General features: G+C 39.9%; 1 pseudogene; it reads right to left on the bottom strand.

Moving 5' to 3' along the window:
- Positions 1 to 77,366: 77,366 nt before the first annotated feature.
- Positions 77,367 to 112,498, bottom strand: LOC149996058 (proteasome subunit beta type-1 pseudogene; annotated as a pseudogene).
- Between the last annotated feature and the right edge of the window lie 31,681 nt (positions 112,499 to 144,179).

The following is a 144,179-nucleotide window of genomic DNA, read 5'->3' as shown; positions in this document are numbered from 1 at the left end:
TATAGTTTCCAAGCAGATTTTTCTGTTGGACCCAGATAACTTTAGATTTAATGTTATATATGATAACTCACTGCAGGTATTTAGCAGGAATTTATATGATTTGATTTATAGTTAGAACAAAAGTGGTGAGCCAGAAGACTGAAACCACAGTAGTATTTTAAACAGGGAAAACTAAATATTGCATAAAAATTATTAACTAGTTAATGGTATTACCTACTAAGAAATATAAAGGTAACTTTCAAGAATACAGGAATAAGCTGCAGGAAAGAGCCATTATTTACAGGGCTGAGAGAGCGCATGCAAGGAGAGGACAGATTTGGAAGAAGTTCCTCTTTCATCTGTGGTCCAGTAGAAGACATAAATTCACTGAAGTAATGCAGGCTGGGCTGATGAGCAGGAAGCCACCTACTGGAGTGTGGGAGAACTCGTGGAGGGTTTGTGTCACCAGTTCCCCTGCACACCACTGGCAAGGTTGCTGCCGGTTGGCAAGGAAGGAACCGCAGCATATTGTAGGAAGAAAAGTACTGGAACCAGGAAGAAAAGGCCTTCCTCTTGCAGTTTCCCTCCAACGCCCTCTACTGACAAGGACTGACACCGTGCCTCTGGCAAAAGAGAAATATTTATTGGTTCAACTCTAGTAGCTGGAAGTAGGGCACAGAAGAGTATAACTGGGGCTTAGAGACAATAAACTGATAACTGGAACAGATGGTAAAGTAAAAGTTGGCTTGCAAAGGGGAGATCTGGAAGCTGGAGTAGATGGGGCAGGTAGGTAAAGTAGGATAAGATGAAATTGCTCGGTGGATGCACTGACCTTGGTCCTGAAACGTGACTGAGCTAATGGTATGGCAGGGAGAGAGATTGCAGGAGGAGGAGATGAAAACATGCGTGAAGGAAGCAAAAGGAATGCTCCCAGGTTTGGTGGACTTCACATTTGGGGAGAAAACAGTTTTGAGTAATGAATTCCGTTTGGATGTGTCAATTTGCGGTACCTGTAAAGTATCCTGACAAGATTCAGAATTTCTTTTTCTTTAAAAATTTTTAAAATTTTATTGATTATGCTATTAAAGTTGTCCCAATTTTCCCCCTTTACCCTCCTCCTGCCAGCACCTCCCACTCCCTCAGGCTAACCCCACACCATTGTTCATATTCATTGGTCATGCGTATAAGTTCTTTGGTTTCTCCATTTCCTATACTGTACTTTACATCCCCACGGCTATTCTGTAACTACAGATTTATACTTCTAATCCCCTCACCTCCTCACCCACTCCCCTAAACACCCTTTCCATCTGGCAACCATCAAAATGTGCCCTGTATCCATGATTCTGTCTCTGTTCTTCTTGTTTTCTCAGTTTGATTTTTAGATTTAATTGTTGATAGATACGTATTTGTTGTCATTTTATTGTTCATAGTTTTGATGTTCTTTTTATTATCTAAGTCCCTTTAATACTTCATATTATAATGGTTTTGTGATGATGAACTACTTTAGTTTTTTCTTGTTGGGAAGCTCTTTGTCTGCTCTTCGATTCTAAATGATAGTTTTGCTGGGTACAGCATTCTTGGTGGTAGGTCTCTGCTTTTCATGATTTTGAATATTTCTTGCCAATCACTTCTAACCTGCAAAGTTTATTTTGAAAAACGAGCTGACAGACTTATGGGAACTCCCTGTAGTTAATTAACTGCTTTTCTCTTGCTGCTTTTAAGATTTTCTCTTTATCTTTAACCTTTAGCATTTTAATTATGATATTTCTTGAAGTGTGCCTCTTTGTATCCATATTGTTTGGGACTCTCTGTGCTTCTTGGACCTGCATGTCTATTTCCTTTACCAAGGTAAGGAAGTTTTCTTTCATTATTTTTTTTTCAACTATATTTCCAATTTCTTGCTTTCTCTTATCTTTTGGCATCCCTATGATGCGACTGTTGGAACAATTGAAATTGTCCAAGAGGCTCTTTACACTATCCTCGTTTTTTTTAAATTATTTTTTCTTCTTGTTGTTCTGATTGGTGGTTTTTTGCTTCCTTATGTTTCAAATCATTGATTTGATTCTCAGCTTCACCCACTCTACTGTTGTTTCCCTGTAAATTGTTCTTTATTTCAACAGTGTACCCTTCATTTTTGACTGGATTCTTCTATGCTGTTGAGGGCCTCACTAAGTTCCTTGAGCATCCTTATAACAAGTCTTTTGAACCGTGCATCTGATTGATTGTTTATCTCCATTTTGTTTAGTTCTTTTTCTGGGCGTTTTTTAAAAATTTATTTATGTTTTTACAGTAGTTCCAATTTTTTTCCCCTTTGCTCCCCTCTACCCAGTATCACCCTTCCCTCCAGCAATCCCACCCTCCTTAGTTCATGTCCATGGGTCATGCATATAAGTTCTTTGGCTTCACCCTTTCCTATATTATTCTTAACTCCCTCCTGTCTATTTTGAAGCAATCATTATGCTTCTTAATCCCTGCACCATATCCCCATTTCTCCCCCTCTCCCTCCCAGCTGATAACCCTCCAAATAATCCCCATACTATGATTCTGTTCCTATTCTGATTTGCTTAGTTGGATTTTGTTTTTATTTTTTAGATTCAGTTGTTGATAATTGTGAGTTTGTTGTCATTTTAGTGTTCATAGTTTTGATCTTCTTTTTCTTAAGTAAGTCCCTTTGACATTTCATATAATAATGGCTTGGTGATGATGAACTCCTTTAGCTTTACCTTGTCTGGAAAGCAGTTCATCTGCCCTTCCATTCCAAATGATAGCCTTGCTGGATAGAGTAGTCCTGGTTGCAGGTTGCCTTTTATCACATTGAATACTGCTTGCCAGTCCCTTTCTGCCGGCAAAGTGTCCTCTGAGAAATCAGCTGATAGTCCTATATGCATCCCCCTGTAGGCAACTCTCCGCCTCTCTCTTGCTGCCCCCAGGACTCTGTCTTTATCTTTCACCTTTGGCATCTCAATCACGATGCATCCTGGTGTGGTTCCCTCTGGGTCCAGCTTGCCCAGGACCCTCTGTGCTTCCCGGACCTGTATGTCTACCTCCTTCACAACATTTGGGAAGTTTTCCTCATTTTTTTTTTCAATTCTTGCTTCTTAATTCTGCACTAGTTGACTGTTATTTTCTTCCTTATGTTCCAAATCATTGATTTGAACCCTGGTTTTCTTCCCTTCACCATTGGTTTTGTGTGGATTTTTCTTTGTTTCACTTAGCATAGCTTTCACTTCTTCTCTTATGCGTTTGCCATACTCAAACATATCTGTCAAGCCTGTGAACATCTTTATCAGCAGTGTTTTGAATTTTGTGTCTGTTAGGTTGTCTATCTTCTTGTCTGTTAGGTTGGCTCTCTTTTCGTTGCTCAGTTCTCCTACTGAAACCTTGATCCGTTCCCCCTTTTGGGCCATACTTCTCTGTCTCCTCATTCTGACAGGCTCCTGTGTTTGTTTGTCTCCATATTCCAGGTAGAACTGTTGTTCCTTTTGTGTTGTAAGGGGCAGAGCCTTAGGGATTCATCAGTTCAGGGAGACCTGTTTCACCACGTTGTGGTGCTGTATGTGGGGGAGGGGTCTGAGAGGCAATAATGCCGCCTGCCAAGCATGCGCCCCCTTTCCAGGCACCTCTCCCACTTCCACACCAGACTGAAGCCCCTCTAGCTGCTGCCCTGGCTGTCGTTCCCAGAGTGGGTGGGTCTGCAGACATTCTAGGACTGTGAGGACCCTTTAAACAAATGGACTCTGCAGTTTCTGCCTCCACCCCAATCCCCACTGGTCTGCACAGTCACAAGCAATGAGTCTTGATTTTCCCTGGTTCTGGGACCGTATGCTGCTAGGTCTGTTGAGGAGCTGAGAATGCTCCCCAGGTCTCCCTCCTGACTTTAAAACACGTGACTACACTTTCTGCCCGCCTGCCACTGCTGCCGCTGCCGCTGCTGCTGCCACCACACTGCGTCCTCTCCACCCCGGCTCCACCCCTCCTACCTGTTTGGATAAATATTTCTTCTTTATATCTTTGTTTGCTGGACTTCCATGCAGTTTGAGTTTCTGGAACTTCTGGTTGTTTCTAGTTTTGAGGTAGTTGTAGTCCTTCTCAGTTGTGGAGGGAGATGCAGCATTTCTGTCTATACCTCCATCTTGGCCAGAAGTCTTTTTTTCTGGAGTTTTGATCTATTCTTTCATTTGGGTCATGTTTCTTTGTCTCCTCATTTTGTCAGTCTTTCTGTGTTTTTTTCTATGTATTAAGTAGAGCTGCTATGACTCCCTGTCTTGGTAGTGTGGCCTAATGTAGTAGGTGTCTTGTAGGGCCCAGTGGCACATCCTTCCTTATCACCCAAGCTGGGAACTTGAGGTGTACCCTCTGTGTGGTCTGAGTACACCCTTCTCAGTAGTTGATCCTTGATTGCTGTTGGCAGGTCAATGGAAGGGATTTACCCAGGCCAGTCATCTGCAATGACTGGCTATGACCACTGACCACCAACCTCCACTCTCCATGGAGGATCAGCTGTGCATGGGCAGGATGGTGGTGCTCCAACATGGTCTGTAGCCAGCCACTGGGTGCACAGGCTCTGGGATTTCCCAGGTGGTGTAGGCCAAAGCAGCTCCCACTTATGTTCAGCCCGGGGCCACCCTGCATGAGCTACAAAGCAATCTGCAGATGGCTGCTACTTGTGCTGGGCTTGGAGGTTCCAAGGTGAAGCCAAGCTGTGAACTTAGGCTGGCTGCTGCTAGTGCTGGGCCTGGGGCCTCTTAGTGAGAGGTACAGGGGCTGACAGCTTGCTGGAGGTCAGCTTTTGCTTGTTTGAGAGAATTAAAAAAGTTGTGAAGCAGGACCAGCCATTCATATGGAAAAGTCACTGTTAACAGCTTGAGTGGGCCTATAAATTGGGTGGAGCCGAGCCTTAGTGTATCTCCAGGTTAGGGCAAACAGTGTGAGCCAGGCTGATGAAGTCTTAGATATGACACCCACCATCTGACTCTGTGCTCTGCGTGGTGAGGGTTCAGAAAAGGAACAATGGCCTCTGCCTGCCTTCTGTCTGGGATAAAGCTGTCCCCCAGCTCTCATCTCGATACCAGACATTTCAGTTCCTCCCCATATGCCACTGCTACCCTGGTGTTAGAGCTCAGAGGGAGGGAGTCTGAGTAAGTCTCCGTGTCAGTTCTTTAAGAGAAACTGCTTTGGACTCCAGTAGTTTCTTCCACTGACAACTCCTGTTGATTCTTGCAGCCAGAGTTATGGGGACTTATCTTCTTGGCATTGGAACCCTGGGCTGGGAGTCCTGGTGTGGGGCTGGGACTTCTTGCTCCAAAGATATCCCTCTTGAATTTTTATCCACTACATGTGGGTGTGGGATCAGCCTATTCAGCATCTCTGTGTCTTCATCCCTCCTACCAGTATGGATGGATGTGGTTTCTTTCATTCTGTAGTTGTCAGACTTCCATTCAACTCAATTTCTGATGGTTCTGAGTGATGGTTGTTTTATAGTTTAGTTGTAAGTTTAATGTGGTTGTGCAAGGAGGTGGGCCGTGTTTAGCTGTGTCTCTATCTTAACCAGAATTTTTTCCAGAATTTCCTGGAAAAAGTACAATGGATTCAAATATATATTGGGGCTATGTATTTCCACAACTGTTACAAAACTCATATAAAAAAAAAAAGAATGAAAAACAAATTTTCATCTTGAGAAAAATTTAAACAAAAATCTTCAAAAATTAACTTTATTCAAATTTATTAAAATTGCACAAAAGTTCAATGAAATATTGGAGCTATATTACTTTTTCCCTGGCTGGTTTGGCTCAGTGGATTGAGCGTCGGCCTGCGAGCTAAGTGTCGCTGTTTTGATCTTCCAGTCAGGGCACATCAGAGAAGGAAAACTCTGACTCCAAAAAACCTCCGCTGCCTTGCGGCATACCTCTTCAGGGGAAAGGCTAAGGGAGTAAACCCCGACAGAAAATCCGGAGCCGGAGTCCCTAAGGCGGTTTGACGTTGTAGTCAACACCGGCAACTCCTGAGGCGCACCTGAAGCCAAGCTGTATTGACTCCGTCTTTCCCTTGGACCCTTCAGCTGCGAAGAGAGGGGGGGTCTGCTGCATGGGCAACAGCAGACCCTCCATATCACCCTGCCCAGGCTCTGTAGCTTCAGCTTCACTGGAGAGGACACTCCAGCGTCATCGCAAGATGTCGATTCAACACGGGAGGAGACAGATACCGTGTCACTCCCGAGTCGGACTGCACAACCATTCTCGGCGGTGCAGATAGACTCTTAAGAAGCTACACCATCGTCTCTCGAGACGGACGGCTGCCGACGATTACTTTTAAATATCCTGAAGCAATTTTAATTTAGACATAGGTCAGAATTAAAATTTAGCGTGTATGTGTGTTCATCTCTGTCTGCTTTGTTTGTATGTAATTCCCAAAGGAGTAAAATTTCTGTATTAAGCATTCTAGGAAATGTAATATTTTACTATTGTAGCAATTTATTGCTGGTTTAAAGTTGGGTAAACAAACATGTGTGAACTCAAAGGAAGGAGGTTGGGTTAAGACACACAAACACACAATATATGTGTATATAATCCTCCCCTAGCATTCATTTCTTGTGCCTTGCATCATGACACTTAATTGTATTTTGTATTTTGTGTCTCATTGTTTCCTGTATTAAATCTTACTTCCTATTCTGTGCTAAGTTTCTAGGGAGCAAGAAAAATACTACATGTTATTTATACTTCGCAGTTTATTATTAGGTTCTCAATAAAGTCTTGATTTTTATGACTCCACTAGTGCTTATTAAGCATCACTCTGAACCAACACAGGCCTAGGTGATACTTGCAACCAACATGAAAATACACAGTTCCTTTCCCTGAGTTCATGATTTAAAAAGAGAAAAGCATAGAAAGAGCCAATTTTGATAAAATATTATTAGGTGCTTAATGTGCTAATCCTTTACTGGGCAGAGCCTTCAGTTTTGAGTAAGTCTCTGAACTAATGACCAGAAAATGCTATCTATTCTTTATACTAAATTTTGTAAGCTGATGGGCTAATCAAAACTCCAGGAATGTTGGAATGCAAAAATCAAATGAATGCTCACATATTACATGGAATTATACAAGAGGGAACATCAGAACAGTCTAAAGCTTTATCAATTGACAAGAACACTGGGAAGATAAGCAAGTTAATATTCATCAAATGTTTTGAAGATAGTGATGAGATAAGTGCTAATTATTATTAGTAGTCCCATGACCTTTTTCCTTCTCCCTTTTTGTTAGTTCTATTGTAAACCTTCTTAACTTCAAGGGAAATGATTTGTCTTTAGATGAGAATTTTTTATGAAGTCAAATGTTAATGCATGCATTTATGTAAGTAAAATTTCTTCCATTATCTTTCTATACTCCTTAGAGGGCAGAAATTGTGTCATTTATCTGTTCTAAAGGCACCTTAAGAACACATAAATGCAATGCACATTTTGTCACTCTGTTGGCAATTGCTGGATTACTTTTAGAAGGAAAATGTATGCTTGAAATCTAGCTGTGACTACAAACTATAGTTAGAGTTAAAAAAATTAGAACTTGGGTAACTAAAGAGATCTGTGTTTTACAGTGGTCACCAGGGGAGACTGTAGAGTCTATTCTACCAGAGATGCTAACAATACTCCAAATATTTTGGTTCTCCTCATTTGGAATTGCCTTCAGAAACACTTTTACATACCATATTAAGAGCTAGTGTTTCCCTAGCCAATGTTGCTTAGTTGGTTGGAGTGTTATCCTGTAGACTGAAAAGTTTTGGGTTTGATTCTTGGTCAGGGCACATACCCAGGTTGTGGGTTTGATTCCCAGTTGGGGTGCATTTGAGAAGGCAAGCAAATTGATGTTTCTCTCTCTCTCTCTCTTCCTCCCTTTCTCTCCCTCCTCTCTCTAAAAGCAATGAAAATATATCCTTGAGTACGGATAGAAGAAGAAGAAGAAGGAGGAGGAGGAGGAGGAGGAGGAGGAGGAGAAGGAGAAGGAGAAGAAGGAGAAGGAGAAGAAGGAGAAGGAGAAGGAGAAAGAGAAGGAGAAGGAGAAGAAGAAGAAGAAGAAGAAAGAAGAAGAAGGAGAAGAAGAAGAAGAAGAAGAAGGAGAAGGAGAAGGAGAAGGAGAAGGAGAAGAAGAAGAAGAAGAAGAAGAAGAAGAAGAAGAAGAAGAAGAAGAAGAAGAAGAAGAAACATATAATTACTTTAGGCCACATCTTATACATGGAAAAGAGCATGAGAGACCTAAAGTGGGAAATATGCCCAAAGGGACCTGTCTGTATTGGTGTGTACTAGGCTCAGAGAGTTGATGAGTTTGAAACTCATTGCAATAAGATGAAGCAAGCCATACTAATGCTGTACACACCCACATAAACTTAAGACAATTTCAAACACAAACATTGGAAGGTTTCAGAGGATTTTAAATTTTAGATTGTCTCTTAAACTTGGTTGCTTGGGGAAAAAAAATCAAAACTGTGCTTTAAAGACTTTTTTACTGAGGAAAGAAAGAAGGCAAACAGAAAGACTAACACCAAACACACACACACACACACACACACACACACACACACACACACACACCCCTCCTTTTTTTCTCTCCAGTATTTTAATCAGATAGTCTGAAAAACTTACTCTGGATCCCCTACCCCCAACCCCTGGCTAGTTTCCTTTTTCTTCTCTTCCACCACATTTCTGGCATTGATAACAAGAAATTTTTGGTTACTTTTCACTTTAAAAAAATAACCTAATTTTTTTTGCCAGTAAAGAGAAGGAAAGAGAACTAGATAATAGGCAGCTGAAATATAAAGTTGGCTGAATAGTCACAGGCTTTTATTCCTTTCTTTAGCTCATGCATCTATTTAAGGCTTGTATTGGTTTTCTAAGGCTTCTGTAACAAAGTACCACAAATAGGTGGCTTAAACAACAGAAATTTATTGTCTCACAGTTCTGGAGGTTATGGCAGGGTTGGTTCTTATTGAAGGCTAAAAAGAAGAATTTATTCCATGCCTCTCTTCAAGTTTCTAGTGGTTTGCTGTCAATCTTTGGTGTCCCTGGGCCAGCCTCTACTATCAACCTGGTCTCATCCATAATGTTCACTTGGCATTCTTCCTGTGTGCATGCCTGTCTCCACATTTCCCCTTTTATAAGGATACCAGTCTTATTGGTTAGAGTCTACTCTAAGGACCTCATTTCAACTTGATTACTTCTGTAAAGACTATTTCTAAATAAAATCACATTCTGCGGTACTCAGAGTTAAGACTTCATATAAATTTTGGGAAGACACAGTCCAACCCATAGCAAGTCTAAATTAGAGCTATACAGAGTAATGCAAAGGTGGGGAAAAAACAAGCCTAGAAGCCTGATCTTTAACACTACAGCTCACACGAAGAGAAAGGCATTCCTCTTTCTTTCATAAATTGGCATACTTATAGGGGTCTGGACTAAGATGTCTTTATCATATTCATCTCAGTTAGATTTCCTAACACCTTACCTGTACCAACTTTTTGACACACTTTTCTGACTTGTATTACATACAATTCCTTATGTACATAATTTATCTTGCCTATAAAACTGTAAACTCTAGCCCTGGCTGCTGTGACTCATTTGGTTGGAGCATCATTCCATAACCCAAAGGCTGAAGGTTTGATTCCTGGTCAGGGCACATGCCTAGGTTTGGGATTTGATATCTCTTCTAGGTGTGTATGTTCCCTGATTAGGGCATATATGGGAGGCAACCAGTCGGTGTTTCTCTCTTACATCTATGTGTCTCTCTCTTCCTTTCTTTCTCTCTAAAAGCAATGAGAAAATGTCTTCAGGTGAGAATAACATAAATAAATAAATACATAAATAAATAAACAAACAAATCTTTAAGCTTTTTTAAAGCAGTATCTAATTCATACTTGTTACTATTCCTAGACTTATTCATAATAGATACCCAATAAATCATTGATCTTTGAATGACCATTCAGGATTTATAGTTACAGAGTTAAAAAAGTATATAAACTCATTGTTAAGCAATGTATCAGTCAGGATAAGTTAGGTTGTGCTGCAGAGTAAAACAACTTCAAACTCTTACTGACTTGATACAAAAAAAGCTTATCTCTTGCTTAGGCAAAATATTCTGCAGATCCAGGCAATTCTCCACTGTCATCATATTCTACATGGGAGCAAAGCATTTCAGGCAACTCAGTATGAAGCTTCAGGGTTCCTCTGGCAGTAGTAGAGATCATGGAAAAGTCAGAGTTGGATCTTAAATGCTTCAGTTGAAAAGCGACACGTCATTATGCTCCCAGCCTGTTGGATGGGACTCATCACATGACACTTCCCAGATGCAAGGGGGGCCAAGAAGCATTGGTTTCCATGTGTCAGACAGAAGAGGAGGTCTAGAAATGCTGCTGAATACTATTAATGCCTACTTGGGCACTTTCTTTCTAAAAAGTGTATATTATATTAACAGTGTGTTTTATACAGTATTTTCTGAGCCCTTACTATGTGCCAGGCAATGCTCCAAATGCTTGTGGTCCAACAGCAAAAAAGAGACTAGAAGCTACATGCCAGTGGGGCAATGATAACAAAAAAGTAACCAAATAAGTAAATGAGATATTTGCATATAGTGATAAATACTATAGAGAAAATAGGATAATATGATGGAGAATAAGTTCCCTGTAACCTCAGCATCATTATGTTCTAGGAATCTTGGTATTCCATTGGAAAATTAGGGCATATTTTTGTTTTTCTCATATAATTAGAAATGTAATAGTAATTCTTACACTATATTATATTAATTAAAATCCAAACTGAACAGAATCTTCAAACTTCTGGAATTTGGGATCCTTCAATACATTTTTAGGTATTAAAATCAAGTAACGAGAATATTAGATCATACAGAATAATTATAAAAAAGTAATTTAAAAAATGGAAACACTTTTGCTGTATAATAAACCATCCCAAACTTAGTGGTTTAAAACTACAACAACTCATGATTCTATAACTTGAGCAAAACTTGATAAGGACAGTTCATCTGTGCTCCATATCTGTTGGGCTGGAATCCAAGATATCTTCTTCATTTTTAACTAATGACTTAGTTGGATAACTGTTATTGCTGAGGCTACCCAGGTTTCTTTATCTCTTTCTGGTCTCTTCAAGTGGATAACTTGGGCTTCATCATGTTATGATAGCTGGGTTTCAAGATGGAGCATTCCAAAGGGATAAGCCCAATATGAGGTGCTTATCAAGGCTTTTCTTCCATCACACTTGCTAAGGTCCCATTGACTAAAGCTAATCACATAATCAAGCCCAGAGTCAATCTGGGAGGCAACTACACAAGAGCCTGATTCCCTGGGAGCTAAAAAGTTATTTATTTATCACTGTCGATTCTCTGAACTCTAATAATTCTCATTCCTCCTGTGGAGGCAATCCATTGTACCCTTCCTGAGACTCCCAAAGTCTCATTTCATTTCAACAACAGGCTCAAGCTTGAAATCTAGAATTTCATCATCTAAATCATGTCCAGGGAGAATGAAGCTTTATAGGTATGGCTGCTTTAAATCTGAATACTTGCAAAATGAATAGATAAATTATCTTCTCCCCACCCTGGCCTACCAACAACATATAATGGTGGAGCCAGAACAGAAAAACTACAGTAAAAGCACCCATTCAAAAAGGGGAAAGTGGAAGAAATATAGCAGTCATTAGTGTTACCAGACTAAAGGGGTTGTCCATTCGCCTGCATGTGTCAAAGTCTAATCAAATGCAAACAGGAGTTTGCAGAAAAGAAAGTAGAGGTTTTTTAATTTGGAAAATGGCACCAATTCCAGAGTCACAGGTAAGCTATGCTAAAATCTCTGGCTACTCAATGGATTTCAGAGGATGGGTTATATAAAGGAAAAATCATTAATTGTAGTGACTAAAGGAGTTGGGGTCATGAGCTCTAGATTGGTTGGGGCCAGGGAAGGGGATAAAGTTGGTCATTGTATCAGGTCCTGATGTCAGCCCTGGCAGTGTTCTGTTTGGTTTATGAGAGTGTGGTTTATAGAGTCATTTGCTTTCATGGGTCTGGGGCTGAAACACAACTTAAGTCAAGATGTTACCTTTAGCTTGACCTAAACTCTGTTTCTGTGGTCAAGATACCTGAGGCTTTGTTCTTAAGACAGTTTGACACTGACCAGAATTGGGTGTCCTAAGGGCTTAATGGTTAAGGAACAGAATAGATGAACCAAAAAGAGAGAGTCATGTTGAAGAAACGGAGTTTCTGCATGGTTACACTAGTCCTTAGCAAATCTGAAACCTAGTTGGGTATATATTACTGGTTTCTTGGTTAGTTCTGATATCTGGTAGTGGTTCTCTGTGGATCATGATTGCAACTGAGTCACATTTTTCATCTTTATCCTGATCATAGAAGGTTAAAAGCACTTTTCATTTTGAAATTCAAATTTAATTTTGAAATGTCTCTCTTTTACTCCAATATTTGTTGTAGTATAATTCTCTAAAAATTTTGTGAGTTTATTATAAAGCTTATTATGGGTTCACTTCATTTGACATTAGCTTTGTCATATTCATAGAGCTTTTAAAAATGGACCCCTCTCTAATTTTGCCTGCAAGGCAGGGTACTGTGGGAGAGCACCTTACTGTCCTTACTATCCCTTACTATTCTTAGAATGCTTTTTTTCTCCCTCTAGCTGAGACAGTCTGTGAGTCTTGAGTTTACAAAACTGTGCCCTAAATGTTTCCAAGCTTTCATAAAAAACATCCTTGATTTGATCTTTTTTTACTGGTAGTGTTACAGAAACAGGGGAGTCCAAAAACAAACCCCAGAGTTTATGGCTGGGAGATAGGGAGCAGGAAGCAGCTTTCAAGATGCCCTTGCATGCCTGGAGCTAGTGGCTGGAAACATTGTTGCAAAGATCCGCTTTACTTCTGAGACTCAGGAAGATGGGAGGGATCTTGGACTGTGGGCTGGTAGGAAAGAAGCAGACAGCCTATGTACGGTTCTGTGAATGGTCAGGATGGTCGGCAACACCCACTGCGTGAGAGGAGGCAGGGGGGAAGAGAAGCAGCTGCGGACACTTGGGCTGGCTCTGGCTCTAGGAGGCTCTCTCTCTCTCAGGCTCTCTCTGGCCCTCACGTCCTCACTCTCTGGCTCTTGTGGGCTCCCTCCATGTGGCTTGGAGAAGGCATCTCCAGGTTGTTTAAAGAAGAAGCTCTCGCCAGGCGGTTTTGAGAAGGAGAGGAGATCCGCGCGGTTTGCAGGAAGAAGGCAGTTTACAAGGAGGCTGAGAATCCAGGCGGTCCTGCATTGAGAGCTGGAGGGCACCACAGCACAGAAAGGACCTCCCCAATCAGAACTGAGTGATTGGCAGCTACTGGTAAAGCTGAACTGTGCCTAGGAAGTAGGGAAATGATGTTTCTGACTTTCCTAAGACTGGCCAGGTCTGGGAGGGGGAGGCAGGACTATGTGTAAATAAACAATTCTTTTTCTTTTCACCAAACTCTGGTATTAAGAGTTATAATTCTGGCAGCGGGCAATCGGGCCCTTAACTAAACAGCCCGTGGGTTCTGTTTCAATCGGAGCAGCCCAAGGGTTCTGTTACTGTAGTGCCCTAGATTAGATGTTTTCCCTGAGGCAATTTTTTACTTTAAGAATATTCTTCTGTCCTGGCAGAATGGCTCAGTTGGTTGGAGCATCAGCCCAATGTGCCAACGTTGTGGGTTCAATCCCTGGTCGGGGCACAAGCAGGAGTCAGTCAGTGGGTGCATGGATGAGTGGGGTGATGGATTGATTCTCTCTCTCTCTCTCTTCACCCACTCATCTAAAACCAATAAAGTTTAAATAAAAACTATGACTCCAAACCCCAAAACTAAAAAGAAAGGAATACTTCCCAAGACACACTGAGGATGAGAATTAGTTTTATTTTTGAATTCTATAGTCCTTTACATTTTTTCTAATTCTGCTTGAAAACTGAACAGTTAATTCTTTAGCTCATCATACTCGTTCCCTAGCTTATCTGAAGCAACTAAAAGATGTCAGGTGCTACTTTAAACATTCTGCCATGGATCCTGAGTTGGATCCACGAGTTAATTAGATATCCATTCTATTTTCCATGTTAATGTAGGTGACAGTTTTGCTAATTAAGCTGCACATACATAACTTTGGCTTTCTTTTTTTTCCAACCTCCAAAAGCAATTTCCTCACTGCCCTTCTATCACTAAGAGCTTTCTTGAGGTTTTTCAGGCATCTGCCCAATGCCCAATTCCAAATGCCACGTGTTTTATGTTTCTGGTGCAGCAGCACTCCACTTCTGGGTATCAGTTTCTGATTTTCAAGTTACCTTAGGGGACTGTTTAACTAATTGTTCTGCCAATTCATAACTCAGGTCCCTTTTTCTCCAACTCCCAATAGCTATTGCTTCACTACCCTCCCATTCCCTACTAAGACAAAAACACAAACAAAAGCCTCTTCCAAGTTATTTTCTTAGGGCAATAAGTACACATTTAATTTGATCCCTTATATCTTCTGAATCAACAGTTACAGCCCTGAATGACCATAGTTGCAGTTATTAAAATTTCTCAGCTTCCAAATATTCAGTTTCTATTTTTACATTTTTATTTTAAAAGATTTTATTTATTTATTTTTAGAGAGAGGGTAAGGGAAGGAGAAAGAAAGGGAGAGAAACATCAACATGTGGTTACCTTTAGCATGCCCCCAACTGGGGACTTGGCCTGCAACCCAGACATGAGCCCTGACTGGGAATTGAACCAGTGACCCTTTGGTTTGCAGGCTGGTGCTCAATCCCTGAGCCATACCAGCCAGGGCCAAATATTCAATTTCTTAGACTTAACAAAACTTGCGATCAACAGTTTCTTTCCACTCTCTCTTCTTTCTTTCTCTCTTTCTTTCTCCCCTCCCTACTTCCCTCTCTTCCTTCCTTCCTTCTTTTCTTTCTCTGTTATTATATGCATTCATTCATTCATTCATTCATTCATAAAACACTTAACTGAGTGCTTCCTATGAGCCAGGTACATAGTATTTGGGATTAGAGTACTGAAATAAAATAATTTGTTTGTTTACATGAAGCTTATATCCTAGAAAGAAACTTATTCCTTAGTTCTCCAAAAATAAAACAAAGCAGAAAACCTATTTGGTTATTTGACATCCCAAGAGACAGTATCAAAGTGAAAAAAATTTTTTTTAATTCACCTAAAATGTAGGGTGAACTCCCCACCTTTGGAAATTCTCTCCCTGGAGTACACTGTTCTTACATTTCTTCTTAGGAAGTCTTTGTCCTCTGCTTGGATTTCCCCAGAAACAGCCTTAGGATCTATCTACCCATGGTTTTCCTGCCTTTCTTTACACTAATACATATATCTCTACTTTCTTTGATTCCTCTAGGGCCTTGCTTTTGACTCAGGTTCCCCAAACCCAATTTCAGTAATAGAATATTGAGTAATTATTTCTTTCCTGGGTAAAATAGTAACATTCAGATAGAAATTTTCTGCAAATGTAATTACCCCAACATAAAGAATGTCTAAAATTATGCCTGGGCTTATGATGGAAATATACAGGGGTAAGTGGGCTTTTCAGGCTTCCTTAAGTTGCTATGGCAAATTCACATGGTATCTGTACCTCCTGATATTCTCCATATGGGTCAGACCTGTACTGAGGAAGGCATGTTTTAAGTATGGGTAGAATCAGTAGCTGTGCAATTAAATTTATCCTTTTTTATTTTTTCAAACTACGAAGTTTTGCAATGATAGACCGGCTTCATACCTTTACTTTGAAAACATCTCATGGCTCCTCAAATTGCTGAAGGAATCGGATCAGTCAAGTGGTAACATTTCTACCTTGTGGCTTCCAGAACTTTGGCTGCATGTGCAAGTAACTTTGTGACCAGCATCTGCTTTTTGTATTTACTTGAAATAAATCTATGTTAATTTATCTCTTCTGAATATTTAACATCTGGGAAAGATTTCCAACCCCACCCTCTGTTTTCCCTAGTGCAATTTTCTTTTATGATTTTTTATACCATAGTCTGCAGCATCTGGCCTGGATATCAGAAGGGATGGCAAGACAGTGAGTGTGATCCACTTGCAGGGTTTTTAGCTTCTGAGGATTAAATAGAGGTATCTGAACCTGACAAAAACAGCTCAGCCACAGGAGCTGGTCCAGAGCCTGGCTCCCCAATGAGGAGGTAGAGAAGAGAACAGAACAGAAGCTTCTGGAGGCCCACTCTGCCTCTTGACACCTGTAGGACCTGTTGCATGTAGAAACTGCTACATTTTTATAAATATGGAATGATTTCAAGTGGAGGGAATAATGGCAAAGACTCACTTAACATCTTCAAACTATAGTTTCCTAATGTATAAAATGGCAGGTAAGAACATCTGCCTAACCTTCCTAAGTATAATCTAAGATATTTATAGTTCTGGCCACTCTGAGAATGGAGGTGATCATAAATTTCAGAGCTTTTCTGCAAACCAAACCAAAAACTTGTTCATGGGGGAGGGGAGGCTCTAGCTGACTTTATAACTCAGTTTGAATTGCTGCTGGTGGTCAAGTGAAGAAGTTGCTTTTCTGTGCTTCTTGGAAAGCAAAATGAAATCCAGAGACAGAGAGGGACATTAACTTTGTACTTTTGTTGCTACCTGGAAGAATTCTCTCCCTCTCCCTCTCTCTCTCTCTCTCTCTCTTTCTCTCTCTCTCCTTGTAGGAATAAAAATAGAATCTAAAAGTACTCTTGGGGTAGTTAGGTGTGAAACAATTTAAAACCATGTCTAAACAGTTATGACAAAGCTACTTCTTTTTTCAGGGCAGGAAGGTATAATCCTATTATCTTTGTGTAGTTATCAGCACCACTTGAAATTCCAATTAGTGCAGCTAATCACCATGGGTTCCTGTGGTACTTAGCTGGCAAAGAGCTAAGTCTAATTAATTCTTTGGAGTGGTGGGTAAATGGCATTTGTTTTACTCCTCTAGACACATTTTCTAAGTAAAACTCTGATTTGGGGCTTGCTTTATTGCAAAGGGGCAATTTATAGAAAGGAACAAAAAATTAATGCTGTATGAAACTAACAAAATAAGATCTTAAGTGATCTTGTCAAATCTGAGAAGGTAAGTTACTCGGTGGCAAGTCAAAGGCATATTTCTCATCTATTTGCTGTTTTAAAAAATAAATCTGTAAAATAAAAGAGGCATTATTTATTTAAACTCAGATTTGTAAAGAAAATAATTTCCATTTGACTCATTAACAATAATTCTTTGCTTAGAAATAAGATAAAACATTAATCACCTAGGCCTCTGGGCTTAATTCAAGTGGCTTAGAGCCAGTGATCTATGGCAAATCCATTATAACCACGTGGGTGATCTCCAGGCAAAATAATACCTTCCCTGTGGCCAGTATGTAATTTAAATGGGAACTAGGGTTTAGCAATCTGTTTTTTCATGCAGAAATTCTTAATTAGCACTTGCCCACCATATTCAGAATCCTCCTATCTCCTGTCCTAGTGAGGTCCTGGAGTTGATTTGAATGTGGGTCAGTTTCTCATGAGGAAGCCAGACTTGACTACATACCCAGTGTTGACCAATGTGATCTACCTGTACCTTAGAGAAGGAGGCAGATGCACTGCTTATCATTTAGTCAACCCACTGTGACTCCTGAAAACTCCATTCTGATGCTCGTTGTCCCCTTGCCCTTCATGTCTGAAGAAAAGTGCTATGATACTAATATTAACCCAAGGGGTAAGGGTCTGATTTTCTTTCAAGACTGTTTCTATCCATAGGCCTGATGGATGCCTAGGCTTGTCTCCCAGAATAACTTGTTTACAATCAAACAATTGTATTCTCCCCCTCCCCTTGAATAAACCCCATATTTGCAAAGACTACCACAGTTTCTAAACCAGAAAAGGCTGTAGAGAAGAATAATGAGCCCCAAAGAGTTGCAAATTTCTTTGGTTTTGAGCTCAAGCCTTTGGCTGGGTGCTGGTCTGGATAAAGGGGACACATTAAGTCAAGAATTCTGTGCTTAATTTTTGGGAATATGAAAGAGCTGACTGTTTACTTGGGGAGGGATTTGAAACCTTCTGTAGGCTTTTTGAGTTTTTCAGATAAAGGCAACCACACCAGCATTCCTTAGGTGAAGTAGTTCTGCCAGCAGCTGCCTCTGGAATGAAGAGCTGCTTCCCAATATGTGAGCATTATTCTGTAGAATTATGGATATTTTTCTTTCCAAAAATATTTTTTTTCTAGAAGCTGTTATTTCAAAGGCTTTCAATTCTGTGTGTCATTATCAAATAATCTTTTTGGTACTTGGGTGTTTATTATTGGATTGCAACAGCGATAAAGCTCTGGGGGGTTTTGTCTTCTTTGGTATGCTAATTAGCCAGTTTCCTTTTGATCTTTTTCTAACTAAAAAGAGTGAAAAGCTATCTCGGTAGGGAATCTTAGTGCTGTACATTCATCCCCTCATCTCCATAATCTGAGGATCAGAGGAAGACAACAATTTCACTGATGAATGAAAGCTTCTAGAAGCTTTAGTTAGAGCTCACTGCTGCCAAATACTCCTGCTGGCATTCAGAGGTGAGCGCAGAGGAGGAAGATGCAGAGGAGGGGGAGGCACAAATACTTCATGTGGCTAAGTAAGCTCAGTCTTTTTTATTTTTCCAAGCATTCAACTCATGCAAATATATGTCATTTTGCCTAATTTTTAACTTTTAGATTTCTTTCTCCTAGTAATGTGTTTTTAGTGACAGTGACTGAATACTTAGTTTGAGGAAAATGGCCTGAATAGTGGGGAAACCTAGATAGCTGACCAAATCTCTTAGATGACCAAGTGGTCTTTAAAGACACAGTAAACTCAGATATGATGTATGCAGGTAACTGGGAAAAATGCTGTAGCTCTCATGGATTGTATGCACACATTTATGTTAGAGTATGTGTGGGAATGGGTGAAAAAAGAAAAAAAAGTTATTAGGTTTTTAGTTTGACCATTGATTAGTCTCATATTGTTGTGCATATTCACCTTTTAATTAAGATCTAAGGATTTAGGACAAAGTCTGGGAAGTTGAATGGGACATTTCATCAATGATATCATCACATAACATCTATTAAGAATGCACTGAGAGAGCAGCACTCATTATGAGAGCCAAGTGAGTTGATAATTAAGTATTCTAGTCACAAGAATTATACTTAGCTTATACAGGCATGCACACACCACACACTCATGCATACACTAGGTTGAACCGTAGGAATGTACTTTTTTTTGCAAATGAAAATCAATTTCATATGCTTCAATCTAATATGATCTACTGTTTGAGAGGTATGCTTATAAGGTAATTATGTATTTAAATAAGTCATTTTAGGACTTCCGGCCAAGATGGAGGCTTAGACGGACACGCTAGGTCTCCCTCTACAACTAGAGAGGAATACAACTACTTCAAAACAAAGGATAACTAGAAATTCCAGAAAATAAAACTACACGGAAGTCCAACATATGAAGTTATAAACCAGCGGTGCCATTTGGGCAGGTAAGAGTTAAAGAGGGCAGTGCTGTTTGCGGTCGCACCTGGACAGCAGCGGGGCGGCGAGGAATCCCGGCCCTGGCGGTGCGCGACCCCAGCAAGGAATCCCGGCTGCGGCCAAGCCCCTGGCGGTGCGCGACTCCGGCGCTGGGGAGAGCGGCCGCCGCATCGCCTTGAACAGTGAGGCCCAGGGGGGCGGGAGGACGGATCCCGGTCTCCTAGCTGAATAACTGTGTGAATCCATCTTGGACCCCCGCCCCCAAAGAAAGCACCACAGGGCTGCGAAATAGGTCGCAGACAGGCAGGCGCCGGTCGCTGATTTGTGACGCGTACACAGGCACTGCCCCCTACAGCCGGCCCAAGAAAACAAAACGCATCTGTCAAAATGAGGCAGACAACTATAGAAATCCCGGTGACACAACTCACCAGGCAGCAGATAGAGAACCTGACAGATGAACAGATAAGAAACCTGTCAGAGGCTCAGTTCTGGGCCATTGTTATCAGGTGGCTTACAGAATTCACAAAAGAGCAGGAAAAAGATAAGAAAGAAGCGAAAAACGAAAGGAACAAAACCGCATACAAGATAGATGGTGAGAAAAAAAAATCCAGAGTTCATTTCAACAAACTGGAATATGGAGAAGGAACAAGCAGTCAACCAATGCAGCGAGAGGAAATGGGAAGCAACAATGAGAGGATCAGAAACCTCTGGGACAGCTATAAAAGGCCCAACATAAGAATCATTGGTTTGCCAGAGAATGAGGAAGATGAACTAGAACTTGAAAAATTGAGTGAAAATATAATAAAGGAGAACTTCCCAGACTTGGGGAAGGGAATAGACTTGCAGGTCCAGGAAGCAAGGAGAGTTCCCAAGAGACTGGACCCAGGGAGAACCACCCCAAGACATATTATAATCAAAATGTCAAAAATTAAAGATAAAGAGAGAATCTTAAAAGCAGCAAGAGAGAAGAAAAGAATTATGTACAAAGGGGTTCCAATTAGACTATCAGCTGACTTCTCAAGGGAAACCCTACAGGCAAGAAGAGACTGGCAAGAAATATTCAAAGTAATGAAAATCCAAAACCTACAACCACGAATACTCTATCCAGCGAAATTGTCATTCAGAATAGAAGGACAGAGAAAGTGTTTCCAGGACAAAATAAAACTGAAAGAGTTCATTAGATCCAAACCACTGTTATATGAGATGTTAAAGGGACTGGTTTAAAAAAACAGAAGCTAGGGAGATGAAACAAAGGCAAACTAAATAGGCAACGAGAGTGGAAAAGGAACTGTGGGTACGGGAAGCATATTGGGGGGAGGTCAACAGGGAGGGGGAATGGGGAAAGGGAGGGAGATGATATAGGAATTGGGGATCAAGGTAGGAGGGAATGGAATAGACGGAGAGGTTGGGAGGAACTGTATGCACAACTAATGGACATAATCTAAAAGTGGGGGACAACTGGAGGGAGGGGGGCCACCGCGTGGAGGGGAGCAGAGGGAAGGGAAATTGGCACAAATGTAATATTTTAATCAATAAAACACATTAAATCTGAAAAAAAAAAACCAAAAAAAACCCTATAAAAAAAAATAAGTCATTTTAATAATGTATTCTAAAAAAAGGCAGAAATAGAAGATGATGGGGTAGGGAGAGTTCATACATCAAAAAGAGTATTCGCTCCTTTAAAATCACCCTAAGAGAAATCTGATTCCAGAAATGCTGCCAGTTAGGACATTTTTCTAATAGTCCTAAACTTGAGGGTTTTCATTTTCTCAATGTTTGGAAAGCAATCTTTACTATTTGAAGATGGGCTTAAATTTTGGAAATAAAGTCATTCAGAATCATCTCTTGTGAGTAAAATAATTTATACTGAATAAAACTATTTGAGCTTTCTTTTCAATAAGTAAAACTCCAGTATATATAATTCAACAATTTCCTTGGGCCTCATATCAGCCGCCAGAGCCATTTAATTTTCCATTGAGAAGATACTGTAGAGATTGGTTGATCCAACAGTCCTTAAATTTTATTGAATATAAAAATCCTCAGGGGAATTATTACTAATGTAATTTTAGGCACTTTGCAGTAGAGAGTCTGATTTATTGATTTAAGAAGAGACTCAGAAATCTACATTTTAAATAATGCTTTCAGATGAGTCTGATGTAGGAGGTTGTCAACCATACTTGAAATTGCTATTCATGCCTGTGGAGATAGGCACTGATGCCCAGTGACATGCTGAAGGATACTCTGCTACACAGAAACTGGCCTGGAAGCAGAACTCCAGTCTCCTGGACTCCCAGGAGAATCTTAGGAAGAATTTTTGCTTTAAATCGCAGTTCGATTCTTTTAATTGGCATTCAATCACTTTTTAAAACCTTTAAGTTTATTCTCATTTGTAAAATTGGGGTGATATTAACATTAAGCTCATAGTATTGTGTCCATGTAACTTGCTTACTGTAGGGCCTGGCAGATAGTAATTGTTCAATAAACATTAGCTCCTATGTTTTTTATTTGAAGTTCCATTATGGCTCTTTTCTTTGTAGTTATTTCTTTTCCTGTGCTTTTCCCCTTTCATGGGTCCCCTCATCCTACCCCATTTTTACAGCCATTTCTGCTTGGTATTCTTCCCCCATGACTTTGGTCACTTCTTGGTTCCTGGTATTGCTACAGAGTCATTATTGAAAGGTAGCAATGAGCTATAACATCTCTCTGGAACCTTCCCTGAGAGGAACAGGTGGCTCTTTTCACATTTTGCCTTTCTGCCCAATTAACCCCTAACTACAGCTCTACTGGCTTGTTATAGTTGCCAGAAAAACAAACAAACAAAAAACATCTTCAACTGTGAAACTAAAGTGTGCAGAAACTGAAGGTATCAGCAAAGAAATTCTTTCTTCATACTGGACGAGGGGAGGGCAAGAAGCAGGCTATGGTGTGGGGCAGCCAGAACAGCTGGTGGCAACAGCACTGGCCCAGAGGCTCTTCAGACCTGGATCAGAAGCCAGAGGCACTAATGATGGTGCCAGAGGGAGAAAGACAGCATGAGGCATCCATGCAAGGTGCCAGCAAAGTACTTGTATCTCTTACCCATCTGTTCTGTCACCCTATTCACCCTCCCATTTGCTCACAAATAAACAGACAATGGGCGACCAAATGCTGCCTGAGCTACCTGATGTTGCTAATTACTATGGCTGTTTAGAGCCAATTATCTCCACAAAAGCAAAACATCTTCATATAGCATTCCAAATGGATACTGTTTTGTCTGGGGCAGAGACAAATTGAACACTGTGGTTCAGTCCAAGCTAAAACGACTCTTCTTTGGCACAGTTTTCAAAGACCCATTTGTTGTCATTTTTTCCTTTTAATTTTTATTGTAGGTGTACAGATGCTACAATTACTAAAAATTCAGGATAACTCTGTATGGATAAATTTGTATGTATTTTTTCATCTCTGATACATATATATAATATATATATATATGTTTATATATAGTCAGTTTTACAAATCAATCTAATCTTATTCTTAATTTGAACCCCATTTCTCTACTTTTTTTCTCTCAATCTCAATGTGGTTAAACAATATTGTGTAAATATACTATGTAGGACTTCCATGTAATACAATTGTGCAAATATTGATTCAAACACATGTTGGGAATCTACTTGATAACTTCATTTATTTAGTACAAATGACTGGACCAAAACCTTTAGGTTAAATCTCTTTAGTATAAGTGAAGTGATACTTACATAAGATAAATTAGTGTAAATCTGAAATAATTATTTGATTTTCTGGTCAAAACATTTCAACTAAGAGAAAAGGTAGTCTATGAATAATATATATTTTCTGCTGCTCTGATTAGTGTCTTTGGACAATAGCTCAGCTTTTCCCCCTTGTAGGTATAGAATGAGTCATTGCTTTTCTCTCTAGTGTCACTATAGGAAGGAACAAACATAATTTATATGAAAGACATGTGCATGATTTCAGTTTCTTCTGTAAATGAAGGAAACTTCCAAAATGAAGCCAAAACCCTGGGGAAAAGGGATACTGAGAAATATACATCTGGGCTGTGGAGACACCTGGGAAAGGCAGAATTTTCTTTGGCTTACTTCTAATTTCCCCTTTGTTTCTCTAGAGGAGAGTACCATGATTTGTCATGGCAAACCCCCACAACCTAGATAAAGTTAATGTAAACACCCATCCAGCCATTCATTCCTTCACTACAGTGCTAACTGTGGGCACTCAATGGTAAGGAAGACACACAAAGACCCGTCCCTGTGGATATTAAGTCTAGTTAAGGTGAATCCTGTGGAAAAACAAAGACGGTCTACTCACTAACTGCAGTAAGAGAAGCAACCCCAAGATACTTCATGGCCTAAGAAGTGTTGTTTTAAATAGTCCCAATTTTGTGATTCCAGCTTACTTTTCTGAGATTTAAAAATATCAAGATTATTTCTCATAGTGTTAAGACCTGCCAGCTAGCCAGCCAGAAATTTGTTTCTCTCAGATCCTTACCCATGGCAGTATGTGCTAATATTAAACAAGACTTCAATTTACGCGGCTTTTGTTGCTACTGATAGTTAATGTAAAATCCATCTGGTGACTGAAATGAAACTTACTAAGTAGCCCCTTTTAATCATGTGAGCATGAGCATCAGGTAATAGCCAGCTGTTTTGGAAATACCCTATTGACTGGGCTGCCACTCCTGGTTAATTGGAAGTGTGTATGTTTGTGTGTGTTAAAGAGAGAGAGGAAGAGAGAGAAAGATGGGAAGAATATGTGTGTGGGGGTGTACAGGTCAACATATGTGTAAATATGTTTGCACACCTAGATATGAATGTGCATATGTGTGAATATATGTGTGTGTGAATATGTGTGAGTGTGAATATATATGCGTGTATTCATTATACAGGCCTATACATACTCTGCAGTAGTTTGAGAGACTCTTCTGGAAAAAGTTGTTCAAATTATACAGCAGTTGACTAATTCTAGTAAGTCAGTACATACATAATATAGTTTTGAAAAGAAGCTTATTGAAAAGAAATAGACTTTTTTCAATAAACTTTAGGTTCCTGTAATACAATGAGGCAATATTTGGACAGTGTCCAAGGTAATCTGTGTAGTGGTTCATTCAGCATTTATGTTAAATTGTCCTTTTAAGGATAGCTGTAAGTGACTGCTCATGAACAAGACTGAGCAATTTCTGAGTGGGAGGCGATTCCTCAGATCCTTACCCATGCAATCTGTAAAACTGATGTGGGTGGATAACATTCTGCCCAGGATAGAATTACATAGCACATGGGGATATTTTGGCATAAATATTTTCATATTTTTTCTAATGAAAAAAAAGGTGCCCATTGCTAAAATTCTTTTAAAAATGAACCAGAAATGAAAATTATTTTTTTTCTTTTTCTTATAAAAATTCTTATCTGCCTTGTCTCTATTCTAACTACTCTTAGAGGCTGTCACATTCAAGGCTGAGTTCGTTAAGTGTGTTCTGATGTACTTCCCTGATTTCAGATTGGGTCTTCATGGCATATAGTGAGAGGAGCTCTGTTATTTGTCTAATTTAAGTACCTGGGAGCTTGATTTTTTTGTTAGTCATTTATATTTATTCAACATAATTTATTAAGCAAATTTTAATATCACAAGTCGGGGAGAAAATGATGAATAATGTAGGGCCCTCCAAGTGGAGCAGAAGCCGTTCTCTAAAAAGGGGACTGATTCGACTTCCGGCCAAGATGGAGGCTTAGACGGACACGCTAGGTCTCCCTCTACAACTAGAGAGGAATACAACTACTTCAAAACAAAGGATAACTAGAAATTCCAGAAAATAAAACTACACGGAAGCCCAACATATGAAGTTATAAACCAGCGGTGCCATTTGGGCAGGTAAGAGTTAAAGAGGGCAGCGCTGTTTGCGGTCGCACCTGGGACAGCGGCGGGGCGGCGAAAAATCCCGGCTGCAGTCAAGCCCCTGGCAGTGCGCAACCCCAGCGCTGGGGAGAGCGGCCACCGCATGGCCTTGAACAGTGAGGCCCAGGGGGGCGGGAGGACGGATCCCGGTCTCCTAGCTGAATAACTGTGTGAATCCATCTTGGACCCCCGCCCCCAAAGAAAGCACCACAGGGCTGCGAAATAGGTCGCGGACAGGCGCCGGTCGCTGAATTATGACGCATACACAGGCACTGCCCCCTACAGCCGGCCCAAGAAAACAAAACGCATCTGTCAAAATGAGGCAGACAACTATAGAAATCCCGGTGACACAACTCACCAGGCAGCAGATAGAGAACCTGACAGATGAACATATAAGAAACCTGTCAGAGGCTCAGTTCTGGGCCATTGTTATCAGGTGGCTTACAGAATTCACAAAAGAGCAGGAAAAAGATAAGAAAGAAGCGAAAAACATTCATAACGAAAGGAACAAAACCACATACGAGACAGATGGTGAGGAAAAAAAATCCAGAGTTCATTTCAACAAACTGGAATATGGAGAAGGAACAAGCAGTCAACCAATGCAGCGAGAGGAAATGGGAAGCAACAATGAGAGGATCAGAAACCTCTGGGACAGCTATAAAAGGCCCAACATAAGAATCATTGGTTTGCCAGAGAGTGAGGAAGATGAACTAGAACTTGAAAAATTGAGTGAAAATATAATAAAGGAGAACTTCCCAGACTTGGGGAAGGGAATAGACTTGCAGGTCCAGGAAGCAAGGAGAGTTCCCAAGAGACTGGACCCAGGGAGAACCACTCCAAGACACATTATAATCAAAATGTCAAAAATTAAAGATAAAGAGAGAATCTTAAAAGCAGCAAGAGAGAAGAAAAGAATTATGTACAAAGAGGTCCCAATTAGACTATCAGCTGACTTCTCAAGGGAGACCCTACAGGCAAGAAGAGACTGGCAAGAAATATTCAAAGTAATGAAAATCCAAAACCTACAACCACGAATACTCTATCCAGCGAAATTGTCATTCAGAATAGAAGGACAGAGAAAGTGTTTCCAGGACAAAATAAAACTGAAAGAGTTCATTAGATCCAAACCACTGTTATATGAGATGTTAAAGGGACTGGTTTAAAAAACAGAAGCTAGGGAGATGAAACAAAGGCAAACTAAACAGGCAACGAGAGTGGAAAAGGAACTGTGGGTACGGGAAGCATATTGGGGGGAGGTCAACAGGGAGGGGGAGTGGGGAGAGGGAGGGAGATGATATAGGAATTGGGGATCATGGTAGGAGGGAATGGAATAGACGGAGAGAGGTTGGGAGGAACTGTATGCACAACTAATGGACATAATCTAAAAGGGGGGGACAACTGGAGGGAGGGGGGCCACCGGGTGGAGGGGAGCAGAGGGAAGGGAAATTGGCACAAATGTAATAGTTTAATCAATAAAACACATTAAATCTGAAAAATAAAATAAAATGAAAATTAAGCAACTCAAAAAATAAAAAATAAAAAAATAAAAAGGGGACTGATTCAGTGAGATGGGAGCACTAATAAGGAAGAAAAGAATTCTTTTTGTGGTATTAGGGGAGCTTTAAAGAAGAACTAATTTATGAGCTGAGGCTTGAACAATGGGTATAAATTTGTCATGTGGCAGAATCAAGTTGGGGGGAGTGGGAGAACATTCCAGGCAGAGGTCTCAATTTATCAAAATAAACCCAACTGTTAAATTTCCATCACAACTCAAGGTCTATTTATAATTTTTCTTCATTTTCACTCACTATCCCATTTCCCCTCTTGTCCTGTACCTGATTTTCTTCCAAAATCTTTTGAATTGAGCACTTTGCTCAGTACAAAAATACAAGACACCTGGCCTAACAGAGTAACAATGTTCTGGGGTGTGTTTATTACACTGCCCTCCTTGTCTAAGACAAGCTGATTTCTTGGTTTGGAATTTTTTCTTTAGGTAAAGACCAAAGTAATGCTTTGCATTCTCCAGAGCTACCACAGCCTCTATGCAATAACCCTGGAAAAGTAATAACCCCTATATTCCCAGGGAAAATATAAATAGTTCGAGTGATCCATAGTTCTAGCAAGAGCTTATTTTAGGCTATGTATTACTTCAGGAGGTTCACATGAAATAAAGACAAGTTTGAAATTGGTCTTCTGATGTTTAAATTTTATTTTGTGTTTTTGAATTGTGAGGCACAGGGGCTTAAGTGCCCTTTAGATAGTTCAAGATGGAAAAACTGATAAAATCAAACCAAAACCAAAACCAAAACAAAACCAACTCCAAAACCAAAAAAGCATTCTGGCTAATGTTCTAATAAACTTAGATCTTTTGTGTGTAGTAATAGAGGATAAAAATGCTCCACTGGTAAACAGAACATGACAATTTATTGGAGTAAAGTAATTAGGGTATCAACAATGGGCTCCAGCCAGTATCCTTCTGAAGACATCAATTACATTCTGCTCCATTTCATACTAGATGGGATTGTAAATCTGCAAAGGTCAGAAAATGGCTTATTTTCAGGGTCATATAAAATGTTTAAAGATGTCAGTTTGCACCAATCTTTGTTATAATGTTATACAACAAACCAAGCTAAATTGTGATTTAATTTCTGCATGTGTTCTTCATTTCTGTCTTGATTAATGTAGAGCAAAAGATTCAGTTAATGACCACTCAGATTATTTATTTTTCTACTAACACCTGTTTTGTCCTTTGCTTTGCACATAATGATAGTCACATTTGGTTTAGGAGATACTCTTTATATAGTATGAGAAAAGAATTCTCTTTATCCTTTTGCCTCTGGGAACTTACACCTTTTTTCCTTTTATTTTCCCTAATTCTATACCATGCAGTATAATACAAGCATGACAAATATGATGTGGAGACCCTGAGCTGACTAATATTATTTACTGTGATGCTTCTTCTGTTTATTTGCTGCAGAAATAAGAGGCTTCAGACCTTACCTGGAAAGAGGAGCTTGGAGCCTTGGGTTTCTATTATTTTCTACAACGCTGATTTCTGCTTTGCTAGTGTTAGAAGATTCTGTGATTCGGCTGACAATTCTGGTTAGTTCCACAAATATTTATCAAATGCATGTGCAAGGCTTTATGTTGGTAAGGGGAGGGCAACTGGAAGTGGGGGACAGCATTGTGGGCAAAGATGAACAATAATTGGTCCTTCTTTTTCTTTTTTTTTTTTTTTTACAAAGACTAAATTTTTGAAGGGGGAAGATTGACAGGTGAACAAGAAGAGGTGAAATGAGTTTTATAGCAGAAGCATAAGCACAGTATTCAGGGAACCTAGAGAAGGGGAAAGCTTTAGGAAAGCCGATTTCTCTTGAATTGTAAAAATCCTTACAAACTGGAGCTCATTACTTCTAGCTTGATATATTCTCTGAAGCTGTGATATAAATAGATCCAACTTCATTTCAAATGTATATTTCAAAATTGCCTCTGGTTTTGGATCTTTGTGACAATGTGTTTTATAGACTAAACTGGTTCCAAAGGCAGGTAGTATAATACATAGTTAAATACTTACAAAAAGCAAACTAGTTTTAGAAACCCAGCTTTTTGAAGCCTTCTTTCTCTGGTTAGCTTTATCTTGCATGCTGTCCTAAACATCAATACTTTTTATTGTGGCTCAGGAAGTTTCAATCATTAATTCACTTCCCTTATTATTACATATTGTGTTTTCTTAGTCATAAATAAGCTTCAGGGAATCTATGTATCACTGTAAGTGTATTAAAAAATTTCTCTGTGTACATTTTTCTTGGAAGAGAATCCCTTCTTTTCATCATAGTCTCAAAAGGTCCATGAACCAGACAATGTAAAACTACTATATATTCTCCTTTCATGGTTTTATCCACTCTCAATATTTCAATATCAATTAAATGTTGATGAATCTAAAATCTGTATTTCTAGCCTAAATCACCCTTGAGATTTATTCTTATATATTCAAATGTTTACAATCTATCTTTACTTCTTTGAACCAATAGCGCAAGTCCACCAATCCCAAGATTAACTTCATAATTTTTCATTCTAAATATGCATACATATTTTCCATCTTCATTAATATCACCAACATTCACTCAGTCACCCAGGATAGGAAACAGAATCATTTAGCTAAGACAACTCAAATAGCATTTGCTTCTAGAAACCCCTCTTGGCCACCTGAGACAGGCTGGTTACTCTCTTGTGTACTCCCACAGCACCCTGTGGACGTCTTCATTATTGCTCAGCTATATGTGAGTGTTATGTTCATTTTGCTGCTCCTCTCATTAGTCTGTAAGCTTCTTGAGGGAGATGGCCATTTCTTGGTTTGAAAGTCAGCACCAAGCCCAGAGTCAAACACTCAGTAAATGCTTAGAAATCAATTAAGAGAAAAAAATCAGGGATCTTCAAAAAAATGTGTTGCACTTATCTTCTCAAAATATAGATATATAGTGATAGTCACTTGAAATATTCTGATTTCCTGGCCCATGAAACTATAGAGCAAATACTGTGTCCAATATGGTCTGCTAATATAAATTTATTTTTAAAGTCAGAACTAAATGCTAATTCTATGTCACTCAGTGGGAAGGAGATCCTGACTGTGTAGTAATAGCTTATATTCTATGTGTCCTTTCTAAACTTAAAAATCTCTTCATTTCCAGAGGAAAAAATCTATTAAGTTAAACATTTAGGTTTTCAAAATAATGTTTTAGAATCAGGTAATTAGTAATTTATAGCATCTGGAGGCAAATTGTACTGGATACAAGTACATAGTTCTGGAGGCTTCATGTGTTCTGCTGGAAGCATAAAGGAGAAGTATACCAATACTTTGACCATTGTGTTTAAGACAGGAACTTTAAAAATAGGGATTAATAGAAAAGGAGCTAGAAAATGCCCCTTAGTCCTTCACCTACTTGACATCTTTTTAAGCCATTGTAGTTAGGTTTCCTGTACTTTTCAAATTAATCAGAATTTTGTTTCCCTTCCCCTTCTCAGGGGTTAAGGGTGAGGGAGTGCCTCTCCTACTCCATGCCATGTAAGATATTTGCCATGCGGTGTTTACCAGGAAGGAGAGCCTGACATCTCATCCTGAGTGTGTCATCATGAAAACAGAGCTGAGTGCAGAGAGAGTTCTAGGGAGAGGTCAACCTGTGTCCTCTGGAGTCTGAAACCAGAGATTTGGTCCTGACTCTAGCTTGGAAAGTCCTCAAGGCAAGAGGCTATATGGAGATGTATCTGGAGATGATAGCAATGGAAGAGACCACAGGAGGAGTCCTTTATGTCCAGATTTTGGAAAGACAGAGATGCAAGTTTTCTCATGGGCTAAATGGACATTCTGTGGTAAGCAGCAAGTTCAGGGGAATCTTAAAAGTACTTTGCCTAAGAGGTTTGCTTCTAAGGGCAAGGTTTCCCTAATAAAGAGGCTGACTGGCTATGTCACTGGGGCAGCAGTGAGGTGAGAGTTACAGGAATGATGTTGGAGAGTGTATGTGTGTGTGTATGTTAGTAGGGTGAATTCATTTCCCCTAATTTCATTCTCAGCCCCCACTCCAACTGTTGAGGGGCCAGAAAAAAATGTTCACAATGGAACAGACAAAGGAATAAGGAAGTCCTAAATAAAAACTGAAAACAATAAAATAATTTGCATTAATGAAATTATCAGGGTATCAGTTGCATTAATGCTATTTTTACCTTCCTACATATCCTTTTCACCTAATGAATCAATCTGCCAGCTGTTGTGAATAGGGCCTACTAATCGCTCATAGCTGCTCTGTGCCACTGAGACGTGCCCTTGGGCAAACAGGAGCCACCTCACCTGGGAAGCTATGAATCTCCCCTTAGCTAAACCAAAGACATCTAGTAACTTATAGAAATGGTCAAATTTCTGTTGTTGCTAGGATTGGATATTAAAAATATTGTATGGGGGGGTGGGTTTCTGTTCCTAGCAATAATGAATTAAAATAATCTAGACAAAATGTACTTTATATAAAGTCTATTTGAAGCGTTGAAGAGCTACCAAAGCAACTACAATTTGAGGAGCTGAGATTTTGGACAGAAAAGTGCAGAGAGGTAAATTTGATTTTCAGGGATGTGTTCTCCTTCAAGGTGTTTACCAATTACACAGAAACAGCAGAGAGGCTTAGAAACTGAGCAAAAACTGATGGTTAAAAGGTTGAGAAGTGAAATAGAGCTTCTGGTGGTCTCACAGGCTAGGGAACAATAACTGGAATTCAGAACCAGCTCAAGGAAGCAGAGCATGGCAAACACTCCAGTGTTTTAATTAGGTACCTAATGGCCTATACCCTGGTCACGAGGGCGGACCAGATAGACTGGCCCCCCAAAGCTGTGCCCAGATAGAAATCAGTGCATTCTGTGATCAGATTAAGATAATCTTTTTCTATCTCATCAGACACAAAAGTAAACGCTCTCTTGAAGAAGTTGACAACACCGAGAGTCTCAAATTAATTTTTCAAATTTTCATATATGATATCTGGAATTCAGTAAAAAAAATTTTTGTAGGCAATGCCAGGAGATAAGCATATGTTTCTGAAAACTAGGTGAAAAAGCACACACACAAAAAAACCAGACTAGGAAGAGATCCAGATATTGAAGTTATCTGACATAAACTTAATAAATATTATGAAAATAAAAGTCAAGATGGAAAGTTTAAGCAGATGATAACTTTAAAAATAATCAAATGAAAAGTCTAAACGTAACTATTAATAACTCAATATATAGGTTTAATAGATTAAAAACTGCTTAAGAGAGAATTAGTTAACTATTAGGAAGTATGTCATAAGAAAATCTTAATGTAAGAGAAACATGGGACCTAATAAATATGTCAAACATACTTTGACCACATTTTTCATGGGAGAGGGCATGTAGAAAAATGGATTGGAACAGAAGTCATATTTGAAGTGATGAAGGTCAAGACTTCACCAAAAATAATGAAAGTTACCAAGAGCCAAAGAGTACTACAAATCCCTAGTAGGATAAATATAAAAATAATAAACCTACTCAGATCATGGTGAAACCGCTACAAACCCCCCAAAAGAGAGAGACAAGAAAAGCAGACAAAGAAGCAAAATAAAACTGCAGTGCCACTTCCCTCAATGATAGAAGCTAGCTAACAGTAAAATTATGTATTCAAAGTTTTGAAAAGTTTCTTTAAGTTTTTTACTCAAAATTGTAAAAAAAGAACTGTTAGCATAGAATAATATCCCAGTAAAAAATATCTCATAAAAATAAAGCAAAATAATGCCCTGGCTGGGTAGCTCAGCTGATTGGAGCATTGTCCCATTACACCAAAAGGCTGAAGAATTGATCCCTGGTCAGGGCACATACCTAGATTGTGGGTTCCATCCCCGGTCAGGGTATGTGTAGGTGGTGGGGTGTGCGTGTGTGGGCAAGTGATTGACGTATCTCTCTCACGTCAATTGTTCTCTGTCTCTTTCTCTCTCTCTCTCTCTTCCTCTCTCTAAAATCAATTAAAAAAATCCTTAGGTGAGGATTAAAAATAAATAACCAAAGAAAAATAAGTAATTTTAGACCAAAAAGAGCTGAGATAATTTTCTCACTAGCTGACATGCACTATAGTAAATACTAAAGGTAAGTTATCCCGAAAAATGATTCTAGAGGGAAGCCTGTAGACATAAAGAAGAATGATAAGCAGTGTAAAGGGTAAATCTATAGGCAGATCTAGATAAATATTGAAAGTATGTAATTATAGTACTGTTTTGTGGGATAGACACATGACAAAAATAGAACAAAAGGCTGGAGAATGGATAAACAGAGTTATACTGTTCTTGGTTCTTTGCTTTATAAAAGTCAAGGATGCATGTTTTATTCTGAAGTAAACCTTAAAAGAATAGTAAAATTACAGTAAACAACATAATAAAAGAGGAAATGGAATAATAAAAATATTTAATTAAAACAAAATGAGGCAAGAAATGAGAGCAAATGAAACAAGAAATATGTGAAGAAAAGAAAAAATATGTGGTAAGATGGTAGATTCTCATATATATCAGGAAGTACATTAAATGAAAGACTAAATACTTCAATTAAAAGACAAATATTGTCAAACTAGATAAAAAAATTCATGCTGCTTATAGTAAACAAATTAAAAATAAAGATGCAGACAGGTTGACAGTAGAAGGATGACAAAGTTATTCCTTATTAACATTCGCAAAAAAAAAAACCCAAACAATCTGTCTTGCTAAACTAATAATAGACCAAGCAGACATTAAGGCAAGAAAAATACTAGAGGGATATTTCACAATGATGAAATGTTTAATCTGACAGGAAGTATCACTGACAAATTTTCATGGATATAAACAAAGTCTCAAAATTTATAAAGTAACAATTGATAGAGACAAAATAAGAAAAAGGCAAATCCACAATAGTTTTAGATCTTCAGTGACTGACAGAATCAGCAGAGGACAATAATTTGTAAGGATATAGAAGAATTGAACAACATGTTTAACATCCTTGAGCCAATTGATGTCCATAGAACATTGCATCCAACAACTTCAGTGAAACCTAAAACAAGTCTCAACAAATTCCAAATAAGCTCATACAGAGTATGTTCTTTAACCACAGTGGAATTAAGCTAAAAAGTAATCACAAAAAGATAACTAGAAAAATCTCTAAATATTTGGAAATCAAGCAATATGCTTCTAAATAAATCATGGGTCAAAGAGGAAGTCACAATGGAAATGAGAAAGTACTTGGGCTTTAGAAAGAGAACTAACATCACTGTGTTGGAGTCATGATTGTATCAGTCAAGAAGCTGGCCCAAGGAAATGCAAAATGATTCTTTTCTATTCTGTTTCTGTTAAGCTTTCAAGAATTTTCTATCTGTGACATGGAAATGCCATGGTAGGGCTTTTTATGTGTTTGTTTTATAGTTTGGTGTGTTAATCTTATAGGTAAAATGGTCAACTTAGAGTGGCTTTCTGGGACAATAATGGAAATAATATTAGAAACAATGAACCCTGTGCCTAGTCATAGAAGTGATATTTCTATCACCCCAAAGATCTGTCAAATGGCCTGAATCCTTTCCTTTTTTTCATGAAAAATATTACTGTTCCTTTGAAAAAATGTGGCAGATATTTAGGAGTACAGTAAAACTCTTCACACCATTATTTAAGCAAGCATACTGTGCTATGTCATTAAGAATCCTGTTATCTTTGCTCAAATATGAAGGAAAGGCATATATAAACAAAATGAGACAAATTAGATGTTTTTGTGTTCAGAACAAGGGCAAATATAAAAACATTTTTTAAAACGTGCAAACTTTCAAAAGGTTGTTTTTTCTTAGGGAACATTACATTACTAAATAGTAATAATTATGTTTGAAAGTTATGAAATGGAAAATGATGCTCTCTGTTTCTTTTCCTGTTCCTCTGATGAAGATCATAGGCTTCCATTGCCCAAAGTATAAAAATCTTAGAGATCTTTAAAAGTCCATGAGGCCAAAATTATGCTATGGCATTAGTTATTGTGCTCTGAAGACCTTTGTTTTCTGTAGCAGGTTATCACAAATTAAGTGTCACAGATTAATCACCAGAGCTAAATTTAGAGAGATAAGGAATTTGTTGAGCCTTCCCCTAGCTTTAACCTTCAAGGCAAACTACCAGCCCATCAGCAGCAAAACATTGCTGGCTTCTGTTGGAAATGCAAAATTCTTCCTTGATGTTAGGATGAAGGGCTGCATTTGTAATATTGTGCCCATAGAACAAACTTCATTCTTTCTCAAGTAATTGGCTTCCTGCTGACAGGAGCTCTAAAGAGACATCTGACAAGAGTTTGAATTGGTGTTAGTACTTTTGTTATGTCTCTCTCTCCATGAGCTGCTAATATTTCCTCCTGTGAGCACACACTTCAGTTGTTAAAGATGAATTTGGATTTTCAATGTCTTGTACAGACTTACTAGTGATTTGTAATTGTAAAAGACAATTGTCATGTCTTTGTGACTGTAAAATTTGTGGTTTGTCTAGACCATGTGAAATCCTAGGGTCCTAGAAGTCTGAGTAGCCCCAAATGGCCCCAGGTTTTTTTATGTTTTCCTGTTCTGTGCTCCTTTGTTTGTTCTGAAAGACTCACCTGGATTTTATAAGATGCAAAAGTTAGTTCTGTTTTCAGTGTCTTGCCCTTTTGCCTATTATAGACCACAATTTGATTCTTCTTTCAGAGGATAGTTCAAGCCTGCTTTAAATGATTGCTATTGGGAGGAAAACATCCCATATTCTAAAGTTCTGGGGCATTTTCAAATAGGTAACTAAATCAGAATAAAAACACTTCTGAAGATGACTGCTGTGTTAAACCAATAATGGTGGTGCCGAAATTCCTTGGTGTTGGGTTTGACTGGTGGCTCCCGGGCTTAGGAATGTTTTTGGTGAAATAATGAGTGAGAGAGAGTTCAGAAACAGATTTTTGCATCTATACTTATAATAACACTCCTTCCTCATTCCTACCCACCCCTAAACCATGAGATGGAATTGCAGTGATGTAATGTGTTCCTATTAAATTCTATAAGAGTAAAATCTCGGAAATTGCAAATAATTTCTATCTTCTCTATATCAAGAAAGTTTACATTTAAAATCTGTGACTAGAATACAAATCTTAAATATATAAACAAGGCATCAGTTTAAAAACTGAAGTCCAGAAAGGCAGAGATAAATCACATGAAAAACAGTTGGGATACTGCTTAATAGAAAGTATGTTGGTGTAACAAATGAAAGACCTGGATTCCAAACTCAGTTCTCCTATCTACTTGTCACATGGCCTAATTAAAGCAAATCACTTGATCATTCTGGGTCTCAGTTTTTTCTAGAGTAACCAGAAGGGTTTGGACAAATGTTAAGAAGCCTGAGAGTCTGTGCATTATGCCTAGGGTACTTATTAGACTTGAATTAGTGTGTTGCAAGTAACTGACATATGTGGGCAGGGTAATATTCTAAATATTTACCAGCCCTGCAGCATAAGTAGTCACCAATCAAAATGGAGGCTTGGTATAAACAAACAGTAGCACTGCACCTGGCTAAATATCAGTTACCCTTGTGGGAATGGAGTCATGGCTTGTGGGGAACTAAAAAGTTCCTCAGCTGAAGTCTTACTAACTGGCATCCTAAAGTTCTGCTTGGCATGGCCTCACCATCCCATAATAGTTGTTTACTCCTTACTAGGGCAACGACCCTCTTTCTGTCCCTGGGATTGTTGTCCTGCGGTTTAACTCATATCTACCAGATAACGCCCAAGCTGCAGCTGCGTTCCCACCGAATGAAAAATTCCTCCTCTCCTGAGCTATAAGAATACTGTTTTGACTAAGAATAAATGAGACTTGATCAGAGCACTGTCTTGTCTCCATTCTTTGTGCCTCTTGTCCCTTTCTCAGCCTCACTCCCCCTCTAGGGTCCTCGTTGCTCGACCTGCGGGACGGGTCAAGTGGCGCCCAACGTGGGGCCCGAGAACGGGGGACTCAGTGAAGGACGCCGTTCGAGGAGCCGGCCAAGTAGAGAAGAGGAAAAGGCTACGCGGGAACCTGCCGCGTTGACCTCACCTCGGTAAGTGAACGGCGATCATGGGTCAAGAAATGAGCCAACATGAGCTTTTTGTTGAACAGCTCGGACAGGCATTAAAGGCACGAGGAGTAAAGGTTAAAGTAAAACAGTTGTTGAAATATTTTGATTATATCAAACACTTATGTCCCTGGTTTCCCACTGAAGGGAACATTGATCCACGACGGTGGAAAAGAGTAGGAGATGCTTTAAAAGACTTTTATGATACATTTGGTCCAGAGAAGGTTCCTGTAACTGCCTTCTGTTATTGGAATCTAATAGATGAACTCCTATCTCAAAGGCATAGTGATCCTGTAGTAGCTAATGTAGTAGAAAAAGGTCAAAATATCTTAGAGACAGAGCATAAGGAGGAAAGTAGAAAAAATAAGGGAAATGACAGCCGAGAGGAGGATGATTTAATATCTCTTGAGAGTGACGGTGAGGACAAGGTAGTCAAACCGAAAGGAGAACAGAACAGTCCAAAGAGTAAGCTGTCAAAGGGTCAGACTACTGAAGGGGGAGCTGCGGCACCTAAAGAAGTGTCGGTAAAATCAAAAAAGAAGTTATATCCAGACCTATCAGAATATACTGCAAATAATTCTGATGAGGAAGAGGTTGATTGGGATAGCTTGGCGGAAGAGGCAGCCAGATACAATAACCTTGGCTGTCCGCCTCTGAAAACAAGGCCACTGCCCTATACCTCACCCTCTGCTCACCCCTCTGCGTACCCTGTCCTTGATCCTCGAAAAGAACTGAGGGATAAAATTGAACATTTAAAAGAACAAATAAAATTAGAGAAGGAACATCAGGAATTAATAAGACAATTAGAGGGGCTAAAAATAGGAAAGCAGAAAAAAGAAATTGAGCCTTCTCTGGAGGGCCCTCCGAGCCAGAGGCCCCCAGTCAGAGGAGCAGCCCCCAAAATACCCCAAAATACCCCAATACCAGGCTTGGAGGAAATGGAAGCATTTCCGGTATCAGAAACAGTAGATGCCCAGGGACAGGCCTGGCGACACCACACTGGATTTGATTTCAAAGTCATAAAAGAATTGAAAACAGCAGTAGCTCAATATGGAGCCACGGCTCCTTACACTATGGCCATCTTAGAATCGGTCACAGATCAGTGGCTCACTCCAAGTGATTGGCAAACTTTGGCTCGAGCGACCCTAGCTGGAGGAGACTATCTCCTATGGAAATCAGAATATGTAGAAATCTGTAAGGATACTGCTAGACGCAATATGCAGGCAAATAATGGGTGGAATTTTGATATGTTAATTGGAGAAGGCAACTATGCAATTAGTGACAATCAAATGCAATATGATCCAGGACTTTTTGCTCAAATTCAGTCAGCAGGTACAAGAGCATGGAGGAAGCTCCCCACTAAGGGTGATATGAGCTCCTCTCTCACTAACATTAAACAAGGACCAGATGAGCCTTTTGCAGATTTTGTCCATAGACTCATTACTGCAGCTAGTAGAATTTTTGGCAGCGCCGATGCAGGCACAGATTTTGTCAAGCAATTGGCCTTCGAAAATGCAAATGCTGCCTGCCAGGCAGCTATTAGGCCATACAAAAAGAAAACTGATTTAAGCGGCTATATACGCTTGTGCTCTGACATCGGAGCGGCCTACCAACAAGGCCTCGCCATGGCTGCAGCAATGCAGGGTTTTACTGTAAAACAATTTCTAGCTCAACAAGGGAAGAACAAATGTTTTAATTGTGGAGAAACTAGTCATTTTGCAAGAAATTGCAAAGGGAAAAAAGAATCAAATAGTAAAGCTCCAGCTCCGGGGTTGTGTCCTAGATGCAAAAAGGGAAATCATTGGGCAAAGGAATGTAGATCTAAAACGGATGCCCAAGGCAACAGCCTGCCACCTATGCAGGGAAACGGGAAGAGGGGCCAGCCCCAGGCCCCCAAACCCAAACAAATCTATGGGGCAGTAAGCTTTGTTCCACCAACCAGCAATCCGTTTCGGGCCTCCTCAGAGCCACAGCAGGAAGCGCAGGATTGGACCTCAGTTCCTCCACCCATACAGTATTAACCCCAGAAATGGGGGTTCAGGCTCTTCCCACGGGAATATTTGGCCCTCTTCCCGATAATACCTTTGGTTTAATAATAGGCCGCAGTAGTTCGACCATGAACGGTCTGCAGGTCCTCCCAGGAGTCATAGATAATGATTTTGCCGGAGAAATCAAGGTCATGGTTTCCTCCCCTAAACATATTAACACCATTGCTTCAGGCCAAAGATTTGCACAATTACTGCTCCTGCCTTTACTCTCTACTGCTAATACTGCCGTCTCGCAGTACAGAGGCAATCGAGGATTTGGATCCTCTGACGTTTTCTGGGCTAAAATTGTTTCAGCACAAAAACCCACTATGCCACTATGGCTAGACGGCAAGGAGTTCTCTGGCCTAATAGACACTGGGGCAGATGTTACAATTATAAAAAAAGAAGACTGGCCTGAAGCCTGGCCCTTAGACACAACCATGACTCACTTAAAGGGAATAGGACAAAGTCAGAACCCTGAGAGAAGCTCTAAATTATTAACTTGGAAAGATCAGGAGGGAAATCAAGGTACCATCCAACCATATGTTATAGCCGGTCTACCTATAAATCTTTGGGGAAGGGACCTCCTACCTCAAATGGGGCTAATAATGGGGAGTCCCAACACCACTATCACTGCCCAAATGTTAAAAGCAGGATACATACCAGGTCAGGGACTAGGAAAGAATAACACAGGTATAACGGCACCTATAAACACTCCTCCAAAAAATGACAGAGCAGGTTTAGGCCATTTTTCTTAGGGGCCATTGACACTCCTGTGGCCCATGCTGAAAAAATTACTTGGCTCTCCGATGAGCCGGTATGGGTCGATCAATGGCCTCTTACTAGTAAAAAATTGCTAGCCGCACAACAGTTGGTACAGGAGCAACTCGAGGCTGGCCATATTGTCCCCAGTAACTCTCCATGGAACACCCCTATTTTTGTTATCAAAAAGAAATCAGGCAAGTGGCGATTACTACAAGATCTGAGAGCAGTGAATCGGACTATGGTGCTCATGGGAGCCCTACAACCAGGGCTCCCTTCACCCGTTGCCATACCATTGGGCTATTTCAAAGTAGTCATAGACTTAAAAGACTGTTTTTTCACCATTCCCTTACATCCAGAAGATCAAAAGCGCTTTGCATTTAGCCTGCCAGAAACAAATTTTAGGGCGCCCATGAAAAGATTTCAGTGGCGTGTCCTGCCCCAAGGAATGGCAAATAGTCCTACTTTGTGTCAATCTTTTGTAGCCACAGCTCTACAATCTATAAGAAACCGCTGGCCTGACATGTACATAATACATTATATAGATGATATATTAATTGCAGGCAAGACAGGAACTGAAGTTTTAAAATGCTATGATGAAATGCGCATTGCTCTACAAAACAATGGTTTAGAAATAGCTCCTGACAAGGTACAACTCACGGACCCGTATAATTATCTAGGCTTTCAACTGAGAGGGTCCCTAGTATCTTCACAGAAATTAGAATTAAGATTAGACAAACTTAAGACACTGAATGACTTCCAAAAACTTCTAGGTGACATCAATTGGCTAATGCCCTATTTGAAAATCAGCAAAGGGGAACTTAAGCCACTATATGATATCCTTCACGGGGACGCTAATCCCACATCCCCCCGTGAACTCTCCCCTGAAGGGAGACAGGCTATACACAAGGTTGAACATGCTATTCATTCCCAGGCTACTACTTTTATAAATTATGACAAACCTCTAAAATTTATTATATGTAGAACAACACTCTCCCCTACTGCCGTATTTTGGCAAACAGCACCTCTTATGTGGATCCATCTACCGGCCACTCCTAAGAAGGTCATTGAACCATATTATCAATCTGTAGCTGAGCTCATTATAAAAGGCCGTGATCAGGGTAAATGCTATTTTGGCAAGGAGCCAGACATAATAATCCAACCCTATACCCTTGATCAAATTAATTGGCTCATGCAAACTACTGATTCTTGGCCCATTTCTCTGGCTTCCTTTAAGGGGACGTTAGATAATCACTATCCTCCAGACAAACTCATTGAGTTCGCTAACAGGCATGAGTTTGTTTTTCCCCTGCGCACGGCATCACAGCCGATAGTAAATGCCTTATTAGTATTCACTGATGGGTCGTCCACTGGCATAGCAGCTTATACATATCTAGATAAAGAGGTATCATTTATGACAAAAAGCACCTCTGCTCAAATAACAGAGCTGCAAGCAGTACTGGCGGTTTTTTCTGCTTTCCCCGACCGTCCGCTTAACATATACACTGATAGTGCTTACATTGCACATTCTGTACCCTTACTAGAGACGGCTGGCCAAATAAAGAGCACCTCCAATGCTGGAGAACTGTTTAGACAATTACAAAAATTAATCATTCAAAGGTTACATTCATTTTACATTGGACACTTACGTGCTCATTCCGGATTACCGGGTCCTCTAGCTGAAGGAAACCAAAAAGCTGATTTAGCCACCCGAACTCCCCAGGTCTCTCAATTATTTGTGGCCAATAACAGCATTCAGGACAAACTCACTGCTGCACAAAATAGCCATCAACTACATCACCTTAATGCAAAAACATTACGTCTTATGCATCACATCACAAAAGAACAAGCTAGGCAAATAGTAAAGAATTGCCCATCATGTGCTATCCATTTACCAACCCCTCATCTAGGAGTAAATCCTAGAGGGCTAATTCCTAACGCTCTATGGCAAATGGATATTACCCATTTTTCTGACTTTGGCAATCTTAAATACATACATGTTACTATAGATACCTATAGTGGATTCATTTTTGCTTCCCTTCAAACGGGTGAAGCCACCAAACATGTCATTAGCCATATGCTGGCCACATTTGCAGTATTAGGATGTCCCCAACAACTAAAAACAGATAATGGGCCGGGATACACTAGCTCTAATTTCTCTCAGTTTTGCAAACATCTCAACATCCAACACATTACAGGTATCCCTTATAATCCACAAGGGCAAGGAATAGTAGAAAGGGCAAATCAGACTCTTAAAATTACTTTACATAAAATAAAAAAGGGGGAATGGTATCCCACGAGGGGGTCACCAAGAAACATCCTTTCCCATGCCCTCTTTATACTCAATTTTTTAAATTTAGATGCCAGTGGCCAGTCTGCAGCCACTCGCTTTTGGCAAACTGAAACTGAAAAGCAATTCGCTTCGGTTTTGTGGAAAGATCCACTAACTAATTCCTGGCATGGCCCAGACCCAGTACTTATCTGGGGCCGGGGATCAGTGTGCATTTACTCTAAAGAAATGAAGTCCGCCAGATGGCTACCAGAACGTCTGGTTAAACAAATAAATAGCAAGTCTGACACAATAAATAACCACCACTAAACCCAGGGATAAGGATTTACCCTGAGGAAAATTTCCTTATCTTCTATTTCAGGACATGTTCAAGAAGAATGTAATCCTGCTGCTCGGGATACTACTGCATTTTTGCCCGGACATAGAAGGTGGCCTTGGGGGGCCGCAAAATGGAGATCCCTACCTTGCATTATTCGGGCCCCCCTGCAGCTGTGGGGGAGGTATTGCCACCAATTACGCCACACCCAGTCACTATACCAAAACTGTAGATTGTGGCACAAAAAAGGCCTATCTCATATATGACATGACCTTTGCAGGGGTCTCTGAACAAAGGTGGTATTGTGTAAATAAGCCTCCTGTCATACCCGCTACTAATGGCAAACCAGGAGCATGTCCCAAGGAATGCACCACCATCTATAATCAGATGCATTCTACCTGTTATGAGTCAGTACAGGAATGTACCTCCTCTAATGTCATTTATTTTACTGCCATACTACAGAAAGTGCAAAATGCTATTGACCAAGGAGACTGGGGGTCTAACCCTTCACCAATTGGGTCTACTAAGTATCTACAGGCCTCTTGCCAAGGCACTGTTGGAAAGCCAGTATGCTGGCATAAGAAGGCCCCTGTACATGTTTCTGATGGTGGTGGTCCTCAAGATAGAATAAGAGAAATCTCAGTACAAAAACAAATAGAACACCTCATAACAAACCTGCATCCAAAAATCAATTACCACCCTCTGGCGTTACCTAAACCACGGGGTATAGATCTAGATACCCAGACCACTGACATCTTGACGGCCACCCACAGAGCCCTTATCATCTCCAACCCCCAACTAGCTGCAGACTGCTGGCTATGTATGACTTTAGGCACACCTATGCCCTTAGCCATTCCTGCTAATATCGCCTCCTTTAATAAGTCTCATCAAAATTGTAGCCCCAGCTTGCCCTTTAGAGTACAGCCCATGTATTTTCCTGCTTCCCTCTGCCTCCAAGGTAAGTCTCAAAATAATAGCTTTGATATTCATGTTGGATTTGTTGAATTTGCTAATTGTAGTAGCATAGTGAACCATGGCAGCTCCCTCTGCCCAGGCAAAGGGCAGGTGTTTGTTTGTGGAGGAAATTTAGCATTTTCATCCTTGCCCAACAATTGGACAGGAATATGCGTCCTAGCTACCTTATTGCCAGACATAGATATAATTTCCGGAGATGACCCTGTTCCCATTCCCAGTTTTGACTACATTGCAGGACGCCACAAAAGAGCAGTATCATTCATCCCCCTACTAGTAGGGTTAGGCGTTTCAGGAGCGTTAGCTACAGGGACAACAGGGTTAGGAATTGCAGTTCACTCCTACACAAAGCTCTCTAATCAGCTAATCGATGATGTTCAAGCTTTGTCCAGCACTATTAATGACATCCAAGATCAGTTAGACTCCCTAGCTGAAGTAGTTCTCCAAAATAGGAGAGGACTAGACCTGTTAACAGCAGAACAGGGAGGAATATGCTTGGCTTTGCAGGAACGTTGCTGCTTCTATGCCAACAAATCGGGCATCGTCCGAGACAAAATAAAGAAGCTGCAGGAAGACCTAGTGAAAAGAAGAAGAGAACTCTTCGAAAATCCCCTGTGGAGCGGACTTAATGGGGCCCTTCCCTATCTCCTCCCACTTTTAGGACCTCTCTTAGGGCTACTCCTGCTGCTATCCTTAGGACCTTTCATTTTCAATAAGGTGATGGCCTTTATCAAGCAACAAATAGATGCCATAAAAATGCAGCCAATACAGGTCCATTATCATAAATTAGAACAAGCTGAGACTGCAACTTACCATGATGCTCATACACGTAACTAATGCCTCGGTGAGCTGGACTGGACAGTCAATGACGGGCAACTGGAGACCACATGCCTTGCCAGCCGCCGCCTAAGACAGGTATCTGGCCAAAAAGAAGCTGCCTTAGATAACCAATGACGGGTAAGGTAAGGCTGGCTCCGTGTGGTGATCTCCTGACCTAAGACAGGCGCAGTCCCCGCGAGGCTCTCAGCTTACATAAAATAAAAAAGGGGGACCTGTGGGGAACTAAAAAGTTCCTCAGCTGAAGTCTTACTAACTGGCATCCTAAAGTTCTGCTTGGCATGGCCTCACCATCCCATAATAGTTGTTTACTCCTTACTAGGGCAACGACCCTCTTTCTGTCCCTGGGATTGTTGTCCTGCGGTTTAACTCATATCTACCAGATAACGCCCAAGCTGCAGCTGCGTTCCCACCGAATGAAAAATTCCTCCTCTCCTGAGCTATAAGAATACTGTTTTGACTAAGAATAAATGAGACTTGATCAGAGCACTGTCTTGTCTCCATTCTTTGTGCCTCTTGTCCCTTTCTCAGCCTCACTCCCCCTCTAGGGTCCTCGTTGCTCGACCTGCGGGACGGGTCAATGGCTATTTGTGTCAAATTGCCAAAGTAGAAAAGACCCTAGGAATCACCAGTCCATCTTCCTGATTTTATAGATTGTTGCATCCTCTGTTAGGAGAAGCACATTTTGATATTGAAAGATTGCTGCAGAAAGATAACAGATACAAATGGGTTTAGGTACATGATTAGATATTTCAATAACTTTGGTAGATGGTTACAGTAATGGCAGTGATGGATCATACCTATCTGTATCCACACCATCAATTAGTCCTTTTCCATGTTGACTCTGGCCTTGGCTATGTGACTTGCTTTGGCAATAGGGCATTAACAAATGTAACCCAAGTAGATGTGTAACAAATGCCTTCTCTTCCTGCTTTTGGAATACAACAACTATAGGAAGTCTTCTTGCCTCATGGCAACACATGGCCAGCTGACAGCCAGCACATATGAATGAGGCTTAGACTAACCAGACACACTGAACTGACATTAGACTACAGAAACATGACCAACCCCAGCTGAGACTAAAGAAGGAACCACCCATCTGAGCTCAGCCCAAATTTCTGACCCATGGAATCAAAGCAAATAAAATGTGGTTATTTAAGTCACTATATATTGGATTGGTTTGATATGCAGTTATCGATACTTGATACAATATGAAGAAGACCTCCAAATTATGGGAGGATAGGAGTTGGTGGGAGGAAAGAGAGCACAGGTCTCCTTCACTATTTTCTTCTTTGAAGTTAGGTTCAAGGATATGTGCCTAATTCCTATAAGAATTCCTCGCTTCCTAGATGGGCCAAAAAGCACGTTCTTACTTGCTTTTCTGGTCAATCACACTTAGTCCAGAAAAAACACAGCTAGTTTTCCTAATCCCTGTTAGTGAAGCACACGGCTAGATTTTTCCCCTTGAACTTCCTTCAGTCACAATTTTTCCCTTTTGGAATGCAACGAGGATCAGTTAACCTGGCCTTTTCTTGTTGACTCAGTGGGTGTTTATTAGCAAGAAATTTCATGGAATATTATGAGAATGAAAGCGTTCTTGGGAAAGAAGTAAGAAGGTAAGATTTTGTTTTTAAGTATATTTTATTGATTATATTGTTACAATAGTTCCAATTTTTTCCCTTTTGCTCCCCTCTGCCCAGCACCCCCCTTCTCCAACAATCCACTCCCCAAGTCCATGCCCATGGGTCGTACATACAAGCTCTCCTGCCTCACCCTTTCATATATTCTTCTTCTTCTTCTTTTAAATAATTAATTAGTTAAATATTTTAACAATAAAAAATAACAATCCCTCCCTCTCAGACTTAAGACTGTAGGGGCACCAAATATTCCCTGTAAAAAGTTTCAATATGTAAGTATGTAAGGGCTTTAAATGTTCTTTGTAAGAAGTAGCAAGGACTTGCTAAAAGGCCTTGGAAAAAGGAATGTAAGAAGGAGTGTTATAGCAATTAGTGATTTACAAGCTAAAAGGACTTCAGCCTCTATCACCTCCCATTTGCTTGCTTGTGTCTGGTTTATAACATTTGTGAAGGTTGTGCTTTGCAGAATGTCTAGCCCTTTGAAAATAAATTGCCTCACAGGGAGTTCGTCCCTGGCTGAAGAGCTATGCTGCCGTCGAAGATAACCTTTAGCCTTGCGAATTTCTGTTCCTGTTACTGCCAAGACATTCCTGCAGTCCTGCCCAGCCCCCTCTTCCTAAGGCTGTTTCCCGCCAAAGAAGAAACAAAGAGACTGCACCAGTATAAAAGCCCAGCGTTTAGACTCCATTGTAGGTTGGAGCATGTTAGAGACCTGCTCAGGGTCTGCCCAACTCCTGGCCAATATTAAAAATCCTTTGCTTAACTTTATACACCGCTTCAGAGTGTTCAATCTCGCCTATGTAGCTGTAACAAGACCCTTTACAATCTTATAAAGGACAATGGACGAAGGTCTCGAGCTCCTCTAGCTGCTTCAAGCTGGACATGGTCGTCGTCCTACCTACCCCTGGGTCAAGAAATCCCTAATAAGAGTGGGGGTGTGGAGGGGAGGGTGGCCTTCCCACATGGGGAAGGATCGTGCAGACTCCAGGTTGGTTGGCTGTCTCTGGACAACAGCATGCTTGGTTTAACAGGCTGGCATCCTTGTTGTATTCTGGGGGCAACAGGGTTAAAGGACATCATTCAATCCGTAATCACTAGATGACAAGACAGGTATTAATTTTTCAATGTCCCACATTAGGGAAAAGAAGGGCTACTTTGGAGGAAGGTATGCCAGGTACATCTCACCTGTCCAAAACCCTTTTGCCCATTATACTTAGTTTGGACTGAGGGAAATATTTTAGGTTTCCCCCTTCTCAGGCCTCTGGGCTCTTTCTGTCCAAGCCATTAGGATAGAAAAGAGAAACCAGTTTTAAAAGGAAGCCCACAGACCACCCCGTTCTTCACCAATCCAGCCACTTAGTTCAGCCAAACCATTGAGTCTCAGGAGGCAGCAATGCAGACAGGATTAAGTGAGGCCTATATGTACAGACAATCACTCAGGTAATGAGATCATAGGCTTATGCCCTTTGAAAACAGAAAACACATGTTAATTTATGTAACATAACCCACATACAAGTCTCTAAATCTGTAGGACTGTCTTATTGTAAAGACATCCAGTTGCAAGGCATTTGACATTCTTCTTGCCTGTAAATTAAACATCTTTGATAATGCCACAGACATAGTTTAACTTTCAAATGAAAACAAATTTTAAATGAAAAGAAACTTTAAAGACGGTTAGCTGCACTACTTTATAGTCTACCACTGGGCATTGTGATCTTCTTTGAATCTTGATTTTTCTCCCTAAGATTACCCTCCTTGTCATTAAAGGGACTGCATTAAGTCCATTTTTAATTTATCCTGTTCATTTGCATAAACACAACAAGAGCAGCAAATGATCACTTATGATCTTTGGTTCTGCTTTGCTGGAACTTACGCAAGGAACATTTAGGGTGACCTTCAGTCTGCCCTTCAGGGCACAGAAGCTGAGCCACATACCTGGCATTCAGCCTTGCCTGTAAACACCTGTCTTTTCCAGGTCCTCCTGGTTTTCCATTGTGCCTTAAGGTCCCTTATAGCCATCTTTCAGGAAAACAACCTTCATTCCTTCCCTGGAAAGATTGCTATGGACCACTCATCCATCCAAGGTACCAGGCCTTTTATCTCGTGGACTTTTATTACCTTTGAAAGTCAGTCCCAGTTGCTCAGGGCTTTTTGGTAACAACCAAAGCCCAAGCATGTCTCCTTTAGGCATGACATTCCATTCAAAGTCTTAGTTAAAAAAAAAACAAAAAACCTCTATTAACATCTGGTCTTATTAGTTTTATGCAAAGAAACTTAGGTCATTACTTACTTCTTTAGAATGCCAAATTCTGGAGGGATCAGATAGGGAGAAAATATATACAGTGTGAAGGAAAATCCTTGTCCTTCTAATATTCACTGAACTTGCATTTCTATTCTTTATATTTTTATTTTCCCCCCCACTAAAATTTTTTCTGTTTGTTTGTTTTTCCATTACAGTTGTCTCACTTTTTTTCCCCTCTTGCTTCCCTGAACCCTGCCCCCCCTTCTTCCACATTCAGTCTCCACCCAGTTGTCCATGTCCATGGGTCATTTATACATGTTCTTTGACTAGACCCTTCCCCTTCTTACCACTTCTCTCCCTCCCATCTCCCCCTTTGTTACTCTTAGTTTATTCCTTGTTTACATACCTCTGGTTCAATTTTGCTCATTTGTTTGTGTTGTTCATTAGTTTCCTGTAACAGGTGATAGCATAAGGTAATTTTCTTTTGTTGCCTGGCTTATTTCACTAAGCATAATTCTCTCTAGTTCCAATCATGTTATTGCAAATGGTAGAAGTTCCTTCTTTCTTTCAGTACTTATTCATTGTCATTTTCCCCCTTTGTACTCGTGTTCCTCTCTGTCTCTCTCTGTTTCTTCATCTTCTTAAAGCAGAACCTTTAGCATCTCTTGCAATGCTGGTTTGGTGGACATGTATTCTTTTAACCTTCTATTGTCTTGGAAACTCCTTATTTCACCTTCCATTTTGAATGAGAGCCTTGCTAGGTAGAGTATTCTTGGTTGTAGGCCTTTGTTTTTCATTACTTGGAATATATTTTGCCATTCCCTTCTGGCTTGTAGTGTTTCTGCTGAGAAATCTGATGATAGCCTTATTGGAGCTCCCTTGTATGTTATTAGTTGTTTCTCTCTTGCTGCTTTTAGGATTCTCTCTTTGTCTTTGAATGTTGGCATTTTAATTATGATGTGTCTTGAAGTGGGCCTGTTGGGGTTCATCTTCATTGGGACCCTCTGTACTTCCTGGGCTTGCATGATTCTTTCTCTCTTCATGTTAGGGAAGTTTTCTGTCATTAGTTTTTCAAAGAGATTTTCTATCCTTTGCTCCTCTTCTTCTCCTGCTGGAATTCCTATGATACGGATATTATTACGTTTCATGTTGTCCTGCAGCTGTCTTAGAGCCTCTTCAGTCTTGTTCAGTCTTTTTTCGTTTCGTTGCACTGTCTGTGAGTTTTTGTCTACATTGTCCTCCAGCTCGCTGATCTGATTTTCTGCTTCCTCTAGCCTGTTTTTAATTCCTTCTACTGTGTTCTTCAATTCAGAGATCATATTCTTCATTTCCTCCTGGCTCTTATTGATAGCTTCCATGTCCTTTTTGATGCTGGTATAATTCTCAGTAAGTTCCTTATAGTTCTTCTGGAGTTCACTGTAGTTTTTCTGGAGTTCTTTGTAGTTTCCGCTGAGCTCATTGAGCTTCTCCATAATACATGCTTTCAATTCCATATCTGATAGTTGGCTCCCCTCTATTTCATTTAGCACTCTTTCTGGGGACTCTGCCTTTCCTTTCAATGGGGTGTTGTTTCTCTGTCTCCCCAATTTTGTGACTCCTATTGTTTATTGGTGCTTCTTAGAATGATCTGCACTTCCTGAGTCTGCCCCTGGTGGCGTCAGATCCTGTACCAGTCTGGGCCTAGGCAGCCTGTTGGAGACTTCCAGGGATCTACTGCCTTTGTCTGACTCCTTTAGTTGTTAATCTATTCAATCTGTGATTAGCCGTCAGGCTTAAGGACCGTGGGTGTGGCAGCTTAATTCCTGTAGGCAGGGCTTTTATTTCCCCTCAGGCTGACTCCACTTGGCCGGGAATGGTCTGCCTGCAGCACTGGGGATGAGTCAGCACTGGGACCCGGCCGGCTGCTTCCCCAGCTCTCCCCTCAAAGCCACCACACCAAACTCTCCCCAAGCATTTCCAGTCCTCTCTGCCTTCCCTCTGCTTGTGCCCAGGGTAAGTGGGGGCCAAAATATTTTTGTATGTGATCCGCTTAAGAGCTCTTTTTCTCCAGCTGTTTCTCTCCGGCTAGCAAGAAACCCTGTGGCTTTTCGCTTTTCTCAACTGGATACTATTTTACTTTCCACTCTGTTGCTGTAGGCTGGGAAGCTCAGCTGGGGGTTTAGACCCTGCCCTTCTCAGGGGGAATCTCCGGCTGCTGAGCTGTTTCTCAGTCCCTTCAGCTGCCACCCATGGGAGCCCAGCCAGCTCTTTCATGTCTCTGTACTCCCTACCAGTCACATTGTGATGTAGCGGCCTTTTCTGTCTCTCCGTGGTTATAAGACTTCTCTCCAGCTGGTGTTCGGTTGGTTAGTCCAGATGATTTCTCCGAAATTACTTTGTAAATCCAGACTAGTTCTGGGAGGAAGTTAGTGTAGCTTCCACTTATTCCTCCACCATCTTGTTTCTCCTATAAGAAGGTAAGATTTTTAAATGACTGAGAAATAATATTTTTCAAATGTCCATATACAACTTAACCACCATCTTGCTTTCAACACTACTTTGAGATAATTTAAAAAAAAATCATTTTACCTTTGTCCTAAAGTTTCTGGTATCTTCTGTCTGACAGCCACAAGTCAAAATGTTTATATGAAACAAAGCCCTGAGGACTTATGCTTTTTCTTTTAAATGACTTTAAAAGTGGACAAATATATGAGGCAACTGTTTTCAGGTATTAAAACCAAGTGGCATAATCCGCAGAGGAGGGGAACTCTCTCCCCATGTACATCCAGCTCTGTGCTCCAGTTTCCAATGCTGACTCAGGAAACTGGAGCCCAGATAATGCGTGGTGGTCCAATTGGCCTGACGAGGTTGAGATAAGAGTTTGGGGCTACTCAAGTGGATAAAAGCTGCTTATCAGGACACTGGGGAAAAGGGAGCTGTGCTGGATGGAGACAGAGGTAGTGAGAAGTTTATACAGGAGTTCTCATGAATCCTTGACTGAGGACTGGGATACATATGTGTAGGGCAAGATCACACAAGACTTGGTACTTCAGATACCAGAGGTTGAACATTGCTTGAAAATATTGAACTTCTGACCCAGCCTGAGGAGTAAGTTCTTGTTAGCACCCCAGGCATTTATCTGAGACACCAGAAAGGTCATACTTTAGAAGAAAAGATCATGCATTGTAGTAAGGTCTACTCTAGAACCTACCCTATTAAAGCCTAAAAATCCAAGCTTTGCCAAGATGCTAATGGGAGACACAATTAAGCCCACTAAGTCATAGGGAATGAGAAACAACTAGAGTTCTCCACAGCCTAAAACCTAGGCTAACAAGTTCAAATTTACTAGCTAGTAATTAATTTGCTTGTGAAGGATATTATAAGAAAAAAATATAAATTAATATTCCTCATTAATATAGATGTAAAAATTAAAAGTTTAGTAAGTCAAATTCAGTAGTAGTTAGAAAAAAGGTATCACATTGTGACTATGTGGTGTTGATCCTAGGAATATAAGGTTAGTCTAACATTTGAAAACTCATATATGTAATCCACCACCCCAAAAAAATAAAGGAGAAAAAGCATATGATCCTCAATAGATTCAGCAACACATTTGACACAATCCATACCCATACCTGTATAGGATAAAAATCTCTCAGCAAGTTAAGAATAGTTTCCAAAATTGATAAAGAGCATATTAAATATATCTATAACAACTATCATAGTTACTAGTAAATCACTGAATGCTGTTCTTTAGGACTGAGAATTTGGCAAGGATGTCTGCTCTCATCACTTCTATTCAATATTGTACTGGAGGCTCTGCCCAATGAAATAAAGCAAGAATAAGGAATAAGATAAAGATTAAGAAAGAAGAAGTAAGACTGTCTCTATTTACAAATGACATGATAAGAAACCTAAGGAGTCTATAAGAAACAAGAACTGAATAACAACTAGAATTAGTGAATGCATTTAGTAATGTTTTAAGATGCATCCAAGTAAAAAAACCTACTATACTTCTATATATTCACATGTAACTACTATGAAATAAATATTTAAACTATTTAGGATAGTATTAAAACATAAAATACTTTAAAATAAATGTAACCAAAGATGTAAAAGACTTGTATATTGAAAAAAGTAAACATTCCTGAAATAATTGTTTAAATTCAAAATAAAGGGCTATACTATGTTTATGAATTGGCAGACTCAATGTTGTTGAAATGTTCATTTTCCCAAAATTGAAATATAGATTTAGTGCAATACCAGTAAAATTGTAGAAGTCATTTTTATAGAAATTGAGAAGCTGATTCTAAAATTTACACAGAAATGCAAAAGACATTGAATGTCAAAACAATTTTGAAAAAATATCAAAGTTGAAGGACTTATACTACCTGGTTTCATGAACTTCTAAAATGCTGTAATAATCAAGACAATATAGAATTGTCAGAAATATAGAAAAAAAGAATTCAGAAATAGACCAACATGCTTGTGATCAATTCATTTTGAGAAAAGCAGCAAGATAATTCAATTGGAAAAAGTTTGTCTTTTCAACAAATGGTACTGAAACAACTAGACATTCATATGAGAAAATAAACTCTGGCCCACAGTCCATACCATACAGAGAAATTAATTAATAGTAACTCACAGCTCTAAATGTCAAAACTAAAACAGAATATAAGGTGAAAAAAAATCTGTATCATCTTTATATGGATAGAAAATTTCCTAGATAGGACCAAAAAAATGCTGATCATTGAATTAATAATTAAGAAGTTGTAATCAGAATATACAAAGAACTCCTACAACTCAATGATAATAATGCAAGCATCTTATTAAAAATGGAAAGAGGAGACTTCCAGCCAAGATGGAGGCCTAGACAGACACGCTGCATCTCCCTCCACAACTAAGAAGGAATACAACTACTTCAAAACTGGAGACAACCAGGAGTTCAAGAAAATCAAGCTGCATGGAAGTCCAACAAACAAAGATATAAAGAAGAAATACACAGCCAGACAGGTAGGAGGGGCAGAGCCAGAGTGGAGAGGATGCAGTGTGGTGGCGGCAGCAGTGGTGGCAGTGGCAGGCTGCCGGAAAGCGCAGTCACACATTTTAAAACGTCAGGAGGGACACCTGGGGAGCACTCCCAGGAGCAGACAAGACCATGCAGCTCACAGTCCCAGTGCTGGGATAAACAAAGCCTCATTGCTTCTGATTGTGCAGACCAGTGGGGGTTGGGGTGGAGGAAGAAACAGCCAGCCCCTCAGCAGAGTCCACTTGTTTAAAGGGCACCCACAGTTCTACAATGTCTGCAGAGCCACCCACTCTGGTAACGACGGACAGGGCAACAGCTAGAGAGGTGACAGTCCCATACAAAGTGGGAGAACTACCTGGAAAAGGGGTGAGTGCTGAGCAAGCGACATTGTTCTCTCTCTGCCACATACAGTGCCACAACGTGGTGAAACAGGTCGCCCTGTACTGATGAATCCCTAAGGCTCCACCCCTCACAATTTAACAGGAGGAACAGCTCTACCTGGGACACAGAGGCAAACAAACACAGGAGCCTGTCAGAATGAGGAGACAGAGAAGTATGTCCCAAAAGGAGAAACAGATCAAGGTTCCAGTGGGAGAACTAAGTGACAAGGAGATAGCCAACCTAACAGATGAGACAACCTAACAGATACAGAATTCAAAACACTGCTGCTATAGATGCTCACAGGCTTGACAGATATGCTTAAGTATGGCAAACGGAGAAGGGAAGAAGTGAAGGCCATGCTAAATGAAATGAAGGAAAATCCACATAAAACCAATGGTGAAGGGAAGGAAATCAGGGGTTCAAATCAATGATTTGGAACATAAGGAAGAAAACAGTCAACCAGTATAGAATGAGGAAACAAGAATTGAAAAAAATGAGGATGCTTAGGAACCTCTGGGACAACTTTAAACACGCCAACATCCAAATCACAGGGGTGTCTGAAGGAGAAGAAGAAGAGTGATATATTGAAAATTTATGTGAGAAAATAATGAAGGAAAACTCCCCATATTTGGTGAAGGAAATAGACATACAAGTCCAGAAAGCACAGAGTCCCAAATAAGCCAGACCCAGAAAGAACCACACCAAGACACAGCATAATTAAAATGCCAAAGTTTCAAGATAAAGAGAGAACCTTAAAAGTAGCAAGAGAAAAACAGAGTTTCCTACAAAGGGGTGCCTTTAAGACTCTCAGCTGATTTCTCAAAAGAAACTTTGCAGGCAAGAAGGGACTGGGAAGAAGTATTCAAGGTGATGAAAAGCAAAGACTTACAACCAAGACTACTCTATCCAGCAAAGCTATCATTTAGAATGGAAGGGCAGATGAAGTGCTTCCCAGACAAGGTAAAGCTAAAGGAGCTCATCATCACCAAGCTATTATTATATGGAATGTCAAAGGGACTTACTTAAGAAAAAGAAGATCAATACTATGAACACTAAAATGACAACAAACTCATAACTATCAACAACTGAATCTAAAAAATAAAAACAAAATCCAACTAAGCAAATCAGAATAGGAACAGAATCAGAGGTATGAGGATCATTTGGAGGGTTATCAGCTGGGAGGGGGAGAAATGGGGATATGGTGCAGGGATTATGAAGCATAATTGATTGGTTCAAAATAGACAGGAGAGTTAAGAATAATATAGGAAAGGGTGAAGCCAAAGAACTTATATGCATGACCCATGGACATGAACTAAGGAGGGTGGAATTGCTGGAGGGAAGGGGGTTACTGGGCAGAGGAAAGCACAGGGGAAAAAAAAATTAAAACTACTGTAACAACATAATCAATAAAATATACTTAAAAATAAAAATGAGAAAAAGATTTAACACTCATAAAATAAGATATACAAGGAACATATATACATACCTTAATAATAAGAAAGAAAACCCAGTAAAACAGGAAAAATAGTTGAACAAACACTGCACACCAAAAAATAGAAATGGCCAATAAGGACGTGTGAAGACTTTCAACATCATTATTCACCAAGGAAATGCAAATTAAAAGTACCATGAGATATCAACTGACACATATATGAATGTAAAAATTTAACAAGACTGTAAATATCAAATGTAGGTGAGGATGTGGAGCAACTGAAAGGCTCATACACTGCTGGTGGAATGTAAAATGACACAACTGTTATGGAAAATAGTCTATCATTTTCTTATAGAATTAAACATACACTTGCTATATACCTTAGCAATTGCACTTATAGGTATTTATCCCCCTATTTCCTCAAAATAAAAACATGTCCACTAAAAAACATATACTAACATTCATGGTGGCTTTATTCATAAGAGGCAAAAATTGTAAATAACTCAAATGTCCACACAAGTGAATGATAAACAAAAGGTAGTGTATTCATACAATAAAATAATACTCAGTAATGAAACAAACAAAAATGAAATACATGAAATAACATTGGTCGTGTCAAAAATATTATACTGGTGAAAGAAGAAAGACACCAAAGAGTACCTGCTGTATGATTCCATTGATATGGAATGTGACAGCAGGTAAAATGAACAAAAAGTGATACAGTTCTGATCAAGGGTTGTCTGGAGTGGGATTGACGGCAAAGTGGTACTGAGGGAAGTTTACGGGGAAATATTCTACATCTATATAGAGGTGATGATTTTACAGCTTATTTATTCATGTGTTAAAATGAATGCATTTTATTGTATGCAAGTGATGTTTTAATAAAATTACTTTAAAAACAAATCAAATAATGCTAAAAATAACAAAATAATAGCAACAACACCAACAAATCCTGAGAATGTCTTACCAAATGGTTCTATTTAATGAAGAAAAAGCATTATTTATCTTCATCCAGTTATGGAGGATATAAAATATAAAATTGCAATATCATAAAATTTAAGGAGGGTGAAAGTTTCAATTCATATACAGCTATGATTGAACCTTTTCACATTAACAAATTTAAACTTTACAAAAGCACAAGAGAGAGGCATTAATGGCTTAATTTTTATATTAGAGAGAATGAGCCTCAGAGAGGTTAAATAGCTTGCCTGCCTAGAATATAATAAAGCAGAAGCTAGGATTCAAAACTCAGATATTTTGGCAGTAAATCCAATGCTCTTTCCAATATACTATGCTGTTTGTCTTATGCATTTATTTAAAAAGATTTTCAATAACCAAGCTAACAATGTCCTTTCCATTGCTAGGCCTTAAATTGTAGTTCCTTTGATGTAATTAGATAGAAAAAGTCTTTTTCATTTGGCAGTGCCCCCTCTCCCCTCCCGCTCCCAAATCTTCTCAATCACTAGGTTTCCAGAGCTGTGGGGATCTTTATCTTCCTTGCAGGAGGTATGGGATCTTTGAATAGTTAAATTAAATTGAATCTTATAATAACATTTTCTCTTCTCAACCTAGATTGCTGATGAGGGTAGAAACTGGTATAGTATTTCTGGAGAGCAATTTGGCAACAAGTATTAAAACTTAAAATCTGGCATAGTTTTGAACTGAGAAATTTCCTTATGGGAATTTATCCTAAGGAAATTAACAGAGATGTGTGTATGGATATATGCGCAAGGATGTTCATCACTGAATGACCAACCAAAACAAAATATTGAAAACAAAGTAAATGTCTGAGTCAGAGACTGCTATTTTTCTTTCATTATCCTGTTTCTTATTCCTTAGCAATAAGAACCTTGGTTTGTAGGTGGCACATGGCCACCTAGTAAAGCAATACAAACCTTGGCCCACTCTTAAAACTAATTTGTGGCTGTAGGAAATCTGCATGAACCACCCTTTTCTTTGACCTTTCCTCTGGCTTACTGGATTGTGGAACATTTTGGAACAAGAGGCAACATTCTAAGGCTGGCAGAACAGCAAGAGAGGACTCAGTCCTGGCACTGTGGGAATTCCCATGAAAGCCATGAGACTTAGTGAAATTTGCAGTTTCTTTTGCATGAAAGAAAATAAACTCCTATCTAGCTTAAGCACTATATTGAAAATTTTTTTGTCACAAATATAGCCAAATCTAATCTAACAAACAAAATATTCAACACAAAAGGGATGCTTAAATTATGTATATGCATAGGCTATAATACCAAGTAAGGCTGAGCTGCCTCCAACACCCTGGCTTGGTTGGAAACTACTCTGTCCAGCAGAGGTTTCATGACCATGGTGGAATAAATTTATTCAGGACACTATACTTTGTCTGGGGGGAAAAAGGAGGTGGCTGTTCCCTCTAGTGGAGAAAGTGCAAGACCTCCATACCCCATGCTTTTTATTGAGAAGTGTATGCATGGGAGATACAAGGTCAAAATTCATAAATTATCAATAGCTTATAGGTGCCTGGATTACAGTTGACAGTTACAGATTATAAGTATCAAAATAGAAGGCACAGTGACCAGTTTGTGTCAGGGTCTATTAAACATCTTGATGCCACACTGGCATTAGGTACCAAGTTTCATACATTCCTTGCTAGAGATTGTTTATAGTTAACTAAGAGATAAGAAAAGCAGAGCAAGCTCCAAAGCATAATAAGCATTCTTTAAATCCAATTCCCACGGAAACCCTCTGAGTGGCCTTCAGTCCTGTCTGCCTCACGGCCTTCCAGTTTTCTGTTGAGACTTAGAGGCCTCCCAAGGTGGGCAGCCTGGTTCACGGCTTGGGCTACAATTCTCAAAACCACAAGGAGCAGTCCCCCACAACCAAGCAACTGTAAATTGATATCATGCAAGACTCTTTGTTAACATGAAAACATTTTCACAATATAAGGCTAAGAGGAAGGGATTGGGCTACATTCAAAAGCAGGATACAGACAATATTTGAAAATATTGTTTTGTTACATATATACATGTAACAGTGGAATATTGTAATGGTGGGGAATTGTAATCCACTCCACCATTCTTTTAACTTTTTTTTTCTGTAAGTGCTGATTCTGACTAATATGTAGCAGCCTATTTGTATAAGAATCCTAGGAATTAACCCCAGAAGATACAAACTGTGACCATCAGGCATCCCAGCTCTGAGAAACTTGCTGACTTTCAACCATGGATCCAGGATGATGTAAAGTCAAGAGACACAAAGCCAGGATGACTAAACTGGGATGATGCACACCGGACCATTACTTGCTTTATCAGAATGGACTGTGTTCATCTGCATGTAGAGAACTTTGCAACCCTCTCCCTTGATCTCTTAGTTTTGTTCTCCTCTTCCTCCTTATAAAAACCCTTGTCTCCACTGAGAGGTGGAAATGGACTTTGAGATGTGAGTCCCCCATCTTCCATGTGTCTGGTACCTGAAAATAAACCACTTACTTTTACATTAGCACTTGTCTCTTGAGTATTGGCTTTCATAGTGGCAGTCAGCCAGACCTGCTTTCAGTTACATACATATATGCATATGTGTGTATATATATGTATGTAGATATGTTTTTCTATGTACACGCATGTCTATATCTCTCTACATAGATATATAATATACATTATAGAAATATAAACACATAAATATATAATATATATAAATATTAAAATGCTGACAGTTTTTGTTTGAATATGGGACTTGCAGTTAGTTTTTTAATATGAGGTTTTCTGTGTTTTTCACTTGCGTATGAATTACATTTGCTGTTAGGAAGAGAGAGCTGTCAAAATAAAATAATCTTCTCCCAAAGTAAAGGAAGTTTAATTGTGATTCACTAATTCTAAGGAAAAAGCTCTGGTAACAACAGATAAATAAAAGAAAGAGGAATTAAATATTGAGAAAGTCTTTTCCCTTTACAGTATGCACTTTAAAATATGTGCTGCTGTTGCATAATTTATTATGTTGATGCATGAATGGTTATGATTACTCATTAAAACTGTATGTGAGCCAATTATTTAGTAGATGGGTGAATGTATATATTTTATGATTCCCACTCAAAGAGGATGTGAAGCAGAGGAATATTCTAAAGGTGACATTTAGCGGTTGCTGTGGTAACCTTATGGACTACATTTTAGTAGTCTTTACATCAATTTCTAGAGTTGGAATTGGCATATTCTTAACTTTAACATACAGAAAGGAAGTGAGAATTAGTAGTTATTAACCCTTCCAGACTATATTTGTGATTTCCATTCACCCTTAAAGAGATTACTGGAGTCACAGTGCATGTGTTATAGAACAGCCTTAAAATAATTATGGAATTAAAACCTGTCTTAGAATTGTTTTTTCTTTTTCTTTTTAAAAATTTTTATTTTTATTGTTTTTCTATTACAATTGTCCCACTTTTTCCCTCATTGCTACCCCACACCCAGCCCACCCCTTCTCCCACAGTCCATCCTGACCCCATTGTCCATGTTCATGGGTTATTCATATTAGTTTCTTTGCTAAACCCTTCCCCTACTTATGCCCTTCCCTCCCCACCCCCCGATAACTGTTACTCTGTTGCTTGTTCAGTTTTCTTTATTTGTTTATGTTGTTCATTAGTCTCCTGTATTGGGTGATAGCATATGGTATTTTTCTTTCATTGCTTGGCTTATTTCGCTAAGCCTAATTCTCTCTAGTTCCATCCATGTTGTTGCAAATGGCAGGAGTTCCTTCTTTCTTTCTGCTGCATAGTATTCCATTGTGTAAATGTACCACAGTTTTTTAATTCACTCATCTACAGATGGGCACTTGGGTTGTTTCCAGCACTTAGCTATTGTAAACAGTGCTGCTATGAACATAGCGGTGCATAAGTTCTTTTGAATTGCAGTTTCAGGATTCTTTGGGTATAATCCTAGCAGTGGAATCACGGGTTCAAAAGGCAATTCCATTTTTAGTCTTCTGAGGAAATTCCATACTGATTTCCACAGTGGCTGCACCAGTCTGCATTCCCACCAACAGTGCACTAGGGTTCTCGTTTCTCCACATCTTCGCCAGCACTTGTTGTTTGTTGATTGGTTGATGATGGCCATTCTGACTGGTGTGGAGTGGTATCTCATTGTGGTTTTTATTTGCATCTCTCTGATGTCTAGTGATGTTGAGCATTCTTTCATATGTCTATGGACCCTCTGTATATCTTCCTTGGAGAAGTGTTTGTTCAGGTCCTTTGTCCATTTTTTAATTGGACTGTCTGTCTTTGTGTTGAGATATGTGAGTTCTTTATATATTTTGGAGATCAATCCCTTATCTGATGTATCATTGGCAAATATGCTTTCCCATATGGTTGGTTCCCTTTTCATCTTGCTGATATTTTCTTTTGTTGAGCAGAAGCTCTTTAGTTTGATGTAGTCCCATTTGTTTATTTTTTCCTTTATTTCCCTTGCTTTAGGAGATGTATCAGTGAAAATATTGTTATGTGGGCTATCTGAAATTTTCCTGCCTATGTTTTTCTCTAGGATTTTTATGGTTTCATGTCTTAAATTTAAGTCTTTGATCCACCTTGAGTTTATTCTAGTGTGTGGTGTAAGTTGGTGGTTAAGTTTCATTTTTTTGCACGTCCCTGTCCAATTCTCCCAGCACCATTTGTTGAAGAGGCTCTTCTCATTCCATTTTATGTTTCTTCCCCCTTTATAGAATATTAGTTGACTATAGAGGCCTGGGTTTATTTCTGGGCTCTCTATTCTATTCTATTGATCTATATGTCTGTTTTTATGCCAGTACCAGGCTGTTTTGATTACAGTGGCCTTGTAGTATAGTTTGATGTCAGGTGTTGTGATTCCTCCTATTGCGTTCTTCTGTGTCAAGATTGCTGTGGCTATTTGGGCTCTTTTTTGGTTTCATATAAAATTTTGAAGTATTTGTTCTAGGTCTGTGAAATACGTTTCTGGTATTTTAATAGGGATTGCATTGAATCTGTAAGTTGCTTTGGGTAGTATGGACATTTTAATGATGTTGATTCTTCTCATCCATGAACATGGTATATGCTTCCATTTATTTGTATCTTTTTTAAAAAATTATTTATTTATTTACTTATTTTTAACTTATTTTATTTTCAGAGAGAGGAGATAGGAGAAAGAGAGGGAGAGAAACATCACTGTGTGGTTGCCTCTCACTCATGCCCCCAACTGGGGACCTGATATGCAACCTAGTAATGTGCCCTGACTGGGGATCGAACCAGTGACAACTGGCTTGCAGGCCGACCCTCAATCCACTGAGCCACAGCAGCCAGGTATTTGTATTTTCTTTAATTTCTTTCTTCAGTGTTATGTAGTTTTCCAATTACAGGTGTTTTACCTCTTTTGTTAAATTTATTCCCAGTTACTTTATTTTTCTTGTTGCTATAGTAAGTGAGAATTTTTTTTCTAGTTTCTATCTCTGATATTTTATTGTTGGTGTATAGAAATGCCTTTGATTTCTCAATATTGATTTTGTACCCTGCTATTTTGCCAAATTTACTTGTTAGGTTGGGCAGTTTTTTGGTGGAGTCTATAGGGTTTTCTGTGTATACTATCATGTCATCTGTAAATAGTGACAGTTTTACTTCTTCTTTTCCAGTTTGGATGCCTTTTATTTCTTTTTCTTGTCTGAATGCTGTGGCTAGAACTTCCAATACTGTGTTGAATAGGAGTGGAGAGAGTGGACATCCTTGTCTTGTTTCTGATCTCAGGGGGAATGCTTTCAGTTTTTGTCCATTGAGTATAATGTTGGCTTCAGGTTACTTGTATATGGCCTTTATTACATAGAGGTATGCTCCCTCTATTCCCATTTTGCTGAGTGTTTTCATCATAAATGGGTGTTGTACTTTATCAATGCCTTTTCAGCATCTATTGATATGATCATGTGGTTTTTGTCTTTCATTTTGTTTATGTGGTGTATTACATTTATTGATTTGCAAATGTTAAAACATCCTTGCATCCCTGGGATGAATCCCACTTGATCATGAGTTATGATCATTTTAATGTGTTGCTGGATCTTGTTTGCCAATATTCTGTTGAGGATGTTAGCATCTATGTTCATCAGTGATATTGGCCTGTAGTTTTCTTTCTTTGTTGTGTCTTGACCTGGTTTTGGAATAAGGATAATACTGGTTTCACAGAAACAGGTTGGGCGTCTTCCCTCTTCTTGGATTTCTTAGAATAGTTTGAGAAGGGTATGTGTTAGTTCTTCCCTAAATGCTTTGTAAAATTTGCCTGTGAAGCCATCTGGTCCAGGGCTTTTGTGTGCCAGGAGTCTTTTGATTACTGTTTCAATTTCACTCTTTGTTATGGTCTGTTCAGGCTTTCTGCTCCTTCTTGATTTAGTTTTGGAAGATTGTATGTTTTGAGAAATTTGTGCACTTCATCTAAGTTATCAAGTTTCTTGCCATATAGTTGTTCGTAGTAATTTCTTACAATTCTTTGTATTCCTGTGATATCAGTCGTGATATCTCCTCTTTCGTTCTGATTTTGTTTAGTTGGGTTCTCTCTCTCTTTTTCTTGATGAGTCTAGCTAAAGGCTAGTCAATTTTGTTTATCTTTTCAAAGAGCCAGCTCCTACTTTTGTTGATCTTTTGAATTGTTTGTTTAGTCTCTATGTCATTTAGTTCTGCTCTGATCTTGATGATTTCCTTCCTTCTACTCACTCTGGGCTTTGTTTGTTGTTGTTGTTCTAGTTCTTGTAGCTGTAGGGTTAGATTTTTTATTTGGGATTCTTCTATCCTTTTTAGGTAGGCCTGTATTGCTATGAACTTTCCTCTGAGGGTTGCTTTTGCTGTGTCCCGAGGTTTTGGGCTGTTGTGTGTTCATTATCCTTTGTTTCTGGAAACTTTTTGATTTCTTCCTTGATGTCATTTAATGAATATTAACTCATTCATTATTTAATAGCATGTTATTCATTCTCCATGAGTTTGAATGTTTTTGAGTTTTTTCTTTGAGGTTGATTTCTAGTTTCAAGGCATTGTGATCTGAGAAGATGCTTGATATAATTTCAATTTTTTTGAATTTGTTGAGGCTTGTTTTGTGTCCTACCATGTGGTCTATCTTTGAAATGGTTCATTTGAATTTGAAAAGAATGTATATTTTGCTTCTTTGGGATGAGAAGTTCTCTCTATATATATCAATTAAGTTCATTTCTTCTAGGGTGTTATTCAATGCCTCTATAGCATTGGTGTTTCTTTGCTTCAAAGATCTGTCCATTGTTGACAATGGAGTATTAAACTCCCCTATATGAGTGTGTTGCTGTTGATATATTTTTTGTGGTCTTCTAATATTTTCCTTATATATTTTGATGTACCGATGTTGGGTGCATATATGTTTACCAGGGTTACATATTCCTGATGGATTGTTCCCTTAAGTATTATAAAATGTCCTTATTTGTCTCTTTTTATGACCTTTGCTGTGAAATGTGTTTTGTCTGATATAAGTATTGCTACATTAGCTTTTTTTTCATGTTCATTTGCTTGGAATACTTTTTCCCATCCTTTCACTTTCAGTCTGTGTAAATCTTTTGTTTTGAGGTGTATCTCTTGTGGACAGCATATATGTGGTCATGTTTTTGTATCCATTCCGCTACCCTATGTCTTTTGATTGGAGCATTTAATCCATTTACATTTAAGGTTCTTATTGACAGATATTTATTCATTTCCCTTTGTACCTTTGTTTCTCTCCCTCTCTCTTTTTCTTACAGCATTTCCTTTAGCATCTCTTGCAATGCTGGTTTGGTGGAGATGTATTCTCTTAGTCTTCCTTTGTCTGGGAAACTCCTTACTTCATCTTCCATTTTGAAGGAGAGCTTTGCTGGGTAGAGTAGTCTTGGTTGTAGACCTTTGTTTTTCATTGTTTGAAATATTTTTTACCATTCCTTTCTGGCTTGTAGTGTTTCTGTTGAGAAGTCAGTTGATAGCCTTATTGGAGCTCCCTTGTATGTTATTTGCTGTTTTTCTCTTGCTGCTTTTAGAATTCTCTCTTTGTCTTTGAATGTTGTCATTTTAGTTATGATGTGCCTTGGAGTAGGCCTTTTGGGTTCATTTTCATTGGGACCCTCTGTGCTTCCTGGACTTGCATTACTTTTTCTCTCATTAAGTCAGGAAAATTTTATGTCATTAATTTTTCAATCAGGTTTTCTCTCCCTTGCTCCTCTTCTTCTCCTTTTTTTATCCTTATGATTCGAATGTTGTTTCATAATCTCATGTTGTCCTGCAGTTCTCTTAAACTCTCTTCACTCTTTTTCAGTCTTTTTTCATTTTGTTGCATTGTTTGGGAATTTTTTTCTATGTTGTCATCTAATTAACTGATCCAGTCCTTTGCTTTACTTAGCTTGCTTTTGCTTGATTCTACTGCGTCCTTCTGTTCAGAAATTGTATTCTTCATTTCTTCCTGGTTCCTTTTGATAGTTTCTGTGTCCCTTTTTATGCTGGTGTGGTTCTCAGTAAGTTTCTTATAGCTTTCCTGGAGCTCTTTATAGTTTCCCTGGGGTTCATTATAGTTTTCCTTGAGTTTGTCGAGTTCATTGAGCTTCCTCATTACTATTGTTTTGAATTCCATGTCTGATGGCTTGCTTGCTGCTATGTCATCTATTCTTCCTTCTGGGAATTCCTCCTTTTTTTTGGTGGAGTATTGTTTCTGTTTGGTGGGGTGTTATTCCACCTCCCCATTTTGGACACTGGTCTTGTTTCTGCTTCTTAGATTGATCTGCTTTTATTTTCTGCCTTTATGGTGTGAACTTCTTGCATACAGTTGTTGAGCTGCTGTCTCCAGTTGACACCACTTGGAGGGGACCAGTCTGCTTAAGTGATTCTCCCATAGCACTTGGGATGCTTCTCTATGACCTAGTCCGCTGCTCTCCCAGCTCTTTCTTAAGAGCTAGTACCCAAAACTTATTAAAAAGTGCCTCTAGTTCATTTCACTGTCCTTTGTCCTCAGCCAGAGGCAAGTGCATTCCCTTGTGAAGGCCAGAGGCGGGCTGATCCGTTGTGCACTGAGGTGGTGGGTCCAAGGCAGACTGGTTGCTCTCCTGTTCTGGTGGAGGGGGAGGCCTCTACTCTATGGTAGGCGGGTTTGTTGTGGGCCTATTGGGGTGGGTGGTGCGTTGATTTCATGCCCGTTGGGGCAGGTCTGGGTGGTGCCTGTGTGCTGCTAATGAGTTGGTTTTGTGTCTGTTGGGGTGGGGCCACGGGCACCTGTGTTCGATGGCGGTGGGCACCTGGGTGCGGTGGCCAGTGCATTGGTTTGTCACCTATTGGGGTGGGCTGGGGGTGTTTGTCCATGGTGACTGGTGTGCTAGCCTCGCACCTGCTGATCTGCGCCCAGGGAGTTGTTCTTTTTTTTTCCATTTGAGCAGAGCCCTGGGCACCTGTGCACAGCAGAGGTGGGTGTCTGTGAGCTGCAGCCAGCCCGCTCTTCTTGCACGTGCTTGGGTGTGCCTGAGTAGTGCCTTGGCAAGTGACCGGTGCATTGGTTTGGCACCTATTGAGGCTGGCCAGTGCTGCCTGCACACTGCGGTGAGTGTGCCCAGCGAGCTGATTTTGTGCCCGCTGGGGCTGGGCCACAGGCACTTGAGCATGGCGGAGGTGGGTATCTATGCCTGGTGGCTGGCGCATTGATTTTGTGCCTGTTGGAGCGGGCCTGAAGGGCACCTGGACGCAGCAGATGGCGAGTTGGTTACATGCCTGGGCGGGTAGATGGGGGCGCCTCCCTGTGTGTACTCGCTGGACCCAGGGGAAGGGTTGGGGAGTGGGTGAGTGCACTTCTGCGCCTGTGCTCCTTAAGAATCTAGTCCCACTCCTAACCTCTCCCCCCTTTCGCAAAAAAAACAAAAGAGAAAAAGAAAAAAGAAAAACACATTCATACATACACAGCAGGACGCTGTTACTTGCCTCTCAGTGCCAGATGCCACTTGGCGCACTCCTGGCTCTGCCAGTAGGCAGAGCCCCGCTCTCCTCCCGATTCCTCTCTGGGGAAACCTGGGGTCACTAAAAAGTCTTTTTGTACTTCCAGCCACAGCTCAGGAAGCCAATCCAGTCAGAAATCCCATCTCATTCCCTTCTCCTCTGCTATCCTCACCAAACAGGTCACTCCCAGATGGTCTTCTCTGATCCAGCAGTGCCAAGGCTCACTGAGATGTTCTATTTGCAATTAGTGCAAACTACAGATAGGTCTCAGGAGCAAGAAAGTGCACCCTCCCCTCATTCCTCTGCCATCTTCCCAGATCTCTGTCTTAGGATTTTCGTGGCAACCTTAAGGAATTGTGACTCTAAGTAATAATAAAATATTGTTTTTATTATAGAATACTTATGATATGTATAGTGCTCAGTGCTTTGTAAACACTGTCTCATTTATACTTATTCCCTGGCTTAAACCTTAAAATTGTCCTGCAAAGCAGTGTATCTTTGCCATTTTATACAAGAAAACAAAGCTGAGACTTAGAATTTAGGTGAATTAGGACATACTAGTCCCAGGATTCAAACCTAAGTCATCTGCGAACTCTCTTACCCACTGCCCTGTGTAGTGATCCAGGAGGTTGCTTTCCCATGATACCTGGTCTGGTGTGTTATAAACATTCCCTTTAAGGAAGATGTGGCAGGAATGCTGGCTTATATAGTCTCACCCACATCAGCCTACAACAGAAACCACTTTGAGCATGACACTATTGCAATATATAAAAGTATGATGAGCCCTTCTTGTGACATAAAAATATACAACTAAGCTTACAAGAAACAATTTTATTTGGGGGTCTAGCTCTAAGGTAAGGCAGACTGGTGAAAGTGGGAGAGATGCACCACAGCTGAGGCTGTGAGAAGATGCTTCCCCAAAGAGCTGATCTTTGAATAAGCTCTCAAGCCTTGCTTCTCAAACAGCAGCTGTGGAGGGATGGCAATGGCCTCACCTCTGAGCTAGAAATGCAGAATCTCAGACCCTATCCTAGACCTACTGGATCAGAATCTGCATTTTAAGAAGACCCTCAGGTGATCTGCAGGCACATTAATGTTTGAAAAGCTCTGCTGTAAAGAATGTGTAGCCTTTCATACAGCGTAGCAAGTATAGTCAATAATATTGTAATAACTATGTATGGTAAGCCCTGGCTGGTTTAGCTCAGTGGATTGAGCGTCGGCCTGCGAGCTAAGTGTCGCTGGTTCGATCTTCCAGTCAGGGTACATCAGAGAAGGAAAACTCTGACTCCAAAAAACCTCCGCTGCCTTGCGGCATACCTCTTCAGGGGAAAGGCTAAGGGAGTAAACCCCGACAGAAAATCCGGAGCTGGAGTCCCTAAGGCGGTTTGACGTTGTAGTCAACACCGGCAACTCCTGCGGCGCACCTGAACCCAAGCTATATTGACTCCGTCTTTCCCTTGGACCCTTCAGCTGCGAAGAGAGGGGGGGTCTGCTGCATGGGCAACAGCAGACCCTCCATATTACCCTGCCCAGGCTCTGTAGCTTCAGCGTCATCGTAAGATGTCGATTCAACACGGGAGGAGACAGATACTACCATGTCACTCCCGAGTCGGACTGCACAGCCATTCTCGGCGGTGCAGATAGACTCTTAAGAAGTTACACCATCGTCTCTCGAGACGGACGGCTGCCGACGACGACGACTATGTATGGTGTCAGACGGGTACTAAACTTACTAAGGGGATCACTTCATAAATTATAAAAATGTCTAACAACTCTGCTGTATACTTGAAACTAATATAAAATAACACTGACTGTCACTATAATTTAAAAAAACAATGTATAGCATCTCAATAGCACATGTGGAAGACACAGCATGAGCAAAGGTATAGCTGCGGGAATGATTAAAGAAGTTCCAGGGGAATCTCATACCCAGTTGAGTTGTAGGATCAGCTGTGGAGTGCAAGATGGTGAGGAGTGGGAAGATAGGTAGGCTAAATTCATGGCCGATCTAAGAGCTATATCCTGTTGTAGTGGTAGTGGAAGTAACTTCAAGTTCTTGATCAGGAAATGATGTAATGATATTTTTATTTAATAGCCCCTTTAATGTTATAAAATATTTAAGCTTTGTGATAAATTTAGAACTTAACCTTTGTGTAATATATAATTCTTTTACATATTTTATTTCATCTTTACAGTGCCAAACAAATATATTATTAATAGGTATTAAGTTTATGGAGGTTATTAAAAGAAAATGGAGTAAATCCTGAAGGCAAACAGGAACACTTGAGAATTCTACTCTCATCACCCATTTAGTGCTAAGGATTTGATTGTTAAATTGACTTAGGAGATTTAAAAGCACACACAACCTCACCCTTCAGGAATAGATGGAGCAAGCAGGTGAATTATTTCCCACTGTATCTTGCATAGGTCAGGTCCTCCTTTGCTCTCTGTCTTAGAAAGGATCCCAAATTCCTTCCTCCAGGCTCCTTTGTTGAGGTTTCCTTGAGATACAGAAGCTATTTTATAAAGCTGTCAGCTGTCCTGAATAAGGCAAATAGATGAAACCACCAGGAACAAGGAAACAGATAAGAGTTGAATTCTTGAATTGAGAGGGGGCCTTGTCTGCCTTGAATTAAAAGAAGAGAAGAGGATTTTTGAAGGGCAGGGTGAGTCAACTGAATGCAATCTTCAACTTCAGATTGATAGCGGTATTTCTGAGACAAAATGAGTCAACAGAGACACTGAATGACTGGTCAAGAGGCAGAGACAAGAGAAGGATAAGTATAGCTAGACACAGGACATGTTCGGGTGGTTGGGTTTATCAGGGAGGATGAGCTAGAGGGAAAGGGGAGAGATAAATAAGCAAAAATTCTGCTCCTATACCTTGAGCTCTACTAACTAGAACATTCTTTGTTCCACCAGCTGGTGACTTAATCAGCTCCCACAATGAAGCTTAAAGACTACCAGTATAAGATATGATTGCTGGGTTCTGCAACAAGTCATACCTTGGAAGAACTGCATTGTACTCAGTCAGGTTGCGTGTCAGTGCTCTGCTCATGATCTAACAGTCCACCTGACACACTTAATCTTCCCCAGCACATAAAATGACACAAAATTTCCATTAAAAAAGCCCATCTGGAAAAGTGGAAAACCACACACAACAGTCATTGTCCATAGCTTGTAGACATATCCTGTTGGACAGAAGATGCAAAGACTCCCTACTCTGGCTAGGGTGTGTGTTCCTAGATTGGCCAAGATGGCCTCCCCAGATTCTGGTCACAAGCATGGTCTTTCTTAGCCATTGTTCTCTATGACCACATTTGAGCCAGGCATCAGGGTGATATTCCAGGGGCTTTACCAAGGTAATAGGCCATTTAAAAAAATTGGAGATTCAGGAATCACAGTTCCTTGTTTGCCAGGTAATAGACTAGTGTTTATTTGCATTTGTTCAACTTCATGATCAAAACTGGAGACAGCGTTAGAATTTACTCCCAGCCTAGAAATATTCATCTCTTAGCAATAGCTTTAGATACCTGTTCAAGCCCTTAAGGAACCCTCAGCTTAAATGACTTCTGCTTGGGCCTCTCCAGGGCCATTCAGAACAATTTCTTGGGGTGGGAGTCACAGTTAATAGATGCCGCTTTGTACCTAGGTTTTATCTCAAGGGATTTGTTTTTACTATAGGGTGATTGTCATTTTTTAATTAACTTGGATATTCTGGACTTAAGGGGAATTTAAAGGAACATGGGGGCTCAGTGTATCTTCCTGATTATTTTTTGCACGAATTTTAGTTTGGTGGAGACACTTTTTTTTCTACCATTAAAACTTGCAAAGATTGCTAACTTTCAGCCCTCTTGAATTATTCGCTTTAGCCATAAAGGGACTGGTTTAGTGATATATTTTCTTCCCTTTCTGCTCTCAGTGGACTATCTTCAATTGAAGCATATCCTTTCTTTATAAATGTAGTCAAATCCTTTCAATCCCTGACCCCTGTAATCTGGTTTTAATAGACACATGATCTGAATACCAAAATATGAGTACTGTGGTTTACCAGCATCTGTATAAACACATAACAAGAATGCAGGTCAGCCTCTTGACTCAGTACAGATAGTTCTCCATGGACTTCCTCAAAGTATCCTCCTCAGTGAATTACATATTTTAGAGTCTGTTACTTACAATTCCTTTCTCAATTTTGGAATTTGTTATGATTGTTTAGGGGACAAATAGAAATCCAACCACTGATTGGATTGAACATAAAAGGGGAACTTGCTATCATATTTAAATGAAAAGTTCAGTGATGGTTGAATCTAATTGCTCAGTGCCATCTCAGCTTTTCTTTGAAAAATGTTGGTTTTCTACTCAGATAAACACTTCTGACCAGCTTACATCTTCTTGGCTCAGCAACTCTGGAGGAAAAAATATCCTTTTATTAGTAATTGCAGAAGTAATCCTGGAGCTGATGCCCCACAGCCATGATTGGCCAAGGTGGGGAAATGTGCACTTATTTGAATCAATGACAACAGCTGGGAGGATGGAATTCTCTAGTTTAGCTGAGCCTGATTCCTGTGCCCATCATAGCAAAAAGGATAGAGAGTGTATCATACCCTATTCACGTGGATTGATTTGATAAAGAGTTGGTTTATCAAAAGAAAAATTGGATGTTGAGTAGGCAAAAGCAACAAATGTTCTACATGCCCTAATAGGTCAGTATTGTAACTAACTAAAGAAACTAGTTTTGTTAAATGTGGCCATACCAAATCTTGCACATTATTCAATAAGTCTCATATGATAAACAAATTCCATATAGTAAGCTTATGATCTTTTGGCCATTTTTCTAGTTTAGAATTGAGATGATGTTATGTGGTAAGAATTACACAGCAGTTGAGTGTGCTGGTGGGACCCTCACAAGTATTCCGTAAATACTGAGGAACCCCTTTTATGTGGTAGGCAGTGTACTGGCCACCAGGATACCAATTTGATAAAAAACATAGTTAATACATGGAAGAACTTATGATAGGGGTATAAAATATACTTTTAAAGAAATCACAATGTGATATGCAAATGCCTACAACAAAGGGCATAGTTGTCTTTTGAGACCCCACAAGGTTCTAGGCATTAGGTTTTTTGCTCTTTCCATATTTTCTCACTTAAATATCACAGCAAACCCTCAAGATAGACATTTTCCTAAACACGTTGAGCTATGAAGAGATAAAATATTCTGTCTTTGGTCATTCAGCTCATAAGTAGCAGAAGCCTTTGGGAATTCTATTTGGAAATACTGTACTTATTAGTAGCTAGGAATATTGAGAAAGCATGCCTATTCTCTAAGCCATCCAATAGCTTTAGAATCACTTGTTTGTTCCATCTTCTTCATCCTCTAGAGCATATCTGTTATGAAGTCCTAACAATTCTTCCTTCACAATGTTCCTTGGCTTTTCATTCTATACTTCTTCCAACTCATTGTTTAGGCCTTCAACAACTTGTACCTAAATTGTAGGGGACTTAGCTGATTTCCTTGCTTCCAATCTCTTTCTTACCACTACCTTAAAACTACCTAAACTCTTTAGCTTAGTATTATGGTCTTTCTCAACTGCACCACCGATTCAGACCTGTCCCATAGTGTCCTCCATAAGCCATCCACTCCAATTAACTAGTCTGTAAAATACTCTATGCCTGCCCTTTTCCATCCCTGACATTTCTGGCTGACTGTGATTTACCTGTAAACTCTGTAATCACTTCTTATTTGCACTTGCTATAACTTTCTCCATGTCATTTGGAACTTGTGACCTTCTCTGAACTCTGATGGTTTTATTTTTTTAATGTTTAACTGTTTTCTTTTACAGGCTTCAACTTTATATTATCACCAATACTTGATCAAATATCTGTTGATAAAGGGCTGAAAGTGCACAGATTACTGGTGGGCATGAGCTTTTGTACAGAGTAAGAATAGAGTGGTTCAGCTAAGAGAAAGTGAAGATGAAGTAAGGCACAGATGAAAAGTTACTTTTCAATATATATTCTTTTCTTGATTTGCCACATTCTCTGGTGGGGGGCAGGCCTCCTCCTTACAGGGTGGTAAGAATACAAAGTATGATCCTTGAGCCAATGACTATAGGTCAAGGACCAAAGTCTGTTTTACTGGCTCACTTGGGATTTAAGGCATCCCTGAACTGAAAGAGTAAAAGATTTCATTGATTTAGTTTTCTTCATGCAGCTATATTAATAAAATCAGCAGTTTAAAAGATAGTTTTATGTAGTATTTTAAGAGTACATAGTTTTGATAATATTATTAGGATGATGATGCAATGGGAAACATTTTAAAGTGAAGATTATATCATTTAAATCCTTGCTTTATGTTAAGGGAATTTTGTGATTAATGTTGATATTCTGTAGTGGTTTCCTGTGATTTTCTGTAGGTTAAAGCACTTAAGTAATTGATAAAATATCATTTGCTCCTATGCTACACTTGTAGACGATAGTTTGGTTGACTTCAGGGCTGAATTACTTTTCCTGAAATCATTTTACAGAAGGACCAAAATTTGCTGATAACTTTTCTTTTAGATGCCTGTACAGTTAAGACATAATAATAAATTGATTATGTAATGGGATAACAGAAACGTGAGAATGATATTTATTAAATAACTTAAAACTATTTCTCACTGTTTTGGGGTTCATCTACCTGAAGACTGATTTTAGGTTTTTTCAATGTATAATAAAAATATTAAAATAAAACCCATTAGGTTCATTTGTTTCTTTCAGTGTCAATGGCTTTAATTTCTAGAAGTCCTTGAAGACAGTAACATTGCACTTGATAATATTTCGCTCACTCGTCTCCAGAATGTTTGTTTGGTTGAGAAATGACAATAGGTCTCAGTATGGTACACAGAGAGATATATTCTAAATGGCACAAAAATTGTTTCTGGGCCAGGGAAGTATTAATTCAAGATTCTACAGAAGTTGATGCTTACTTACTCTGCCACATGGACACCATAATGCAGCCAAATTTGCACATTAGGAACTTTCTGTGGCTTCATTTTTTTCCTCCTCCAAACATATGTCACTAGTTTTAGGTAATAAGAAAGAGGAAATATGCAAAGACACAGGCACTATCCTGAATTAAGGGCCATCCCTGATGTTTAGGGTGAGAGTTACTTTAGTTTACTTACGGTGTGCGTTAGTGTGCAAAGGGACACATTGGTATCACACAGTCAGCAAAATAAAAAACCTTTTATTGAACCGATTGGAATGCAAATCCTGTTTTATAGTTCTGGTTCCTTAGTATTTCTGGGGAACATTAGAATGTCTGCTCCTTTTGTTTTAGTAAGAAAAGTAAACACTTTAGGGAATTCACTAAAATTCTCTCCTCTTAGTTCTTTTAAAACCAAACTGACCAAAAGGACCAAATTAAGGAGCTATCCACATTTTGGTCTTCCTGTGGTGGTGGTCGTTCCTGCCCCCATTGTTTGTTTTGCTTTATGTTGGACTCCAATAGAGACCAAAACTACATTTTATGAACTTACAGTTTGACAATATACTGGAAAATTGGGAAAACAGGCAATTTAAAGCAAATTTCTGCCACAAGGCTTTTAATACTGAGATGGATTTTTATCTAACAGAAGCAACAGAATGGAAAATGAGAGCACCAGCAGCTCAGAGCTGTAAACACAGCTTCCTGATGACACATCCCTAGGGGAACACATCATACAGTTTCTATATTATTCAGCTTGTCACTCTACTGGCACAGCACTGATTTTTGCCTCAGCAAATGTCTCTTTCGTGCAACTCCACCTGTCCTTCATTCATAAAGCAGTGTTTTAATAAGGTGGTTGTTTGCTGGAAACAATGATAATGCTAATAATGTAACACTAGCAATATAGCATATTCCTTATTATAGATCGTCTGCTGGCTGCCAAAGAGCTGGAGGAAGAGGAGGGAAAATGCAATCAAGAATTTAAACATCATAGCTGGATGTTTCCAAACATAAATGTCCAGATACTTAGCATTGTGGAGGTAATGTGTTTAATTGTTTGCCTTTTTCATATTTTATCTGAAGCTTTTGATGTTCTGTAGAGAGAGTTGTAGACTATTCTTCATTTTCAATATACTGAACAGCTTTTGTGATCATGAATGGCAACAATAATGCTGAAGATTGTCAGAGCCTAGGCCTGGCAGGGATTGTATGAGGTGAGGGAGAAGAGGAAATGAGACTCAGACTGTGGTTAAATGGGTCCCTCTCCTGGCTAATCTGTGTGGAAGCATGTGCCTTTTTAAAGAATCAGCTGGGTGGAGGGATCAGATCCTCTTAGCTTTCCGGAGACCCAGAAGCTGAATAAGCAGGCACTTCTTGGGATACCCAGTTCTAGAAAGAAAGCAAACTGTCTTTATGTTATTGAGGATACTGGCTTAAAGGGAATCTGGTCTCACTAAACTGAAGTAGAGTTGTTTCCTTCCTCAGACTGATGCCTCATCTGGCAATATTAAACAAAATCAAGCTCTTCTTCTTTTTACAACTCAGACTGCCTGTTCAAAAACAACTCATGCTTCTCACTGAACTTCTCCAATATCAGGTATTGGTACTTGTACTTAGAGTCATTGCCAAATGCTCCACTAAATTAAAACCCTGTAAATTAATGATCTCATCAAAGGTGGCTCAGTTTCAGAACTGGATTCATAGATCCTGGCACTAAAATAAATGCAACTCCCTCCTAAAAGTGAAAGAAAAAAGTCATTTACTGACATGCCTCTGCAGGAATCAATAACATTACAGATCACGTAAGGGCCAAGAATAGCCTGGGTGTGTTAATAACTCAGCCTGTTCACTGATGTTATTCAAGATGACTGGTTAAGGAACAGTCTGCACTGATGACTCCATGGCAGGAGGAACAATGTTGTCATTAATACGTGTGACTGTTTATCATTTCGAACATTTCACACATAAAATAGGACTGAACATAGGACTATTTACTGGGATTTAGACAGATGGTTTAATGTTTCTTTGGCCCTTAGCCTATCAGGCCACCTGTGGTTTTCTTCAGCCAAGGGCTTTCAAAAAATAATTGGTCTATAGCAATTTTCTAACAAGACTGACTGCAATATATTTCTCTAAATCTTTCCCTTTACCCTTAACTATCCCTTACAGTGGTTTGTGGTTAACAGACCTCCCTGACTGACACTGTTTTCCTCACATATAAGTAATTACTGACATAAAAGGAGATAAAGGAGCTGAAATTTCATCATTAATGGTTTCTTTGCTATGGAAAAGCTATTCAGAAATGATTAATTTGAAAAACAGTTCTTCCCTGATTAGACATTGCTTGAGTCTGGAGAAGCTGTCCCCTCAGAATCTTTTCAGTACAGGAAATGATAGCCCAACGTAGATGAATAACTGTGGGTGGCAAAGGATGCATATATGCGTTCATTTCAAAATGGTAGAGAAAAAGAGCAATTGTGTCTCTGTCTGAGGGATAGTAAATGTGCTTAGGGAGGAATAAAGAGGCTGACGATAACTTGCTCATAATATCAAAGTGAGAATCAAACACACTGGAAAAGCAAGCGGGATGCCTTTTTATGGAGGAAACTTCTATGCGGATCTTAATGACCCTCTGCACTGTGCTGGCCACCCACTGTTCAGCTCTCCAGGCCCTCTTGTGAGCCTTTTTTCCAGAACTACAGGACCCAGAGGCCATGGGACCCTGCAGATTGGCTTAGATGGATGCTTATTTGCTTATTCTTGTCTATGTCATTCTTTATCTTTCAAAAGAGGCCTGCTTAGGCCTAGGGAAGAGAAAAGCGATTACACAGCAGAGGTGGTTTAGTGATCAGATGTCTTTAATAGGTCAAGTGTCTCCTAACTGCACACTCAGGAGAGCTCCTGAGGGCTGGAAGCCTGAGGGCAGAGCCTGCACTTAGCTTTTCTCCTTAAAGAGCTAAGATGTCTTGCTGGAGGCTCAGATTCCCACTGACCCTTTACTCGGGGCTGGACTGGAGTCCTTGTTACTTTTGTGGCTGCTGGTGATGGCAGGGTCTTACAACAAAACTGGTGATTTCCTCACCTATGAGGAATAAGACCACTGTACTGGCATTGCTGTTCTATCCAATCACCTCCTGTTTAATTCTCAGCTCTAGGTGCCAAGCCTGGAGTTTCACCTGATGAATTTCAACAGTTTGCTGCTACGGGTGCTAGAGGTTGGCGGGCAGCTGAGCATCAGGGAGTGGGGCCTGGACTGTGAGCAGCTGTGTGGCCAGGCCCCGCAATGCCTGGTGGCCTTCGATGTGTTCAACTTTTTGCAGGAGCTGTTTCGGCTGGTGCATGTGGAGGTGGAGGTTGATCGCCATGGAGGTGTCCAAAGGCGCAGACATGGGCACACACATGCCCCTGGATGAGGTTGACCCCCATGAAGTCCCCAACAAAAACATGGTGTTAGCCTCCAGTGCTGGAACCCAACCTCTTCTGCCTCGACCTGTATTCTGGCTATGTCACCTTAGTGGGACCCATGTACTATGAGTGCCAGGACACCCATGAGCTGGACAGGCGGGTCCGGGATCGCGGTCCTGGGGCTTGTGCCACCACTTGCAAGGTCATTGTGCCCATCTAAGATTACAATGATGCTCTGTCAGACATTGCCATTACTCCATTGGCTGGCCCGAGTGCACACCAAGGTTAGTGTGGGCTGATGGAACCTAGTCGACCAGGCTCGAGATGCTAGAGGCGGGCTCCATCTCGCTGGTGCCAGAGGGGGCAGTGCACAGGAGCATGGTAGCGCTGGTGTGCCCTCACACAGGAACTGGGGTGCCAACGGGCAGGTGCGCTGCGCCCTCTACAAGAACGAGCAGCTCGCTGGTGGTGAAACTAGCATCTCTGTACTGAGAGCGCATCTCTGAGTACAACCTAATGCTGGTGGCTGAGGACTGCGGCGTGCCCCCGCTACACAGTGAGTATGGGTGAAGATAAGGACAACATCCAGTTCTTCACGCGACTGGTCTCTGAGGTGTCTGGAACAATCTGCCCAGGACCTGGACCCTTGCCGCACCTACTGGCTGCTGGAGGCCACTAAGTCGTCCCAGGACGACTACCTGTCACTGTTGGACCCTGTCGGTCCCTGGGGAGCTGTGCGCCCGACAGTGCCTTGACTGCGAGGAACTGGCTGAGTTGCAGCTAGAATTGGAGGCACTTGAAGGCTGCTCTCTACCGCTCCAGAGCCGTGCCCAGGTGCTGCTGCATGTGTTGGACCAGAATCACCACGCACCTTGGCTGGTGTCCCTGCTACTCTTCAGTGGCGCAGCCCTACAGCCTGTGTGCCCGGGGCTACCTGGTGACAGGACTGTAGGCAAGGGATATGGAACAGGGCCCTAATGCTGGGCTAACTTTCATTCTCCTCCGTGCTGACGGCAGCCCTGGTCCTAGCGCTACATCCAGCAACGGGTGAGAGCTGTCCCTGCAGCGCTGTCTGTCCCCACATTCCGCTGGCCCACGGATGGAGGTCTTGTCTTGGTGGTGCTGGACTTCGGCCTACCGGTCTGGCAGTGCAGGGCCACGTTGCTCCTCGTGTCTGAGAACTAGGCGCCACCTGGCGGAGAAGTGGTGCTGGTGCCACTGCCGCCAAACGGGAGGGAAGGACTCCCGGGCTGGTGTTCTGCTTCTGGAGCAGGGGGGCAGCCTGACCTCTCCATGGTCGGTGTTTTGGCTGGCGCCAGCTGCTTTGTGCAGGTGGCCAGCGCCGCGGTGACTTGTTTCTGCCAAGGTGAAGCTAAGACACGGAGGAGGAAGATTTAGTCTGAATGGGTGCCACGCGAGAAGTAGCCAGGTTGGCCCAAGTCACAGAGCCTCAGGTGACAACCAGGGCCTTCTACCTGAGTTCTTTGTGGACACACCATCCCTTTCCATTTCCGCAAAGGCCCAGGAGGGCGAGTCGGCTGAGAGATTTTCCAGCCAGGAACAGTGTACAGGACAGTGGTGCATTCTGTTTCCCCAGTTCTTAAGAGGAGAGGTATTCCGTGGGCCCAAGTAAAAGTACCCACAGCTTTCATAGTGTTCTCGTTAACATTTAGTACATTTTCTTACTAGGAATGTTATGAGAATTTAGTGCCTGGTCAGGTTTGGGACTTCAAATGGCTAATTTTCTGGAACTTCTTATTTATTATTTGAGGGAAAATTTCTCACATGAGACCTGATTGATGGTCCATGTCTATTTCTCCTGTTTTTGTCCCTAGTAACTTCCTTATGAGTCCAATTTGATGTCAAATGCTGTCTTCCTGAAGCACCCCAGATGAGGGATATGCCTGTGCTGTCGGTTTTGATACAAAGGGCAAAATATCATTAACTGCTACTCTCACCCCTCTTTTAAAATAGGATTTAGCCTTGGTTTCTTTTCATTACTGACCCCTGTGTAGAGAGGATAAATTTGCTGAAAGTTTAAGGTAATTTCAGAATATTGATTGTTGTTTCTAAGCAATGTGTTTGACGTTTTGTACATTTTTATGGACAATAGAGGGATTCGTTCCTTTTCACTTCTTGTACACATTCAAAACCAGATGAATTTTAGTGTGAAGTATAGTGGAAAATGAGACAGCTAATTGAATGATAGCAATTCTGATATCAGTAGAGAGGGCTTCAAGAAAACATCTTTTGAAAGAGTGTAAAGTAAGAGGGTAAGTTCAAACCTGTGACTTTGAAGCTCTTCCTCTCATTGTCTTTATAATATTATGAGTAAGAAAAAAACTCAACACTGGTCCCAACTGTGCATTCATAGAGTGGGGTATGCTGAGTGCTGCTGAACTGAGCTAACATTTTTTCACGCCTTATTATTTTGCTTGTTTTATGTATTTTAGATACTTTACACTTACTGATTTATTTATTCCCCTTCATAAATCCAATGAGGTAGAAAACCAAGGTACAGAGAGTTTAAGAAACTTGCCCAAGTGTTGGCATTAAAATCTTAACCCAGGAATTCTGGCTTTAAATTTCTGGTTCTCAATCACCCTACTAAACTGCCTCTCTATTAATGCAAAAAGATTAAAACACCTAAAAATCAGAGTATTGTGGTTATTAATACTAAAATAATTTTGTGCCACAAGCACTAAGGATAATTTCCCAAATACTGGCATTCTAAATGAGAATAGCATATGAATTAATAAGTTTCATATGGGCCAGGATGCCATTTGCTGGGGATGTATGAATATGTGGTTTTGTTTGGCTTTGCGTTGTTTAGAGAATCTTGCAACAACACAACCTCATGTTATTCAATCCACCTCCTCTGCTATGTGGGGGTTTACAGGCCAAAATCTCTGTAATAGTGTCTGGTTCTGGAGAGGTAGCTCCTATGAAGAAAGTCATAGTCACTTATGATGTACTTTTTCTTAGTCTCCATGAAAGTAGGCTCTAGATCTTTTAGTCCCTTAAAGAAAATACCCTAATTTAAAAGATGAGTTCTAATGGCATTTACTATTGACTTAAGTGCGTCTTTGCCATAATGTATATTTTTGCCCACTCTATGTCTAATTCCTTCAATATTTTTTAAATGAGATGACTTCTAGCAATTTCTGCATCTTGATGCCCTTCTTCTGAATACTCTGTAGTTTGTAAATCTTTCCTAAAATGAGGCACTTAGAGTTGATCACAGTACTCCAGAACCAGACACTATAGTGAGCTCCACATTTATATATCCAATTGCTTACTTAACATCTCCATTTGGTTATCTAATGGACACGTTACATGTTCAAAATTGATTTTTATTCCCCAAACCTGTTCTCTCTTTAATGTTTGTATCTTGGTATATGACACCTCTCTATTCACTTAGTTGCTTGCTTTGCCCCAAATCCTCCAGTCAGTCTTGATTTGTATCTTTCCAATTCATCAGCAAATCCTATTGGATTTACTCTAAAAATATATTCTCAATCAATGTTCTTCTCACTACCTTTGTTGCTGCTAGTCTTGCCCAGGCACTATCATCTCTTGCTTGGACAATTGCAATAGTCTCAAAAGTAGCCTCTCTGCTTCTGTGTTCTCTCCATATAGGAGCTAGAGTGATATTACTTCATTAATCAGATTACATTACTCAACTCTCCAAATATTTCTCACTTAAAATGCAATCCAAAATCCTTACCATGGTGTCCCAATTACTACTGATGCTGTGTAACAAACAAGCTGAAATATAGCCATTTAAAATAATCATTTTATTATACTTTTGGGTTCTTTGGGTCAGTTTGGACAGGGTATAGCAGGGATGGCTTGTTTCTGCTCTGGTCTTTGAAGGCTTAGCTGAGATGTGATAGCTAGGAGCTGGAATCATTTGAAGGGTTATTTAGTCACATGTCTGGCATATGGACTAGAATAACTGATAGTCTAGGATTGAAAACTTGGGGGTGGGAAGAGGTCCATATGTGCCTGTTACATGTGACTTGACTTTCTAACAGTGTGGCAGCCTCAAGAAAGTCACATGGAAGCTGAGGGTTGCAAACATGAGTGTTACAGCAAACAAGACAGAAATCACATTCTCTTTTAGGACCCAGCCTCAGAAATGACACAGTGATTTTCATCATATCCTGCTGGTCCAAGCAGTTTTAAGCCCGCCTGGATCCAAAGGAGGGGATAAGGAATCTAGCGTCTAGGTTGGAAAATTATTTAAGAATATCAAGGCCATGCCCTGGCTGGGTGGCTTAGTTGGTTGGAGCATCATCCCGTACACCAAAAGGTTGTGGGTTGATCCTGGTCAGGGCACATGCCTAGGTTGTGGGTTCGATCCCCAGTTGGGACACATATGGGAGCCAACTGATCAGTGTTCTCTCACATTGATCTTTCTCTCTCTCTTTCTCTCCCATCCTCTCCCTCCAAAGTCAATAAACATATCCCCTGGGTGAAAATATTTTTTAAAAAACTTGTGACCATGTTTGTAAACAAGCCACACACGGCCCTTAAAGTCCTACATTATTTGGCCCCTGTTTGCTTCTTCAACTTGATTTCTTACTACTCTTCCCCTTGATAATTTAGGTTATTTTAGTGGCTTTCTTGTTGCTTGTGAATATACCAAGCATATCATCATCTCAGACCTCAGTGTCTTGCTATTGCCTCTGCCTGGTAAGCTCTTTTTCTAAGTGTAGATATTATTTACTTCCTGACTTCATTTTGGCCTTTACTCAAATGTCCATCTTCTCAAAGAGGACTTCCATACCTCACTTGCCTCTCCTCCCATCACATCTACCCTGTTTTATTTTTCTTCATAGCATTTATCACTCTGTGACATTATTTTATATATTTATTTGTTTTCTGTTCTATGTGGAATCATCAGCATCAAATAGTATTTTAAAAGTTTACTAACCGCATGAATGAAGGTGTGGTCTGATCAGCCTATACACGTGACTCTCACTATTTCTTATGACAATATCACATTTTAGGTTAGGGTAAAATTATGTCAGTGTTTTTAGAAGTTCCATAATACTGCCTTACTTGGTGGAAAGTTTTAGTGTCTTTTAATAACTTGAAGATTTTACAGTAAATTTTTCTTCCCAGATTATTTAATGTTAAATTAGGCTTTTCAAAAAAACAAAAATAGAAACAAACAAACAAAAAAACCCCCTAAATTCCTGGAACTCTTACTCTATTATTTAGGAAATTACCAGGTTATTCTTTCCTTAATTCAGTTTCCTCTTCATAATAATAGGCAGGCTATCTGAATCTATGATAACTCCAGGTGCTTCTATGGCAAACAATAATGTGATCAAGGTGGTGTATTTAAGAGGATATATATAGTTCCTTGGTAGCAAAAATCATAATCTTTCTTCTTACCTATATCCAATAGCTATATTTTATTTATTAAACATTATTTACACAGTACCTAACATGTTCCAGGAACTGTTTGAGGTGCTTTATAAATATTAACTTACTTAAGCCTCATAATAATGCTATTAGGTAATTACTGTCACTTAACTCCATTTCCCATATGGGGAAACTGAAGCATGAAATTGTTGGGGTAATTTGATCAAGGACACTCAGCTATAAGGGGCAAAGCTGGGTTTCCAACTCTGAAGTCTGACTCTGGAGTCCATACATTTAGTGTTCTGCTATAGTGTATTTTCAGTGGGTTTCAACACTTACTTTATGTCTTCTGAAGATTGAGGACTGATTTACATTCCTGAGGGTGCTCCTATCTTTAAATGAAATGTTCATGGTTTAGTTTACACTCAGGTCCTCTGTTTAATTTTCTTGTAAAACTTTCAGTGGGGAGATGGGCAAGATGGCAGCAAAGTAGGAGAATTTATCTTGTACTGACTCCCAGAACCAAGTTGAAAATAAACATAAAGAGGGGAATATCCACCCAAAATAAACAACTGAAGACTACCTAAAGAGGAGGTACTTAACCAAGGACATGCAGAAACCACCTTGTGATGGGTAGAAAGGACAAGGATGTGACAGGGCTGGCACCACTTTCATGGGCGGTGGCCGAAGTGCTGCACAACTGTGGGAGCTTTCCCCCAAGAGGCATGAGGCCTGGACCTCGCCCAGGCTCCCAACCACAAAGTAGCTCTATTAGGATCACCTGGCCATGCAGCATCCAGTGCTGAAAGACCACATTCCCCACACCCCCACCCCAATGGAAAAAGGTGGAGCCTGATGGAGACAAAGTCACTTTTTCCCTTTTTTTCCCCCCTTCTTTTGTTCTAAGGGACCAAGGCATAGGTTTCCCATTCCCGGCCACTCACCTTTGGCTAGGGCAAAGGGAGCGCAGTGTGATATACAGTTGCACGAGGAGAGTCTGGAGTGGGAGGCTTGGGGGAGAGGCATAGGGGAAGGGCTGCTGGTTTCCTGAGCTAGGATATAAGATCATACTGCAGCAGCCATTTTTTCTTGAGAAGAGCAAGCCCCTCCCAGGGAAAAGTCATTACCCAAATCTATGGCAAAACCACTTGCCACAGCCTCAGGAAGTCTCCTAGCCCCATCTTCTGGATTCCTACTTGCCCCATTCTGCATCCTTTAAAGAAATTTTTTCTTTCTTTCTTACTTTCTCCAATTTGCATCTTGTCTCCTGTTGAGAAGACAGCAATATAGGCAGACTCAAAGGTGTCAGAGACAGGCTTCAGGGCACGAGCATTCTGTACACTTTTTTGGAACCAAACTGGTCCTTCCCCTTCACCACAGAGCTTAGGACTGCCCTTACAATTTCTGGCAGACCCAAACTCTGGGCTCTAGAGGCCCCAGTTGCAGAGTTTAAGGAAATAATCTGGGACACCCAGATATGTGAATATATGCATCACCTTCCATGAAGTCTGAATGGCACCTCCCACAGGAGATCCAGGGGCCTCATCCTCTCAAGTCCACCAGATGGGTCAGCAGCTAGACTAAGATTAATGGCAGGACTGCAGGCAGAAGCAGGTGGAGACAGTACCTATAGTGCTTCTGGTTGTTAGTTTACACACCCCTGGTCCTGGTGCTGATAAAAAGCCAGCAGTACGGAACAGCAAGGACCATCCTGGACAGAGTCAAACCTTAAGCAGACAGCCACAGACTGGGGATCACTTGTAGTTTAGAACAGGCTAACTATGATTAGACTGGGACAGCTTCTGACATTGGCTTACACCATCTTCAGACAACACCAGAGTCATATCCAGGAGAACTCAGAAGGCAAGCACAAACCTCTGCTGCGACAAATTCCACTTTATTCTTTTTCATTATTTGCATTGTATTTTCTTTTGCATAGTTTTAAAACATTTTTCCTTTTTCTTCAACTTTCTTCCAATTTTCACAGTTTTTTAATTTCAAACCTCATATTTTACTTTTCCCTTTTCTTACTCCATTTTCCCCTTTCTTATTTTTTCCCTTTATTCAACCTTTTGTGGTGATTCTTTGCATCTAATCCTTACTCTTATTATTTCTCCTTCTATCCTCTCACAATAATTTTCCTTTCCTTTAGTCATCTCATATTTTTTTTTCTTTTTTATAATATTCATATTCTCCTTCCACCTTAAATAATCTTGACTCATTTGTTGTTGATATTGCTGTTTGTGTTGGGGGGTACTTTTGTTTGTGTGGTCTTTGTTTTCTGTGTTGTTTTGTTTTGTTCAGTTGGGACCTGCACACAACATTCAAGATGTGATGGGGATTGAGACTCTCAGTCACCCAGACACAAGCGGGAACCCACCAATGAATGGGTCAAGAACAATCAAAACAAATTACAACAGGAGAGCATACATAAACTTCATAAAGAGCACCCCTAGAGCATACAGTTCAGGAGGTCAAGGAGACTGCACCACAAAGCTACAGGACTCCTACAACAGAAGGTCGCCCCATGAACACAGGGAGTAAAAGAACATCAATGTAGACTTCTGGCCAAGATGGAGGCTCAGACAGACATGCTCGGTCTCCCTCTACAACTAGAAAGAAATACAACTACCTCAAAACAAAAGATAACCAGAAATTCCAGAAAAAAAACTACATGAAAGCCCAATGTATGAAGTTATAAACCAGCGGTGCTTGTCCAGACGGGTAGGAGGGGCGAAATCGGAACCGGAATGGAAAGGTCAGGTGGTGCTGTTTGCGGTAGCAGCGGGGATAGCGACAGGGGGAGCAATTCTGCCTGCAGTCGAGTCCCGGCAGCTCACAACCCCAACGCTGGGAAAGGCAGCCCCCCCACCATTGCCTCGGATGGAGAGGCCCAGAGGGCGGGGGGATAGATCCCGGTCTCCCAGCAGAGAATAACAGCAGGAATCCATCTTGGACCCCCGCCCCAACACAAAGCGCCACAGTGCAGCAGAAAAGGTTGCAGATCGCCACCAGTTGCTGAGTAGTAATGACTACATGGGGTTCCGCCCCCTACAGCCTGCCCAGGAAGCAAAGAAAAACACAAATCTGTCAAAATGAAGCAGACAATTATTGAAATTCTGGTGACGCAGCTCACCAGGCAGCAGATGAGGAACCTGACAGATGAACAAATAGGAAACCTTTTAGAGGCTCAGTTCAGAGCTATAGTTTAAGATGGCTTACAGAATTAACAAAGATTTGGAACAAGACAGGGAAGGAATGAAAGCCACTCATACTGAAACAAATGAAAACACATATGAGGCAAGTGGTGAGGAAATAAAATCCAGAGATCAAATCAACAAACCAGAACATAGGGAAGGAACAAACATCAACCAGTGCAGAGAGAGGAAACAAAAAGTAAGGAAAGTGAGGAGAGGATCAGAAACCTCCGGGACAGCTATAAAAGACCAAACATTTGGATTATAGAATTGCCAGAGGGCAAAGAAGAAGAACTAGAAATTGAAAAATAATGTGAAAAAATAATGATGCAGAACTTCTCGAACTTGGGGAAGGAAATAGACTCACAGGTCCAGGAAGCACAGAGAGTTCCAGAAAAACTGGACCCAGGGAGAACCACTCCAAGACACATTATAATCAAATTGTCAAAAATTAAAGATAAAGAGAGAATCTTAAAAGCAGCAAGAGAGAAGAAAAGAATCATGTACAAAGGGGTCCCAATTAGACTATCAGCTGATTTCTCAAGGGAGACCCTGCAGGCAAGAAGAGGCAAGAAATATTCAAAGTAATGAAAATCAAAAACCTACAGCCACGAATACTCTATCCAGAGAAACTGTCATTCAGAATAGAAGGGCAGAAAAAGTGTTTCCAGGACAAAATAAAACTGAAGGAGTTCATTAGATCCAAACCACTATTATATGAGATGTTAAAGAGACTGGTTTAGAAGAAGGAGGATCAAAACTATGAACATTAAAATGAAAACTGCATCACAAGAACCAACAACAGAAGCTAGGGAATCGAAACAAAGGCAAGCTAAATAGGCAACGTGAGTGGAAAAAGAACTATAGGTATGGGGAACATACTGGGGGGAGGTCAGCAGGGAGAGGGAAGGGGGAGATTGAGGGAGATGGTACAGGAATTAAGAAGCATAGTAGGAGGGAATTAAATAGACAGGAAGAGGTCGAGAAGAACTATATGCACAACCAATGGGCATGGATTAAGGGGGGGGACAACTGGAGGGAGGGGGGCCACTGAGTAGAGGGGAGCAGAGGGAAGGGAAATTGGGGCAACTGTAACAGCAAAATCAATAAAACATTTTTAAAAAAACAAACAAAAAAATAAATGTGCTCACATAAATTGAAGTTTGTGTTTATATATATATATAAAGAACATCAATCTAATATGTAGAAACAAACAAAAAGAGTCAGCTAAAATGGGGAGACAAAGAAACAAGCCCTAATCAAAAGAAAAGAAGGAATTCCCAGAAAAAGAGCTAAATGAAATTTAGACAAGCAATTTAGCAGACATAGAGTTCCAAGTAATGTTTATAAGGATGTTCAAGGAACTTAGTGAAAACTGCAAGTAACTTTATGAGAACTGCAAGGAACTTAGTGGAAACTACTTCAGCATGAAAAAGGATATAGAAACTATAAATAAGAACCAGGCAGAAATGAAGAATAAATATCTGAAAGGAAGAATTCACTAGAAGGAATTAAAAGCAGGCTAGATGAAGCAGAGGATCGAATCAGTGAGTTGGAGGACAAGGTAGAAAAAGATAACCAGTCAGAGCTACAAAGTGAAAGACTTAAAGAAATGAGGATAGACTAAGGGAGCTTTGGGACAACATGTAACAATATTCATATCATAGGGACACCAGAAGGAGAAGAAAAGGAGCATGGGATAGAAAACTTGTTTGAAAAAATAATGACAGGAAACTTTTTTGACTTGGTAAGGGGAAAAAAATCACAATTTCAGAAAACACAGAGGGTTCCAATCAAGAGGAACCTGAAGAGGCCCAGTCCAAGACACATCACAATTAAAATGGCAAAATTTAAATACAAAGAGAGAATCTTAAAGGCAGCAAGGGAGAAACAGCTGATAACATACAAGGGAGCTCTGATTAGGCTTTCAGCTGATTTCTCAACAGAAACACTACAAGCCAGAAAGAAATGGCAAAAAATATTCCAAGTAATGTGAAACAAGGACATGAAACCAAGACTACTCTCTCAAGCAAGGCTCTCATTTAAAATGGAAGGTGAAATAAAGAATTTCCCAGATTTAAAAAAAGACATAAGAGAAAACCTCCACCAAGCCAGCATTGCAAAAGATGCTAAAGGGACTGCTGGAAGAAGAAGAGGAAGAAGAAGAAGGAGGAGGAAGAGGAGAAGGAGGAGGAGGAGGAGAAAAAAGGAGAAGGAGAAAAAGAAGTAAAAGAAGAAAGAAGAAGAAGAAATGAGAAGAGGAGAGAGAGAGAGAGAGAGAGAGAGAGAGAGAGAGAGAGAGAGAGAGAGAGAGAGAGAGAGAAATGAGGAAGACAGGTACAAAGGGAAAAATGGCAACAAACAAGTGCCTATCAACAATAACCTTAAATATAAATGGGTTAAATGCTCCAATCAAAAGGCATAGGGTAGCTGAGTTGATAAGAAAACATGACCTGCATATATGCTGTCTATAAGAGACCCACCTCACAACAAAAGAGCTACACAGGCTGAAAGTGAAGGGATATAAAAATATTCCAAACAAATGGACATGAAAAAAAGCTAGGGTATCAATACTTATATATAGACTTCAAAATAGACTTCAAAACAAAGGCCGTAACAGGAGACAAAGAAAATCACAACATAATACTTAAGGGAGTAGTCTAACAAAAGGATAAAACCCTTATAAACATATATGCACCCAATGTAGGAGCATCTAAATGTATAAAAAAAATCTTGGAAGATTTTAAGAAAAAGATTGACAGCAATACAATCATCATAGGGGTATTTAATACCCCACTGTCAACACTGGATAGATCCTCCAGACAAAATATCAACAAGGATATAGTGGAATTAAATGACACTTAAGAACAAATAAATGTAATTGATATTTACAGAACACTTCACCCCAAAGAAGCAGAGTATACATTCTTAAATGGACATAGATCATTTTCAAAGATAGACCACATGGTAGAACACAAAACAATCCTTAAAAAATTATGAAAATTGAAGTCATATCAAGCATCTTCTTGGATCACAATAGCTTGAAACTAGAAACCAACACTAAGAAAAAATTTTTAAAAACATTCAAATATATAGAGACTGAATAGCACATTATTAAATTGTTGACTGGCAATTTTATACAAAAGCTATCTCATATCACTGGCTATTTTTTCATTATTGAATATGAAAATGAAACAATTTACAAAAATTTTAAACAAAATTTTATACTACTCTGTTTTAAGAACTGTATAAGCTAACGCAAATGCAAACATAGTTAACTCTATCAGTCAACAATGTTTGGACTTGGAAACATGAGTTTTTTTTATGACTGGTCAACAATGTGTTAAATAATGAATGGGTTAACAATGAGATCGAGGAAAATAAAACTATTTGGATACAAATGAAAATGAACACACAACAAAACAAAACCTATGGAGCACTGTGAACATAGTCCTCAGGGAAAAGTTCATAGCATTACAGGCCTACTTCGAGAAGATAGAAAAATCTCAGATAAACAGTCTAACCCTATATCTAAAAGAACTAGAGGAACAACAACAAACAAAACCCAGAGTGAGTAGAAGGGAGAAAATAATCAAGATCAGAGTAGAGTTAAATAACTTAGAGACTAAAAAAGCATTTCAAAGGATCAATGACTCCAGGAGCTGTTTCTTTGAGAAGATAAACAAAATTGCTAAACCTTTAACCAGACTCATCAAGGAAAAAAGAGAGAGAACCCAAATAAATAAAATCAGAAATAAAAAAGGGGTATAAATGATACCACAGAAATACAAAGGACCCTTAGAAGTTATAATGAACAACTATATGCCAAGAAATTGGACAACCTGGACAAAATGGATAAATTTCTAGAGAAATGCATTTTTCAAAACTGAATCATGAAGAGCAGAAAACCTGAATGGACTTATAATAACTAGTGAAAATGAAACAGTAAAACAAACAAACAAATAACAACAACAACAAAAAACCTCCCAGTACACAAAGCCCTAGACCAGGTGGATTCAAAACTGAATTTTATTAAACATTTAAAGAACTAACACCTATCCTCCTCAAACTATTCCAAAAAATTCAAGAAGAGGGAAGACTCCTAAACTGTCTTTATGAGACCAGTGTTATCCTATTCAAAACCAGGAAATGACACAACAAAAAAATAAAATTACAGGCCACTATTATTAATGAACATAGATGCTAAAATTCTCAATGAAATATTAGCAAATCAGATCCAGTAACACATTAAAAAGATCATACATCATGATCAAGTGGGATGTATTCCAAGGATGCAAGGATGATACAATATTTGCAAATTAATAACTGTGATACATCATATAAACAAAATGAAAGATAAAAGTCACATGATCATATCAATAGATGCAGAAAAAGCATTTGATAAAATCTAGCACCCATTTATGGTAAAAATACTCAGCAAAGTGGACATAGAGGGAGCATACCTCAACCTAATAAAGGCAATATACATAAAACCTCCTGCCAACATCATATTCAATGGGTGAAAAACTAAAAGCATTTCCCTTAAAATCAGGAACAATACAAGGGTGTCCACTTTTACCACTCTTATTCAACATAGTACTGGAAATCCTACCCACAGCAATCAGACAAGAGAAAGGAATAAAAAGCATTCAATTTGGAAAGGAAGAAGTGAAACTGTTACTATTTGCAGATGACATGATAGTGTACATAGAAAATCCTATAGGCTCCACCAAAATATGTGAAATAAGTGACTCCAGCAAAGTAGCAGGATAAAGTCAACATTTGGAAATTGATGACATTTTTGTACACCAACAATGAAATATCAGAAAGAGAAACTTAAAAAAAAAACAAAACTTAGGAATAAACTTAACCAAGGAGATGAAAGACAGGTACTTGGAAAACCATAGAACACTGAACAAATTGAGGAAGATACAAATAAGTGGAAACATATACTGTGTTCATGGACTGGAAGAATTAACACCATTAAAATGTCCATACTACCCAAAGCTATCTATATATTCAACACAATTCCTATTAATAAAATACCAATGACATATTTCATGGATCTAGAACAAATAATTCAACAATCCAAAAATTTATATGGAACCAAAAAGACCCTGAATAGCCTCAGCAATCTTGAGAAAGAAGAACAAAGTTGGAGGGATCATAATACCTGATATCAAGGCCACTGCAATCAAAACAGCATGATACTGGCATAAGAACAGACACATAGATCAATGGAACAGAATAGAGAGCCCAGAAATAAACCCATGTCTCTATGGTTAATTAATATTTGACAAAGGGGCATGGGCATACAGTGGAGTAAAAACAGTCTCTTCAATAAATGGTGTTGGGAGAACTAGACTGGTACATGCAAAAAAATGAAATGACCACCAATTTACACTATACACCAGAATAAACTTAAAATGGGTAAAAGAAATATAAGCTGTGACACCATAAAAGTCCTAGAGGAAAATATAGGCAGTAAAGTTTCAGATAACCCACACAGCAATATTTTCAGCTATATCTCCTAGGGCAGGGGAAGTAAAGGAAAGAATAAACAAATTTAAAAACTTCTGCATGGCTAAAGAAACCATCATCAAAATGAAAAGGGAACCAAGTGTATGTGAGAACATGTTTGTCAATGATATATTGGACAAGGGTTTAATCTCCAAAATACATAAAGAACTTATATGACTCAACACCAGGAAGACAAACAATCCAATAAAAAAAAAAAAATGAGCAAAGGACCTGAATAGGCAATTCTCCAAGGAGGACATACAGATGGCCCATAGACATATGAAAAAATGTTCAATATCACTAGCCATCAGAGAGATGCAAATTAAAATCACAATGAGATATCACCTCATGCCTGCCAAAATGGCTATATTAATAAATCAACAAACAACAAGTGCTGGCAAGGATGTGGAGAAAATGGACCCTACTGCACTATTGGTGGGAATAGAGACTGGTATAGCCACTGTGGAATACAGTATAGAATTTCCTCAAAAAATTAAAAATGGAAGACTTTCAGTTAAGATGGAGCCCTAGACAGACAAGCTGCATCTCCCTCCACAATTAAGAAGGAATAAAACTACCTCAAAACTAGAGACAACCAGATGTTCCAGAAAATCAAGTTTCATGGAAGTCCAATAAACAAAGATATAAAGAAGAAATACTCATCCAGACAGGTAGGAGAAGTGGAGCCAGGGCGGAAAGGATGTGGTGTGGTGGTGGCAGCAACAGCGGCAGTGGCAGCAGCAGCAGGTCGGTAGAAAGCACATTAAAACATTTTAAAAAGTAGAGAGGGACACCTGGGGAGTGTTCCCAGCACCAGACCAGACTGCACAGCTCATGGTTCCAGTGTCAGGGACAATAAAGCCTCATTGCTTCTGACTGTGCAAACCAGTGGGGGTTGGGGCGGAGGTAGAAACTGCCAGTCTCTCAGCAGAGTCCTCTTGTTTAAGGTGCCCCCATGGTTCTAGAACATCCGCAGACCCACCCACTCTGGGAACAATGGCCAAAGCAATAGCTAGAGAGGTGCGAGGCCCATACAGAAGTGGGAGAAGTGTCTGGAAAAGGGGCGAGTGCTGAGCAAGTGGCATTGTTTCCTCTCAGACTGCTCCCATGCACACAGTGCCACAACATGGTGAAATGGTTGCCTGTACTGACAAATACATAAGGTTCTGTCCCTCACAACGTCACAGGTGTGACAGCTCTACCTAAGACACAGAGGCAAACACAGGAGCCTGTCAAGAGGAGGAGATAGAGAAGCATGGACCAAAAGAGGGAACAGACCAAGGTTCCAGTGGGAGAACTAAGCGATGAGGAGATAGCCAACCTCACAGATGCAGAGTTCAAAACACTGGTGATAAAGATGCTCACAGACTTGACAGATATGCTTAAATATGGAAAATGCATATGGGAAGAAGTAAAGGCTATGCTAAATGAAACAAAGGAAAATCTACACAAAACCAAAGGTGAAGAAAAGGAAGCTGGGGTTTAGATCAATGATTTAGAATATAAGGAAGAAAAAAATGACCAACCAGTACAAAATGAGGAAACAAGAATTGAAAAAAAATGAGGAGAGGCTTAGGAACCCCTGGGACAACTTTAAATGTGCCAACATTTGAATCAAAGGGGTGCAAGAAGGAGAAGAGGAAGAGCAAGAAATCAAAAGCTTATGTGAAAAAATAATGAAGGAAAACTACCCAAATTTGGTGAAGGAAATAGACGTCCAAGTCCAGAAAGCACAGAGAGTTCCAAAGAGGCTAGACCCAAAGAGGACCACATCAAGACACATCATAATTAAAATGCCAAAGGTTCAAGATAAAGAGAGACTCTTAAAAGCAGCAAGAGAAAAGAAAGAAGTTACCTACAAAGGGGTGCCTATAAGACTCTCAGCTGATTTCTCAAAAGAAACTTTGCAGGCAAGAAGGGACTGGAAAGAAGTATTCAATGTGATGAAAAGCATGGACCTACAGCCAAGATTACTCTATCCAGCAAAGCTAACATTTAGAATGAAAGGGCAGATAAAGTGCTTCCCAGACAAGGTAAAGCTAAAGGAATTCATCATCACCAAGCCATTATTATATGAAATGTTAAAGGGACTTATATAAGAAAAAGAGGATCAACACTATGAACACTAAAATGACAACAAACTCACAACTATCAACCACTGAATTAAAAAAATAAAAACAAAAACAAACTAAGCAAACAACAAGAACAGGAACAGAATCATAGGTGTGGGGATCATTTGCAGGGTTATTAGCTGGGGGGGGAAGGGGAGAAATGAGGAAATGGTGCAGCGATTAAGAAGCATAATTGGTTGGTACAAAATAGACAAGAGGAAGTTAAAAATAATATAGGAAAGGGTGAAGCCAAAAAACTTACATGCACGACTTATGGACATGAACTAAGGTGGAGGGGGGATTGCTGGAGGGAAGGGGGTACAGGGAAGAAGGGAGCAAAGAGAAAAAATATTGGGACTACTGTAACAACATAATCAATGAAACACTTAAAAAATTAAAAATGGAACTATTTTTTGATCCAGTTATTCCACTGCTGGGAATATACACTAAGAACCCCAGAATACCAATTCAAAAGAGTTTATGCACCCTTATGTTCATAGCAGTGCTATGTACAATAGCCAAGTGCTGAAAACAGCCTAAGTGCCTATCTGTAGATGAGTGGATCAAAAAACTGTGGTACATTTACACAATGGAATACTATGTAGCAGAAAGAAAGGAAAATAAATGCCTATCTTTTACAACAGCATGGATAGAACTAGAGACTATTATGCTAAGTGAAATAAGCCAGTCAGTGAAAGACAACTACCATGTGATCCCACTTATAAGAGGGATCTAATTAACAAAATAAACTAATGAGCAAAATAGAACCAGAGACATGGAAACATGGAACAGACTGACAGCTGTATTAGAGGAGGACAAAGGTCAGGGTTGTTTGAAAGAAGGTGAAGGGTTTAGTCAAAGATCATATTTCATGGACCCTTGGACATGGACAATGGAGTGGGGACTGACTATGGAAGTGAGAGGAGGTGGGCGAGGAGGGAAAGTATGGGTACAACTATAATGCATAAATAATTATTAAAAAAGATAACAAATTTTCAGTGAGATTATTGAAAGGATGACACATGAATGATGGTAAAATCATTGTATTCGATGTTGATAGCTGGAGATAAGTTTAGTGAAGTTATTATTTTTGCATCTCACTCTTAACAATTAACACAAAGAATAAATAGATTAATGAATAATTTGTAATCTTCAGAAACTTTATTTTAGGTTATAATTTTATCCATTCCTCCCATCAAATCTCCATCAGAGATTCCAGCAAATCATTTATTTATTTTTTAATTATTTTTTATTGATTATGCTATTACAGTTGTCCCAATTTTTCCCCCTTTACCCCCCTCCACTCAGCACCTCCACTCCCTCAGGCAATCCCCACACCATTGTTCATGACCATGGGTGATGCATAGGTTCTTTGGCTACTCCATTTCCTGTACTGTACTTGACATCCCCATGGCTATTTTTTAACTACCTATTTATACTTCTTAATCCCCTTACCTCTTCACTTATTCCACCATAACCCCTCCCATCTGGCAACCATCAAAACACTCTCTGAACCCATGATTCTGTCTTTGTTCTTCTTGTTTGCTTAGTTTGTTTTTTAGATTCAGTTGTTGATAGATATATAATTATTGCCATTTTGATGTTCTTTTTTTGATGTTCATAGTTTTGATGGTCTTCTTTTTCTCAAATAAGTCCCTTTAACATTACACATAATAATGTTTTGCTGATGATTAAATCCTTTAGTTTTACCTTGTCTGAGAAACTCTTTATCTGTCCTTTGATTCTAAGTGATAGCTTTGCTGGGTAGAGCAATCTTGGCTGTAGGTCCCTGCTTTTCATGACTTTGAATATTTCTTGCCAATTCCTCTTAGCTTGCAAAGTTTCTTTTGAGAAATAAGCTGATAGTCTTATGGGAATTCCCCTGTAGGTAACTAACTTCCTTTCTCTTGATGCTTTTAAGATTATCTCTTTATCTTTAACCTTTGGCATTTTAATTATGATGTGCCTTGAAGGGGGCCCCTTTGCACCCACATTGTTTGGGACACTGTGCTTCCTGGGCTTGCCTGTTTGTTTCCTCCAGCAAATCATTTAATTGCTTGAATTTAATTTCCAATTGATTCCCTCAGTGAACCAGCAGGTGGGGATAAAAGTTATTGGTCGAAAAATACAGAGGAAGAAAGTAGAAATAAGCTACAAAAACAGTCTCAACAACTGAATGTTGCTTGCATTTTTAAACATATTGCTATAGAGCCTTCTGATTTTTTTAGACTTTTCAAAGCTGTTCAATTTTATTTCCAAGTTATTTCAGATCGTTCAGAATAAAAACATTTAAGGATCCTGAAAGGTTGATTCGGGAATCTCAAAGCAGCAAGAATCTTTCATCACATCATGAAAACAGCGACAGGACTGCACTTTCTTCAAGTGCTATTTGCCCTCACATTTCTCAGCTGAGAAATATGAATTTCCAATCAGAACATTCAGAACTCAAAGGATGTTATTTTCAAATCCATGGTTCCCAAAATGAAGGGCTGTCAAGTGTATATGACAGAGTTCAAAACTGTAGGCCAGCAATGCCACCTCTCCTCCTTCTCAGACAGAATGATGAATTAAATCATCCTTCAGTGAATGGATCAGCTTCACATACCTCAGAAATAGCCAGTTCATTCTGAAATGCTGCAACACATATAGACAGTTATGTTTGGGGAATTGACACATTTATGTTTCTGTCAAGTATTTATAAGCCAAGTTTCATACATGAGCCTCCCAGGTTTGATGGACATTTCTGTAAATTATGTTAACAGTCAATGTCAGAGCATATGATGATTTTATATAATCCAGAATTTTTTACCAAAAAGCCTTAGATGTCTTTATTGCTACAAAATGGAATAAATGAACACATATTTTGTGTTCTGGTATCATTAATGCATTTAAAAAATATTTGATATAACTGTTCATTTACACTTGAGTGTTTGCAATTCTACTGGATTATAATTTTACTTTAAATAACTTTAGGCTGAATCAAGAGTCTGGACCGAAACTGTAACCAAAGGCCCTCTAGGGAGAAAGAGGAAGCTGTGGACAGGCACCACTGGTGTGGGGAAACCCAAATCATTTCTCTAGCTAGACACCTGAGGGGGTTGCTGAGTGCTTAATAGGGACAGCAGTGGCAGATTCTGGCAATGGGTGAAAATAAAATGGATGTGCTTTTGGGCACTAAACCTCCATTTCAGCAGCTGAGTCAGAAGCAGGGCTTCAGGGAGCAAGAGTGAAAAGAGGAAGAGAGAGTCTCAAGACCTCGGTCATCTGGGTTTAAGTTCCCAACAGGACTCTTCTCCTAGCTGTGAACAGGAGGCTCAGTGGAGACTGAGGCAGGAAACCAGGAATGAAAGGAGAGATTGGACCCAAAATACAGTGAGTTGCATATTATGTGAGCAGTTGGGCCTCATCGTGGTTGCCCAGATCCAAGGTCAGCATGGCTGGATGATAGGATGGAAGCATCTGGATTATCTGTTTTTCTTCAAGATTGGCTCTGACTATGGGAAGAATTGAGTGTGTAAGTGTAGGAAACCAGTGTCTCCTGATTGAAAGAGTCTGGGCTCATCAAGATCTGATAGATATGAACTATCTGCACAATACAAAAACTACTAGCCATATGTGACTACTTAAATTTAAATGAATTAAAATTTGATATGATGGAAAATTCAGTCCTTTGGTCACATTAGCTACATTTAAGTAGCCATGTACACATGGCTAATGTCTACAGTATTGGACAGGACAGCTATAAAGCATTTCCACCATACCAGTTTTAATGAGTAGCACTGATCTAGAAGAAGGGGCAGGACAGAACAACTTCATGGGCTGAGGGTGTTGAGGACAGCCAGCAACCCACCCACCATGCTCAGCACATATATGCTTCTCCACACTTCCCTGGTTCATGACAGTTATTCTTTTATTGGTTCATATAAGTATTTTAAAATGGATTGAAAGATTATATTATTTATTATGCTATCTTTGAAAAACATCTAAAAATAAGAATTCCCAATAGTACAGGTTTTCTGCAGGCATGAGGAACGTCTCAAGGCTCCTCTGCTATTCTAGCCAGCACCTTAAATTTATAGTCCTCATATTTATTTCTATAACTTTAGAGATTTTGCAGTAGTAGTCATGATAAAATCAACATACTCTTACTCATAAACTCTCCCAAAAAATGATTCAGCAGTTTTCATGAGTGGTAATTCATTCTAAGCCATGCTCAGTCAAAAAGTGAGTAAGTAGTTACAATGCTTTTGACCACTGGCTTCCCAGAGAAAATTACTGCTGTAATAATTGGTTTCCAGATCCTGTGGTGTCTTTAGTCAGTACTATGTCTCAAGTGTCAGTTTTCTAGAACAGGTGGTTTAGGCCCCAGAGAGACTGCAGCTTTACATGAAATATCGTCGTCGGCAGCCGTCCGTCTCGAGAGACGATGGTGTAGCTTCTTAAGAGTCTATCTGCACCGCTGAGAATGGCTGTGCAGTCCGACTCGGGAGTGACACGGTATCTGTCTCCTCCCGTGTTGAATAGACATCTTGTGATGACGCTGAAGCTACAGAGCCTGGGCAGGGTGATATGGAGGGTCTGCTGTTGCCCATGCAGCAGACCCCCCCTCTCTTCGCAGCTGAAGGGTCCAAGGGAAAGACGGAGTCGATACAGCTTGGGTTCAGGTGCGCCGCAGGAGTTGCCGGTGTTGACTACAACGTCAAACCGCCTTAGGGACTCCGGCTCCGGATTTTCTGTCGGGGTTTACTCCCTTAGCCTTTCCCCTGAAGAGGTATGCCGCAAGGCAGCGGAGGTTTTTTGGAGTCAGAGTTTTCCTTCTCTGATGTACCCTGACTGGAAGATCGAACCAGCGACACTTAGCTCGCAGGCCGACGCTCAATCCACTGAGCTAAACCAGCCAGGGCCACATGAAATATACCTTAAAGGTAAAATGTATACCTATCTTTTGCACTACATTGAATAATATTTCAACTTCATTGGAGTAATTTGTTATGTGAATAAATTTTGGGGGGAACATTATTTAGAAAGCAAAGAATTTAAAACTTGCTCTCAAATTTATAAACATAGGATTAGTTGTATTTGTTTTTCTTAAAACCAGGTTCATTTGTGATGTTGACTTCTATTTTATGTTTCCTCAAGCAATTTATAATTCCTAAATCCTGCCTGTTTATGACTGCATTCTCAATGAGAAATAATGGGATACATTTATCAAACACTCATTGTCTACAGGGTTCTGTGCTAAATGCTTCACATGAATTATTGTGTTTCTACATCATCACCATCTTAGGAGTTAATAGTACTATCCCCATTTACTAGATCAGGAAAGAGAGGTTTAGAGAGGATAATGTGTCTGAGATGATACAATAAGTGAAGAAATTGTGATATAACATTAATGTTCATGAATTTTAGATTTTCTACTGGATGAAATTCTTTATGCACATACTCATGTAACACAACCTGGATCAAAGTTCCCTAGAAGGCTCCTTTATGTACCTTCCTATGCACTAACACTCCCCAAAGTAACAACCACTGAAGCCTCTTTCACCATCTATTACTTTTTTCTGTACTTGAACTTTATATACACAGAATAATAGAATTGTACAGTACATAGTCTTTGGTGTCTGGCTCAGTATTTTGTCTATGAGCCTTATCTATGCTGTGCATATCTGCATTCCTTCTTTCTCACCACTGTGTATTATTTCATTTATAAATTTGCCACAATTTATTCACTCTTCAGTTGATGGACATTAGGGTGGCTTCAAGTATTTGGCTTTTGTGAATAATGAATTAATTTACAACATTTTGGTGGACATAAATACTCCGTTCTGTTGTTCATATACCCAGGAGTAGAATTGTTGTGTCAAAGGGTGATGGATCTAGGATTTGAACCTCAAATTTTCTCATGATTACCCATTGTTGCGACACCTACTACATCAATAACAGCTAACATTGATTAAAATCTCTCTATGTGTTAGACACTCTGCTAAGCATTATTTTTCTAAGCAGGTTCTTGATACAACTGAGAACTTTCTATAAGCTTAACTAAGAGCAGGGGAAGTTATATTTGTTCAACAAATAAGACAGTCTTTAAATTATCATTAAATAGCTGATGTATTACAATGTCTGTGAATGCTTAGTAGCTTCTCTTTGAAAAGACCATAATAATATCCATCTTTGACAGCCTTGTTTTGCTCATTGAAATATATACAGTAAGAGTAGAGTTAGCAATTGATTATTCATTTACTTGTATACTGTAATTAGCTAAGAAAGAAACAAATCAATTTAAAACAAATTTTCATAGTCCACGCATGCACAGGAATTGATTGCAGACTTGAATGTGCTGAATAAAAAGTGCAGCTAGCTAATCTCAATTTGTATTTCATCGAGTAAATGTCAGCTATTGATTTCTGTGGCTTGCTAATAGTGAGGCCATCTGTCTGTCATTTTGTAAAGGTAGCATAGCACAATCACTGTGAGGCTTAATTAGTTGTGGGCCAGTCATTTCACTTGCTTGAAGAAGATGAAACATTTAGCTGTAGTGGAAGACAAAACCTCAGTCAGATGCCTGTTCTATCACCTTTCAGTCTCTGATTCATCTTAATTTAGTGTCCACAACAGTGAAGAAGCTAGCTTTGAGAGTTTTTTTCTTTAATTGAAGGAATGTTGCTCCCCACACTTTTCCCCTTTTAGATTCACGTGTTTACCAGAGAAGTCATACCCACTTCGATTATGTATCTGTGTTCAGTAAGCAGTTCAACTACTCTGAGACCGCCAGGCTGTGAGAGAAATCCAGCCAGTCCCACATGTTCCAGCCTTTGCAGGCCAGGCACCTGACATGTGAGTGAAGAAGCCATCATGAACTCAGGAGACATGACATGGAGAAGAATCAAGGAAACCAGCTGACATCCAGAACTGGTGTTTTAGATGTATGGCCCCAGGTGAGCCATCTGGGCCATATCCAGTTGCTAGATCCATACCAGCTGAGGCCCCAGTCATCCTGGAACAGGGACAAATGGTCCCCAATGTGCCCTGCCTGATTTTCTGACCCACATAATTGTCAGCATTATAGAATAGCTGTTGTTTTAAAAAATGCTGTAGGGACACAGATACCAAAAACAGAGGCACAGACAAGTATAAAAAATACTGAAAAATAAGAAATAGTTATAACAGTTCTCAAATTCTGATTGTTTATATTCTCAACTTAACTTTTTAATTTACTTATCCATTCATTCAGGAAAAGTGTATTGAGACAGCTATAAGCCAGACATTATATTTAGTGTTGGGGATACAAAAGGGGAGAAGGAAAAGGAGAAAAGAACATAGCTCTGTCCTCAAGGAGTGTCTGGTTTAAGGGGGGTGTCAAACAACTAAACAGTTACCATACAATGATTAGTTTGTTTGTTTTTTCTGAGTTTATATTTTTACTGAGGATTATATTTAATTTACCCCCTGGCTGGTTTGGCTCAGTGGATTGAGCGTTGGCCTGCGAGCTAAGTGTCGCTGGTTCGATCTTCCAGTCAGGGCACATCAGAGAAGGAAAACTCTGACTCCAAAAAACCTCCGCTGCCTTGCGGCATACCTCTTCAGTTGAAAGGCTAAGGGAGTAAACCCCGACAAAAAATCCGGAGCTGGAGTCCCTAAGGCGGTTTGACGTTGTAGTCAACACCGGCAACTCCTGCGGCGCACCTGAAGCCAAGCTGTATTGACTCCGTCTTTCCCTTGGACCCTTCAGCTGTGAAGAGAGGGGGGGTCTGCTGCATGGGCAACAGCAGACCCTCCATATTACCCTGCCCAGGCTCTGTAGCTTCAGCTTCACTGGAGAGGACACTCCAGCGTCATCGCAAGATGTCGATTCAACACGGGAGAAGACAGATACCGCGTCACTCCCGGGTCGGACTGCACAACCATTCTTGGCGGTGCAGATAGACTCTTAAGAAGCTACACCATCGTCTCTCGAGATGGACGGCTGCCGACGACGATTCTTATTGTTGAATGTTGTACAGAGGAGCCCTTTTTAATGTGGTGTGGGAAGATTGGGCTAAAACTGACTTACAGGCTAACTGAATTATCTCAAGCTCTCTTGAAATCTTGACAATGCAGCATTCCATTTTAGGGGACTGACCAGTACTGTGCATTACAGAGCAGGTTTTTGCAGTGCGCCTGGTTTCCTTAAAGCATCATCCATGCTGTGTTGGTTATACAGGATTTGTTTACTATTTGACAAATTGTGTTGCCTTTTGACCTAGCAAACACAGGATGTGTAATTTTTCACTGTACTCAAATTCTACTATTCATGTAACAAGTGGCCTGGAAAAACAGTGAAAATAATGTCATTTCTCTCAAAAGAAATACCACAGCCTGTTTTTGATTTCCTCACCTAAAATGGGGATAATAATACCTACTCTGTAGGAATTTTGTGATAGCTAAATGAGAAAGTACCTATAAAAATGTTTACAGCAATGGTTTGCAAATATCAGTCATTTAATAAATATTTATTATTAACATCAGAGAAATTTTTTACTTTTCCCTGTCTTATTTGTAAAAACGAAGTCATTCAGATGACCATTAACACAGAGAGAGCTTGAAGGTAAAGGTTTTATTGGGAAAATCAGCAAGTGGGGAGAGAGCCCTGCCATGGGTGGTCAGAACTCCGCATTTCTAGGGGAGAAGGCGTTTCTTTTATAGGGGGAGAGCACAGAGGAGGATTTTTTATGAACCATGTCAGTGATCTGGCCTTCTGGCAGCTGCAGGTGGGACACGTTGATCAAAATAGGATGTGGGAAAAGTGTTCCAGACTTCCAGCCAAGATGGAGGTGTAGACACACATGCTGCGTCTCCCTCCACAACTAAGAAGGACTACAGCGACCTCAAAACTAGAAACCACTAGGAGTTTCAGAAAAACAAACTACATGGAAATCCAGCAAACAAAGATATAAGGAAGAAATACTCATCCAGACAGGTAGGAGGGGCAAAGCCAGGGCAGAGAAAACGTGGTGTGGTGGTGGCAGTGGTGGCAGCAGCAGTGGCAGGCCAGTGGAAAGCACAGTCACATGTTCTAAAAGGTCAGGAGGGACACCTGGGGAGTGTTCCCAGTTCCTCATTGGACCTCGCAGCTCATGGTCCCCACACCAGGGAAAATCAAGCCTCATTGCTTCTGACTGTGCAGACCAGTGGGGGTTGGGGTGGAGGCAGAAACTGCTGGTCTCAGCAGAGTCCGCTTGTTTGAAGGGCCTCCATGGTTCTAGAATGTTCACAGACCCACCCACTCTGGCAACGACAGCCAGGGCAGCAGCTAGAGGGGCACCAGTCCAGTGCGGAAGTGGGAGAGGTGCCTGGAAAAGTGGTGAGTGCTGGGCAGGCGGCATTGTTCCCTCTTGGACCCTTCCCCCATACAGCACCACAGTGTGGTGAAACAGGTCACCCTGTACTGACGAATCCCTAAGGCTCCGCCCCTTACAACATCACAGAAGCAACAGCTCTGCCTGGGATGCGAAGGCAAACAAACACAGGAGCCTGTCAGAATGAGGAGACAGAGAAGTATGGCCTAAAAGGGGAAACGGATCAAGGTTCCTGTGGGAGACCTAAGCAACAAGGAGATAGCCAACCTAACAGATGAGGAGGTAGACAACCTAACAGATGCAGAACTCAAAACACTGGTGATAAAGATGCTCACAGGCTTGACAGATATGCTTAAGTATGGCAAACGCATAAGAGAAGAAGTGAAGGCTATGCTAAGTGAAATGAAGGAAAATCCACACAAAACCAATGGTGAAGAGAAGAAAACCGGGGTTCAAATCAATAATTTGGAACATAAGGAAGAAAAAAACAGTCAACCAGTGCAGAATGAGGAAGCAGGAATTGAAAAAAATGAGGAAAGCTTCCCAAATTTTGCGAAGGAGATGGACATACAGGTCCGGGAAGCATGGAGGGTCCCGGGCAAGCTGGACCCAGAGGGGACCACTCCAGGACTCATCATGACTGAGATGCCAAAGGTGAGAGATAAAGACAGAGTCCTGGGGGCAGCAAGAGAGAGAGGCAGAGAGTTGCCTACAGGGGATTGCCTATAGGACTATCAACTGATTTCTCAGAGGACACTTTGCAGGCAGGAAGGGACTGGCAAGCAGTATTCAATGTGATCAAAAGCAACCTACAACCAAGATTACTCTATCCAGCAAAGCTATCATTTAGAAAGGAAGGGAAGGTGAAGCACTTCCCAGACAAGGTGACACTAAAGGAGTTCATCATCACCAAGCCATTAATATATGAAATGTTAATGGGACTTACTTAAGAAAAAGAAGATCACAACTATGAATACTAAAATGACAACAAACTCACAACTATCAACAACTGAATCTAAAAACTAAAAACAAAATCCAACTAAGCAAACCAGAATAAGAACAGAATCATAGGTATGGGGATCATTTGGAGGGTTATCAGTTGGAAGGGAGGAGGTGAGGAAATGGTGCAGGGACTAAGAAGCATAATTGGTTGATACAAAATAGACAGGAGGATGTTAAGAATAATATAGGAGAGGGTGAAGCCAAAGAACTTACATGCATGACCCATGGACATGAACTAAGGGGCGGGTGGGATTGCTGGAGGTAACGTGGGTACTGGGCAGAGGGGAGCAAAGGGGAGAATAATTAGAACTACTCTAACAACATAATCAATAAAATATACTTGAAAATAAAAAAGAAACAGGACTTGGTTTTGGCCTGATACATCCGGTCATTTCACAGACAGCTGCAGACAGGGTAAGGGGTTGCATAGTACGGGGTCTGGAGATGTCATTCCAGTCTTTTTGTTTTAATAAAAGGAGGTGAGGGGTGGGGTGTATTTTAGGGCAGCAGGATGATATTTTCTGTTGCACAGACAAGATGAAAAAAGGGTCATCAAATCTATCTTCTGTAATGACTTCCTGTGGAGTTATGGCGATGGGCTGGATTGACTCCCAGATGGGGGTCGTTTTCTGCCACGGGTGGGTATCTGAAAGATTTTAGCAAGGGTACATTATGGACGGTAGAGGTTATTATGGATTGGACCATTTTTTAAATAAAGTTAACTAGCAGTTTGAGGGAGTAAGGGCCAAGGGTTAGGAATAATAGGAGGAGAAGCAGTGGAGTTATGGGAGGCACAGGATTACTTTGAAGGGAGAGGAGAAGTATGAGAGGATGGTTTCAAACCAGGACTTTCTGTAAGTCCATCTTCTAGATTGGGCAATAATGTCAATGTGTTTTTTAAGTACCTGAAAATTTTTTTTTATTATGTCTGTATCGTTAATGTAAAAACAGCAGGTTTTGTTTAGCATGGCACAGGTTTTTCCTGCTTCGACTGTGAGGATGTCTAGGGCCTTTCTGTTTTGGAGAACTATGTTTGCTAGGCTGTTTAGGAATTTTTGTCATTTTTTAGGGCTTGGAGGGTGGCATTCCAAGTTTTTTGAAGGGATAAAGAGAGATTTAGGATTGATTTTTTAATTGGGGTATTTTTATGAACTAGAAGAAGTCTCTATATATGGAGTGCTCTATTTTTGTTTTTTTAAGGATAGGGTTGCTGTATGCATGTCTACCAAACTTAGACTACTGTTTGTCTCGTTTGTGTTGGGGATGGGACAAGTGGGAGGTCCTGAGGAAGGAGCCATGGGTGGGGACTGCCTTGGAAGTGGCTATTTGCTGGGGGTTTAGTATGGAGGCATCTAGTATTAGAGCGACTATCATGCAGGTGCCAGTCCAGTAAGGGGGAATTGTTAGGTATGCTTGTGTACCACATAGGAAATGATATTCTGTTCCTTGTAGGGAAAAAGCAGTGCTATATTTTACATTGGTGATGATGATGCAAATGTGGTGAGTTTTGTTTTTATTGACTGCCACCAAACATTACTGATGATTTTGTGAAGAAATGTTTGATTGTATTGGTTATTTTGAAAATCCATGATGCAGTGAGGGGTGGTAGGAAAGTTTGAAGTGTTGGTTGGATTGCAAATTTGGAAGGTACTGTAAGCATGGGTAGGAGGCTTGCCTGGTTGACCTCCGTGGTATATGGAAGCTAGGGCTAGGGTGTGGTTACAGAAAAAGGAATAGATGAATGCGCCCAAGAAGCAAGGTTGGATGTGGGTGCTGTTGATATGTCTGAAGCAGATGTAGAGAGTGGCTGCACCAATAATATGGGTGATGGTGGCCACTGGCTGGGCCACTTCAGAGAGATCTGCTGGACCCTTGTGAGAGTGAGGGGACTAGTAGGGGGATGGAAGAAAGTGGGTAGTAAGGCTATATAAGGTGGTGAGGTTGGGTAGTGGGAGGAGTGGGGGCAGGTCTAGCAGTTGGTTTTGTTGGTTAGGCATGCCATTTGCTGTATTGTGGGGGCTAGAGGAGGTCGATATGAGGTGGCAAAGGTTAGGAGGGCAATAACCGTAATTGTGAGGGGAGTCAGCATAGTTAGGGTGATTTGAGTAAGTCAGTGAGGGATAGAACTAGGATGAGAGAGTAAAAGTAAATTTCATCAGGAGTTTAGTTGGTGAGAGTGCCCTGCAGCTAAGTATCTGAGACACGTCCTAGAAACTGAGATAGTCTGTTGGGGGGGTGCTTTTTGTGTAGTAAAAGGTCTTGTGAGATGAGATGAGTAAAGAGTAGGGCCTGTGAAAGGCTCACTCAGAGGAGAGGTTGGGCTTTGGTGATTATCACCATCAGATTTTTGGTGGGAGTGCAGGAATACGTGGGCAGTGTTGTTTGTGTTTTTTCCTGAATGGGGACAAACTGGGTGATAGTGGGTTTAAGATTTGAAGTTAGAGGAGATCTAGGTACCAGAGGGGCATATTTGAAACAGGAGAAATGTACCCAATATGGGATACTTAGGAGTTTAGCTGCTGTTGGATGGTTAGGAGGACCAGATGTGGACTAGACTACCTGGGAGTGAGAGCTTTAGGTGTAAGGGCTTTAAGATAGACGTAGTTTTCTGGTGAAATGGGGGATTTTGGGTGAACAGTCGATGGGATGGGTAGGGTTGAATTGGCCGGGCTTTGGAGGGTACATTTTAGGTGTGAGAGGATAGGAAGGTAGTCCCCATAGTCCGCCTTGGTAGGAGGGGTGTTGCCTAGAAGTAAGGGTCTGCCATACATAATTTTAAAAGGGCTGAGCATGTGGGGATTTTTGGAAGCCGAGCAAATTAGGAGGAGGGCTAGGGGCAGAAATTTGGGCTAGGAGATGTATTTTGGTGCTAAGTTTGGTTAGGTGGATTTTTAATAGGCCATTAGCTCGTTTTACCTTTCCTGATGACTGGGGTCGGTATGGAATGTGAAGCCGCCACTTAATGTTTAATGCCTGAGCTATCTGTTGGGATATTTGTGAAACAAAGGCAGGGTCATTATCTGTCTGAAGAGAGGAGGGAAGTCCAAATTGGGGGATGATGTAACTAATGAGTGCCTTGGTTACTTCAGAGGCCTTTTTCATAGTGGTCGAGAAAGCCTTTATTTACCCGGAAAAAGTGTCAATGAAGACTAAGAGGTATCGGAGACGCTTCTATTTGCCAGTCCTGACCTAGATGATGTCTCTGAATTTGGTGTGTGGGAAAAGGCGGTTTCAGTTTTTCCTGAGGGTTGGCTTGTTGGCGTATAGGGCAGTTTTGGGATATTTTTTTCTAGCTGGGTTAGCGTGCTAGTGTGATGTGTTGTTTGGGATAATAAAGCATGTAGTGACATTTTGCTTATGTGAAACTGGTTATGAAGTTTTGTGAGACTATGTTAAGTGTGATTATTGGAGAGAATTATTTTGTTATGAAGATGGAACCAACCATTTTTTTTTTGGTTGCTCCAAGCTTAACTAGGGTGCGTCTTTCTTTCTCTCCATAAGGGGGTGCCTTGGTAGGCATCATGATAAGGATGAAAGAGGCAAAGCTTGTTTTTTTGCCTCAGTGTTTGCTTTGTGATTTCCCTGAGCTATGAGATCTTTCTTGGCCTGATGTCTCTTGCAGTAGATAACTGCTGCTTTCATCAGGAACTGAGCCTCTTGAAGAGGTTTGAGAATGAGATGTTTGTTGATGATGGGAGAGTGTTTAGAGGTGAGATATTTTCTTTTTAAAAAAAAAAATTGGGCTGTGTGGATGTATGGTGTGATAGGCATATTTGGAGTCAGTGTATATATTGACCTGACGGTTTTTTGCAAGGGCCAAGGACCATTTTAGGGCAATAAGTTCTGCATGTTGGGAGGAGGTACTAGAGGGCAAGTGTCCCAACTCAATGATGAAGGTGAGGGTAGTGATGGCATATTCTGTTTCCTTTGGGCTGGTCTTATAGGAGCTTCCATTTATGAACCAGGATTCCACCTGGGGTAGAGGGATGTCTTATATGTTGGGGAAGGGGTGTAAAAAGGAGGAGAGATGTTGTGTGCAGTTGTGGGTATGGGTGTGGGAGTCAGGAGGACTAGAAAGGAGTGGGTGAATGTTTGATGATCAATGAGATAAGTTAGGGGAGAGGTACTTAGTGGTTGGGTCACCTTGTCATCTATTCCTACAACCGACATGGTGGAGGGAGTTAGGAGCCCTGAAAATTCAGGCAGGACAGAATACATGGCTCCCATATCATAGATAAAGGAGACAAGCTTACCTGCCACCGATATATTTATCCTGAGTTCTGCAGCCATGATGGTGAGAGGCGAGGGGCCTGAACCTGGGCCCCATCAGGTGATGGAAAGTTGAGGAGGTCTGGGACTGAGAGGCCTTTGTTCAGATCCACTGCCAGGATAGGCAGTCTAGTCTCTTGCTTAGAGGCCGTTGGACAGTCAGCCTTCCAGTGACCTGTCTTTTAACAGAGAGGGCAGGGACCTGGAGGAGGTAAGCAGGGATTTGGACAGAGCTTCGCCCAATGTCCCTCCTGACCACACTGGAAACAGGGGCCCAGAGGCTGCCTGATGGTGGAGGCTTTGCCCTTAGGCTTATTTTGTTCCTTGGAGGAGTTCTCTGGGGCATTAGCCAGGAAAAGATACTGCTTGTCTTTCTGTTCCTGATGCTCCTTTTTCCTTTCCTTTTCTTTCTGTTTCTGTTTATCTTGCTGGTTGTTGGATACCCAGAAGATGACCTGAATAAGTTTATTTTGGGGGGTCTTGCTGCCTGCCTCTAACTTTTGGAGCTTTTTTCAAATGTCTGGGGCTGACTGACTAATGAAGTGGGTGTGTAAAAAGAGGCATCCTTCAGGCGAAGTGGGGTCTACATTGGTGTATTTTTGGATGGATTTTGTGAGTCTTGTTAAAAGGGGGCTGGATTTTTGTTGGGACTCTGGGTTACCTCAAGGGCTTTGTCACAGTTGAAAGCTTTAAAGCCCTATTTGCATATCTCAGCAAGGAGACACACAAGGAAGTGGGACATTTGTGAAGGTCGGGGGAACCTATCTGGTCGTCTCAATGAGAGGGATGAGGAGGCGTCTAATGCAGGGTTGTAGGGAGGTGGGTGGTCAGTGGGATCAAAGATGTCCAAGGAAGAAGGAGAAGGAGTTAGATGGGGTGCAGAAGGTCAAGAGGAAGGTGGCTTTTCCTGGACAAGGAAAATTTGGTGGCTAGTGAATTGTTGGCAAAGGGAGTGTTTGCCCTGAAGGGTTCAGAAAGCCTGAGCATAGGGGAATTTCTGACTACTTGCCCGGCCTCCAGAGGAAGTTATCAAGGTCTGTGAGGACTCCAAAGTCAAGTGTGCTGCTTTATGGCCACTGACTCTGGTTATCAAGGGGATTGATTCCCACGAAGGTGATGGATATTAGTGTGAGGCCTTGAAAATGGAGAAGGGTGAATCCAAGCCAATGTTCCCGGCCCCACAATCTGTCAAGACAAGTGTCCCTGTGTTGACCAGAGAGTGGGGAAGCCAAGGCCAGCAGGAGAGGCATTGAGTCATCCTGGGCATCCCCAGGGGTTGTCAGGCTGAGGAGAGTGGGTCCAGATTGACCCGAGGAGTCAGGAGACTCCGGGAGTCATTCTGACTGAGCGCTCAGATTCAGGGCCAAACTGCCTGGGGTGGTCTTGGATAGACCAGGAAACAGAACCACTGGATGTGAGGGAGAAGGAGGCAAAGACTCACCCGTGAATCCGATGACCGATATTGACTGAGAGTAAATAGCAGTCAGGGAAGGGTTTGGAGGAAACGAGATGGATGGGGTCAGTAAGCCACAGGGGAAGCTTGGGCCACTGACTCATGGAAATCTGAGAGACTCTGGGTCCAAGGATTTGGGCCAGCTTGGGGCCCGAATCCAACTTGGGAGACCTGGTTGGGCCGGTGGCCCAATCCTGGGTTTCGGCACCAAAATGTAAAAATGGAGTCACGCAGATGACCATTAAGATGCAGTGAGCTCGAAGGTAGAGGTTTTATTGGGAAAATCAGCAAGCAGTGAGGGAGCCCTGCCATGGCTGGTCAGGATTCCACCTTTCTAGGGAGGAAGGGGTTCCTTTTATAAGGGGAGAGCACAGAGGAGGATTTTTTGTGAGACTTGTCAGTGGTCTGGCCTTCTGGCAGCTGCAGGTGTGACAGGTTGATCAAATCAGGACATGGTTGTGGCCTGATACAATTTGTCATCTCACAGGCAGCTGCAGGCAGGGTAAGGGGTTGCATAGTATGGGGTCTGGAGATGTCATTATTTAAATTGATGTCATTTCTTATTCAAATATTTAAAAATTTTTCTCTATAAAACAAACATATCTTTCTGTTTGGTGCCATCTTGTCTCCTATTTTTTAAATCTCTTTTGGTTGGCTATTATTATTTTTTAAACTATATTATCAAAGAGGAGGACAATAATAAAGTCCCCCAGGGATCAACAATATTTTTGATAGTGGTATGGGCATCTGATAAGAACAAAAGACCCTGTAGTAAAAACATTTTTTAGAGGAGTTCCTATAAGTTAGATCAGTTGGTCATTTTATCTTATGATTGTATTTCAAGCTTATTGTGAGTTTGACAGGCACATGAGATTATTTAAATGTCAGAGTTTAGTTCTTCAGTTCAAGAATTCTTTGGGGGGAAAAGAACTTGGTATCCCATTTATACTCACTTTGGTCATTTAATCCAGCCTATAGGCCACCAGCTGGGCACCCCATACACTCCCATTCAGCCAATGGTGCTGTAGTAACACCCAGTATGAGGCACACAGTAATAAAACAGTAAATGATCTCCTAACCCAGGCCACCAGAGCTGGAGACATGGCTAATAATGGGGAATTTCTAAATAATGTGAGAGAATCTTCCAGGAACACACACACACACACACACACACACACACACACACACCCTGAAAGGTATTTTCTTTCCAAACTGAAGCCAGGAAAACCTATAGAACTTCCTCCACTTAAGGCCCAGAAGGCATTCACAGACACTCATGGGTATTTTAGTAGACATTTTTATAAAAGGCATATGCTCTGGTCCATGCTTACTTTTCAGTTCTATTTCCTGCCACCTTCCTGCTTGCACTCCCTACCCTAGTCTCAATGGTTTGCCTCCTATACAACCGAGAAGAGACAACCACATAGACAATATGCCCAATCTCTGATCCCAGGAGCGAGGCATGCCTCTCAGATAGCCCTGGAGTCAGTGTATACCTGAGGATGTTTAGAGAAATGGATACCTAAAATATGCCATTTACCTACTTACTAGAGTCCTTGTTTGCAAGCAGTCTTCCTCCTTTTGCCTATGAGTTGGTTTTCCATGTAGGTCTGTTTTCAGGGAGAGAATGGCCTGGACATGTAGAAGCATGCATTCTGTTCTTACACGAATTAGATTTTTATTTTAAATTAATTAAATTGCATTTTTTGTTTTACACATCAGTTGGTTAAAGTGATTCTGCTATTACAGAAAGGGATCTGTTTTCATAATGCTGAAAAATCAGGGATTTGAGTTTGCCTATGAAGGTTGAACCCTGTGTTATGGTAAACTGACAAAGATAATGAATGTAATTCCCTGAGGTCTTCTAGGGGACAGACTGCTGGTCCATCCCAAGCAATATGCCATTCTGATCTCTGCATTGGACATGCCAGAGCATTTCCTAATTAAATGTCTGCATCAGGCATGATGGTGTAATCATAGCTAATATCAGTCTAGCTCTTCATGTGTACAATGATACTGCAATCCTGTGAAGAACTTAGTGTTATCTTTTTTCCTCCATATAAAAAATAAAATGAAGGTTCAATTACTTATGCAAGTCACAAAACTAGTGAGTTGTGGAGCTTTTATGCTAGGCCACATCTGGGTTCATGTGAATGTTGCACCTTGCCTTCCTGCCTTTCCTTTAGCTTGTTAGTTCTTCATTTTATTAGGTCTATAGGTTTAAAAATCAGAGTCCTTAAAATCCCATTTTGGTAGTTTCTTTGCTCAGATCACAAGGAGCATACAAACAACCTAAATGCATGCTCAACCATTCAAAGATGTGATCTGTTCTCTGGCCGAGTGTCCCTCATCCATCATGCATTTTCCTAATAGACCTGGCAGGTCTTGCACGAAGGGGAGCTTTTCTTCCTCACTCAGTGGTACTTCCTTTGAGGCATGTTCTGTTCAGGACCCTGTTGAGATTTTGATTAGAAAAGACAAATGTTGTGCAACTTCCATTAATGTTCTATTTCTCCTATAGCAAAATATAGGCTCTTGCAACTTTCTCCAGGGAATTTAATATTCCATGCCTGTTGGCAAATTCAGTTTTGAGTTTTACATAAAACACTAGAAAACAGTTAGTGGCCTGGTCAGGGGGTATGCTTGTGTTTCAATGATTCTTTGAGGTGACTTTAATCCTTTTGCAACCTATTCCCCACTCCTGTAATCTACAAACCATTAGCTTTCTAAAGCAAAAGAAAATATTTTAAAAAAATTAAGGTATTTTATTTATATCTACTAATATCCTACTTCAACCGAGATGGATTAAAGGTTAAATTGGATGGTGTAAATGTCCTCTTCATAGATGGGATGACTATTTGCACTGATAAAATAGCTTTTCCAGGTCAATTTCTTGCTCATAAATATGAGGAAAAACTGACATTATCTGTTCTTTCATCCTTAAGATGCAAAAATAGCTCTCTAAGACAGAAAAGCATGGGAAGTATGAGGAAAAGGAAAGGAAAAAGAAATTCAATTTCCCGTTTCTCTCCTGCTAGGAGAAGACAAGTTATAACAAAATGAGCACATCAGAGTTTATTTTTTAATAAAACACATCAGTGTGACAGCACAGACATGAGTTCCTCCTCAGGGAAATGGTCTCCTCCCAGATGCCGTCCTTGGTCATGATGTAGATTTTGAGTGCATCCCTGGTGTGCATGTCTCTCTCGGCAGCAGAAATGAAAATGTCCTTCACAAGCCGCATGGCTCTGTCCAAAGACAGTAGGACATGACTCACATTCTGCGTGTTCTTCAAACCAACCTGATTGTCGAGCAGGGGCAGCTACATGGCACTCGCTGACTCTCAGCCTTGAAGGAGTCTCTCTGGTAGGACCCCACTGGCTCAAAGCTGTACATGGCTCCCTTCCCTTTTTCATTGAGTCCCCAATAATGTTGTAAACATTATACAGAAAGAAGCGCCTGAACAGAGGATCGTGGACAGCATTGCGGAGATTGCCCTGGGGTCATGGTCTTATTATTAGAATGCTTTTATACCTTTAGTCTTGCTTCAACAATCTTTGTCAGGGTAAGACAGTCTCCATGGAAACTACTGCATCCAATGACTGTTTTATCTGTTGATGTGTAACATTTTGGGTTGCCCTGGGTGTGGCTTCAAAGCCCTTAACTCAATTGAGTATCAGAAGCAACAGTTGGGTTCTGGCCAACATAAAGGTGTAGACAGACATGCTGTGTCTCCCTCCACACCTAAGAAGAAATATAACTGCCTCAAAACTAGAAACAACCAGAAGTTCCAGAAAATCAAACTGCATGGAAATCCAGCAAACAAAGATATAAAGAGGAAATACTCATCCAGACAGGTAGGAGGGGCGGAGCCGGGGCAGAGAGGACGCGGTGTGGTGGCAGCAGTGGCAGTGGCAGCAGCAGCGGCAGGCCAGCAGAAAGCGCAGTCACATGTTTTAAAGTCAGGAGGGACACCTGGGGAGTGTTCCCAGATCCTCACTGGACCTAGCAGCTCACGGTCCCCACACCGGGGAAATCAAGTCTCATTGCTTCTGACTGTGCAAACCAGCAGGGTTTGGGGTGGAGACAGAAACTACCGGTCTCTCAGCAGAGTCCGCTTGTTTAAAGGGCCCCCACAATTTTAGAACGTCCGCAGACTCACCCACTCTGGAAATGATGGCCAGGCAGCAGCTAGAGGGGATTCAGTCTGGTGTGGAAATGGGAGAGGTGCCTGGAAAAGGGGCGAGTGTTGGGCAGGTGGCATTTTTCCCTCTCAGATCCCTCCCCCACATATAGCGCTACAGTGTGGTTAAATAGGTCACCCTCTACTGACGAATCTGTAAGGCTCCGCCCCACACAATGTAACAGGAGTGACAGCTCTACCTGGGATGTGGAGGCAAACAAACACAGGAGCCTGTCAGAATGAGGAGACAGAGAAGTATGGCCCAAAAAGGGGAACGAATCAAGGTTCCAGTGGGAGAACTAAGCAATGAGGAGATAGACAACCTAACAAATGCAGAATTCAAAACACTGGTTATAAAGATGCTCACAGGCTTGACAGATATTCTTGAGTATGGCAAAAGCAAAAGAGAAGAAGTAAAGGCTATGCTAAGTGAAGCGAAGAAAAATCCACACAAAACCAATGGTGAAGGGAAGGAAACCGGGGTTCAAATCAATGACTTGGAACATAAGGAAGAAAAAAACAGTCAACCAGTGCAGAATGAGGAAGCAAGAATTGAAAAAAAATGAGGAAAACTTCCCAAATTTTGTGAAGGAGATGGACATACAGGTCTGGGAAGCACGGAGGGTCCTGAACAAGCTGGGCCCAGAGGGGATCACACCAGGATGCATCATGACTGAGATGCCAAAAGTGAAAGATAAAGACAGAGTCCTGGGGGCAGCAAGAGAGGGGCAGAGAGTTGCCTATAAGGGGGTGCCTACAGGACTATCAACTGATTTCTCAGAGGACACTTTGCAGGCAGGAAGGGACTGGCAAGCGGTATTCAATGTGATGAAAGACAACCTGCAACCAGGACTACTCTATCCAGCAAGGCTATCATTTGGAATGGAAGGGCAGACGAAGTGCTTCCCAGACAAGGTAAAGCTAAAGGAGTTCATCATCACCAAGCCACTAATATATGAAAGGTCAAAGGGACTTACTTAAGAAAAAGAAGATCAAAACTATGAACACTAAAATGACAACAAACTCACAACTATCAACAACTGAATCTAAAAAATAAGAACAAAGTCCAATTAAGCAAACCAGAATAGGAACAGAATCATAGGTATGGGGATCATTTGGAGGGTTGTCATCTGGGAGGGGAGAAGGGAGAAATGAGGATATGGTGCAGGGATTAAGAAGCAGAATCCATGGTGCAAAACAGACAGGAGGATGTTAAGAATAATATAGGAAAGGGTGAAGCCAAAGAACTTATATGCACGGCCCATGGACATGAACTAAGGGGGATGGGATTGCTGGAGGGAAGGGGGCTACTGGGAAGAGGGGAGCAAAGGGAAAAAAATTGAAACTACTGTAACAACATAAATCAATAAAATATACTTAAAAAAAAAGAAAAAAGAAAATTAAAAACAAAACAAACAAACAAAAAAGAAACAACAGTTGGAAAATCTTTCCCAGCAATTGCCATATCGGACCTCCATTGAAATGGGAGGGTGAGAAGCTCAGCAGCACAGCTGGTGCTCTGCTGCTCCATCACTGGGTCTCAGCAGGGGCCCCAGGACACGACTTTGCACGTTCACATCACTGCACTGCTCCTGGTGTTTCACGGCAAGGTGGCGGCTCAGGAAACTACATTTTAATATATAAAGTGCCTAAAGTATTTAATTTTCTTTTGCCCTCCTCTCTCTGGTTATGGTAATGCCATTTAACATTTTTATGATGCTCCCTAAAAGTAGCAAAACCTTCTGTAATCGATGAAATGAGAAAATGTATTTTGAAATGCTCAATACACAATAACTAATGTTAAGATAGCACATTATTCACCTGAGCACCTTTATAACAACTCCACTGATAGTGTGTCCTTGTTTACACGCATATCTTAGTGCCCTGGTCTTCATTTAGCTCAATGTATAATGTATACATAATTTATATTCATTAATTCTGGGATTTAGTTTAGCTTTGTGGACTACACTGGGGAACACAATTTTTGTTGAGTTAGATGTGACACTTTTTTTTGGACTAAATTCTGACATCGGAATCCAAAAATGACCCCACTTTTTCTCTATCACATCCGCTCTTTGTCCCTAAAATCATACAAAATGTACATACAAAGGAAAATAAAGAAAAAAATTACCTGAATATACTCTTTATTTAGAGTTATTTTATTCATATCAAGGCTATATATTTTTACCGTAAGTCAAACTGTGTACAAGTAGTAAAGTTCTACCAAACATACATATTAAGGTATTTTATCTTTTCAAATGACAGGCTAGGAAATGCCAAAATGAGATACTTGAAACAGTCTTCTTTAGTTGGCAAAGCTTTAAGTAACTGCTTCATAAGACCCAGTTTTATGTGCTGAGGTGGGAATGTAATGTTCTTTGTGTCAACAAGTGGCTTATGTAGAATGTTTGGATAACCAGGTTTGAGGTCAGATCTTGGAGGCCAATTTGACTCTACCCAATGCTTCCCACGAGCTCTGCTGTCCCACATACACAGAAAACAGGGATACTTGGTTTATCCATGTTACTGACCAAGAAGGAAGCAGATCATTTTAAGGTGAACACAGGTGATCCAGTTGTGCTTGTGATATTGCAACAGATCAATAACTCTTTTTATGTCTTCATATTCTTCATGAAAACAAACTGAATAGCCAATTGGGACTGCACCAAATATATTGCCATTGTGGAGGAGGTCACACTTCAAGCTCTGCTTTGAGCTATTGATGAATAGTTGCCATTCATTTGCATTATAGATTGGAATTCCCAATTCTTCCATTAAACCATGTATATTATGGCAATACACAAAGCCACTGTCACTTCGAAAGTACTGCAGAAATGCAATTTCTCTTGATCGAAAGTAGGATGCCTTTGTTCCTTTTTCAAGCAAGTTTTTCTTGTGTAGTCTTGAGGCTAGGAGTTCTAAAGCCTTTTTGGATAGTCCCAAATCTTATGCCAAATCATTCAACTCATGCTGGTCAAATCCATTATGCACTGAGTTTTCTTCAATTTCAAAATCTTCATCGTTGCTGTCACTCGGTTCTTCATCATACTCTGTTTTTCAAAAGAGAGTAGTTCAATGAAAACTAACACTGGGATTTCAGCTGAATGAGGCAGTGGGTGTATAGCTGATGGTAGAGTAGGATACTCTATTTTATATTTATTTTTCTTGTTATATCTTGATGTTTTCACTATACAAAGTAACAGTCACTTGAATAATCTCTGGGCTCTCACCAAACCATAGGTATACCAAATGGCAAATTATCACGTGTTCCCTTTGTACACATCCATAAACTTTTTTTCAGATTTAATGTGTATTATTGATTAAAATATTACATTTGTGCCAATTTCCCTTCCCTCTGCTCCCCTCCACCCGGTGGCCCCCCTCCCTCCAGTTGTCCCCCCCTTTTAGATTATGTCCATTAGTTGTGCATACAGTTCCTCCCAACCTCTCTCCGTCTATTCCATTCCCTCCTACCATGATCCCCAATTCCTATATCATCTCCCTCCCTCTCCCCACTCCCCCTCCCTGTTGACCTCCCCCCAATATGCTTCCCGTACCCACAGTTCCTTTTCCACTCTCGTTGCCTGTTTAGTTTGCCTTTGTTTCATCTCCCTAGCTTCTGTTTTTTAAACCAGCCCCTTTAACATCTCATATAACAGTGGTTTGGATCTAATGAACTCTTTCAGTTTTATTTTGTCCTGGAAACACTTTCTCTGTCCTTCTATTCTGAATGACAATTTCACTGGATAGAGTATTCGTGGTTGTAGGTTTTGGATTTTCATTACTTTGAATATTTCTTGCCAGTCCCTTCTTGCCTGTAGGGTCTCCCTTGAGAAGTCAGCTGATAGTCTAATTGGGACCCCTTTGTACATGATTCTTTTCTTCTCTCTTGCTGCTTTTAAGATTCTCTCTTTATCTTTAATTTTTGACATTTTGATTATAATGTGTCTTGGAGTGGTTCTCCCTGGGTCCAGTCTCTTGGGAACTCTCCTTGCTTCCTGGACCTGCAAGTCTATTTCTTTCCCCAAGTCTGGGAAGTTCTCCTTTATTATATTTTCACTCAATTTTTCAAGTTCTAGTTCATCTTCCTCACTCTCTGGCAAACCAATGATTCTTATGTTGGGCCTTTTATAGCTGTCCCAGAGGTTTCTGATCCTCTCATCGTTGCTTCCCATTTCCTCTCTCTGCATTGGTTGACTGCTTGTTCCTTCTCCATATTCCAGTTTGTTGAAATGAATTCTGGATTTTTTTTCCTCACCATCTGTCTCGTATGTGGTTTTGTTCCTTTCGTTATGAATGTTTTTCGCTTCTTTCTTATCTTTTTCCTGCTCTTTTGTGAATTCTGTAAGCCACCTGATAACAATGGCCCAGAACTGAGCCTCTGACAGGTTTCTTATATGTTCATCTGTCAGGTTCTCTATCTGTTGCCTGGTGAGCTGTGCCACCGGGATTTCTATAGTTGTCTGCCTCATTTTGACAGATACGTTTTGTTTTCTTGGGCCGGCTGTAGGGGGCAGTGCCTGTGTACGCATCACAATTCAGCGACCGGCGCCTGTCCGCGACCTATTTCGCAGCCCTGTGGTGCTTTCTTTGGGGGTGGGGGTCCAAGATGGATTCACACAGTTATTCAGCTAGGAGACCGGGATCCGTCCTCCCGCTCCCCTGGGCCTCACTGTTCAAGGCGATGCGGTGGCTGCTTTCCCCAGCGTTGGGGTCACGCACTGCCAGGGGCTTGACTGCAGCCGGGATTTTTCGCCGCCCCGCCGCTGTCCCAGGTGCGACCGCAAACAGCGCTGCCCTCTTTAACTCTTACCTGCCCAAATGGCACTGCTGGTTTATAACTTCATATGTTGGGCTTCCGTGTAGTTTTATTTTCTGGAATTTCTAGTTATCCTTTGTTTTGAAGTAGTTGTATTCCTCTCTAGTTGTAGAGGGAGACCTAGCGTGTCCGTCTAAGCCTCCATCTTGGCCGGAAGTCCCACATCCATAAACTCTTGACACACTGCTTGCACACCTTGTGAGGGGTCTAAGACTTACCTCGATCACCAAGTTTCACTTTAAAATATGCAAAATAGGCTTGCCTGACAAATGCGCTGTTTGTCCCTTGACTGGGAATGGTGAAACTGCCCCAGATATAACAAAATGAATCACGGTTGTTTAGGCACTTATGATGAGAAATAGCAGAGGCAGACATGACCTGAAGGGAAGGAAATAAGTATGCATGTAAATAAGAAAATAAATTCTGCTAACTCCTTGTATACAAACAAGAACTTGGACTACATTTTGGAATATGATTCACTATATAGAGTGGCACACAACCTCTCACCACACTGCCTCACATGTAACTGAATAGCCTAGAGAAGTATGAACGTGTCGCTGGTCTCCATGGTTGTCCGCCACCCTTCCCCACTTGAGGGAGGTTTTCTCTTAGCCTACAGGAGAGCACTAGGGCTTCCCTTGATCCAGGCTTGATCCAGCCTACAGTGGTTGCATTAAGATAAGCTGTACAGAAAAAACTTGACATGATAGAAGAAAACTAACTACAATTTTTAAATCAGCATGCCTATTTAAGTCTAAAACAGCTGAAAATAAAAATCAACAGGAATTATGTTAAAAATTGTTCCCCTGTGTTATCTGAATCCTTTTGTTTTTCTGCCACATGAATATTGTTCATTTTTGTTATTCATTAGCACTTTTTTTTAATGCGTTTTATTGATTATAATATTACATTTGTCCCAATTTCCCTTCCCTCTGCTCCCCTCCACCTGGTGGTCCCCCTCCCTGCAGTTGTCCCCCCCTTTTAGATCATGTCCATTAGTTGTGCATATAGTTCTTCTCAACCTCTGTCTATTCCATTCCCTCCTACCATGATCCTTAATTCCTATATCATCTCCCTCCCTCTCCCCATTCCCCCTCCCTGTTGACCTCCCCTCAATATGTTCCCTGTACCTATAGTTCTTTTTCCACTCTCATTGCCTGTTTAGTTTGCCTTTGTTTCAATTCCCTAGCTTCTGTTGTTTCTTGTGATGCAGTTTTCATTTTAGATTTCATAGTCTTGATCCTCCTTTTTCTAAACCAGTCCCTTTAACATCTCATATAACAGTGGTTTGGATCTAATGAACTCTTTCAGTTTTATTTTGTCCTGGAAACACTTTCTCTGCCCTTCTATTCTGAATGACAGTTTTGCTGGATAGAGTATTCGTGGTTGTAGGTTTTGGATTTTCATTACTTTGAATATTTCTTGCCAGTCCCTTCTTGCCTGCAGGGTCTCCCTTGAGAAGTCAGCTGATAGTCTAATTGGGACCCCTTTGTACATGATTCTTTTCTTCTCTCTTGCTGCTTTTAGGATTCTCTCTTTATCTTTAATTTTTGACATTTTGATTATAATGTGTCTTGGAGTGGTTCTCCCTGGGTCCAGTTTTTTTGGAATTCTCTGTGCTTCCCGGACCTGTAAGTCTATTTCTTTCCCCAAGTCTGGGAAGTTCTCCTTTATTATATTTTCACTCAATTTTTCAAGTTCTAGTTCATCTTCCTCGCTCTCTGGCAAACCAATGATTCTTATGTTGGGCCTTTTATAGCTGTCCCAGAGGTTTCTGATCCTCTCATCGTTGCTTCCCATTTCCTCTCGCTGTATTGGTTGACTGCTTGTTCCTTCTCCATATTCCGGTTTGTTGAAATGAATTCTGGATTTTTTTCCCTCACCATCTGTCTCGTATGTGGTTTTGTTCCTTTCGTTATGTTTTTCGCTTCTTTCTCATCTTTTTCCAGATCTTTTGTTAATTCTGTAAGCCACCTGATAACAATGGCCCTGAACTGAGGTTTCTTATTTGTTCATCTGTCAGATTCCTCATCTGTTGCCTGGTGAGCTGAGCCACCAGGATTTCTATAGTTGTCTGCCTCATTTTGACAGATGCGTTTTGTTTTCTTGGGCCGGCTAAAGGGGGCAGAGCCCGTGTACTTGTCACGACCCAGCGACCGGCGCCGTTCCGCAACCTTTCTCGCTGCGCTGTGGTGCTTTGTCGTCACAACCCAGCGACCGGTGCCTGTCCGCGACCTATTTCGCAGCCCTGTGGCGCTTTCTTTGGGGGCGGGGGTCCAAGATGGATTCACACAGTTATTCCGCTAGGAGACCGGGATCCGTCCTCCCGCCCCCCTGGGCCTCACTGTTCAAGGCGATGTGGTGGCTGCTTTCCCCAGCGTTGGGGTCGCGAGCTGCCGGGGGTTCGACTGCAGCTGGGATTGTTCTCTCTGCCACTGGGATTGTTCTCCCTGCCGCTGGGATTGTTCTCCCTGCCGCTGTCCCTGGTGCGACCGCAAACAGCACCGCCCCTTTCGCTCCCCCTACCTGCCCAAAGGGCGCCGCTGGTTTATAACTTCATACGTTGGGCTTCCGTGTAGTTTTATTTTCTGGAATTTCTAGTTATCCTTTGTTTTGAAGTAGTTGTATTCCTCTCTAGTTGTAGAGGGAGACCGAGCGCGTCCGTCTAAGCCTCCATCTTGGCCGGAAGTCCTCATTAGCACTTTTTGAGTGTTGAAACTAGGATAGGAGAGTGAAGAAAGTCACACATGTAAATTTGACTTCTGTTGTGATTTGACCAAACAAGAGTTTTAGAAAATGGGTCAAATAAATCAAGCAACCAGTACAAAGGTTGGAGCTGCAGTTTCTTTGTTTTTAAAGTATATTTTATTGATTATTTTGTTACAATAGTTTCAATTTTTTTCCCTTTGCTCACCTCTGCCCAGCATCCCCCATCCCCCAGCAATCTCCGCCCCCCCGCCACAAGTCCATGCCCATGGGCCGTACATACAAGCTCTCCTGCTTCAGCAGTTTCTACTAGTATTTTTCCTAGGGAGCTAGAGTAAAAGTACTACCTTTCTGTAACTAATATGAACTTTCTCCCTTAAAGATACTGCTTCTTCTTTTCTGAGATCAAAACCATCACACTTATACCATGTAACCAATTGCCCACATTCCCTCAGAAACTAATATTAAAATTTACAAAACAATTGAGCTAGATATCCAAGTTTGTGTTTTTTAAAAGTTTCAAGAGTATTAATTAATTATGAATCACATTTAGGGATGTCCTTTAACCATAAATATACAGAAAATAATCTAGTTTTTTTTTAATTAATTAATTTATTTATTTTGGTTTTTTAATTACAGTTGTCCCATTTTTTCCCCTTTGTTCCCCCCATCCCACCCCTTATTCCACAATCGTATCCCTCCCCATTGTCCATGTTCATGAGTCATTCATACACGTTCCTTAACTAAACCCTTTCCTTACTTGTCCCCCTTCTCTCCCTCCCTCCTTCCCCCTAATAACTGTTATTCTGCTCCTTGTTCTACTTAGTTCATTTGTTTGTGTTGTTCCTTAGTTTCCTGTATTCGGTGATATCATATGGTATTTTTCTTTCTTTGCCTGGCTTATCTCACTAAGCATAATTATCTCTAGTTCCATCCATGTTGTTGCAAATGGCAGGAGTTCCTTCTTTCTGCTGCGTAGTATTCCATTGTGTAAATGTACCACAGTTTTTTGACCCATTCATCTACAGGTGGGCACTTAGGCTGTTTTAGCACTTAGCTATTGTAAACAGCGCTGCTTTGAACATAGGGGTGCATAAGTTCTTTTGAATTAGGGTTTTAGGATTTTTCGGGTATAATCCTAGCAGTGAAATCGCTGGTTCAAAAGACAGTTCCATCTTTAGTTTTTTGAAGTAATTCCATACTATTTTCCATAGTGGCTGCACCAGTCTGCATTTCCATTTCTCCACATCCTCACCAGCACTTGTTTGTTGATTTGTTGATGGTGGCCATTCTGACAGGTGTAAAGTGGTATCTCATTGTGGTTTTTATTTGCATCTATCTGATGGCTAGTGATGTTGAGCATTTTTTCATGTGTCTATGGACCTTTTGTATGTCCTCTTTGGAGAAGTTTTGTTCAGGTCCTTTGCCCATTTTTTAATTGGGATGTCTGTTTTCTTGATGTTGAGTCCTATAAGCTCTTTATATATTTTGGCGATCAGTCCCTTGTCTGAAGTATCATTGGCAAATATGTTTTCCCATATGGTTGGTTTCCTTTTCATCTTGCTGAAGTTTTCTTTTGCTGAGCAGAAATTCTTTAGTTTGATGTAGTCCCATTTGTTTATTTTTTCCTTTATTTCTTTTGCCTTAGGGGATGTATCTGAGAAGATATTGTTACGTGGTATATCTGAAATTTTCCTGCCTATGCTTTCCTCTAGGACTTTTATGGTTTCATGGCTTACTTTTAAATCTTTGATTCATCTTGAGTTTATTCTGGTATGTGGCATAATTTGGCGGTCTCGTTTCATTTTTTTGCATGTCCCTGTCCAGTTCTCCCAGCACCATTTTTTGAAGAGGCTCTTCTCATTCCATTTTATGTTCCTTCCCCCTTTATCAAATATTAGTTGACCATATAGTTCTGGGTTTACTTCTGGGCTCTCTATTCAGTTACATTGATCTATATGTCTGTTCTTATGCCAGTACCAGACTTTTTTTGATCACAGTGGCTTTGTAGTATTGTTTAATGTCTGGTATTGTGATTCCTCCTGCTGTGTTCTTCTGTCTCAAGATTGCTTTGGCTATTCAGGGTCTTTTTTGGCTCCATATGAATTTTTGAAGTTTTGGTTCTAAGTCTGTGAAATATGTCATTGGTATTTTAATAGGGATTGCATTGAATCTGTAAATTGCTTTGGGTAGTATAGCAATTTTGATGATGTTGATTCTTCCCATCCAAGAACATGGTATACGCTTCCATTTATTTGTATCTTCCTTAATTTCTTTCTTTAATGTTATGTAATTTCCAGAGTATAGGTCTTTTATCTTTTTGGTTAAGTTTATTCCTAGGTACTTTATTTTTCTTGTTGCTATAGTAAATGGTGTTTTATTTTTTGTTTCTATCTCTGATATTTTATTGTTGGTGTACTGAAATGCCTTAGGTTTCTGTATATTTATTTTGTACCCTGCTGTTTTGCCAAATTCACTTATTATATCGAGTAGTGTTTTAGTGGAGTCTATAGGGTTTTCTATGTATACTATCATGTCATCTGTATATAATGATAGTTTTACTTCTTATTTCCCAATTTGGATGCCTTTTATTTCTTTTTCTTGTCTGATTGCTGTGGCTAGGACTTCCAACACTATGTTGAATAGGAGTGGAGAAAGTAAACGTCCTTGTCTTGTTTCTGATTTCAGGGGGAATGCTTTCAGTTTTTGTCTGTTGAGTATGATTTTGACTTCCGGTTTCTTGTATATAGCCTTAATTATGTTAAGGTATGTTCCCTCTATTCCCATTTTGCTGAGTGTTTTCATCATAAATGGGTGTTGTACTTTATCAAATCCTTTTCTGCATCTATTGATATGATCATGTGATTTTTGTCTTTCATTTTGTTAAGGTGATATATTATATTTATTGATTTGCGATTAAACCATCCTTGCATCCCTGGGATGAATTCCACTTGATCGTGGTGTGTGGTCTTTTTGATGTGTTGCTGGATCCTGTTTGCCAATGTTTTGTTGAGGACTTTAGCATCTATTTTCATCAGTGATATTGGCCTGTAGTTTTCTTTCTTTCTTGTGTCTTGAACTGGTATTGGAATTAAGGTAATACTGGCTTCATAGAATGAGTTTGGTATTTCACCCTCTTTTTGGATTTTTTGGAATAGTTTGATGAGGGTAAGAGTTAGTTCTTCCCTAAATGTTTTGTAAAATTCTCCTGTGAAGCCACCTCATTCCAGGCTTTTGTGTGCCGGGAGATTATTGGTTACTGTTTCAAATTCATTCATTGTTATTGGTCCGTTGAGACTTTGTACTTCTTCTTGATTCAGTTTTGGAAGATTATATGTTTCTGGAAATTTGTCCGTTTCATTTGGGTTTTCGAATTTCTTGCCATACAGTTGTTTGTAATAATTTCTTACAATTCTTTGTATTTCTGTGGTATTGGTCATGATTTCTCCTCTTTCATTTCTAATTTTGTTTATTTGGGTCTTCTCTCTTTTTTTCCTTGATGATCCTGAATAATGGTTTGTCGATTTTATTTATTTTTTCAAAGAACTAGCTCCTACTTTTGTTGATCTTTTGAGTTGGTTGTTTAGTCTCTATGTTATTTAATTCTGCTCTCATCTTGATACTTTCCTTCCTTCTACTTGCCCTAGGCTTTGTTTGTTGTTGTTCCAGTTCTTGTAACTTTAGGGTTAGATTTTTTATTTGAGATTCTTCTAGTCTTTTCAGATATGCCTGTATTGCTTTGAACTTCCCTCTCAAGACTGCTTTTGCTGTGTCCTATAGGTTTTGGGCTGTTGTGTGTTCATTATCATTAGATTTCAGAAATTTCTTGATTTCTTTTTTGATGTCATTTTTAATCCATTCATTATTTAATAGCATGTTATTCATTCTCCATGAGTTTGTATGTCTTTGATTTTTTTCTTTGAGGTTGATTTTTAGTTTCAAGGCATTGTGGTCTGAAAAGATGCTTGATATAATTTCAATTTGCTTGAAATTTTTGAGGCTTTTTTTTTGTCCTATCATGTGGTCTATCTTTGAAAATGTCCCATGTGCATTTGAAAAGAATGTATATTTTGCTTCTTTGGGGTAAAAAGTTCTATATATATCAATTAAGTCCATGTGGTTTAATGTGTTGTTCAATGCCTGTATATCCTTGATGTTTCTTTGCTTCGATGATCTGTCTATTGTTGATAATGGTCTGTTGAAGTCCCCTACTATGAGTGTGTTGTTGTTAATATCCTTCTTGTGGTCTTCTAGTATTTGCTTTATGTACTTAGGTGCTCCTATGTTGGGTGCATATATGTTTATCAGTATTATATCTTCTTGATGTATTGTTCCCTTAAGTATTATGAAATGTCCTTCTTTGTCTCCTTTTATTGCCCTTGCTTTGAAATCTGTTTTGTCTGATATGAGTATTGCTACCCCACCTTTTTTTTTTTTTTTTCATGTTCATTTGCTTGGAATATTTTTTTAAATCCCTTCACTTTCAGTCTGTGTAAATCTTTTGTTCTGAGGTGTGTTTCTTGTAGACAGCAAATATGTGGGTCCTGTTTTTGTATCCATTTTGCTACCCTATGTCTTTTAACTGGAGCATTTAATCCACTTACATTTAATGTTATTATTGACAGGTATTTATTCATTTCCCTTTGTACTTGTGTTCCTCTCCTTCTCTTGTTTTCTTCTTTTTCTTACAGCATTCCTTTTAGCATCTCTTGCAGTGCTGGTTTGGTGTAGATGTATTCTTTTAGTCTTTCTTTGTCTGAGAAACTTCTTATTTCACCTTCCATTTTGAATGAGAGCCTTGCTGGGTAGAGTATTCTTGGTTGTAGGCCTTTGTTTTTCATTGCTTGAAATATTTTTGACCATTCCCTTCTGGCTTGTAGTGTTTCTGTTGAGAAATCGGTCAATAGCCTTATCGGAGCTCCCTTGTATGTTATTTGCTGTTTTTCTCTTGCTGCTTTTAGGATTTTCTCTTTGTCTTTGAATGTTGCCATTTTAATTATGATGTGCCTTGGAGTGGCCCTTTTGGGGTTCCTCTTCATTGGGACTCTATGCTTCCTGGACCTGCATGACCCTTCCTGTCACCAGGGTAGGAAAATTTTATGTCATTATTCTTCCTATCAGGTCCTCTATTCCTTGTTCTTCCTCTTCCCTCTCTTGTATTTCAATGATCCGGATATTATTTTGTCTCATGCTGTCTTGTAATTTCCTTAGACCTTCTTCACACTTTTTCAATCTTTTTTCATTTTGTTGTATTGCTGGGATTTTTTTTCTACATTGTCCTCTAATTCACTGATCCAATCCTCTGCTTTGTTTAGCCTGTTTTTGATTGATTCTACTGCATTTTTCAGTTAAGAGATTGAATTCTTCATTTCTTTCTGGTTCTTATTAATAGTTTCTATGTCCTTTTTTATGCTGGTGTAGTTCGCTGTAAGTTTCCTGTAATTTTCTTGGAGCTGTTGGTAATTTCCTTGGAGGTTCTCATAGTTATTTTTGAGGTTTTCAAGTACATTGAGCTTCTTCACCACCATTATTTTGAATTCCTTGTCTGACATTTGGGTTATGTCTCTTCCATCTACCTCTCTTTCTGGCAATTCCTCTTTTCCTTTCATTGGGAGGTTGTTTCTGCATCCCACTATGTTGGATTCTTCTTGTTTGTTTTTGTTTTTTGAATTTTTCTGCTTTGATTTCCTGCCTTTGTGGTATGAGATTCTTTATAGGAGATCTGGGGGTTTCAGTGGTGCAGCCTCTTTGATCTCCTGACCCTGACTTTCTTGGGATACCCTTTATGTCGTTTATTTATGCTGTCTGGTTATATTTCTGTTACTCTTTGGTGAGAACTTCCATCTGGCTAGTTGATTGAGAATCACTCTGCCCACCTTGTCTTGACTTCTTTTGTGGAGATGCTGTTAAAAACATAAACACACAGCCCAGGCAAGAAACCCACACCCTCAGAAATATCCCCCACCCTGTATCCCACTATCGGTAGCCAATGAGCCAATATTAATATAAATGTAGAGAGGTTAGGACTATTATATTATAGGAGAAATAGGTAAGAGTTGCTTTAAATGAAGAAAAAGATGATTTTTGAGAGGGAGATGATAGAGTAGCAGGTAGTGTCAAGATTATGCAAGACAGTAAGTAATATTTACATTGTATATTAATAAAAAAATAAAATAAAATAAAATAAAAATAAAAATAAAAAAGAGAGAGAGGGACGAATGCAGGATAAAGTAAGAAAGTGGTAGTGTATAGTATTAGATTTATATAGTAGTTGTATGCTATATATTTAGTGTGAAAGGGAGGCTAAACAAAACTAAGAAACAAACAACAATTAAAGATTTAGGATGGGAGGGAGAGATGGCATGAAACAGATTAAAGAGAAAATAAAATTTTTTCCCCTTCTTCACCTTTCTTTCTTCTCCTTAAAAAATTTTTTTTTCTTCCTTCTTTCACTTAAATTTAAAATTAAAAAGAAAGTTTTTACTCAGTTCAGGCTTTGTGTGTTGTCTTCTTTTTCTAGATCTCCACCTGTCCAAAATTCCATGAGTTTCAAATTTTTTTCTGGTTGGCTGGCTCTGAGGAGCTCTTTCTGGTTTCTGCGGCTGCTTTTCTCTCACTCAGGGGCCTGCTGTAATTATCTGCTGTGAGCCACAGCGTTGGGTCTCTCCCCACTTGTCCTGCAGCACCCTCCAGCAGTCCTCAAGCTTCTCTAGTAACGTTGTTCTGTCTGTTGGCGCTCCAGTGCACATGCTCCTAGTCCCCACCCTGCCTTGGATCCTGCCTTCGCTCCTCTTCCCAAGAAGTCTCTGTGTTCTCAGCCACAGCACCGAGCTGTGTCCTTCCCTGGCCGGCAGTGACTCTCCCTTCACTTGTGCGTTCTGCCTGCCCGCTTTGGGCCCTGACCAAGACCGTGTTTATGACGCAGCTTTCCCGGCCCAATTCCACTTTTTTCTGATCAGTGGCACCACGATGGATGTGCGCACCGGCATGTGGTGCTGCCACCACCAGTCTCAGTTCACACAGCTTCCCAACGTCTGGGTCGCTTGCTGTCTCCCATTCGCCTGTGCACCCTGCCTGCCAGTCTGGAGCTCTGACCGAGACCGTGTTTCTAACACAGCTCTCCCGGCCCAGTTCTGGTTCTCTCTTTTAAGTGGCACTGCGATGTGTGCATCTGGGGGCGTGGGGTCGCTGGCCCAGACCTGCCTGTCTGGAGGATCTCCACCCAGATTCAGATCATACAGTTTCCTACAGTCTGGGCCACTTGCTGTCCTCCCGCACCTCTGGCTGGTTCACAGAAAACTTTCTATTGTTTCCCTGCAGGACTTCGCTGTTTGTGGAGCGCACAGTAGGCAGCAATCTCCAAGCAGATTCCGGGCAGTGAGCCAGTCTGCAGCTGTCCCTCTGGGGTGCGGTCCCGTAGGAGCACAGGGCCTGGTGGGTCCAGCAACTCCTCCTGAGAGTGCTGGCGAACCTTCTGCCCTTTTCCCCTCTGCTCTTGCTCTCCCTTCCCCACTCAAGCTGTCTGAAGTTTGTACTCACTCAGTAGTTTCACTGTCCGTCTCCTAAGCTTTCCACTATAGAAGCAAGCAGACAACACTGCTACTTACTCCGCCACCATCTTTTGAAAATAATCTAGTTTTATGCTATAAGTTTTAAACAACAAAACATCAATCTTAGCTGAAACCCAGGCTTCTAAAGCAAACCAAAGAAGTGATTTAATGAAAAAAATGTTCCATAGATTGTGGTTTAGTAATTTTAGCCTACTTTGTCAGGAGGTCATAAAATGCATGACTTATCAGCCTTAAAAATTGTCCACATCTGATTGGGCCTGGGAATTCCCTTTACAGAGCTTCCCTTCTTACTAAATGCCTGCTCTGCCCTGAGGGGAAGAAAACAGCTGAGCTTGGGGGACTGTTGGGGACCCAAATGTCTGTCAGAAGGGATCTCTTCTATGCTCATCTGCTCTTTGCTTGGTGATTCCCCTCACTCTTAAACACTCTAGTCCACAGCAGCCTGGGAAGTTGATGGATTTCCTAATGTCACTGAATGTCACTGATAGTGGACATGGTTGTTTCTGGTGATAGATAACTTCTCACCCTTAGTTTTGTAGGGACCTGAGCTGGGCTTATTTAAGAAATGGAAAATATACAATATGATCTTATTTCACTCATACTTCCCTCTCCTTTTTTCAAGTATATTTTATTGATTATGTTGTTACAGTAGTTCCAATTTTTTTGCCCTTTGCTCCCCTCTGCCCAGTACACTCCTTCCCTCCAGCAACCCCACCCCCCTTAGTTCATGTTCATGGGTCGCTTTTTTTTTTAATACTTAATATCTGCTGAATTAGGTAAGGGTTATCAAAATTTGGTCTTTATGCAACCAATATCTAATGTGAAAGCAGAGCAACTTTTCCTACCCCTATACCTTATTTGATACCAGTAGACTTTCAGAAGGTGATTACTAAATTATGAAACAATTTATGAAAAAAAATTATGCAAATTTTATTTAAATATATTTAGTACACTTTTATATCTATATTTTATTTTAACAGTAATATGAGCATGTTGAAGATGAAGATCATGCTTTTCTACTTACTAAAAGAGAGTCAAGCTTTACTACTTCTTCAGCAAAGGATAAAGGAACATTTAAATGACATCATATATAGCTAAGTCATTCTTTGAATATCACTATGTTTTAAGTTTGTATTGCAAAAACTTAGGCACAAATTCATCCCTGTGGAACAGACCTTGCTGTAAGTCCTGCAGAGTTAGTGTTAGGAGTTGTGCTTGAACTCAGATGGAATGAATGTGGCTTGAAAGCCTAGAGATCTTCCACAAAGAGAAGTGACTTTGGGTTGTGAATGTCAGTATGTGCTCCAGAAACAAACTTGATGCTAACCCTTTATCTCTAATTCTTGCAGATATTGGAAAGGTGAAAATTATTACCACATTCTGAAACAAACAAAGAAACCATACTCAAAGAAGTTAAATGATTTATCTAAGGATACAAGTTACAAAATTGTCAGACTGGATTTTAATCCATGTATGACTGACCTGAAAACCTAAATATATATATATATTTTACCACACTTTCTGTCTTTGGAAAAGCCAACAGTCATACTAGATTGTAGTATTTCAGACTTATATCAATGAACATAGTAGAAGATGTTCCATGTACCATTAAACAAGGTCTTTTACACATATATTACTAAACACAGTTATATACAGACTGTGAACCACAAAGCACGGTGTTTCACACATATTTTACTAAACACAGTATACACCCCCTCCTCTGAGGGTCTTCTCTTGAAGCATGTGAATTATGGCCAGTTGTGTTTCAAATGGTCAGGGATCAAAAAAAAAAAAAAAGAAAAGAAAGAAAGAAAGAAAAAGAAAGAGAAAATAAAGAGAAAGAAAGAAAGAAAAAGAGAAAGAAAGGAAGGAAGGAAGGAAGGAAGAAAGGAAGGAAGAAAAAGATAAGGTTCATAGGGTCCTATGTCCATAGGCTCTCTGGCAAGCTGAATGTGATTAATTTTTAAATTTTATCTATCTATCTATCTATCTATCTATCTATCTATCTATCTATCTATCTATCTACCTATCTATAAGGGGAGAAAAAAATGTAACCCCAGCTCTATTGTATTAGTGTTTCTACCAATGCAGTCATAAAATATAATTTTAATTTTTTTTTTTTTATGAAGAAAGGGCCTTTAAACATTTAGTTTTCTCCCTGTAGGGGCTTTTCACTATTTGATGGATATGCAGGCCATGCCTTCTTCTAGATACTATCTGTAGATGAAGCCAAGACATTACTTATCTGCACACCTAAAATTATTTACTCTCCCTCCCAAGGACTTGCTTTTACTGAACTGGGCTTTGGGTTTATTCCAGAGGCCAACATGTGGAGAGCATTATAAGAGTCAGAGTTAGGAAATTCAATTATATTATAATAAGGATATTTTTGTCTATTTCTCTGTTCTTTTAGATTTGCTTTATATATTTTGAGGCTATTCTATGTTAATATAAACTTAGAATTGTTTTATCTTTCTTGTAGATTTGCCCCTTTATCATTATAAAATCCCAGTAACTCTAGACATGTTTTTTTCTTTTTAAAAAAATTTTTAACTGTGGTAAAAAACCCAAAACATAAAATTTACCATGTTAAGTACTTTTCAGTGTAAGTTCAGTAGTGCTATAGTAACACTATTTCTTTAGAAAATCTACTTTGCCTCTTGTGAGGATAGCATGCAGTTTTATTTTGTTTAGTGTTTGTATGACATACGTCTTTTCACTTTTTTACTTTTAATATATCTGTGTCCATTTATTAGAAATTTCTGTTATAAGACGCATATGGTTTTTTAAATGTAGTCTGACAATTTTAGTCTTAGAATATCTATTTCATTTATATTTTTGAAATTACTCTTTTACATACTTAAGTCTATTTTATCATTTGTTTTCTTTTATCATTCCTTATTTTGAATGAAAAATGTTTTTATTTATTACTATACCATTTTCCTCCTTTACTTATTTGATTTGGTTATAAATTATTATGTTTTTGTAGTATTTGCCTAGCAATTACAACTTATATACTAGACTTACGAGAACCTACTATGAGTTGGACTTTTACTATTTCATGGAAAACATAAGAATATAGAACAGAGTGCCTGGATCCCATCCTTATCTTTTGTGCTATTGTCATGTATTTTAATTTTATGTATACTTTATACTTCATAAGATAATATTCTTATTGTCTTATATGGTTTGACGTATCTACTGTATTCTGTTATTCTTCATAGTTTCTTTCCTTGCTTTTACTGAGGATTGTTTTCTTCTTGAAGAACTTACAGTAATAATTTTTTTCACTCTGGACCTGCTGGTTATAAATTTTCTGTATTTATTTTATCTCAGAACATCTTTACTTCTTCATCAAAAAAACTCTATCAAAATATAATATACATACAGGATGTGCACACAGTACAATGAATTTTTCACAAGCTGAAAATACCTGTGTAACCAGCATCCCACTCAAGAAACAGAACATGACCATCATTGCAGAAGTCTCTCATGCTCCCCTCCAGCCACCAAGGAGTGTCAGCTCTTCTGATTCCTAACATCATTGTTTCATGTATTTACTGAGAGTGAATACTAACCTGTATAGTGTTCTGTTGGTGGATATACCAATATACGTTTATTCATTTTATTACTGATAGGCATTTGAGTAGTTGACAATTTTGGTTGATTATATATAGTACAGCTATGAATATTTTCACACAAAATTCATGTCCTTCTAACATTCACTTCATCCTGACAGCTCCTAAAGTCTTAACCAATTTCATTTAAATATCAACATAATCAGGTGTGGGAGAGACTGCAAACCTGTTAAACCAGACAAGTTATATGCTTCCAAAATGCAGTGATGGGACAAGCATAGGATAAACATTCCATTCTGAAAGGGAGAAATTGGAAAGAAGAAAGAGATGACAGGTCCCACAATCTAACAAGGCAAATTCCATTAGATCTTAAGGCTCAAGAACAGTTTTCTTCAGCTTGACACTTTGCTCTCTGGGGCAGCAGCATCCCCTCCACAGCCTTAGGCAGCAGCCCTGCATCTGGGGCTTTGGGTGGCAGCCTTGTTTCTGAGGCGCTAGGTGGCAGCGATCTGGCCCTCTGAAATACAAGGAGGACACAACATTGTCCCCTGGGTCTGTGACATCTGGGCCTATGGTGGCAGTGGCATTCCTGTCCACCTCTGACTCACCTTTAGGATCATTCATCTATTTTTTTAAAAGGATAACACATGTTGAAAACCAAATAGCTCTATTGTTCCATCTTGTGCAATCCCAGAAGTCTGAAAGCCTCTCTCATTTTGTCCAGAATCTGTCCCCTTTAGTCCAAGCTGGCATTGTTTCTCCTTATAAAATCTGATCTCTATTTCTGGATTCTACTGACATGGCTGCTTAGATCCATGGATAATCTCTTTATGGAGTGATTATAAAGCCACACTTTGGTATTCTCTTTGAAATATACTTTCTCATTTTTTGCAATATGGATGGTCTGAGAATTTTCCAAGTCTTTAATTTTGGGTTCCATTTTGCTTAACAATTTCTTTAATTTATCTCTCTTCTCTTACATTACACTATAACAATAAGGAGAAACCAGGCCACACCTTCAACACTTTGTTTAGAAATCTCCTCAGGTAAATATTCAGTTTCATACTCGTAACTACTACCTCCAACAAAACACTACAACACAATCAGTCAAATTCTTTGCCACTCTGTAAAAAAAATCACCTTTTCTCCATTTTGCTATAACATGCTCCTCATTTCTGTCTGGGACCTTACCAGAATCACCATTAATGTTCACATTCCTACCAACAATCTCTAGGCTTTTTCTAACTTGTGACTCATAATTCTTCTAGCCTCTACCCATTACCAAGTTCCAAAGCCACTTCCACATATGTAGGTATATTTTTCATTAGCACCCCACTTCAGAGTACCGAAATCTGTATTAGTTTGCAAGGGCTGCCATAATAAAATATCACAGACTGGGTGGCTTAAACATCAAAAATCCATTTATTCTTCATATTTTTGGATGCTGTAACTCCAAAATCAAGGCACCAGCAGGGTTGTATTCTCCTGAGTGCTTTCTCCCGGGCTTATAGCTGATTGGACTCTATGTCCTCACATGACCTTTTCTTTGATAATTCCTGGTGTCTCATTCCTTTTTTTTAAGGACACTAGCCCTATTGGATTAGGGCCCCACCATTATGACCTCATTTAATCATAACTACCTCCTTAAAAACCCTATTTCCAAATGCAATCATGTTGAGAGTTAGGGGTTCAACATATGAATTTTGGGGGAAACAGTGCATAATAGGGCTCAAGTCACAGTTTTTTTGTTTTTGTTTTTTTCCTATATGGCTATCCAATGCACCCAGAACCATTTATTGAAAGGATAGATCTTTCTCTACTGAATTACAGTTTTGCCATTGTTATTAATTAGATAACCAGGTATGTGTAGGTCTGTTTCTGATGCTTCTATTATGTTCCATGGGTCATCCTGACATTATTATAGGTATTGATATATGGTAGAATAAGACCCCAGCTTTGTTTTTCTAGCTTACTCTGTTTATTTTTGACTCTTTTTATTTTCATAGGAAAAATCAGTAATTTTTGTAAAAGTATTGGCTTGAATGTTTATTTTGACCTGTATTGAATCCATAGATCTTTTAAAATGTCTCTCATTCAGTGTAGAAGTCTTACTCACTTTTTGGTTTAATCCTAATAATTTGATGTTCTTTGCTGCTAATGTAAAATATCTTTTTACATGTTTTTTATTTTTGTAACATATTTTTGTTAGGTTTATAACTCCAGGTTAGCAGTTATGTTCTTTCAGCACTTGAAAATGCTGTTATCTTCTGAATGCCATCATTTTATTTTTGTAAAGTCAGTGTCAGTCCTGTTGTTGCTCCTTTGAAAGCAATGTCATATTTTATGTAACTGGTTTTCAGTTTTCTTGTTTTTCAATGGTTTTATTATGTAAGCTAGTCTCCAAAGATGTCTCTCTAATTAATCATGCCTCCTTGTATTTTTGCCCTTATATTGTCTCTCCTCTTTAATCTAGGATAGCCCTGTGACTCACTTTGACCAATAGAGTATATCAGCTTTCTCACTGTGTGCCTTCTGAGGCTCAGACATAAGTCTTGCTGCTTACCTGGCCTCTTGGAACACTCGCTCTAGAGATGCACAGTTTGAGAAGCTTACTGTTAAGAGGTGCAACATCTCCAAGACCACCATGCTATAAGACAAGGTACATGGAGAAGTCCTGGAAGATACTGGAAGATGTTTCCATTAGCAAGAAAGGGGGGCGGGGGCAGAGAGAGAGAGAGAGAAAGAGTGAGAGAGAGAGAGAGAGAAAGAGAGAGAGAAAGGACTAGAGAGGGAAGGAAGGGAGGAGGAAGAAAAGGAGGGAAGAAAGGAGTAAAAAAAGGAAGGAGAGGAGGAGGGAAGGAGAAAGAGAGATAGAGAGGGAGAGAGGATGAGAATATAGCTGAGATGCCTGGTACACAAGTGAATAAGCCATTTAGAAATCTAGCCTAGTCAGCTTTCAAGTGACTATATGACTGCAATTGTGATAGAGACCCCAAGCGTGACTGTATAGCTGAAGTTAGTCCACCCACAGTACTATGAGAGCTAAAAAAACCTTATTTTAAGACATGAAGTTTTGGGGTGGTTAGTTACACAGTAACAGATAAATAAAATGGAAAAGAATACATAGATCCAGGATATGGTTGAAGCAAAACCTTAAAACATATGGCATCAGCTTTGTGGCCAGGAGGCAAGAGGAGGCTGGAATTGTTGATGAAACTGGAAGGACTGTGGACAGGCTATTATTGGAGGCTGGAAGAAAAGTAATCCATGTTATGTAGTAGGAGAAAATTTAGAATATTTCCTGAGGTAACATGGACAATAGAAAAATGGAAAAGTGAACCTGTGTAAAGAGATTTTCAGAAACAATGTCAAAAATGCTAACTGGTTATTTTTAGCCATGTATGATAAACTATTATACAAGAGAGAGAAAAAGAGAGAGGTGCTAAAAAGGAACTTTTTCAGTTTGATGCAGAAATTGGAGAAAATATAAAGGATACAGGGCTTACTGAGCATAAAAATAAAACTGTATGTTATTTCCACCCTTTCCATATTGTAAAGGTTCTCATTATAAGACCTGATCTCAGGGTAAAGATTATCTCAAGGGTGCAGCAGTAAGACCCATTGTTAAGATTTCAGAAAGATTTAAGAGTGTGCCTTAGAATTAAACAAAAAATTTTTTTTCAGAGAATCTTAAGGATGTTGTTCTTTAGCACCTTGACTTTCAACACAAGGCAGACTGGGGCCTATACGAAAAAGATTTCTGGGTGGAGCTTTTGTATAATGAAATGAATCCCACTACTATTTATAGGAAGCCCTCAGATCTTTAAGAGAATTGTATTGACAGAAGCATCATAAACTTGGACTAAAAAGCATGGAGTTAGTTCACAATGAAAAGAGCCTCTGGGTCCCTAATCTTATATGGCAGGAAGCAGGCTGAGACAGATACTTAGCTGCAAACATGGACCACTTCTTGTGGGAAAAGAAGTTTAAAATTAATAACCAAAAAGGAAGAAATAAAATTCCAGAGGATGGAACCAAAAGCCTTAGAACCAATTCCCAGAACTGAATCCTAATCAAGAAACCCAAGACATATGTCCAGATGGATTTCTGAATTGCTCTGGTCCAGTGACTGCTATGTGACTTGTCCCTTTAGGTCTTTTACCCCAACCTTCTGGCCCCCACTTATCAATGACAGTGTTCATCACAGGTATAATACTGGTATTACCATTGTATGTTGAGGGTGTGTGGTGCAGATAATTTGTATCTTTGGTTCACAGATCTTCAGATGGAGAAAAAGTATATTCAAGGGGTTGCACAGGAATATTTGCATTTGAAGAACTTTATCTACATTTGGACCTGGCTTAAATACTGCTTTATGCTTGGCTTCTTACTATGGGAAACTTAAACATAAGAAATATTTTGTGGAAGACGTGACACAAAATGTTGGCTTTCTTACTTCTCCTTTGTCCAAGACCTTGTTATGGCTGCTTCATTTTTTTTTTATGCATACAAAAGTTTTTTCATTTTATCTATTTTATAATTGTTCTTAGTAGCAAAGTGGTTTTGATGATAGCTACTCTACCATAGTCTAAGAAGTCCAATTCTTTCATGAGGATGCTTTTCGAGAACATTTTTCACTTACACAGTGCTATCTTTTAAAGAATCCAAAGAAGAATTTCTCTCTAGCCTTGATTCCAAGAAGATTGCTTCTTCAAATCAGCTAGTGCATTTTTTAAAAAGATAAAATGAAATGTGTAATTGATTATGGTCCCATCTTTCTATTTATTATTTATTTCTAATGAAAATATGAAATTTTATTAGAACCAATTTTTTCTTGGGGTGAAGAAGTTCTCACATATGGCCTTTTCACTTATTTGCTCACTATACTTTATGTATAATCTTTAAAAAATTCATTTGGAAATAAGGTAGTGTATGAATTAAGAAATAATGATAAGTTTTTATATTTGGAAGTTTGGAAGTCAGTAAGAAACTTAGCAATTACAGAGAACTCCTCTTTTAAAATGTTTTTTTTTCATCCTCACTTGAGGATATGTTTTTATTGATATGAGAGAGAGAAAGAGAGAAAGAAACATTGATGTGAAAGAGTAACATCAATTGGTTGCCTCCCATATGCACCCTGACCAGGGATTGAACCCATTAGCTAGGTATATGCCCTGACCGGGAATTGAAATCACAGCCTTTTGTAGTATGGGACAGCACTCCAACCAGCTGAGGCGCTGGGCCAGGGCCAGAGGAGTCTTTCTTACAGGTTAACCAGTGTGTCAAAGTTGATAGTTATGTAAACATGACAAATCTTTTAAACAAAATGATGGTAACATTGGTCAAATCCTTTGATGAACAACCTAAACTACTTCCTAAGTGCAAAGTATTCATCCATGGGAGGTGAATAAATCTGGGTTTTTGGTTAATAAATTACTTATCTCCAGACACTTAAAGACTTCATCGATGTCCTGAAAAATGTCATTTAAATATGATGGACAGACAACTTACTGACAGAAAGGAAGTTTATGATACCTCTGGTACTCTACTGTTTAGGTTTTTGATAACCAGGCTGTGCTAGTTCAAATATAATAAACTTCAGTGGAAACAGAGTGAGAACAAGTTGTTGTTTAATTCAGTTTATTTGTCTAATAAAGTCCTATGAATAATAGCTTACAGAGGATGTTAATTTCAAAATTTAATCCTTGGAATCTGTATGTGATAAGTATAAAATACCAAAATATGCCAGCAGTAATTCCCCTCAGGCCTCCATTCATTTTTTTCCTTCTTTTTATTTCCTTTACTCATCATGCATCATTCTGTTACTTATTCCAAGCTAACAAGTCAGTAGCCACAGTATTTCTATTGTTGAGTTACCACTAGGGGCAATAATGATATATTTAGCAACTGTATGGCATGACTACCAATCAATCAGAAGAGCTGCCTGATCAATTAGAAAAGGGACCAGCCGTGAACAACCAGATATGGCTGCACCTGTGCAGAGCAACTGAATGCCAACTCTGGTTATGGCCAGTTTTTTCTCCTTTCTTTCAGAGAAAAAATAATGAAGTTAAGAAGCTAAAACCCAATTCTGTTAATCCTATAGTCTGATGTCTACTTGATCATATCAATATTTTCATGGAACAGATTACATTTTTCTTTGTCTTAGAAGTTTTATTTTTTTTCTTGCTAGATGTTTAAAACAGAAACTGCCATAAGTAAAGGTTTTCTTAGTATAAGTTATTTCCTTTCAAGTTACAAAAGAATTTAGAAATAAAACACTTTATCTTATCACACTCATTTATTTTTTTTTGAAGGAAGTCCCCAGGATAATGAAATAGTTGGTGACTTTTGAGGAAAAGGAATAGAAACAAGGAGATAATTTGGTGTTTTTCTTTATCATGTAAATTGAAACAAAGTATGTGGTTGTATTAATGAAAAGAATGCTTCCTAGCTGCCCCCCTCAATACAGCTGTCATGATGTAGAGAAGTATTTTTCATTTAATGAAATAATTTGAGGAAACCTTAAAATATTGTCAGGAAGAAAGATAAGTTAAATTATATTTTGTGAGATGGTGGGACTGGTTAGATGGCGTGAGGGGTGTGCAAACCAGCTTATTTGGAATATAATTAGGATTTTGTGGCTGAGAGGAAAACTAAATGCCATTATGTCCTGTCCCTTCCTATTTTACATAAAGAGATGAAGACCCAGAGAGGTTAAGTGGCTTGTTGGGATCACACATCTAGTTATTTACCGAGAAAAATAGTAAAGTAGAAAGAAAATCTAGTTCCTGAACCAATTAATTTTTAAAGAATTGTTTGTACATGGTACCAAAGTAACTGATTTATTCTAAATTAAAAAAGGAAAACTACTCAGGAAAATGGTGTCCCTCCTCCCTGAGGCCTTCCTACTGCTCCTGCACATGGCCAGACTCATTCTGTGAGGATCTGTCTCCATCAACATCTCCTGTCTCATGTCTAGGCCTACACCTCTGTCATGTGATAGATAGTTAAGTTATCTGTTAAATAGCTGACAATAAGCAGAATTTTGGAAGTGGTTTTTATTTCCTTTCCCTGCCTCTTTTAAAAATTTTTTAATTTGAAAATTTCGAGAGGGGAGTGGGTTGTAGGCAGGCAGGATTACAGAAAAACGGAGTCAGTGCCCTGATAATACTCTACTTGAAACCCTGGCTCTACTTATTAGATCATTTAGTAAACTCCTTATTGTTTAAGTCAGTTTGTGTTGACTTTTTTCTCACCGTATCTGACAGAATCACATCTGGACACACACTTTTCCTTACTTCTTCTGTTAGACTTCTCCCTGCTTTCTTTTGGCCCTTGTTAGAGCCAAGTCGGCACACAATGGAAAAGCCAGGAGCAGATTAGTTGCGTCTTCTGGACACAAGTGTCTTTGCATTTTAAGATTTTAAAACCTATACAGGGATCTGTGGCCTAGCTCATTCTTGCTTCCCATTAGGAAAAACACAACCCTTAGGGCACTGATGTATGCACAGCTCCAAAAATAGCCTTCTGGCAGAGAAAATGCACTCTATTTGGCAGGCTTTCACTGCCATTTAATGTTTTTTTTTTCCTCTACCTTTTGTTCCCCTTCACCCATTTCTCCTATTCTCACCCCCCCCACCCCACCTCTGGCAACCACCAATCTCTTCTCTATATCTGTGAGCCTGTTTTGTTTTGTTTTGTTTTTTTTTCTTCCAGATTTCATATATAAGAGAGATTATATGGTATTTGTCTTTCTCTGTCTGATTTATCCCACTTAACATAATGCCCTCTAGCTATATCCCTGTTGTTGCAAATGGCAAGATATTATTCTTTTTTATGGCTAAGTAATATTCATATATATATATATATATATATATATATATATATATATATTCACAATTTTGTATCCATTCACTCATCAGTGGACACTTAGGTTGTTGTTTTCATAGCTTGGGTATTATAAAGAATGCTACAGTGAACATGGGGGTAAATATATCTTTCAGAGTTAGTGTTTTCATTTTCTTTAGATAAAAACCCAAAAGTGGAATTCCTGGATCATATGTTAATTCTATTTTTAATTTTTTGCGGAAACTTCATGCTGTTCTCCATAGTGGTTGCACCCATTTACAAGTACATAGGGGATCCTTTTTCTCTACGTCCTTACAACTCTTTCTTTCTCTCTTTCTCTCTTTCTCTCCTTCTCTCTTTCTCTCTTTCTTTCTTTCTTTCTTCCTCCTCTTTTTAATAGCCATTCTAACAGGTATGAGGTGGTAACTCATTGTAGGTTTGATTTACATTTCCCTGATTATTAATTATATTGAACATCATTATGTATGTCTGTTGGGGATTTTTATATCTTTTTTGGAATAAAGTCATTCAGATCTTCTAGACATTTTTAAATCAGATTGGTTTATTTTTTTGTTTTGTTTTGCTATTGAGTTCTCTACTTGTATATTTTAGCCCCATATCAGATATATGATTTGCAAATATTTCTTCTATTCAGTAGGTTTCCTTTTCATTTTGTTAATGGCTTTTTGGTTTTTTTGTTTGTTTGTTTTTTGTTGTGCATAATCTTTAGTGTGATGTAGGCCCACTTTTTCTTTTTTCTTTTTTTCTTGGGGGGGGTGTTAGGTTCAAAATACCATAACCAAGACCTATATCAAGGAGCTTACCACCTAGGTTTTATTCTATGTGTTTCATGGTTTCAGGTCTTTCTTTTTTTTAACTAAAATTTATATTTAATATTATACTAGTTTCAGGTGTACAGCACAGTGGTTATACATTTACATAATTTACAAAGTGATCTCCTTGATAAGTCTAGTATTCATCTAACATCATACGTAATCATTACAATATTATTGACTCTATTCCTATGCTGTACTTTATTTACATCACCATGGCTATTTTGTAATCACCATTTTTTTTAAAGTATATTTTATTGATTATGTTGTTACATAGTTCCAATTTTTTTCCCTTTGCTCCCCTCTGACCAGTATCCCTGTTCCCTCCAGCAATCCCACTCCCCTTAGTTCATGTCCATTGGTTGTGCATATAAGATCTTCTGCTTCACCCTTTCCTATATTATTCTTAACTTCCCCCTGTCTATTTTGTACCATACAATTATGCTTCTTAATCCCTGTACCATTTCCCCATTTTCCCCCTTTCCCTCTCCCAGCTAATTACCCTCGAAATGATCCCCATACCTGTGATTCAGTTCCTATTCTGGTTTGCTTAGTTGGATTTTGTTTTTATTTTTTAGATTCAGTTGTTGATAGTTGTGAGTTTGTTGTCATTTTAATGTTCATAATTTTGGTCTTCTTTTTCTTAAGTAAGTCCATTTGACATTTCACATAATAATAACTTGGTGATGATGAGTTCCTTTAGCTTTACCTTGTCTGGAACGCACTTTATCTGTCCTTCCATTCTAAATGATAGCTTTGCTGGATAGAGTACTTTTGGATCTAAGTCTTTGCTTTTCATCACCTTGAATACTTCTTCCCAGTCCCTTCTTGCCTGCAAATTTTCTTTTCAGAAATCAGCTCATAGTATTATAGGCATCCCTTTGTAGGAAACTCTATGGTTTTCTCTTGCTGCTTTTATGATTCTTTTTATTTTTCACCTTTGGCATTTTAATTATTATATGTTTTGGTGTGGTCCTCCTTGGGTCTAGCTTGTTTGGGACTCTGTGCTTCCTGGACTTGTACGTCTATTTCCTTTGCCAAATTTGGGTAGTTTTCCTTCATTATTTTCTCACATAAGTTTTCAATTTCTTGTTCTTTCTCTTTTCCTTCTGGCACCCCTATGGTTTGAATGTTGGCACGTTTAAAGTTGTCCCAGAGGTTCCTAAGCCTCTCCCCATTTTTTTCAATTCTTGCTTCTTCATTCTGTACTTGTTGACTGTTTATTTCTTCCTTATGTTCCAAATCATTGATTTGAACCCTGATTTCCTTCCCTTCACCATTGGTTTTGTGTGGATTTTCCTTTGTTCCATTTAGCATAGCCTTCACTTCTTCCTTTGTGCGTTTGCCATATTTAAGCATATCTGTCAAGCCTGTGAGCATCTTTATCACCAGTATTTTGAATTTTGCATCTGTTAGGTTGGCTATCTCCTTGTTTGTTGGGTTGGCTATCTCCTCATCACTTAGTTCTCCCACTGGAACCTTGATCTGTACCCCCTTTTGGGCCATGCTTCTCTGTCCCCTCATCTTGACAGGTTCCTGTGTTTGTTTGCCTCTGTTTCTTAGGTAGAGCTGTCACTCCTGTTATGTTGTGAGGGGTGGGGCCTTAGATATTCGTCAGTACTGGGTGACCCGTTTCACCATGGTGTGGCGCTGTATGTGGGGGAGGGGTCCGAGAAGGAACAATGCCGCCTGCCCAGCACTCACCCCTTTTCCAGACACTTCTCCCACTTTGTATGGAACTGGCAGCTCTCTAGCTGTTGCCCTGGCTGTTGTTCCAAGAGCGGATGGGTCTACAGATGTTCTAGGACTGTGTGGGCCCTTTAAATAAGAAGACTCTACTGAGAAACTAGCAGTTTCTGCCTCCACCCCAACCTCCACTGGTTTTCACAGTCAGAAGCAGTGAGCCTTGATATTCCCCAGCACTGGGATCATAAACTGCGTGGTCTGGTCTGGTGCTGGGAATGCTCCCCAGGTCTCCCTCGTGACTTTAAAACATGTGACTGTGCTTTCTACTGGCCTGCTGCTGCCACTGCTGCTGATGCCACCACACCGCATCCTTTCTGCCCTGGCTTTGCCTCTCCTACTTGTCTGGATGAGTATTTCTTCTTTATATCTTTGTTTGTTGGACTTCCATGCAGCTCAGTTTTCTGGAACTACTGGTTGTCTCTAGTTTTGAAGTAGTTGTATTCCTTCTTAGTTACGGAGAGAGATGCAGCGTGTCTATCTAGTCCTCCATCTTGGCCAGGGGTCTCTCAGGTCTTACATTAAAATATTTAATTCATTTTGAGTTAATTATTGTGAATGAGGTAAGATATTGGTTGAATTTTATTCTTTTGCAGGTGGTTGTCTAGTTTTCCCAACACCATTTCTTGAAGAGACTGTCCTTTCTTCATGGTATATTCTCAGTTCTTTTGTTGTAAGTTAATTGACCATATATGCATGGATTTATTTCTGAGCTCTCTATTCTCTTTTATTGGTTTATATGTCTGTTTATTTGCCAATAAAAACCACTTCAATTATGAGAGCTTTGTAATATAGTTTAAAATCAGGGGGCATGATGCCTTCAGCTTTGATCTTCTTTCTCAAGGTTGCTTTGGTTATTTATTTATTTAGTGTGTATGGTTTCATGCAATTTTTTGGATTATTTGTTCTATTTCTTTGAAAAATGCCTTTGAAATTTTGATGGGGATTGTATCAAATCTGTAGATTGCTTTGGGTAGTACAGGCATTTTAAGAATATTGGTTCTTCCAGTCCATGAGCACAGAATATCTTACCATTTAGTTATGTCTTTAATTTATTTCATTAATATCTTATAGTTTTTAATATACTAAAGATCTTTCACCTCCTTAGTTATATTAATTTATAGGTATTTTATTCTTTTTAATGCAATTACAAATGGGATTGTTTCCTTGATTTCTCATTTTGATAGTTTATTAGTGTATAGACATGCAAAAGACTTTTGTGTATTAATTTTGTATTCTGCAATTTTACTGAATTCATTTATTGGTTCTAACAACTTTTTTATGGAGTCTTATGGTTTTCTAGATGTATAATATGGTGTCATCTGAAAACAGTGACAGTTTTACTTTCCAATTTAGATGTCTTTCATTTCTTTTTCTTGCCTAATTGCTCTATCTAAGACTTCCAATACTATGTTAAATAAAACTTATGAGTGTGGGCATCCTTGTCTTGTTCTTGATCTTAGGCAAAAGATTTTCCACTTTCCACTGTTGAGAATTAAGTTAACTGTGGGCTTGTCATATATGATCTTTTTATATTGAGGTATCTTCTCTCCATATCCACTTTATTGAGAATTTTTACAAATGGATGTTGAATTTTGTCAAATGTTTTTTCTACATCAAATGAAATGATAATGTGATTTTTATCTTTCATCTTGTTAATGCGGTGATCCATTCTTGCATCTGTGGAGTAAATCTCAGTCAGTTATGAAGTCTGATCCTTTTAATATATTGTTGAATATAGTGTGTTAATATTTTGTTGAGTATTTCTGTATCTACATTCATCAGGGATATTGGCTTGTGATTTTCTTGTTTTGTAGAATCCTTATCTGGTTTTAGTATCAGGGTAATAAAGGCCTTATAAATTGAGTTTGGAAACTTATTAAGTCCTCTGACTTTCAACCTACTGGGAAGATAAGCACATGAAGAGCAACCAAGAATATAATTGGAAAGTACAATGTATGTACTAAGTGTGAGGTGGCAGAGTAGAGAGAGTGATTGATTCTGCCTGGAGGGTTTTGGGGAGGGTTGATAATACACAGTGGATGTAAAGGTTAATGGAGAAGCAGTCAAATAAGATAAACCTTGTAGCATGAGTGAGATATTATTACCTGGGGGTGGGTAAGAATGAAAGTTACTCTAGTAAAAATACCCAGAAACATGTGAGCACACGGCTTGAGGTACATGGGATATGGGTTATCCACAAGAGGCTGAGGAGGAAGTGGAGAGATGAGCCTGCCATGGGATGCCCTAGGCCTTCCTTGCTGCTGAGTATAGTGGGGTAATGTTAGCATTTAAGATCATGATTCTCATGGCTTTTCATTGCTATCTAATTTTGGGGGTAACCCATGTCCAAATTCTCTTCCAGGTATTTCTGGGGATCCATCTCTACCCGGCATCTGTATCACCTGGACTCAGGATCATTTGCTCCCATTCTTCTGCTCTTA

Source organism: Furipterus horrens, unplaced genomic scaffold, assembly GCF_987537825.1.
Source record: "Furipterus horrens unplaced genomic scaffold, mFurHor1.1.pri manual_scaffold_12, whole genome shotgun sequence".
NCBI classification, from domain to species: Eukaryota; Metazoa; Chordata; class Mammalia; order Chiroptera; family Furipteridae; genus Furipterus; species Furipterus horrens.
This window is presented reverse-complemented; position numbering and strand designations above follow the sequence as displayed.